The 144,179-nt window shown below is 40.5% G+C and overlaps 2 protein-coding genes across 3 annotated transcripts; one reads left to right on the plus strand and one right to left on the minus strand.

The window, feature by feature from the left end:
- Nucleotides 1-3,192: 3,192 nt before the first annotated feature.
- On the minus strand, nt 3,193-14,269 carry il4i1 (interleukin 4 induced 1). Of its 2 annotated transcripts, none has more exons than XM_038298193.1 (8): nt 14,149-14,269; nt 13,488-13,593; nt 13,109-13,323; nt 12,898-13,010; nt 8,698-8,899; nt 8,539-8,607; nt 8,335-8,471; nt 3,193-4,226 (listed from the first exon to the last, which is right to left on the minus strand). In XM_038298193.1, exons 1-8 carry the CDS (start codon nt 14,257-14,259, stop codon nt 3,458-3,460), a joined length of 1,722 nt encoding a protein of 573 aa, XP_038154121.1. In that variant the 5' UTR covers nt 14,260-14,269; the 3' UTR covers nt 3,193-3,457. The 2 variants fall into 2 exon arrangements, with proteins under 2 accessions (XP_038154121.1, XP_038154122.1); XM_038298194.1 differs by lacking the exon at nt 14,149-14,269 and adding an exon at nt 13,752-13,812.
- Nucleotides 14,270-21,449: 7,180 nt separating this feature from the next.
- On the plus strand, nt 21,450-83,012 carry LOC119791852 (sorting nexin-19-like). The gene is made up of 13 exons (XM_038298191.1): nt 21,450-21,717; nt 23,305-23,499; nt 23,585-24,802; nt 27,290-27,488; nt 32,306-32,406; nt 32,493-32,612; nt 38,312-38,436; nt 39,708-39,801; nt 39,968-40,124; nt 46,386-46,521; nt 72,582-72,766; nt 75,333-75,420; nt 79,702-83,012. Exons 1-13 carry the CDS (start codon nt 21,514-21,516, stop codon nt 79,823-79,825), a joined length of 2,946 nt encoding a protein of 981 aa, XP_038154119.1. The 5' UTR covers nt 21,450-21,513; the 3' UTR covers nt 79,826-83,012.
- Nucleotides 83,013-144,179: the final 61,167 nt, after the last annotated feature.

The raw sequence follows: 144,179 nt of genomic DNA on the forward strand, positions 1-144,179 counted from the left end.
TGGGTTTGATTCCCGGCTCGGAGTCTTTCTGCATGGAGTTTGCATGTTCTCCCTGAGCATGCGTGAGTTCTCTCCAGGTACTCCGGCTTCCTCCCACAGTCAAATGACTGTTAGGTTAATTGGCTTCTCTAAATTGTCCTTACACTGGAAAAACAATCTACAAATAATTTAAATTAACTGTATTTACCCTTAATTTGAGTAAGTTAATGAGATAGTTTGCCAATGGAATGAGTATTTTTACTCTTAAAATAAGATAATTGGATAACATACTCTTGAAATAAGACAATGCAATTATATATTTTTTTATTTTAAATTAAATTGTCCTGTTCCATTGGCAAAATGTGTCTTTTACCTCCTCAATGCAAGATCAAATGCACTTATTTTAAGAAAAAAATTACTTTTTTCCAGTGTAGGTGTCAGTGTGTGGGTGGTTGTGTGTGTTTTTGTTGCCCTGTGACAGACTGGCGACCTGTGCAGGTGTAGGTACCAGATTGACTCGGGGGCCTGCGCCTTTTGCTGACGTCACAATACATAATTGTTTTAACGTTTGCACAATTGCGCAAAACGTTTTGATTGGTCTGGACAGCTTAATAAAGTAATTATAGCGGGGTGTAGGTTTTATTCGAAAGCGGGATTGCGATTTGTAAACGGACAATTTTACGAAGAAATTCTCCATGGTCCCTGCGCCTTCCGATGACGTCACCGAATTCGCCATGGGCCTTGCGCCTCCCGATGACGTCACATTATGGCAACGCCACTCAAACAAACTACATTGAGCCCGCGGTCTGCATTTGTAACGAGAATAAATAGAGACCGCGGGCGCAATGTAGTTTGTTTGAGTGGAGTTGCCATATCGTTACGAGTGGCGTTGCCATATAGTGACGGGCGGAGTTGCCATATTATGACGTCATCGTAAGGCGCAGGCCCCCGAGTCAATCTGGTACCTACACCGGCTCTACCCCGTCCTTTGACTGCCGGAGATAGGCAACGCAACCCTGACAGGACTAAACGGATGTATGGATGGAAAAATGGAGGAGTAGTTTGTATAAAAAAGGTTATTCTAATTTAAAGAGATTTACATTGATTGCAGAAAACCAGCAGATCAGATGAATTATTTATTCTCATGTGTTCAGGTTCTTTATCCCTGGAATAAATCTATGCTTATGGATTAAATGTAGTAAAGGTTGTCTCGTATTAAACTACAACTAATTCCTTTAACTTCAACAAAAACTGCCTTTTCTCTCTACAACCTTGTTGTTAAGATAAAAATGAAGAACTTTAATATTTTCAGATATTGGCTGCTTCTTATCTGATGTCTATAGTTTGCTATGACAGGAACACATGAACACTTTATTTCACATTCCTATCATGTCAGCTAATGTTATATTTGCATATTTTTCTCATATCCCTTTTTAAATCATAGCCATTAGTCTCATGTATATTTAGCTTTTTTTATTTATGCTTCTTTTTTCAACGTGTAGGGATCTTTCCACGATTATTAAAAACAACAATCTTGACCAAACGTTTAATTTTATAGCAGATTTTGTTAAATTCTTAAAAGTTAATATAAATCTTTAATGCTCCAATATTTAGGTACATCCCGCTAATATTTAGCAACATGGGCCGTGGTTATTTTAGATTAACCCCTCATCCTCTGCAGCTATCCACAAAGTTAATCCTGTCTGGATGTTTTAAGCTTTTATTCTTTAAATTGCTTCCCGACAGGGACTAAGCTGTTGAGCTGAGGTCACAAGGTTTCAGTGTGGTTGAGATCGGGGGTGGGGGGTGGCGGTTGCTCATTCCAAAGCAGCCATGTCAGCCTGCTGTGTTCATTAGTGTTTCTGTCTGGTCATAGAATGATTCTATCGGGTACCTGGTCCTTCAGGTCTCTAATAGGGTGTGTAACATTAGCTGTTCTATGAGCCCTAATGCAGCCTGGTTAAAAGCCCTACAATGAAACCACAGGTTTTCCTCCTTTTATGGTTTGATCATGAATATTTAGATGAGCTGTGCTCTGATTGGTTGGTTTACAACGAGCCAAGCTGCTGAGCAAAGACGCATCATAGCAAGAAGCACTCACTCACAGAAACATCTAATTGTTGATATGGTAGGGTGACCAGACGTCCCCTTTTTCCTGGACATGTCCTACTTTTCATACCTAAAAACATTTCCGGGGGGAATTTCAAAATCGTCCGAGATTTTGGTCGACTACAGTGTGTATGTCAATTTCAGGGCGTGACAAAAGTACAGACCAGAACCAAATAAGGCAACATCCCCGAGTTTACGTCAACTCTGGGCTTCGTTTAGATTCGGCCGTTTTATGGTGGAAGTTTAGAATAGTGAGATTTGCAGAGAAAGGAGGTGTTGATGGGGTTTGAACTTCTCTGTACGTCCATTTCACCCACTGAACTATCGTTATTCATCTGTGACAATGGAAACTAGGTTTTGCATTCTATGACAGGGGTTGACGTTAAGGATTTTCACATTTCATTTGCCCAGAAACAATTTTTACTTGCCCAGTATAATGTTTGATAAATATAGTTCCTAATATTCATTTTTGTATATATATCAATGAAACATGTTTGTTTTTTAAATGTTTTTTGTAATTCAGTATTTTTTAAGTTTCCAGGTTCCTGGTGTGTATCTGCATGCGTCAGATAATGAACTCAAGCCTACATTACCGTGTTAACATGCTTTTCAATCTTTCCTGCACATTCTTTTCAAACTAAACTTTGCTTTAAACTGTTGTGTGCTTGGAAAAATATAAATTGTAATGTTAAAAATCTAAAAAAAAAACTGGACAGGTTAGAAACAGCAACAAGACAATAATATTAACATAACAGGTCACCAATCTAACATGTTTAGCTCTATAACATTTAAATGCACCTCTCCAATGTCTAAGAGAAAAACATTTAATGAACATTTTTTAATGTATGACCTGCATCACTGTGCAGAAGACTGCTATATGATAGCGCTTTCTAGCTTGTTTGTCGTTTTGGTAACTACATCAAAATTACCACTAGGTGGACAAAAATCACAAGTAAATCACGCCATCTGGCGGAAAATCACGCTGTTTTTTTTCAAATCACGCGAGAATGTGTACAAAACAACAAAAATGGCGCCGGCTGGGTCGTTTTCAGCAAATGTCGGTGATTTTAAAGTAATTTTGAGTGATAAATAAAAATTTTTTGCGATCATTGCACTTGGCCGGCGGGCAAATGCAGTGAAATTTGTACTCTCCCGATAATAAAGACTACTTGCCCCGAGAGATCGGGCGATGGTTAACATCGATCCGTTCAAGAACCACCATAATTTTCAGTGACTTTATCAACTGTTTGTTTCCTTCATTTCTCCATTTCACAATAAAACAGACATAACATCAGATTTGAGGATGAAGCAGTGAATATCTTGGAGCTGATGAGTAAAAAAAGTTAAAGGTAAAAAATCTTGAACGAAGCTACAGAGTCAAGCTGTTGATGTTCTTGGCTGCTCTTAAAGCGGACTTCATGGCAGTTTCTATCCAGCCATGAGGGGTCGCTGTGTGCTCGCCGGCGAAGTGGACGCGTCCCTCGCTCTGGAACAGCTCTCTGGCGTAGTGTCCCTGCTGGTAGGGCGTGAACAGGGCAAAGGCTCCAAGACTGTAAGGGTCCAGGCCCCACTTCTTCACCAGCCCCCCGGTGCACAGCGGTCGGATATACTCCCCGTGGATTTTCACTAAGTCCTCCAGAGCTACAGCCATCAGGTCCTCCTCACTCATCCCCTGGAAGAGGGTGGAGTCATCGGAACAGGTGTAGGAAGCCAGGAGGGCCCCCGCAGTGGTGCCTGGGAAACTGTGGCTGGGGTAGTAGATGAAGCGGGAAGGCCGGTCAGTGATGCTCTTCCCTCCTCTGATGCCCTCTTCCTCCCAGAAGCGCTTTTTGAAGCTGAGCACCACCTTTGTGGAGCTGGCGTAATGAACAGAGCGCAGGGCCTCCATCTTATCACCGGACAGGGGGGGCTGGAAGTCGATGAAGAGGGTGGCCTTGGCTGTGGCCGTAACAAGGGCGTAGTCCACCGTCAGGTTTGACAGAGACCCCGAGTCACGCCGGTCCTCGTAAGTTACAGTCACGTTACCGCCGCCCGTTTGGTCGATTAGCTTCACCTTGGAGTTCAGCAGGATGGTGGCGTTTAACAGTTGGTAGAAAGCTCTGGGCAGGTGATCGAAACCATCCGTCACCTCAAAGTACCTGGAGAAATCAGACAAAATTACAAGTTATTGTGCTTTTAGACGAAATATGATGATTCAAAACTATTTCTGCTTCATCCTCTGTATCCTTCGGTTCACAGAGTTAGCCGGGAACCAAGTTGTTTAAAGGAAAAGTCATATTCAGAATTCAAACTTCTGAAAATACTCTAAATATGAAATTATTACATACTGTCAGTGTTGGGAAAGTTCTCTTTCTACGTGAACTAGTTCAAAGTTCAGTTCACACATTTTAAAATTAACTAGTTCAGTTCATAGTTCACAATTCCAAAAAATGAACTAGTTCATAGTTCTTTTTTTTTTTTTTTCATATATTGCTCAATTACACCATAGCCTACTGTAGAACCACAGACAGCAATTATTTTATCAGTTGTAACTCTGAAACTGTGCGTCAGATTTCATCTTCATATCCAGTTTTGAATTTTTATCCAACCAGGGTTTACATTAGCATTGAGGGGACAGCATTTCCCCATTGTTGCTTTAACGCTTTGTTGCTGTCCATTCACTTCACACTAGTAGCAGCTGCAGCTTTCACCCCTACAGTATATTCTCAGAAACATCAGGAAAAATGTGCTGCTTGAATGGTCTTTTTTATGAGTAATTATTAAAAGAAAAATAGGAAAGTAGTCTTTAAGGAGCAAATGTTTTTTTTTATTTTAATAATTTTTTCCATTTGAAATTCCATTTCAATACATACTAAAAAGGAATACTGGAATCCTGGAAAATTATACCAGGCAGGTTTAACAAACAAGTTACATGGATAGTAAAACCCTCAAGAACAGGGGTCTTCTATGTTTTCCAGACCAAGGACCCCCAAACTGATGGCGAGATGGAGCGGGGACCCCCTAACTATATATATTGTATGAAATTGTGTCCTATAGTCACTCTATTACAGATGGAGTGATGTAAAGAAATTAATTTCTCCCTGGGATTATTAAAGTTTTTCTGATTCTGATTCCTGGTTGTTGTGAAGGAAACGGTGCCCAGCTTGAAAGAGCTCCTGTGTGTCGCTGAATGTGAGCATTGATGACTGAAAGACATCTTCTGCCTCCATTTATCTGTTTACTACAGTGTGTTGATTTCATGTTAATGAGTATTTAAAGACATTTCAATTAGTGGGGGAAAAAAATGCAGGGGGGGAATATAAAAATATCAACTAACCATGCAGACCTTCATGCAGTACCCCCGTAGACCCCCTAGGGGTCGCGGATCCCCTGTTGAAGACCTCCGCTCAAGAAGATTTTACTAACACAAACTGAGGGACCAGGCTGAGGGAGGAATTTAAGGTTACTGAAGTGCGGATTTTTTTACTGAAAGCCGGCGGGCAAACTTGTTGCCATCATCCTCACCGACCACCTGGTCATAAACCTGTTTTAAGTCGCCTCCATGCTGCTGTGGTTTCCACGCTGCATTTTGTTTTGATGACGCACGCGGCTGTAGGCTACGACGCTGGTAGCTGGTGTTGCCAGATTGGGTGTTTTTCCCGCTACATATTAAGGCCTGTTTACGGTATGATTTAGCCGGGGTTTCGCCTGGAGGGCTCTATAGAAATCTGGCAACCTATTGAACGGAGTTGAACTGAGAGAGCGAGCCGTTCACAGACGCCAGAATGAACGAGTTCACAATAACGTTCATCAGGCAGAACGCGTTCAGGCACAACACTGCATACTGTTCAATAAATGATCAGTGTTTTTAATTAAGAGTATTTTTTTTGCCAGACAGGACTGTTAAAAATAAAATAAAATAAATAAAACTAAAAGTAATTTACATTTTTTTTTTCCTGGAGGCACCTACTGCCACCTAGAATTTGTATATAAATAATTGAAACAAAAACAAAAATAGCATATATCTTGCTTCTGTCTCCTTGAACCCCAGTGGGCCTCAGCCGATGGCCGCTCACACTGAGCCTGGTTCTGCTGGAGGTTTCTTCCCGATGTATTCCAGCATCCAGCTGCCATGCACGTGGGCATTGTCAGTTTCACTATAGCTCTGGTGAATTTCAATGGTGAAGTCCTCTGGAAATCTTCAATAATTGTTGTTGATTGCAGATGTGTCTAGTAGTTCCCATTGACTTAGCTTGGAAAGCGGGGAGAATGGCGCTAGGCTTACCGCACCGTGACGTCACTGCTGGAAGATGGCAGGAGGGAGGGGCTACTATATTTGGACAAAAATGGCCGCTCCCAGACTCAGTGATCGCGAGGGAAATTATTGTTTTTATTTTTTTAATGATTAACGCTAAATTCATTAGTTCACCACAAGCGCATTAGTTTTAGGTATAAATAACGACCCATTTATTATTCTTTGCTGACCGGACTTTTCCTTTAAGCCTTCCCTTCTAAAACAGACAGCAACCTGAAGTTGGCCCTCAAGGGCCGCTGTTCTGCAGGTTTTAGAGGTTATCATGCTTCAGCTCAGCTTCCTGCTGTAGGGAAACATCTAAAGCCTGCAGGAGAGCGGCCTTCAAGGTCAGATTTCAGATAGGCCTGCACAGGCGTACAATACTTAGTTCTAAGGTGATTATCTGGCCATAAAAGTAACCTGCTTTTCCAGGTGCTGTGATTCTGATTCAAACCAAAATCACGGAAAATATGAAGGAAGAGCTGATTCACAAGTTGGTCAAAATCTTCTCTGGTCAGTTTTATCCACCCCAAAAAAGTCATGTACTATTTGACCAAAACTGCAAAAAGCAAAGCCGGGCGTACACTGTACAATTTATTGTCCTTTTCGTGCCGATTCTCCAGTCGTGCTAGAATTTTTTGATTGGGCGGACTTTCCATCTGATGGTGCGTGGTGTTAAGTACAGGGGGGTAACGAGGGGCGATCAGCCTCTAACGAACACCACCCCATCAGGAATCATAAGGTAGGGAGAAAATCAAACATGTTTGAAATTCAGTCGGCCGTCATTAGGTGGTTGTGGGCAAATCGCTCAGTGGGCAAACAAGGATTCTTTTTATTCTTCCTCTCAGATGTAAACCCAGCAGCATGGTGGGGGGCAATGAGTGAAATGGAGTTCTTTCTGTCAAACTGACAGACCATAGTAGCCACGTTAGCTCAGCCATGTCTTTGTCCAAATACGTCGTCTCCTTTTCTTTTTAGGGCTTTCAGCACTAAATTGCCCAAATATCCAAGGCAGCGCGTTTCACTCTAGTTAGCTTCATATTCCTCTTCTACTGGTTTGGCTTCCAGATAGACGAGTCAGAGTAGCGCCATCTCACTGCGGAGCTGAGTCCCGCCTGGTTGTTAGACGTACAGTGTGAGCAGGTAGATCGCATCACACCGTTGGGTCACACGGTGTGAGAACAAACACGGTGAGCTGAGAACTTTTAAACCCTGCAGTTTCATCATACAGTGTGAAATATAGCTGCGTGCAACGATTGAAAAAAATTGTACAGTGTATAGCCTGCTTAAGAAACGCCAACATTCAGCTCTTTTAGATCTCTTTATCTCATCGCTTCTCTTTCGGATAGCCTGTTCTCAGTGCCATCAGCATTGATTGGAGCCTCCCAACAGTTACAGTAGCAGCCATTCAAAATTTCCCCACTTTCCTTGATGGGACATCCTACAATCCTACAGTTCCTTTTTAAACATCAATCTTTGTACTAAAATATTCTTTCTGTCATGATTTGTGGACATTATGATCTAAAGAGAAGCATCATCTCCTGGTCAGACCCTGTGATTCAGAGAAAGGGTGGAGTCAGAGTAAAAACAAAAATGGAGAAGGTCAGTGGCTGGAAGTTGGAGGGGATTTTACTGGGAGTTGCAGGGGAGTAGGTTGCCATTTGGCTGGTGTTTGACTGGGAATGGCCATTGGCTGCTACTGTAACTGTCCCAGATATCCTCAGCCTCCAGTCATCTCTGAGGTCTTCTTTGCTGTAGAGATGAACGTCCTAACCTCTCTCCTGTCTGTTTTTATTAACCAATCCCCCGTTTGGTTCGTCTCTCTCTCTGATAGCTGCCTTTCTATGACAGTCTACCTGCTGCTTTTTAATCCTCATTCTGAAATTTATTTGCTTCTTGTTCTCCTAAAACCATTTCCCTGTTTCCATGAGCTCTGTTTGCATCAGACCCCGGCTTTAAAAGGGATATCTTACTCTGAGTTGTCGCTGATGTCCGACTGTATATACAGCATCTCTATCAAGGAAGTGTAGAAGAGGCTGTTTTCATTGAGGATGTCGCCGATCATCCTCAAGGCGCCGCGGCTCAGGTTGCCTTCCTTTACCAGATATTCCTGCAGACCACACACCATTACTGTAGTCTCATCTGTTTTCACAACTCTGGAGAAACAATCATCTTACCTTTACTGTGTAGGAGTCATATTTCTCCAACATGGCTCTGCAGCCCAGGACCTTCAGGTCGTCCCTCACCTGGTCACAGATTACAGCCATGCATTTAAGAAAGCATCCGTTAAAAAGCACATTTATGATCCTTTTTAGATCATCAGAGAGTCTGCGGACCTTCCAGAGCGTCTGACTGAAGAGCTCAGCGGCTGACTTCCCCTTCTCCCCGTCATTCAAGCTGTAGTTGAGCACAGCGGGGTTATTTTCAACAGTGTAGGTTTTGTGCAGCCTTCCGTTCACCAAGTAGTAGGTGTTGAAGTCATCTTGGATGAAGTGATTCAGAGGAATTTGTAATGTGGAGATGAAGGAGAGCAGAATCCTGCGATGGAAACAGATGTTCATGTTAGAAAGATTTCCCCTCATTCTTTTTAAAATCCATGAAATCGGTGCTCACACTGCAAAAACGATGTAGAAATAACTTAAAATTTCTTAAATTAAGTGTATTCACCCTTAATTTGAGTAGGTAAATGAGATAGTTTGCCAATGGAATGAGTAATTTTATTCTTAAAATAAGATAATTAGATAATATGCACTTGATATAAGACAATGCAATTGTGTTTTCTTATTTTAAGTGTAAATTGTCTTGTTCCATTGGCAAAATGTATCTTTTACCGCCTCAATTCAAGAAAAAATTACTTATCTAGATTCAGATTTTTTGCAGTGCAGATGGTTGTTTGTAAGTGACTCGAAAAGGCGAATTATAGGATGATTCCTGAAGTTTTGACAGTTAGTCAGTAGAATCTGTCAGCTCATTTGTCATCAGATGATCTTCTGAACAGGGGCGGATTTAGGAAATTTGGGGCCCTAGGCAAAGATTTGCAGGAAGGTTTACTCTTTCGTATCATATCTAGTTAAAAAATAGATCTTTTCCTAGATGCAAAAGGATGGATTTCAAGCTGGATATGACCTTAGAAAACTTCACAGGATGATCTGAATCAAGGATGAGTTTTCAGTTTACTGCTGATGTCTTCACTGCCTGGCAGAAAACCATCCGTATGCATCAACAGCAAGATGCAGAAATGTCTTCTTAACAGAGCGTTAATGGAGACACGGTTGGCCAATGAGGTGCCTTCACTTAGCAGCTGTTCCCTCTCTGATCCTGCCTCTGCAGCAAAGCTTTATAAGGCTTTACCGCTTTATTTTGGTTTGTCCTTCATAAATTGGGTCATTGTGAAAGTTGCTTCATCATTTCAGAGCCCTGCAAAGGGAAAATCATTTTATTTTATTCTGATATGCAAAACCCTGAAGTTAATTCAATTCAATTCAGTTTATTTATATAGCGCCAAATTCACAACACATGTCATCTCAAGGCACTTTACAGTTCAACCAGATCATACAGTCAAATTGATACAAAGTTTTCTATCTAAGGAAAACCAGTTGATTGCATTGACTCATTGACTCAAATACAATCCCCCACACTAAGCATGCTTGTAGCGACAGTGGAGAGGAAAAACTCCCTTTTAACAGGAAGAAACCTCCAGCAGAACCAGGCTCAGTGTGAGCGGCCATCTGCCGAGGCCGACTGGGGTTCAAGGAGACAGAAGCAGAGATACAAAAAGCAGCTGTAAAAGGCGGCCCCGTCCAGGAAACACACAGCCAGGCAGACGAGCTCCAAGGCAGCTCCCATGCCAGAGGACGAAGAGAGCACATCCACTCAGTCACGGTCAGAGAAACAGGACCACACTGGAAAACAGGCCGATCTCCAACATCTATTAACAAGGGTGTTGATAGAAGCAGCACAGCTGATGTTTTTTTCCAGGATGACGTCACAGCCAAACAGGAACAGACGAGGCAAAGCTACTCTGAGGAAAAGCAGAGAGAGCAGAAGGTTAGAGATTGAACTAACAGATTCTGCAGAATAGGAGAACAGAGAGAGAATGAAGCAGAATGATGAAATGGGGGTCCCTATGTCCTCCAAAAGTCTAAGCCTATAGCAGCATAACTATAGAGATAGCTCAGGATAACCTGAGCCACCCTAACTATAAGCTTTATCAAAAATGAAAGTTTTAAGCCTAGCCTTAAAAGTAGACAGGGTGTCTGCCTCACGGACTAAAACTGGTAGTTGGTTCCACAGGAGAGGAGCCTGATAACTAAAAGATCTGCCTCCCATTCTACTTTTAGAAATTCTAGGAACCACTAGTAAACCTGCAGATTGAGAGCGAAGTGCTCTGTTAGGAACATAAGGAACAATCAGATCTCTGATATAAGATGGAGCTTGGCCATTTAAGGCTTTATATGTGAGAAGGAGGATTTTAAATTATTAAAAAGTTAGCCATGCATTTATACTCCCCAGAAAAAATATAGATTGATTATCCCACAAAAGGCTGTCATCATGCATGATGCATGTAGTGTAGCTAAATACACTGCAAAAAATGTTAATCTAAGTTAGTAATTATTTCTTAAAATAAGTAGATTTTTTTCTTAAATTGAGCAGGTAAGTGAGACACTTTGCCAATGGAATAAGACCATTAACATTTAAAATAAGAAAAAAACAACTGAAGTCTCTTATTTCAAGTGCATAATATCTAATCATCTTATTTCAAGGGTAAAAATGCTCATTCCATTGGAAGATCATCTTATTTTCTGGCTTAAATTAAAGGTGAATACACATATTTTAAGACATTTTTACTCATTTATAGAATGTTTTTGCAGTGTAGGGTCAGGATTCCCGTAAAGGGAGAATAAATCAGACTTTCTGGTACTTTGTTTTATATGGAGGGAATTTTGTTCCGTTATCTTGCAAACAAAGAACACCTTTCTCAAAATGGAGATTTTAAGAAAAAAAAAAAAAAAAAATTAAACCCAAAAATGACATTTTGAAAACATATCAATTGAAAAAATGTTTTAAAAGGATTTTTTTCTTTTTTGTTTTAGTTGTATTTTTTCAAATTATTCTTTTATTCCACTTTTTTTTTAAATTCTTTTAAGATTCTTTTCACATTGTGTTTTACAGATCGTTTCCTCTTTACTTCCAGATTAATTAAATTAATGACCAGGCCAGCTGACAGCTTTGTTAGGGCCTGAGACAACACAGTCTTTTTGGGCCCCCCTCCACACCATGTCTGTTCCTGGACCTGTTCCTGACTCCTCCTCAGTTTATTTTTGATATTTACCCCTAAAATCTCTCCAGCCTTTGGTGTCATCGTCCCTTTTTCTCTTTTTTTACTGTGCGCCAGACTTCTGAACACCTGACATTCTTAGTTTGTAGTGAAACGAACTTTAGAAGTTCCAGCCCGCCATTGTCCTGGTCAAACCATTTTATGTCAGGTGGGGGGGTTCTAATGGCCCCCTTATTTAAAGAAAACATATTACATATACCTAATGCAGATATATTTATATATTTAGTTACTCTAAAATGAAATAAATGTTATCACAAATATTTTTTGAAAAATTACTCCTGCCTATAATATGTTTCAGAGTGTCAATTTTGGGCCCCCCTCTGTCCTGGGCCTGGGACAACTGACCCCCTGTCCCCCCCTGTAGGCGGGCGTACGCTTGACCATTAAAAATGTTCAGCAACCAACAGAAGAGCGGCTTTACTTCCCACTCCAGAAAGAAGCCCCCCCCCCAGAAGTAAAGAGAGTGTAATCCCGAAAATGCAGAAAACAATTCAATAGGTAAAACTTAATAATTTGAAGAATAAAATATGAGAAATATGATTAAGAAAAATGGTTCTAAAAAACTTGTGTTGAGTTTTTAAAAAGTTTTTCTAAGTAGATTTTTTTCATATTTTCATTTACAACACGTGATCTTTGCTTGCAGCAAGTATCTGGAGCTTGGCCTGTTTTCCAGTGTAGTCCTGTTTCTCTGACTGTGACTAACTGGATGTGCTCTCTTCATCCTCTGACATGGGAGCTGGCTCGGAGCTCGTCTGCCTGGCTGTGTGTTTCCTGGACGGGGCCGCCTGTGGAGCTGGTTGACAGTTGCCTTTTGTATCTATGCTTCTCTATCTCTGCTTCTGTCTCCTTGAACCCCAGTGGGCCTCAGCAGATGGCCGCTCACACTGAGCCTGGTTCTGCTGGAGGTTTCTTCCTGTTCAAAGGGAGTTTTTCCTCTCCACTGTCGCTCCAAGCATGCTAAGTGTGAGGGATTGCTGAAGAGTCATTGAGTCGATGCAATCAGCTGGTTTTCCTTAGATAGAAACTTTGAATCAATCTGACTGGATGATCTGATGAACTGAGATGAGATGTGTTGTGAGTTGAAGCTATAGAAATAAACTGAATAGAATTTAGCCTCAATAGTTCCCTCCATTGTCTTATCCTGTACATGCGCTGTATGTCACAGCTACAGTTGACTGCCTGTTTCTTTCCTACTCACTTATGGAAGCTGGGGATCCTCATAGCTCCCACCTCTGCATACCAGCCTTCTTTTCTGTTCCGGAAGGTCTCCACCCGTCCTCCGATTCGCCCACTGGCTTCTATTATGGTCACCTTTTTCATCGACAGGAAAACATAATGGTCTTTATCACTATGGCGATATTATGAGAACATATAAGCACTGGTATTGGACAGTTCCCTGTATAAATAACCTTATGTCCAGCTTCCTCTAAGACCTTGGCAGCAGTCAGCCCAGCCATGCCCCCGCCGATCACCGCCACGTGCCGAGGCGTCTCAGCATAGGGGAGACCTCTCATCAGGATGTCCAGGAGCTCGCTGTAGTCGGTGTCCTGAAGGCACTCAGAGAGAGGATCCCCTGTAGTCCCACTTGCAGCCAAAACCACAACTCCAACCAGAACCAGAGGAGCTGACAGAGACATAAACAATCCCAATCATCCGTTTGAAACCCTGAAAGAGGCTCATAACTTTCATTTTGCCTTCCTAATGTTAAAGATCACAAAATAATGAGCTGTGAGGATAATGATGTCTGGTCTGGAGGTAACATCTTTGTCTTTATGTGGTTGTAAATACCAAACTTGCAGAGCGTTGTGTAAGGGATCATCTTTAGAACAGAGCTCCACAGTTTGGACCTCGTCCCTCTGCGGTGGTGAGAGATGCCAAGAGAGGAAACAGAAACCTAACAAACACAAGCATGGTTCAGGTTTACAGAGAAAAGCCTCCAGCTGAACCCATCAACTAAAGCAAAACTAAATTAACCTCATTGAAAACACACAAACCTGATATTTACTGTATTATTAAAGTCAAAATTAGCAATTCAGAGCTAAATGAACTCACCTCTGTCAAAGGGAAGGTGTTATAAGTTTTAGCAGAATCAGGCATAACTGAGCAGAAATCACCGGAGCGCTCAGGCTGACTGGAGAGCCTAAGGAGCACGGTGTGTGCCACGCTGCACACAAGGTCATTTTTATGATGCCTTTAAGGTCTTAGAGAAATATTTTCCCACACTGGCTCAAGAGTCATCCACACTGAACAAATCAGATTAGTGCGGGTATACCAGTCATCAGCACACCTCATTTCCTCCATCTTCCCTCATTTCAGGATCCGACCTGAAAGTGCTCACTCACAACTATTCAAAAAATGCCCAGGCTGACCTTACAGACATTTTTTTTTTTTGGTTCCCAAACATTGAGTTAATAAAGACGATGATTTTAGATTTTTTTCCCTTACTTACCAGAAGCAGACTGTGGATAGGAGCCTTCTCTTCTTGCCTCCACAGAGCAGGGCACCGGTTGGCTTTTATAAGCTGCAGGAATGGAAACCAAAAGCAGGACCCGAGTTTCATTTTCCCAACTTCAGGCCTGAAACCAAAGGAAACAGATTTAAAATACAGAAGATCACTTTGGATTTTCTTATGGGGAAACAGAAAATACACTTTCTTTTAAATTAAAGCACACTGCACCAAAAAATAAAAAATAAAATGAAGGGGACACTCTAATATAGAATCCAACATCTCGTTGTTGCTGCTATTTTCAAATATCCATTACTGTAAAAATGTCCATAGCTGGATATTGGTTATTTATTCTTCAGGTGAACAGTTTGATATTGTTAAAACACTTTAAAGTACAGTTTTCTTTTTTTTTTTTACTTTTCACTATTATTCTTCTACATTTTTCTAAGGTCCGAGTTTGTGTGAACATTTTTTCTATAATGTTTTGCTGCTGTAAACACCAGAAGTGTGGGACAATAAAGGGATTTTCTATTCTATTCTATTCTTTTCTATGTATTCTAATCTAGTCTATTCAGTTTTCTTCTATTATTTTATTTTTTATTCTGTTTTATTCTATTCTAATATATTCTATTCTGTTCTTTTCTGTTTTATTCTATGCTGGTCTATTCTGTTCTATTCTATTCTATTCTAATCTAGTCTATTCAGTTTTATTCTATTATTTTATTTTCTATTCTGTTTTATTTTATTCTAATGTATTCTATTATTTTCTTTTCTTTTTTATTCTGTGCTATTCTATTCTGTTCTATTCTATTCTATTCTATTCTATGTATTCTATTCTAATCTAGTCTATTCAGTTTTATTCTATTATTTTATTTTCTATTCTGTTTTATTCTATTCTAATGTATTCTATTCTGTTCTTTTCTGTTTTATTCTATTCTGTTCTATTCTATTCTATTCTATGTATTCTATTCTAATCTAGTCTATTCAATTTTATTCTATTATTTTATTTTCTATTCTATTCTAGTGTATTCTATTCTGGTCTTTTCTGTTTTATTCTATGCTATTCTATTCTGTTCTATTATATTTTATTCTGTTCTTTTCTGTTTTATTCTATGCTGGTCTATTCTGTGCTATTCTATTCTGTTCTATTCTATGTATTCTATTCTAATCTAGTCTATTCAGTTTTATTCTATTATTTTATTTTCTATTCTGTTTTATTCTATTCTAATGTATTCTATTCTGGTCTTTTCTGTTTTATTCTATGCTATTCTATTCTGTTCTATGATATTCTATTCTGTTCTTTTCTGTTTTATTCTATGCTGGTCTATTCTGTTCTATTCTATTCTGTTCTATTCTATTCTATTCTATGTATTCTATTCTAATCTAGTCTATTCAGTTTTATTCTATTATTTTATTTTCTATTCTGTTTTATTGTATTCTAATGTATTCTATTCTGTTTTTTCCTGTTTTATTCTATTCTATTCTATTCTATTCTATTCTATTCTATGTATTCTATTCTAATCTAGTCTATTCAGTTTTATTCTATTATTTTATTTTCTATTCTATTTTATTCTATTCTAATGTATTCTATTCTGTTCTTTTCTGTTTTATTCTATGCTATTCTATTCTGTTCTATTATATTTTATTCTGTTCTTTTCTGTTTTATTCTATGCTGGTCTATTCTGTGCTATTCTATTCTGTTCTATTCTATTCTATGTATTCTATTCTAATCTTGTCTATTCAGTTTTATTCTATTATTTTATTTTCTATTCTGTTTTATTATATTCTAATGTATTCTATTCTGTTCTTTTCTGTTTTATTCTATGCTATTCTATTCTGTTCTATTCTATTCTAATCTAGTCTATTCAGTTTTATTCTATTATTTTATTTTTATTCTGTTTTATTCTATTCTAATGTATTCTATTCTGTTCTTTTCTGCTTTATTCTATGCTGGTCTATTCTGTTCTATTCTATTCAATGTATTCTATTCTAATCTAGTCCATTCAGTTTTATTCTATTATTTTATTTTCTATTCTGTTTTATTGTATTCTAATGTATTCTATTCTGTTCTTTTCTATTTTATTCTATGCTATTCTTTTCTATTCTATTCTATTCTATTCTTTTCTATTATATTCTATTCTAGAGTCAATGAGTCGATGCAATCAGCTGGTTTTCCTTAGATAGAAAACTCTGACTGGATGATCTGGTGAACTGGAAAGTGACCTGAGATGACATGTGTTGTGAATTGGAGCTATAGAAATAAACTGAATAGAATTGACATGCATTGGCACAGAAACCATAACTGATTTTTTTTATAGAACCAGTTTCATTTTTTGTTAAACTTTCCTCTTGTGAAAAAGATGATTCTAAATGTCCATTTTAAGTTCAACTCTGGGCTGCAGGTTTTTATTTCTTTCAAAACAGTTTGCATTTTTACAATCCTTTAGTGTGAATTTTATCTCACCAATGAAAATGTGATTTTATAAAATCAGATTATCGGATTATTTATTTTCTGCAGATAAGGAACAAATTAGTTGACTGATAGATGAATAGATTATACTGCAGAAAAAAAGCTTAGGAGGAAAATTATTCTGTTTTCTAATTATCCTGCTTGTGTGAAAAGGGATGTTTTCCAAATAGAAAAAGCAGGGAATGTTATATGAACTCCAGCAAAAAGGAGATCTTTGTAAACGATGCTGATCTAGCCTAATAAACGAGATTTCTCATTTAACTAAAATGTCAAATTTGTATCATTTAACTAATCTTTTCTTGTTATTTTTCTTTTCTTCTTTTTTATCAGATGATTCTAAAATATTTAGGGAGAAAAATAAGCTTTTTACAGCAGTGTATTGATATTTAAATGCTTTGAATAATTTTAAATATATATTAAACAGCTTCACTAAGTCTTCATTAAACCATCAGCTACAGCTGAATGAGGACATAGTGAAGCTTTTGTTTTCTATTGAAGTTAGTCAGTGTTGGTCTTGGTAAAAAATAAAGGTAAAGCATCTTAAGGTAAATTCACTTTTTGTACATATAGTCAACATTTTATAAATGTAATTTAATCTAAAGTTAATCAGATTCTATTTAATAAATCAATACAAGTTCAATGATATCATTCCATGGGTGGCGAGCTTCTGTTCATGATCACTTTAGGCGAGATGAAAATAAAAGAGTTTTCATTTAGCTGTAAGGGCCGCTGGAAAAAATACAAAAGATTTTACAGATTTTTTAATATTGGAAAAATTTCTTTTTTTCTGAAAATTCTGATTTTTTCCCCCATAAAAAAAAAAAAAAAAAAAAAAATCAGTAAACTTTTGTATTTTTTCCCAATGGTCCTGTTCCGTATAAATGTTTTTGTGGCTGCATCACTGGTCTCTGTTTATTCACTGGTTGCTGATTGTCCGTTGGTAGTACGGGGTTGAAGTGAAGCCACCGCCCGCCATATTGGTACTCCCTAGTTAGACCGGTCGTGATGTAAACAATCTATGCGCTACAGCATCGAACAACAATTATTTTTCCCATTTATAGTCAGACTTAAGACTTTTAAAACAAAGATAAATTCATCACTTTGACACAGACTGGTTGTTTCATAGCATCAGTAGATACTGTATCTTAGAATAAAAAATAGGCCCATCACATTGCAGAGTCATTATGAAATCAATGAAGTCTATAAATCATCTAATATAAAATATTATACAAATCCATCACAATAAAATTAATGCGTTGATGGAGCAGAATAATACAGATGAGCCAAAAGTGCTAAATTGATGTTATACATGTAATATACATGGAATTATTAAATAGTTATGGTAATTACATCCTACGTATAATGTCAGGATTTTACATCAAGACTGAATTACAAGTACAGTACAATGTGTTTCCCTATTTGCAAATTATTCATGCATGATTCCATATACTTTTTTTATGCTGCGTCTGTGCATTAGCCTTTAATAATGTTTCAGTTGCTTTTTTTCGGTCAATATAACATGCAGTATATTTCAGCTCATTACTTTTTCAACTGGGAAATACAACAAATTCTACAAAAACGACAGCATCATCCACTCTAATAAAGAATTACTACATTGACATTTTACAGTGAATTACTTTCTATTTCCTGTCCTTTCTAATCTCTGAACATAGACTCAATGTCAATGGCTAACTCTTCCAGTCAGTCCCAGATAGCCAGACTAATGTTAGTCTACAGACTTTACTATAGGATCCATCAGCGTATAGATGGATTTTCTTGGCTGAAAAACTGCTTGTTTTTGCATCCAAATGCGAAAACCACTGATCTCTATTTATTCACTGGATTGCTGATTGGCCGAAAAAAAGTGAAGCCACCATCCGCCATATTGGTACTCCATGGAGTACAAATGCCTCCCTGTGTAGCATTTGGCTGCAAAAACCAGCATTTTGCCAGCTGTGGGAAGACGTTCCACAGGTAATTTCCCAGTCAGTGTCAGTGTGTGCATATGTACTGGTATGTATAGTTTTTTCTAATGATCAGATTCTTGTTGTAACTAAATATAAACAAAATATGAACTTCATGTTGCCTGTTATTTTACCAATTGATGTGATTTGGCTAGTGTGGGGTTATTAAATTGGTTGATTAATTTAGCTCTGTTGTATATCTGTCAGATTTGAAGGCTAATGCACAGATACAGTGTAAAGATATATGGAATAATTCATGCACAATTTGCAAATCAGAAAATACTTTACGATTAAGAGACGTGCTTGTAATTCAGCCTTCATGTTAAATCTTTAAATGTCCATATCAATGTCATAAATCCATCTATATTACATGTGCATCATCAATTTAGCACTTTTGGCTCATCTGTATTACTTTGCTCCATTAAGACATTAATTTTATTGTGATGGATTAGTATAATATTTTATATTACATGATTTATAGACTTCACTGACTTCATAATAACTATGCCATGTGATGTAGTTAAAGTAATTTACTGATGCTATGAAACAGCCAATCTGTGTCAAAGTGATGAATTTATCTATATTTTGCAATGAGAACATCATCGTTGTTCAATGCTGTAGGGCACAGATTGTGTTTACATTGAAACCGGTCTAACTAGGGAGTACCAATATGGCGGCCGGTGGCTTCCCCTCAACCCCGTACTACCAACAGGCATTCAGCAATCCAGTGAATAAATGGAGATGATAGCAAATGCTACACAAGTATGCTTTTACTACACTTCTCAGTGGGACTAGGGAGTACCAATATGGCGGCGGGTGGCTTCACTTTTTTAGGGCTATCAGCAATCCAGTGAATAAATAGAGATCAGTGGGCTGCATACGGCTGTATGGTTATCAAACCACATTTCCCATGAGCCTTTTAGCCGCTGACATCTTCAAACAGGAAGTAAACACGGAGGAATACGTCATCAAGCGGTTTCTCAGAGCCATGACAGATCGCACAGGTTGCTTTTCTCTCCTTTATCCATTATTTTGTTCTGCTAATGGAGTCTAATGCTAGCTAATGGTGTTATCTGATGATGTTAGCTGTAGCTTTAGCATGATGCTAAGCTTTGTTGTTTGGTTGGTTCCTGCTCGCTGTGACTAACCAGCTGTCATGTCGTGTTTTTTTCCACACCGCTGACACCCACCGTGGCTCTCTGTGACAATTTTTCTCTACTATCAGAGCCTGGAGGCTTTAATGGCGTTTATTAGAAAAACCGTCGGATGTAGCGGTTCAAGATCAAAGAACATCAAAGAAAAACCAGCAGCTGCTGCTGAGTGTTTCCATATGGAGGCATAAAAAAGGGTTAAATAGGAAGTTAAAGCAAAGATAGCATCGGGTTCCTACCTGCCTATTATATTACTAAACAAATGGTTCATTCCCTGCTCAGGAATCATCATGGAGGACAATAGAATAAAATAGAGCAGAATAGAATCTGTGTATGTCTGACACCAGGGGGCTCTGCCAGAAAACACTAGAATGCAAACAGTGAAAGTTGTTAAATTGACTGAGTTAATTTGAGCTAAATAATCTCTGCATCCATCTCTTAATCCCGGAATTAGAAAACATCCCTCACTTTCAGAATGTTTCTAAATGCCCCCAGTCTGCTGCTTCCCATCCTCAGTCACAGTGAGATGCAAAAGATTTTCTTTGCTTGATGTGGTGTGACAGGGGCGGATTTAGGATATTTGGGCCCCTAGGCAAAGACAGACAGGGGCCCTCTGAACTGAGCAGTCAACACATAAAACAGCCCCATTCTCCAGATAGAGAAATGTTAATAGAATAGACATCCATTATCTGTTCTAGGTTGTGTCCCTCTCTTCTTGTCCCTTTTCTTCTTGTTTTCCTCTCTATGTTTTGTACTCAGCTGACTTTTCATGCTGTCTCTAAATGAATGAAAGATTTTTTCCAAGCACTAAGCTCACTTAGCTGATTGCTCCTTCCTGTGTTTCCAAAAAGGCCAAAGTAAATAACCCAGTCCTTCTTTTCACTGTAGACAAGCCATGATCTGCTTATCTGTTCTCCATTTTTCATTTGGACGAAATAATAGCTGCATGAATCATGACAGCAGACAAGATAGAGGAGAGCAGGAGGCGGGGTTACCAATCTACTCGCTCTGGAGAGCAGAGTTCGCTGCTTTTAGATGTTGTTTCCAAAGAAAAAAGCCGCTAGATTTGGCGCTAGGCGCTTTTTTGAAATCAAAGTGCTAGAGGGGTCTGAAAAGTGGCTAAATAAAGCGCTATATAGCAGCCCAACAAAGCCTGGTTTTAGTTTAGAAAACATGCAAATAGAAACGGATGAACGGGTCCCCCCCTTTGAAATGGGGATCGTTTGGCTTCTTTGTTAGCCTGCAATGCCCCATACCTGTCTATGTAAGGGGGGGATTGTTGGCCTGGCTGAAGAGGCGATTTGCTTTGGACCCCTGGTCCCTTCTTCAGCAATTTGTATGTTTTCTAAACTAAAACCAGGCTTTGTTGGGCTGCTGGATAAAACCTGGAACTCAACGCTATTTCTGACGTTTAAATTGAAAAAGCTTCCTGGATGGAAGAGAAACGTCTTTAAACTTGGAAACAAAGTCCAGTGGATTGATTTTTTTTTTTCTTTTTTGGAATGACTATGGCCTGGATGACTGAGAAGCTTCACCAGAATAGGAACATGGATCATGTCCCTGGAAAAAAAGGAACTTATTTTTCACAAAATATTTTCAAAAAATATTTCTAAAAAAAGTTTTTCAAGATTATGCAACTTTAGCCGTCCTGCCCCTTAAAGGAAGACATAGAGCAGCGAGCGCCACTCTCTGATCTTTAACATGAGCTGATTGTCTGATTCCAGGCCTGTTGTATCACTGTCATATATGACCCCTGCTCCTCTCCTGGGGGGCGCCCAGGGCCATGGCAGAGGTGATGGGACAGAGGGGCCTGATGGGCTTTGGTGTGGTGCTGGCTTGGCTCGTGCTTTTCCACCTGCTGGTCAATATCTGGCTCCTGTGTGTGTTCACCAGCCTTCTGCTGGTGCTCGGAGGCTGGTTCGGATCACAGGCCATCTTGGAGTCCAACAACGTGGTTCACCTGGAGAGGTTCATCAAACTGGAACAGGTAATCGCTCCGCTGATGGCTTTCTTCCTTAATCCATGTTTTCATTTTATATTTCCTTTTGTTAGGCGCCTTTATGAGTTTTGCCCACTTGTGTAGCAGTAAATACAGAAGCTTATAAAAATAATACAAAACACAACATTTTGGTATGATTCATGAGATTCTGTGTTTTTTTTTTTGAGACAGAAGAAAAATGCATATCATCATGTAGATAACAATCTTAAAAGTGAGGCATGCATTTATATTGAGCCGTTCTAACTCCAATAGCTCTAAGTAAAATCCACCAGCGACCTTTATTACACTCCTAATTAGCAAACAGAGTCAATTTTGGGCAAACAGTAGAATTATTAAAAACGATCAATAAGGTCTGTGGTGTGAATCATATAAAATTCTATTCAGTTTATTTCTATAGCGCCAATTCACATCATGTCATCTCTGGTCACTTTACAGAAACAATTCAACCACATTATTGGTTCAAAGTTTTCTATCTAAGAAAACCAGCTGATTGCATCGACTCATTGACTCTTCAGCAATCCCTCACACTAAGCATGCTTGTAGCGACAGTGGAGAGGAAAAACTCCCTTTTAACAGGAAGAAACCTCCAGCAGAACCAGGCTCAGTGTGAGCGGCCATCTGCCGAGGCCCACTGGGGTTCAAGGAGACAGAAGCAGACATAGAAAAAGAAGCATAGATACAAAAGGCAACTGTCAACCAGCTCCACAGGCGGCCCCGTCCAGGAAACACACAGCCAGGCAGACGAGCTCCGAGCCAGCTCCCATGTCAGAGGATGAACATCCAGTTAGTCACAGTCAGAGAAACAGGACTACACTGGAAAACAGGCCAAGCTCCAACATCTAGAAACAAAGGTGTTGATGGCAGCAGCACAGCTGATATTTCTCTCCAGGATGGAGTCACAGCCAAACAGGAACAGACCAGATGAAGCTACTATGAGAAAAAGCAGAGAGAGCAGAACGTTAGAGATTGAACTAACAGATTCTGCAGAGTGGGAGAATAGAGATAGAATGAAGCAGAATGATGAAAAAGGGGTCCCTATGTCCTCCAAAAGTCTAAGCTTATAGCAGCATAACTATAGAGATAGCTCAGGATAACCTGAGCCACTCTAACTAGAAGCTTTATCAAAAAGGAAAGTTTTAAGCCTAGCCTTAAAAGTAGACAGGGTGTCTGCCTCACGGACTAAAAAAGGAACTTTTCATAAAATCTTCATGTATGATTAAGAAACACACTTGATGGAGTTTGGCAATATCTTTGGACCTGACCCATGATATATTGCTAAGAAGCTTTTGGAGGTGCCGATGCATTAGAAACATCCTCTAAGATTGCTAAATCTGTTAATTGATTCTCCAAAGGATCCTCTCAGAGAAACTGACAGCTAATCTCTTTTACAGATTGATGTGTGTTGCAAGTTTTTTGAACAATATGCGTAATTTTTCGCTATTTCACTGTTAAACAATAATTCCCTTCCTAAACAATGTTGTTTTTCTTGCAAAATTATAAAATGGAAAATAAAAATGAAGGTCTGTGAAAAATGGATTTCTGAGTTCAAATAATTTGTTGTCTACTTCAATCCAGGTTCAGTTGTCTGCAGAGGATGAGGAACAGTTGGACCAGGAGATCCATCACACCGTGAGAAAGATCATTAGAGACTTTGTCTCTTCATGGTATTCCACGGTGTCCACGGAGAGTGCTTTTGAGACGGAGGTTCAGGAAGCCATGATCTCTATGGCCATGGAGCTGAAACTCCGGGCCAGAGGCGTTGACCGAAAGGTAAGAAGCTTGAGGAAGATTAGAGGAGGTTTGTTCAGATTTGAGCATCATCAGTCGGACATAAAGCTTTTCTATTTTCCTTTAGGATCTGACCCAGAAGGTCCTGAACCTGGTGGGCGCACACCTGCAGGATTACCTCAGAGCCAAGGAGCTGGTGAAGGACCAGCAGCAGCGCAGTGAGAGGAAGCAGTTATGGAAAGCTTACTCCTCTATCGTTACGCCTCATGTTGCCATGGGCGACGAGGCAGCGGAGGTGAACTATGTCCGCGCCGTGGTGGATTGTTTGCTGCACGTTTTGGTTCCTTCGCCTCATTTAGAAACCCAGACAGGACGCTTTGTGGTTGGAGAGCTCATCACCTGTAACGTCCTCCTCCCTCTAGTAGCTAAACTGTCCGACCCTGACTGGTTAAACCTCCTTGTTATAGAAATCCTCGGTAGATCCAACGCCCAGCCGGAGAGAGTCGCTCCTCAACCAGAGATCTGCGCCCTCCCGCTGCCTGCTGCTGATTCAGAGACCGATGCACCTCAGCAGGCTGTGTCGTTGCCTCCGGCGGTCAGTGAGGCACCCTCACAAAGAGCAGAGGCAGGGCTGAGCGAAGACAGAGAAACCGCCGCGTCCGAGTTCACTGCCTACGATGTGAGCGACTCTGACGAAGTCAGGTTTTCCCAGACTTTCTCTGAGGAAGACGATGCTTCTCGCCCCTTTTTAAGGTGTTACATGAGAGGAAGAAAGTCCAACCCATTTTACCAAGAAACTGATTCTGACCCGGACTCTCCTTTGGCAGACTATAAACCCAGCTCCACCGATTCCTTGCTCCTGATAGGTCTAGAGGATGGTCTTTATGACAGAGCCAGAGACTGCACCACCGCTACAGAGAACAACAACGGCATAGACTTGGAGGACGTTTCCTTGAGTCCGGTGGACGCATCTCATCCTAAGGTCTTGGTGAATTCAGCAGTAGTGGACAATCCTAACGACAGGAGCCTGTCATCAGTCGGTCACACAGAGCGGACCTGCAGCACCAACAGCCTTCCCGATCTGAGGGGAGAAAATGGTTCCCCTGCAGTAAGCGAAAGCAGAGAGCTTGTTCTTGGCGTGGAGCAGAGCGGAGCGGTGAACGCCTGTGAGCTGATGGTGGCTAACCCGCTGCAGGGCTCTTCTCCCATGTCTACCTTCAGTTTTGAGCCCCTCAGCAGCCCAGAGGGGCCGGTCATCATCCAGAACCTCCGCATCACGGGGACCATCACAGCCAAGGAGCACCGTGGCACCGGCTCACACCCCTACACGCTTTACACCATCAAAGTGAGTAACGTAGCTCAGGCTCTGAATTCAGTTCAATTCAGTTTATTTCTATAGAACCAATTCACATCATGTCATCTCAAGGCACAGTTCACCAGATCATCCAGTTACATTGATTCAAAGTTTTCTATCTAAGGAAAACCAGCTGATTGCATCGACTCATTGACTCTTCAGCAATCCCTCACACTAAGCATGCTTGTAGCGACAGTGAGGAGGAAAAACTCCCTTTGAACAGGAAGAATCCTCCAGCAGAACCAGGCTCAGTGTGAGCGGCCATCTGCTGAGGCCCACTGGGGTTCAAGGAGACAGAAGCAGACATAGAAATAGAAGCATAGATACAAAAGGCAACTGTCAACCAGCTCCACAGGCGGCCCCGTCCAGGAAACACACAGCCAGGCAGACGAGCTCCGAGCCAGCTCCCATGTCAGAGGATGAAGAGAGCACATCCAGTTAGTCACAGTCAGAGAAACAGGACTACACTGGAAAACAGGCCGATGTCGGTTTTGCAGTAAACTTTTGATGAAACTTGATTAGGGCTGCAACAACGAATCGATAAAATCGCCAAAAAACGACTTTTAAAAGCGTTGGCAACGAATTTCATCATCGATTAGTTGTGTCGCGCGATTAATGCGTCATCCGCCGCCGTCATCACTGCCACTCGATTGAAACGGGGGAAGAAAAAAAAATACGGCAGAGCGAGCCAGCGCCGCAGCTGAGCAAAGGCTGTTTTCAAAAGGCAGAAACGTCAACTCTTCTAATGACCGATAACGCAAACGCAAGCTGCGTCTCAATTCGCAGACAGCCTGCGCTTTGTAAAGCGAAAAAAGTCGTAACATGCAACTTTTGTCAAAACAAATGAACATGGCACGGAAGCACCACTGTTATGATGCAGCACCTGAAAAGGAAACACGTTGGAGCCTTCGATGGCAGTGATGAGAGCTGATCAGCAGGATGAGCGGCCATGTTTGTTTGGTTCTAAAGTGGGGAAACGTAACGTTAGTTTCTCAGGTAGCTCATCTGATGCTTTCCTTACCGTGTTAGTAGGTTACAGACAGTGATAAGGTTGGCTACTTATTTTACTTTTCATTTCATTTGAATTAGCTTAAGCAGCGTTTATACCGTAAATTCTCTAATATAGGCCCGGGCCTTTATTTCACTCAAGTGCATCGCGGTCCAGGCCTTTATTGGATAGAGGCCAGAATTAGAGACAGGCCTCTATTGCTATTTGAGCAAAACAGACTACCAGTGGAATGAATAAAAATGAGATTTTGTGTCTATTTGAACCTATAAAACACTAGGTTCATTTATTGAAAAAGTACAGTTAACATGTCTCGCTTGGTTTGAAGTAAAAAAAAAAATAAAAATCCTCCAATTCTGTTTAATTCTCCTCCTCAGTTTTTCTCCTCCTCTTCATCTCTCCCTTTAATCTCCTCATCACTCGCGCTCCTCCTGTTCTGCTGCGTGTCTGTTCTCTTCCTCGCGCAGACGGGCAGCAGTCAGGGCCTGTCGTCCAGCTGCGCAGGGCTGTGGTACTTGTATGTTACTACCACAAGTATAATGTTGAGGTATGCCCAGAAAAAACGTTTATAGCCCCGGCCTGTATTAGAGACCGGCCATTATTTACCTCCTCTGACAGCGAGACCGGCCATTATTAGAGACCCGGCCACTAATGGAATACAGGCCAATATTAGAGAATTTACGGTATTTTCTTTATAAATAAATTAACTTGCAAATTATGAGGGCAAGGCTTTTAAAGTTTAAATCTTCTGGCAAAGATAAAGTAAAGAAGATCCTGCAATTTATGGAAGTAAAGCAGAATAAAATCCAGCAGGATCAGTAATATGTCAATTAATTATCTGCCACATTCCCATGTAAATATCTGTCTTTGGAGGATGTGTTTTTTACCACCCCTAGTTCTCTCATTTTTATTCCAAATACAATTTATAATTTGAATCACAGGGCTATTTTTATCTCTATGGTTCAGTATTTTCTCAAGTAGCAACTTTAACTGCTATACTTTCCTGTCTTAAAAGGCAGAACTCTTCTAGTCTAAAAAAACTCATCTGTTGAAATGGGGGGGCCTATTGTTTGAACCCCTTAGGGGCTTTTAAAAACAAAAGTGTCTTTTTTGCGCTTTATGAACAAAGTAGCCTATATTTTGTGGATGTACAGCTACATTTCTCATGTAAGTTTGCGTAGTTTTAACACAAACATTTATTTTTCATATTGCACCAGGACAGTTAATGAGCAACCTGTACTTGTGTGCTTGTTTGTTCTGTCTAAAATGTTTATTTTGGAATAAAGAGGTTAATATAAAAACATTTTTTTGTCCGATTCATCGATTAATCGAAAAAATAATCGGCCGATTCATCGATTTTTAAAATAATCGTTAGTTGTAGCCCTAAACTTGATGCTTGGTGAACGTACTAACCTTTATCTAGAGGCCTCCACCATGTTAGACGAACTAAATGAAGCTGTTCTGGTTTGCAGTATGAGACGTCAGTGGGCTGTGAGAACCCTGAGAGCATCCAGCCAGCTTCAGAGCTGGTAGAGTCTCTACTGCCGAGCTCAGAGCATCCAGCTCCGCTCCAGCCGGTGGCGTATCACATGGTCAACAGGAGATACAGCGAGTTCCTCAACCTCCAGACCCGGCTGGAGGAAAAAGCAGAACTGCGGAAACTCATTAAAGGTAAAGATGGCCGTCTTTTAATTTCCAACTGCACTGCAAAAATTGGGGTCTTAATAAGTGATTTTTTGAAAAAATAAAGGTAGTTTTTCTCGAATTGAGGAGGTAAGTGAGACACTTTGCCAATGGAACAAGACAATTTGCATAGAAAAATCAACTTCATTGTCTTATTTCAGGTGCAGATTATCTAATTATGTTATTTTAAGATTAAATTAATCATTCCATTATTTACCTCCTTAAATTGAGGGTAAATACACTAACTTTATGAACTGTTTTACTTATTTCTAGATTGTACCTGTCTAGCCCTCAGAGTGAGGACCATATTTCTAATTTCATCATCATTTTGAGGACCAGTTGTTGCAAAGTGAGGATATTCTGCTGGTCCTCACAAGTTTTTTTACTAATGTTTAGGTTTAGGACTAAGGTATCAATTGGGTTTGGGTTAGTTTTAGGGTTAGGGCATAGAAAGGGTTGAAAATGACTGAAATTAAATTAAATTCAATAGGAGTCAACACATGGTCCTCGCTGCATATGGCAGACCGAGTATAGGTGTGTGTGTGTGTGTTAGGGGTGTAAATCACATCAATCATGGCGATTCGATTCAGTATCGATTTCCTGACCCAACGATTCGATTATTTTCTATACTCAAGAATACACCACGATTCGATTTGATTAATCGGTTAATTTAAAAAAATTTTTTTTTTACACCTTACAGGCTAAACAAAGTTTCAAGTTTGAAATAAATCAATGAAAGCTGTAATATCGTTATGCTTTTTTTTTTTTGAAACAACAGCAAATAACAGAAGTAGAAAAGTTGCATCAAAGAATACTGCACAAAATACTGCAGAAAATCAGTGCAATAAGTCCAATGCAATACCTGGGCTCCAGACGTCCCGCCCCCTCCACAGACGCTCCGCTGCTCCTCTCCCAGATTGTAGCTGACCGCAGACAGGAGGCCGGCTTGTTTTGTTTTCATGACCGAAATTGCGGAAAACAACTCGTGAAGTTTGACCCGCTAGAAGAGCGAGGTGCGCGAGAACGCTGGGACCCTTTTTCCACCTGGATCTCCGCTCTTTTTGGCCCTCATGTCCCTCCGTCGTCGGACTAAACTCGCCCCCACTTCCTCGCCGCCTCGGCCGTATCTAGACCCACAGCGTGTAGCACAGACCACGCTGCAATATTGAGCATAATTTAAAAATGTCTGCATCAAGCTCACTGTAACACACTGCTGTAAGAGTATAACCAGGAAGCGAGGTAGGAGGGCAAAATAGGTTTAGCGCCACCGCAGCACGGGAGGGAGAATTACGCCCAGGAGCAAATGGATAAAAATAGACCGGAGGAAAAAACAAAACATGAATCAATTCTCTTGCGGACGAATCGATGCATCAGATCGTCGGCTGTTGGATCGACGCATCGATACAAAACGATTATTATTTACACCCCTAGTGTGTGTGTATGTGAGTGTTTTTTTCTTCTTGAATTGAGGAGGTAAGTGAGACACTTTGCCAATGGAAAAAGATAATTTGACAGTTTACATTTAAAAGTATTATTTCAAGTGCATATTATCTAATTATCTTATTATAAGAGTAAAAATCCTCATTCCATTGGCAGATCATCTTATTTACCTGCTCAGATTAAGGATGAGAATTTTTCGCCTAATTCTATAATGCTTTGGGCTGTGTTCAAATCTTTTTTTAATATAGAAGTTTCATTTCTGATTTGCATATTTTTGAAATTTTCATTTAAAGTTGTAGGGGAGTCTATTTAAATTTCAAATAATTTTCGCTTAAACATGTAAATAAATGTACTCTTTATCAGACCATATTAGTTAGAAAATTTCTATAAAAAAAAAACCTGTCTTAAAATCTGTTTTTTTCCCGTTATCTTCTGCAGGCCAGTTAGTTCTACGTCAGCCTGAACACCTAAATTCGGCCAATCATATATCAACGGTCATCTGTCAATCAAATGTTTTCAGTCATAGCATCTTGATTCATATGTCGCAGCTAATATACGCAACGGTTGAAACCAGAATCCTTTCCTTTCCCATTGAGTTGCGTCCCAGTGTTCACGGGGATGGACGTCTGTGTCTTCAGCAGGCGTAGAGCTAACAGAACTGGCAGCGTTGCGAGGCAAGGGCTCAAACATGTACGGCTGGAAGCCTTCTACACCAAACCAAGCTTCTGCCGCCCTGGCGTCCTCTTCCACAACATCTTCCTCCCCGCTTTCCTCCTCTAAATAAAAAATGGATGACGGAGGAGACTCATCCACGACCTCCGACACTAAACTCTCCTCCTCTTGCATGTTTCCGCTGTCCATAGCGTTCCTTGACAGCGTCGTTTCTAAGGCACCAATTTAGTGCTACTTGGTCCCAATGGAATTTCCCATTGGGAACCTACTAGCACTAAGTTGCTAACTGTTAGCACGATGCTTCCAACAAACCGGCCACAATAAAACGTGCTTGCGAACCTTCCGCCACAACAATCCCGCCCCTTGGTAATCGACCAATCATATTCACTTTATTCACTCGTGTAAAGTCGGGGACCACTATTCGGAAATGCAACCGTTGGAACAGTCGCTTCTCTACGACTTTAATAAAAGTGTTTACAGGTGCTGGTCATAAAATTAGAATATCATGAAAAAGTAGATTGATTTCAGTAATTCCATTTAAAAAGTGAAACTTGTATATTATATTCATACATTACATACAAACTCATATATTTCAGATGTTTATTTTGTTTAATTTTGATGATTACAAATGACAACAAATGAAAATCTCAAATTCATCATATCAGAAAATTAGAATATTACTGAAGACCAATAAAAACAAAGGATTTATAGAAATGTTGGCCAACTGAAAAGTATGAACATGAAAAGTATGAGCATGTACAGCACTCAGTATTTAGTTGGGCCTCCTTTGGCCTGTATTACTGCAGCAATGCGGCGTGGCATGGAGTCGATCAGTCTGTGGCACTGCTCAGGTGTTATGATAGCCCAGGTTGCTCTAATAGTGGCTTTTAGCTCTTCTGAATTGTTGGGTCTGGTGTATTGCATCTTCTTCTTCACAATACCCCATAGATTTTCTATGGGGTTAAGGTCAGGAGAGTTTGCTGGCCAATTAAGAACAGGGATACCATGGTCCTTCAACCAGGTACTGGTAGCTTTGGCACTGTGTGCAGGTGCCAAGTCCTGTTGGAAAATGAAATCTGCATCTCCAAAAAGTTGGTCAGCTGCAGGAAGCATGAAGTGCTCTAAAACTTCCTGGTATGTGGCTGCGTTGACCCTGGACCTCAGAAAACACAATGGACCAACACCAGCAGATGACATGGCACCCCAAACCATCACTGACTGTGGAAACTTTACACTGGACTTCAAGCAACGTGGATGAAGTGCCTCTCTTCTTTTCCTCCAGACTCTGGGACCTTGATTTCCAAAGGAAATGCAAAATTTACTTTCATCAGAGAACATGACTTTGGACCACTCACCAGCAGTCCAGTCCTGTTTCTCTTTAGCCCAGGCAAGACGCTTCTGACGCTGTCTGTGGTTCAAGAGTGGCTTGACACAAGGAATGCGACAGCAGAAACCCATGTCTTTCATACGTCTGTGTGTGGTGGTTCTTGAAGCACTCACTCCAGCTGCAGTCCACTCTTTGTGAATCTCCCCCACATTTTTGAATGGGTTTTGTTTCACAATCCTCTCCAGGGTGCGGTTATCTCTCTTGCTTGTACACTTTTTTCGACCACATCTTTTCCTTCTCTTCGCCTCTCTATTAATGTGCTTGGACACTGAGCTCTGTGAACAGCCAGCCTCTTTAGCGATGACCTTTTGTGTCTTGCCCTCCTTGTGCAAGGTGTCGATGGTCGTCTTTTGGACAACTGTCAAGTCAGCAGTCTTCCCCATGATTGTGTAGCCTATAGAACTAGACTGAAAGACCATTTAAAGGCTTTTGCAGGTGGTTTGAGTTAATTAGCTGATTAGAGTGTGGCACCAGGGGCCATCAATTTTGAACCTTTTCACAATATTCTAATTTTCTGATATGATGAATTTGAGATTTTCATTTGTTGTCATTTGTAATCATCAAAATTAAACAAAATAAACATCTGAAATATATGAGTTTGTATGTAATGTATGAATATAATATACAAGTTTCACTTTTTAAATGGAATTACTGAAATCAATCTACTTTTTCATGATATTCTAATTTTATGACCAGCACCTGTATTGCGACAATAATGGAACAGACTTCATTCTATATAAAAACCAAACCAAAACAAAAGAAACCCAAAGTTTATGAACCATCAGGATCATCTGCTGCTGCAGCAGCTCAGTAGAAGACATCTTCAGACGAGCTGCTCCACATCCGTCAATGATGGTTGACTGTCTTTTGGCTCAGAAACCAGCGTGACCAGTGTGCTTGTCACCTTTCCACCACTGGTCTGGGTTCAGCTGAGGAATTCCATCCCATATAAGGATCCAGAATGTTAAATGCATTATAGATGTGAAACCAAGGAAGGGTTAGGGTTAAACAGAGAACTTAGCATAATGCTAACAAAAAAAAGGTTTCACCATCAAGTCCAAGGAAGGCGATTAGTCCTGGTTCTGTACTGGTCCGATTTCAGCCAGAATCTCTGGAGAGGCGTTGTCAAGAGGGACTGATCAGCCAATCAGATGGCGAATTAAGTGCTGCCATGGCAACAAATTAATCCACCTGCAGGTTTTTATATGAACCTCGTTGAGCCTCTGGGGCCCGCCAGCGGACCTGAGATGGTTAACGGGTCAGGAAACCGTTACACCAAATAAAGCTGCTTTAATTTGTCTCTTAGGGGTGAAAGGTCCAAAGAAAATCTTTCCAGACATGCCATTTGGAAACATGGACAGTGACAAGATCGAGGCCCGGAAGGGGCTCCTGGAAACCTTCCTAAAGGTCAGCGGCTTTTTAAACGTGTTTTTCTTTTTTATAAATCTGGTGAATGACAGCCTGATAAATGCTGTTTGTTCTGATCTCTGCAGCAACTGTGTGCCATCTCCGAAATAGCCAACAGTGAAGAGATGCAGGAGTTTCTTGCTCTCAACACGGACGCCAGGATTGCCTTTGTGAAGAAACCCTTCATCGTTTCCCGCATAGACAAGGTTCAAGCATTTTGTCAGGATTCGGTTGTGAGAATAGATTTTAGGGCAGTGCTGTCTACACATTCTTAGCTCTCCATACTGTAAAAAAAGAACGAGACCATTAACATGTAAACTATGGCTTCCATACAAGTGGAAGCAAGTCCTGGTAATAGATCATATTTTGGAGAACTGGGATAGTTCCATTGAAAAGTCAACTCAATTTATCACCAGGCTACTATTTAGTTTATTTCTATAGCGCCATTTCACAACACATGTCAGCAGTCATCCAGTCATATTGATTCAGTTTTCTATCTAAGGAAAACCAGCTGATTGCATCGACTCATTGACTCTTCAGCAATCCCTCACATTAACCATGCTTGTAGCGACAGTGGAGAGGAAAAACTACTAGGGATGCAAGATATAATCGGCCCCCTATCGGTATCGGCCTTAAAACTGAATATCGGACATCGGCCACCCCACCGATATTTAACCCGATATTTGATCAGCTTCTGAGTTTCTAAAGTCTAAAAAAAAGTTCTAAAAAAAAAAAAAAAAAAAAAAAAAAAACTTCTTCTTCCTCAAAAACTTCTTTTTTTACAGACTTAAAAACTTCTAAAGACGAGGGAAAAAATATTGATACATTAAAATATCCCAATATCTTCATATGCTGATATATTGCCATTTAAAAACACCATATCAATCTCTTTTACTAATGAAATAATGCTATATGTCATCGTTATGCTACGAAATCCCCCGAAAATTCACAAAATTTGCCATATTTTTATATGTTGATATATTGACGCGGTATCGATCTATTTTACTAACAAAATCTCACAAGAATTTGCAAAATATCACGAGAGTTTGTAACAGAACGATGAAATTTCACGAGATTTTGAAAGTAAAATAGATCGATACCGCGTTTTTAAAAATCTATTTGATATCAGCATAGGAAAAAATATTTGAGTTTATTATTTTTCAAAGTGTCAGAAATGGATAACAAAACTGCTATTTTCAATGACTACTTATTTTTGTCCAGCTTTAACATCGGTATCGATATCGGTTATCGGCTACATGAGTTTTAAAATATCGGCATATCGGATATCGGCCAAAATCCCAATATCGTGCATCCCTAAAAACTCCCTTTGAACAGGAAGAAACCTCCAGCAGAACCAGGCTCAGTGTGAGCGGCCATCTGCTGAGGCCCACTGGGGTTCAAGGAGACAGAAGCAGACATAGAAAAAGAAGCATAGATACAAAAGGCAACTGTCAACCAGCTCCACAGGCGGCCCCGTCCAGGAAACACACAGCCAGGCAGACGAGCTCCGAGCCAGCTCCCATGTCAGAGGATGAAGAGAGCACATCCAGTTAGTCACAGTCAGAGAAACAGGACTACACTGGAAAACAGGCCAAGCTCCAACATCTGGAAACAAAGGTGTTGATGGCAGCAGTACAGCTGATATTTCTCTCCAGGATGGAGTCACAGCCAAACAGGAAGAGACCAGATGAAGCTACTATGAGAAAAAGCAGAGAGAGCAGAACGTTAGAGATTGAACTAACAGATTCTGCAGAGTGGGAGAATAGAGATAGAATGAAGCAGAATGATGAAAAAGGGGTCCCTACGTCCTCCAGCAGTCTAAGCCTATAGCAGCAGAACTATAGAGATAGCTCAGGATAACCTGAGCCACTCTAACTAGAAGCTTTATCAAAAAGGAATGTTTTAAGTCTAGCCTTAAAAGTAGACAGGGTGACTGCCTCACGGACTAAAACTGGACTAAAATTAAAAATGTATATCATTAATCAAGTGTATGTAATGCAAATCTAGAGGAATGAATAACTATTGGTCACAAAACTTGCAAAGTAACAACCGTATTGAAACACTGAGTTTATACAGACAGAACAGCAGCAATATAGCAGTAAATCCAGTTTAGCAGTAAATCCAGTTCAGTAGTTCAGCTCATTGTTTTGAAGCCTTATAAACTCCGCTGGTTTATAGATATTGAACCAGTGGCGGCTGGTGAAAAATATTTTTGGTGGGGCTGATATAGCCTAGTGTATGTCTCCAACTAATCCGGAATAAGAATTCAAATAAACAATTGGACAATACATACAATTTAACAGTAATGATTTAATTTACTATATAATAACAGTAACAGTGATGATTTGGGTCACTGTGACGGGGTTCTTTGGCCTCCAAGAATCCAGGCTCAGTCGGGTTACCGGTGTTGGTGATTTATTGTGCTCAAAAACTCAAAACAGGGTGCAAAAGAAACTAAACATATACAAGATACTCTGGGCCTCAGCCTCCCTCCAGTTACCAGCAATGTAACAAAGAAACAGAAAACAAAAATTGCCGCTTTTCTTCCCACAGCCCTCATTAAATAGTTTAAGCCCCTACCCTCAGGCTCTCTTATTTCTGATTTCTTCTCATTAATCAGTTTTGTCCATATATTACCTCCACAAACAATTGATGTACAGAAACAAATAATTTTTACAACTTAATTCTTTTACACAGATTCATTGACTTATTCAATTACACCAAACTGGGTTTGAACCCAGCAAAGACGCAGCCAGACTGAAGATGACAAGTCCCCGTAGCATAAACACGTACACACCCACACCCCCCACACACCCACACACACACACACACACACACACACACACACACACACACACACACACACACACACACACACACACACACACACACACGGCTAACCCCACTGAAATATTAAGTGTGCACCCTCAATACGCCAGCAGGTAACCAGGAACAGCTTGTGTGTTTTAAGTTCATGGAGCTACTGGTCTCAGCGCGAGTGTATTGGTCCTCACAAACACAGTATAACAGGAATGTGTGTGTGGCGCGCAAAGTTAGAGGTTGTTTTAAGCGACGAGGTGGATTCGTCACAGTCACAATAACCATGACATGAAATTTTCATATCCTACAACAGGGATGTTCTTCTGGCAAACATGTAGATAAATAAGGATCTCACCGAATTTGGTGGAAGCTGCATCTCGTTCGTTACGTTCGCCATCGTCCCTCTAATTGTCTGCACCTGCGCTTGGGTTCAGAAGCCTGTTAAAGCGCAGTATTTTCAGCGCCCCAAGACCATAAAGTTCTGAGACGCTGATTGGCCATTAAATTCACCTAGCAATAGTACATGATTGACAGATTCTCTGCAAATGTGGGGCTGTCTGATCAGCGCCCCCAGAACAGAGACGGTAGGAGTCTGTCTGTGGAAATCCACAAATGAATGACAGTAGATAGGGAAATGTAGTTTATATAATTTGTTTTGCTTATAGGTACACAGTCTAGAGAGTAAAACTGACATTTATGAGTTAATTTCTAAAAATATATTTTACGTTTCTCTCTTCTTATCAGGGAGGGCGGTGCCCCAGCGCCCCCTATGGGCCGGCCGCCACTGTATTGAACCCTACCTCAAAGTTATTACTGGATCTGGGTCTGATTAAGTCAAAATATCCACCAAAAGAAACAAAACTTTCCAGTAAATTTGACCTTCCAAGTTTCTCCCAAAAGAAACTGGAAGGAACTGTTTGTTCTTGAAGAAACATAAAATAAGAGCAGATCCTTTTAGATTATTAATCTTCTTTTAATCTACATGTTCTCAAAACAAGCAGTCTTACTTGGTGAAATTGTCTGACTGCACTCTCAGATTATTGCATTATTTTTAGCAGAATCTTCTCAAAGAAGATTAATAATCTGACATAATCTGCTCTTATATTGATCTCAAAACAAGAACAGACAGATTTCCTTGGTTAGATCTTAGATTGTACGACTTGTTTAGATGCACAATCTTTTCAGTGTTGATCTAAATGAATATGAAATAATCAGTTTCTAGATTATTTTAAGAAATTATTAATTTGAAAAACGAATCTGAAATGATCTGCCAGGGGAACTAGGATTGTTTTCCCATAGAATAAGATAATCCAATATTATTATTATTAAATATGATAAGGTTGTTATTTTTCCATCCTAAACATAAATCTTATTCTATTGGCAGTTGTGATTTTCCTTTTTTTTCCTGAAAAAGTTATTACATAATTTTTTTTAAAGCTGATCAGCCTGAATGAGTGGTTTGAAAAAAAAAGCTTTGACTAGGGCTGCAACTAACAATTATTTTAAAAATCGATGAATCGGACAAAAAAAGTTTTTTATATTAAGCTCTTTATTCCAAAATAAACATTTTAGACAGAACAAACAAGCACACAAGTACAGGTTGCTCATTAACTGTACTGGTGCAATATGAAAAATAAATGTTTGTGTTAAAACTACGCAAACTTACATGAGAAATGTAGCTGTACATCCACAAAATATAGCCTACTTTGTTTCATAAAGCGCAAAAAAAGGCATTTTTTTTTTTAAAGCCCCTAAGGCGTTCAAACAATAGGCCCCCCCATTTCAACAAATGAGTTTTTTTAGACTAGAAGAGTTCTGCCTTTTAAGACAGGAAAGTATAGCAGTTAAAGTTGCTGCTTGAGAAAATACTGAACCATAGAGATAAAAATAGCCCTGTGATTCAAATTATAAATTGTATTTGGAATAAAAATGAGAGAACTAGGGGTGCTAAAAAACACATCCTCCAAAGACAGATATTTACATGGGAATGTGGCAGATAATTAATTGACATATTACTGATCTTGCTGGATTTTATTCTGCTTTACTTCCATAAATTGCAGGATCTTCTTTACTTTATCTTTGCAAGAAGATTTAAACTTTAAAAGCCTTGCCCTCATAATTTGCAAGTTAATTTATTTATAAAGTAAATATAAACGCTGCTTAAGCTAATTCAAATGAAATTAAAAGTAAAATAAGTAGCCAACCTTATCACTGTCTGTAACCTACTAACACGGTAAGGAAAGCATCAGATGAGCTACCTGAGAAACTAACGTTACGTTTCCCCACTTTAAAACCAAACAAACATGGCCGCTCATCCTGCTGATCCTTTTCAGGTGCTGCATCATAACAGTGGTGCTTCCGTGCCATGTTCATTTGTTTTTACAAAAGTTGCATGTTACGACTTTCTTCGCTTTACAAAGCGCAGGCTGTCTGCGAATTGAGACGCAGCTTGCGTTTGCGTTATCGGTTATTAGAACAGTTGACGTTTCTGCCTTTTGAAAACAGCCTTTGCTCACCTGCAGCGCTGGCTTGCTCTGCCGTATTTTTTTCTTCTTCCCGCATTTCAATCAAGTGGCAGTGATGACGGCGGCGGATGACGCATTAATCGCGCGACACAACTAATCGATGATGAAATTTGTTGCCAATGCTTTTAAAAGTCGATTTTTATCGATTTTATCGATTCGTTGTTGCTGTCCTAGCTTAGACCCAACGAAACATTAATAGACTTAAACACATTTAAATTAGTGAATTAAGATACATTTTTGGTAAACAACTTATTATGTTAACTTAGTTTTTAGGATTATAAATTTCAGAAGCATTAGATTCCCAAACTGTGTTAAAAGTTTCTGTTCTGTTATTAAACCTCAGGAAGAACTCCTTGATATATCAAACTGACCAATCAGAGGGCAGCGATGGTATAACCAGCAGCGTGTTTCTGACTTATACAGATTCTTTCTACATGTTTAGATTTGATCTGAGGACATAATTCCAACTTTCAGTCTGACATCAGCAGCTGCAGCCTAAATTTACGGTAGGACGCATCGCTAAGGTTTGGAGTTGATTGTTTTTGTGTTTGCCCTTGCAGATTGTGGTGAATGCGATTGTAGACACCTTGAAGACGGCGTTCCCTCGCTCCGAACCTCAGAGCCCCACAGAGGACAACGAGAGCGAGGTGGACGGAGGGAAGCTGGGTGTGGACAAGAAGAGCAGGTGGGACAGCTCTTTATTTGGGGGTCAATCTATAACCACAATCCAAAAAAAAAAGAAATCTATAGAAGTACCTTTTTCCTAAAATAAGTGCATTTTTGTCTTGAATTGAGGAGGTAAGTGAGACACTTTGCCAATGGGAATGAGACGATTTACATTTAAAACAAGAAAAAACAATTGCATGTCTTATTTCAAGTGCATATTATCTAATTATTTCATTTCAATTCAGTTTATTTCTATAGCGCCAAATTCCCATCATGTCATCTCAGGGCACTTTCCAGTTCACCAGATCATCCAGTCAGATTGATTTAATGTTTTTTTATCTAAGGAAAACCAGCTGATTGCATCGACTCATTGACTCTTCAGCAATCCCTCACGCTAAGCATGCTTGTAGCGACAGTGGAGAGGAAAAACTCCCTTTGAACAGGAAGAAACCTCCAGCAGAACCAGGCTCAGTGTGAGCGGCCATCTGCTGAGGCCCACTGGGGTTCAAGGAGACAGAAGCAGACATAGAAAAAGAAGCATAGATACAAAAGGCAACTGTCAACCAGCTCCACAGGCGGCCCCGTCCAGGAAACACACAGCCAGGCAGACGAGCTCCGAGCCAGCTCCCATGTCATAGGATGAAGAGAGCACATCCAGTTAGTCACAGTCAGAGAAACAGGACTACACTGGAAAACAGGCCAAGCTCCAGCATCTAGAAACAAAGGTGTATTATCTTACCTTAAGAGTAAGAAATCTCATTCCATTGGCAAATTGTCTTATTTACCTGCTCAAATTAAGAGTAAATACATTTTAAGAAATGTTGATGTACAGGAGAAGCTGGTTGTAATAACTGGTTAAAAACATTTTGTTTTATCAGACTGCAGGTACATATTGATATTTTTGTTGATTGTTTTCTTTTTGCCACGCCCAGTGACATCATCTGGTAGAAGCAGTTTCTATATAAACTCCACTGAACAGAAGCTGTCCTCCCTGTCAGAACCAGCTAAATGGAGGAGCCCCACCCTATAAACATTCAAGCTTTTTTATTTATTCATATTTATATCAAAAACTCAAGGAATTCCAAAGTTATCAAAGCAAAGTCCAGAGCTTCTTAACTTCTCTTGAATCCCAGTTCTATGCAGTTTATGGTTGTTTATAGTCTTTAGTCACTCTAGAAAGTCTCTTTTTCTAGGATTTGTTCTCTGCCGGCAAACATCAGACCTCATTACTGACCGGCTCTGATTCCTGGTTGAAAGTTGAAAGTGTTAAATCATTTTTTCTAATCCCAGGTCTCGCCTGAAACTCTCCAGTAAAAACCTCCCCTTCATGAACGGCTCAGACTTCCGGCCTCCTGTGTTGTTTGCTTGGGATCAGAGCGGCACGGTGCGTGAACTCGATCACAGCTCAAGCTTCTGCTGCAAAATCTTTGTGTTGTTATTTCTCGTGCTCCTGCAGGAGAATGGAAATGACAGATTCATTTTATTTGCCAGTCAGAATAACAAAGCTGGGATTTGTTGCTCCTTTATTTCCTTCTGTTTCTTTACAACAGGTGTTTAATGGCATGTCTCTGGTGGATTTACAAGCTTTTGTTAGCGAGGAGGAAAAGTTGTCTTTAAAGCAGGCAGAGCGGGAGGAGGGTCCAGAGTCGGGCCAGCGTGGAGGCCTCCAGCATCAAAGTGCGAGAGGAGAGCAGAAGGAGGAAGGCGGTAAGAAAGCATTCAAATCTTTTTTTGTTTCATTCTGCTTTAAAATCAACTATAAGGCTCTAGGCTTCCCTATTACGATGCTGTCAAAACACTCGTCCAGGTAGCTCTCCAGGCTCGTCAAGGTCTCCTCGTCCAGTTTGTTTCCTCGTAAAATACGGGACAATTGTTGAAAATATGTTTAAGCCTAAGTTTGTTTAACTGTAACTTTGTTATAATTATTTACCTGAGTGGTTTAGATTTGAACTACATGTATATCGCCATTTTACATACGCACAGCTCTCGCGAGCTCTCAGCCTCTCATTCCGCCCTCTCTATAAGGCTCTGATCTACTTCACTGCTAAAAAAACTAAAATCTCAACTCATTTTCTCTAGAATTGTGGAGGTAAGTTAAACACAGAAAGGACTTACAGATCGGATGAGGAAAATCTTGCACAGAGGCGGGAGCAAGAACAGGATTTCTTCTGTTGGTTCCACTAGATAAATATATTTAAATTTTATTTTTTGTAATGGAGCATAGAGGAGGGTCCTACAACAGAGGAAAAAACATCCAGTAGTGACAAACATCTACCGGCCATCAATCTACAGTAATAGCCAGTCACAATTTCCCCACTTTCCTTGGCTGGTCTTTGGCTGGTCCTTGGCCGGCCCTTGGTTGGTTCTTGGCAGGCCCTTGGCTGGCCCTTGGTTGGTTCTTGGCTGGCCCTTGGCTGGCCCTTGGCTGGTCCTTGGCTGGTCCTTGGCTGGTCCTTGGCTGGCCCTTGGCTGGTCCTTGGCCGGCCCTTGGTTGGTTCTTGGCTGGCCCTTGGTTGGTTCTTGGCTGGCCCTTGGTTGGTTCTTGGCTGGCCCTTAGTTGGTTCTTGGCAGGCCCTTGGCTGGCCCTTGGTTGGTTCTTGGCTGGCCCTTGGCTGGTCCTTGGCCGGCCCTTGGTTGGTTCTTGGCTGGCCCTTGGTTGGTTCTTGGCTGGCCCTTGGTTGGTTCTTGGCTGGCCCTTAGTTGGTTCTTGGCAGGCCCTTGGCTGGCCCTTGGTTGGTTCTTGGCTGGCCCTTGGTTGGTTCTTGGCTGGCCCTTGGTTGGTTCTTGGCTGGCCCTTAGTTGGTTCTTGGCAGGCCCTTGGCTGGCCCTTGGTTGGTTCTTGGCAGGCCCTTGGCTGGCCCTTGGTTGGTTCTTGGCTGGCGCTTGGCTGGCCCTTGGCTGGTCCTTGGCTGGTCCTTGGCTGGCCCTTGGCTGGTCCTTGGCTGGCCCTTGGTTGGTTCTTGGCTGGCCCTTGGTTGGTTCTTGGCTGGCCCTTGGTTGGTTCTTGGCTGGCCCTTGGTTGGTTCTTGGCTGGCCCTTAGTTGGTTCTTGGCAGGCCCTTGGCTGGCCCTTGGTTGGTTCTTGGCAGGCCCTTGGCTGGCCCTTGGTTGGTTCTTGGCAGGCCCTTGGCTGGCCCTTGGCTGGTCCTTGGCTGGTCCTTGGCTGGTCCTTGGCTGGCCCTTGGTTGGATCTTGGCTGGTCCTTGGTTGGTTCTTGGCTGGTGGCTGGCCCTTAGTTGGTTCTTGGCAGGCCCTTGGCTGGCCCTTGGTTGGTTCGTGGCTGGCCCTTGGTTTGTCCTTGGCTGGCCCTTGGTTGGTTCTTGGCTGGTCCTTGGTTGGTTCTTGGCAGGCCCTTGGCTGGCCCTTGGCTGGTTCTTGGCTGGTCCTTTGTACTGTATGCTGATGAGGATTCTCAGTCATCCAGGTCATAGTCATTCCGTAAAAATTCAAAAAATATCCACTGGACTTGGTTTCCAAGATTTGAAGACGTTTTGCCACCTCTCCAGGAAGCTTTCTCAATTCAAATTTTTACAGAAATCTTTGTACTAAAATATTGTTTCTGTAATGATTTATGGACATTATGATCTAAAGAGAAGCACCATCTCCTGGTCAGACCCTGTAATTCGGTGAAAGAGTGGAGTCAGAGTAAAAAAAATGGACCAGTGACTGGAAGTTGGAGGGGATTTTGGTGGGAGTTGCAGGTTAGTGGGCTGCCATTCTGCTGGCTTTTGACTGGGAAGGGCCATATTGAATGGCTGCTGCTGTAGGATGGGTTATAAGGCCTTTCTTCAACTAGTGGAAAACATTTAGGACGTACGTCAACCTGTCAGGGAGTGCATGCCAAAGCATGTGCATTCCAAGGCCGGATAGTTCACAGGACAGAGACACTCAAAATATCCTGAGAGCTCCATCTCAGATTCTACAGTCATCACTCTGCATGTTAAACATCAGCACTAATAACTCAAACAAACAGTCAAACATTGCGGAGAAGGAATGTAGGCCCCTGTCCTTAGAAATTTAGATAGAATAAAAACTTGAATCTGAAACTCCCAGTGTTTCAACATTTCTCTAAAAAGCCCCTTTGGTGACTCATCCTGGCCTCTCTCCTGTCCCTTTCCTTCCTGTTTGACCGGCTTGCTGAACATTTTTAGATGTGGAAATGTTCTTTTTTCACATAAATTCTTTAGTCTCTTCCTTATTTATCAGTACAAATCACGTAAACTTAACACACAAAAATTTCCAGCTCCTTGTTTCGGGATACCAAGCTCTAGCTTGCCTGACGTTGCCATGGCAACGTAACTTCCATGAAATTGTGTTGATTGGGCCTCAAAATAATTAAATTCAAATCCAAATACACGTAATAGTAAAATAAAAAAAGGCAAAATCAGTTCACAAAATATTCATAAGAAACTAGTTGTAATACATGTTTATTAAATCTCCCTGTCACCACTAGAGGGTGCTGCAGCACCCCCACTTCCCACGGCCATGGGTCTTTCTGTTTAAAAAATGTTGTGAGTTGATTAAATGATGGGATTGTCTCATCTTATTTTCTTAATTCAGCTGTTCAGATGCTCTAAACTAAAATAATAAATGCAAATAAAACACATCTTGAAATAAGTGTATTTTCCCCATTGGTATAAAAACCCAGCTCTTAGAGAAAAAAATATGAGAAAAAACTTCTGGTCTTTTGTGCTAAATTCTTATTTAGTGGAAGATTAGTTCACTTTTTAACTAGAAAACCAAGAGTAGATATGCCTATTTTAAGAAAATGCACCTACATTTAGTCCAGTTTTTGCAGTGTGTGAATCATTATCATTAATAGAAAAGTTCTGGCTTCAATACAAAGCCCTAAGTGACACATTTTACGATATAAAGGTAGCATAAACAGGGAGTTGAACACTGCTTAGCATCAGGTATAATCACCTGCTGTCTTTGTCCCAAAGCCTCTGGAAGAAGGTGCTTTAATTTGCAGCAGCGGTGTCCAAACGTTCGGTCTTTATGGTGAAAATGATTGAAATGGCCCCTGAGCCTCAGATTGGTCATCCCTGATCTACAGAGTGATCTGGGGTCCAAGTCTGGAAGAAGTGCTGCACAGTCGTCTTTAGCATCCACTGGTCCAGGGTTGATTTCTTTGCTGAAGAATCAGCAGGCTGGTCCACACTGCTAACATGCACCTAAACAGAGAGTTAGCTTCTCTCCTCCAGCTTCTTGCTATTCCAGGATGGACTTATTAGCATCGTTTGGCTCCTGAAAACATTCCTGACTCCTCTGCCCTTCTTCCAGCTCTCCTAAATCTCTCCCTGATCTGCATGGGTTATTTCCAGGCCGTGCCTCTCATCCTCCTCACACGTCTAAATCAAACTCAAGGCACCTTTACTTACAGATTGTAATTTCCAGATTTATTTAGAGAATTAAACTCAACCTCATAAAAATATATATTTAGGTTTAGTGTGGAGACCTAAGCACCAGCACCACAAAATTTAAAATGTAAAAACAGTTTAAAACCTACTAGAGATATGATATATATCCATTTAGAATTACTAAAAGAGATAACTTTAGTAAATTAACATTTATACTGTAAATAAACATTTGGAATATAGAAAAAAATTACTTCACTGTTATGTATTTTATATTAATTTCAAATGACGAAACTACATGTACATACACATCAATCTGTATGAAAAAAAATAATCACACAATACACATACATATGTATATGTATATATAAATGTAGATGTATATCTGTGTGTGTATATATATATATATATATATATGTATGTAAATGTATATATGTAAATGTATATATTTAATATGTACGTACTGATACCACCATTTTAGGGCTGGATCGGGCGCCCCGCCTTATACGTATATCGGTACCGGTGCAACACTAGTCTGTATGCATGTATGTGTATACACTACCGTTCAAAAGTTTGTGGTCACATTGAAATGTCCTTATTTTTGACGGAAAAGCACTGTTCTTTTCAATGAAGATAACTTTAAACTAGTCTTAACCTTAAAGAAATACACTCTATACATTGCTAATGTGGTAAATGACTGGAGCATAACATTTTATGGGGTCAATTATACGGCCAGAAAAAGAGAACTTTCATCTGAAACTCGACAGTCTATTCTTGTTCTTAGAAATAAAGGCTATTCCATGCGAGAAATTGCTTAGAAATTGAAGATTTCCTACAACGGTGGGTATTACTCCCTTCAGAGGACAGCACAAACAGGCTGTAACCAGAGTAGAAAAAGAAGTGCGAGGCCGCGTTGCACAACTGAGCAAGAAGATAAGTACATTAGAGTCTGTAGTTTGAGAAACAGACGCCTCACAGGTCCCCAACTGGCATCTTCATTAAATAGTACCCATAAAACACCAGAAAGAAAAATGAAGATGTAGTGGAAGAGGACGTCAGGGCGGCAGAAGCTTGGTTTGGTGTAGAAGGCTTCCAGCCGTACATGTTTGAGCCCTTGCCTCGTAACGCTGCCAGGTCTATTAGCTCTACGTCTGCCGAAGACACAGACGTCCATCCCCGTGAACACTGGGACGCAACTCAATGGGAAAGGAAAGGATTCTGAATTCTTATATCAATCGTTGCGTATATTAGCTGCGACAAATTAATCAAGATGACCGAAAAGTGTGATTGACAGATGATCGTTGATATATGATTGGACGAATTTAGGTGTTCAGGCTGACGTAGAACTAACTGGCCTGCATAGGATAATGAAAAAACACCCACAGATTTTAAGACAGAATTTGAAAAAAATATACATTTTCTAAATTTTGGGACAATATCGTCTGATAAAGACTACATTTATATACATGTTTATGCCAGAATTATTTGACATTTAAATATGAAATATGAATATGAGAAAGAAAACACTTTATGTTAGAACTCACTAAACTCTCTCTAGTCTTGTTGTTTTGGACCATGTAGTGTCATCTTAGTGCTTTGAGATGATCCAGTTTCTTGTTAGTCTACCTGCATTTGGAGAGCTGACCTCAGCTTCTCAAATGCATCATTAGGCTGGTAAACATTAGTCCAAACATTTTTTGTTTTGATCTTTGAGCCACTTTATTTTCCTAGTGCCACGTTGCTGCTCAGTGCTGCAGCATTGCCACATTTTTGGTGGATTGTTGGAAGAAGTACATCTAAGAGTTTTTCTCTTTAATCAAGGTTAAGCTCTTAAATCTGCACATTACTGGAATTAGAGGCATACCTGAACATGGGTTGGATCATGTGGCTCCACTGAAATTGGTTCTAATTGATTTGTTTTCTTCGGATGAATACATTTTCTATCAGTCTTTATCCTTGCTGCAGAATTGTATTATTTTCTTGATTCTTTTAATGACAGAAGAGTCCAAAAATCTGTTGTTAGCTGCCAGTGGAGTTGGCCTTATGGTCTCTAGGGTAAGCTCTGCACTGGTGGAATCCTGATTTTGTTGATCACCCCTCCTTAAGCGCACTTGCTGGACTCTTTTGGCCATCAGAGCCGCCTAACAAGAAGTTTTTGATGATCCAGAAAGCCATACCTTCTTTACGGCTGCAGCTTCCCATCTGTGGAGCTGTTTTAATTTGAAAACCAGTGATGTTGAATTAACTCTTTCAAAATGGTGACCACTGCTAAAGCAAGAAAGCAACTATTTCAAGGATAGCAGCCTCCATTCCACAGAATCCAGTCTGTGCTGGTAGTCTGACTATGATGACATGAAGCATTTAGGATCTTTGAATGACTTCCTCTGACCACCCTGAGTTAGAGTATAAAACAAGTTTGAACATTTCTTCTTTCTTATTGACTGTGCATCACACCTTGCAATGTTAAAGCTTCACCACAGGAGGGCAGTGTACATAAACCTATCAGGGCTGCAGCATCCATCCTTTGATTCCGAATATCATGCATTTTTTTTCCATCAGATCTCCTGTCAGTCGCTTATCTTCCATATTCTGAACTTTTTCATGTGTTTCAGACTCGTCATCTGAGATGTCCCTGGCTGAGGTAGCCCTGAACATCCTGTGTCTTCTGCTGAAGGAGCACTGGAGCTGGTTGTGTTCTGAAAACATCCAGAGGACCGTCAGGCTGCTGTTTGGAACCCTCATTAACAGGTGAATGTCATTTAACCATGCTACAAAACGCCGCTGCTAGAGAGAAAACCTGATTTCATTCACACTCGTCTGACGGGACTCTCCAAGAAAAACTTTCCAACAATAACTAACTCATTTCCCATCTGCCCGTCTTCTGAGCATCACATGAGATGCAGACATTCTTGGCAGAAGCACATCCTGCACATAAAAGTCGGTGCTTCCAGGAGTCTGGTTGATAGAACTTATTGAAGCATTTCTGCTCTAATCGAAGGTTCAGACTGGTTTTAATATTTCTTAGATTTTTTGTTTAAACTTAAAGGTTGCATGTATAAAACCTGTAAAGATTGCTCATACTTGTCTCATAGAAACATATTTATTTATATATCTAACTTAATTACAAACTCAAATCTTAAAAAAAAAAAAATCCCGCTACATTCAGGAAAATGTCTTTTAATTACAAAGTTTCTTTATATTCTCTGAAAGGAACCATTAAAGATTTTCCTCAAGCTTTCAGACATCTTGACCTGGTTGTGATTTTAACCTCAATCTCATGCTCTAGCTGAGTCCGGGGGCAAAGCTCTAGATCTACCGATTGATCTACGTTCCCACCCTCACCTGTGGCATGACATCTGGGTAAAAACCGAAAGGACAAGATCGCAAATACAATCAGTCAAATGAGTTTCCTTCACAGGGAGGCTGGGCGCACCCTTCCAGATGGGGTGAGGAGCTCAGATACCCGGGATGAGCTCGGAGTAGAGCCGCTGCTCCTCCACGTCGAAAGGATCCAGCTGAGGAGGCTCGGGCATCTGTTCCGGATGCCTCCTGGTCGCCTCCATCAGGAGGTGTTCCAGACATGTCCCATTGGGAGGAGGCCTGGTGGAAGGACCAGGACACACTGGACGGACGATGTCTCTGAGCTGGCCTGGTGTCGCACAGCTTTTAGGTTCAGCATCTGAAAGGTTTTTTGGTCTCTAAGCGTGAAAAATTCAATACTCTATGAGAACCCCCAAATGGTCAAATAAATATTAGTTGGATTAATCAAAATGTATGTAGAGTTGCTGTCAGTTGGAGCCACTGGCAACATTAAACCGGGCATACACTATGCAATATTTTTTGCCCTTTTCGGGGTGACTATCCAGTCGTGCAAGAATTTTCCGATCGCGCTGACTTTCATCCAACTTTCAGTGAGTCGTTTAATGTACAGGGGGTAACGAGGGCCGATCAGCCTCTCACGACCACCTCCTGATCAGGAATCGTGGGCAAATCGCGTAAACGAGGATTCCTCTTCGAGTGATGCGAGTGAAATGGAGTTCTTTCTGTAAAATTGACAGACCGTAGTAGCCACGTTTGCTCAGCCATGTTTTTGTCCAAATACGTCGTCGGCTTTTCTTTTTAGGGCTTTCAGCACAAAATTGCTCAAATTGCCAAGGCAACGCGTTTCACTCAAGTGAGCTTCATATTCCTCTTCTACTCGTTTGGCTTCCGAATATACAAATCCTGAGTAGCGCCATTTCACTGCGGAGCTGAGTCCCACCTGGTTTTAGACATACAGTTAGAGCAGGTAGATCGCATCAGAGCGTCGGGTCGCGCCGTGTGAGAACAAACATTGTGAGCTGTGAACTCACACTGTATGACGAAACCCTGTGGTTGTGTCATACAGTGTGAGCTGTAGCTGCGTGCAACGATCGAAAAAATGGCACAGTGTACGGCCGTCTTTAGGAATGCTGAGGTAAGTAAAACTTCATTAGTGCAGACAGAGCGTCTGCATGGGGCAGCATGAGTGAATGTGATTGCTATGAGTGAATAGAGACTGTTTATCACTGCTTTTGGTGGAATAGACTCAGTAGTGGTGATGGCAAGGCAGGCTTCCAGTATAGACGTTAATCCTGGGGCAGGACCAGATTTAACTGAAGCCCAACACCAGCACAAAAATTTTATCATAAAAAAGTCAGATTTTTGGGCCATGACTCCTTTAGAACTCTATCAGCTGTGGTTACAATGTTTTGAAGTTAGTTTTTTAAAAATATTTCAGTCAGTAAATCACCCTAACAACACAGAGAAATGTAATGTGTAAAAGCATGGTGATTCCAGGACAGTTTGAATAATCCTACCTGGAGCGCTTCCTACACCTCAGAAATGTATGTGTGTAATTATCAGTTCAGCTGACATCTCTGCAGGACATTTGTTGTTGTCTGCTGTTTGACCACAGACAGCCTGACTGGATTTGATCTTTTCTGAGGGTGTTACCAGCTTTAAAGCGCGAGGGCCGAGGCACTCTACCCACTTCCCTTACTGCATTCTGAGGAAACGTAAAGTAATGCATTTGTGCAGCAAATGGATGATGGGAAAATCAGTGTTTCAGGGGGCAGCTGTGTGTGCAGACTGTGCCAGGACACATGTTTTCTGGAGAGAGAATGCTGTTTATGGGCTGCAGAGGGGATACTGGCTATTGAACCAGTCATTAGTCAAAAGAAGCTGTTCTTGGCTCTCACAACACCGGGAGGTTTTTATTCCTGCAGGTCAGAGGTAAAGAAATCCTCACTTTGTGAAATGCAAACCTTGCTCTCACCTTTTGGTTACAAGTCATTTATCTTCTGTATTTGTTGTAAAGTGTATCAGCGCATTTGCAGACATGCATGCCTCCAAGGTTTGACCCTGACATCGACCCGACAAGCATTAGCCACGGATGCTTTTAGCTCGTGCTCCCAGCATCCTAAACATGCAGACGGTGTTAGGATGCCATGTGCTGTGACCTCACATTCTCTAGGGTGTCTGTACCAGAGTATTGCGTCCCTACGTCCATTCTCAGAGCAGTATTTTAAGAAGCGTGCATGAAAGGCCCATTGCTTTTGTGTTTGCTCCTTCGGAATCAGATATCCGGAGTTGAACAACAAGCCGACATCCCAGACCAGGCCGTGTTCTCCTTTTAATTAACGCTTTCAGAGGAGAGCAGAACTTCCAGGCTTTCTTTCATTCAGAGATATAATTAATATTTATAAAGGAGCAATTTTATATTTGCTAGTTTGGATGGTTAGACTTAGCACCTCACCACACCATGACACTGCCACCAACCGTGTCTCTGCAGGGACAGCGTGTTCAGAGTGATGTGCAGTCTCCAATCACTCATGTTTCCACCCAAACCAGGCGATAAAAGGACGAGACAGAGATTAAAGCAGATGTAGATGGCTGGAGCTTTACGGTCTTGCTGTCCTTTAAGGCCAATTTATGCTTCTGACGCATACCCTCTGCAACCGTCAAATCTGACTCTGTTCTGCAACCGTTGTCGCGCACCTCAAAAAAGTCCTGACTACGCGTCGGCAGTCACAAACCTGCACAGACCTCAAGCGGAACTGCGCAGAGAAAAAGCAGCTGTGATTGGTCCTTGGTATGCCTTTCCGGCTGTCTGTATGGTCGTCTTGATTTGATGCCGGGGAGCACCATTTTTTTAAACCGAGGAACTACAATGGACAACTACGCCGAAAGGTTAATCGAGGAGGTTCGGAAGTAAAACTCGTGACCATCCGCCTAATTTCTCGCAAGTTCTCGAATAGGCTGCGGCTTGCACTTTGGCGGGAAACTGCTGTGCGTCTCTAGAAATTCCAGACCAACGGTGCAGAAGCATACCAGCAAACCTGGTTCACGACTAGACCAAATTGACATTTGATGTGTGCGGTTGCAGAAGTCTAATCTGCCATTTAAGGTTCTGAAGAATTGGATCAAGCGTTATTATTTTAAAAAAGAGCGGCTAGCTGGGCTCACCAAGCTTTATTGTTTACCCTTTTTATTTGTTATAAAGCCGGTGACCAAGAAAGCATTTAGTTTTGTGTTTATTGTAAAGTTTTTTACCAACTTCCTACTGCGGCTTGTTTTTCAGCTCAATAGAATAAAATAGAACAGAAAATCCCTTTAATGTCCTGAAATGGGGAAATTGTGGTGTTTACAGCAGCAAAATGTTATAGTAGAAATGAGCACACAATGTGGACCTTGGAAAAGTGTATGATAATGAAATAGGAAAACGAAACAAATAGAGTATTTTACTATACAGGGTTTTGTCTGGGAGAGTTGGCGGCCTAGTGGTTAGGGCGTTGTGTTGGAATCCAGAGGTTCTGAGTTGAATCCCCACTCCCATAGACTGCAACTCTGGGTCCCTAAGCAAGATCCTAAACCCAAAGCTGCACCCTGGGCGCCGCACAATGGCAGCCCACTGCTCCCCAAGGGGATGGGTTAAATGCAGAGAGTTCATTTCATTGCTCTGTACTTGTGACAGTGTAATGACAATAAAGGCTGAAAGGTAAAAACAGAACAAGTTTTACAATATAAATACTCTGTATCTGCAGCAACAACAGAGATTCCAAGCTCTATGCCCCAACCACTAGGTCACCACTCCCATGTTTGTGAAAATAGAAGCAACAGCAGAGATGTGCAAAATAACAGCAGCAGGTCGAAACTGTGCAAAAATCAGCATGAATGGAACAACTGATTGAGGTTGTTGGGAACAGTGGTGGTTATAGAGTCTCTAGCAGCTGGGAAGAAGGATCTGTGATAACGCCCCCAGAGCTCTCCAGTTCAGCACCAGCTTTATGTATGGAGTGGGAGACATTATCCAACATGATGATGATGGTGATGATGATGATGGTGGTGATGGTGGTGGTGATGATGATGGTGATGATGATGGTGGTGGTGATGATGATGAGGGTGGTGGTGGTGATGACAATGATGATGATGAGGGTGGTGGTGGTGGTGATGACAATGATGATGATGATGGTGGTTATGATGATGATGATGATGATGATAATGGTGATGATGTTGGTGGTGATGATGATGGTGGTGATGATGATGATGATGTTGGTGATGATGATGAGGGTGGTGGTGGTGGTGATGATGATGGTGGTGATGATGATGATGATGGTGATGATGATGATGATGTTGGTGGTGATGATGATGATGATGAGGGTGGTGGTGGTGATGATGATGATGATGAGGGTGGTGGTGGTGATGACAATGATGATGATGATGATGATTGTGGTGATAATGGTGATGATGATGATGATGATTGTGGTGATAATGGTGATGATGTTGGTGGTGATGATGGAGATGACTATGGTGGTGGTGGTGATGATGAGGGTGGTGGTGGTGGTGATGATGATGATGATGAGGGTGGTGGTGGTGGTGATGATGATGATGATGATGATGAGGGTGGTGGTGGTGGTGGTGATGATGATGATGAGGGTGGTGGTGATGGTGAGGGTGGTGATGATGTTGGTGTAGATGATGGTGATGACTATGGTGGTGGTGGTGATGATGATGGTGGTGGTGGTGGTGATGATGATGATGATGAGGGTGGTGGTGGTGGTGATGATGATGAGGGTGGTGGTGCTGGTGATGATGATGAGGGTGGTGGTGGTGGTGATGATGATGATGATGATGATGATGATGTTGGTGGTGATGATGATGAGGGTGGTGGTGGTGATGATGATGAGGGTGGTGGTGGTGATGATGATGGTGGTGATGATGATGATGATGTTGGTGGTGATGATGATGATGAGGGTGGTGGTGGTGGTGATGATGATGATGATGATGAGGGTGGTGGTGGTGGTGGTGATGATGATGATGAGGGTGGTGGTGGTGGTGATGATGATGATGAGGGTGGTGGTGGTGGTGATGATGAGGGTGGTGGTGGTGGTGATGATGATGATGATGATGAGGGTGGTGGTGGTGGTGATGATGATGATGATGATGAGGGTGGTGGTGGTGGTGATGATGATGATGAGGGTGGTGGTGGTGGTGATGGTGAGGGTGGTGGTGGTGATGATGATGATGTTGGTGGTGATGATGATGATGATGAGGGTGGTGGTGGTGGTGATGACAATGATGATGATGATGTTGGTGGTGATGATGAAGATGAGGGTGGTGGTGGTGATGACAATGATGATGATGATGATGTTGGTGGTGATGATGATGATGAGGGTGGTGGTGGTGATGACAATGATGATGATGATGTTGGTGGTGATGATGATGATGAGGGTGGTGGTGGTGATGACAATGATGATGATGATGTTGGTGGTGATGATGATGATGAGGGTGGTGGTGGTGGTGGTGATGATGATGGTGATGGTAGTGATGATGATGATGATGATGACGACGATTATGGTGACGATGGTAGTTCTGACGATAATGATGGTGATGATGATGATGGTAATAGTGATGATGAAGATAGTAATGGTGATGATGGTGATAGAACTTTACAGCATGATACTACCACCACCATGCATCACAGCAGGTACAGCTCTTTGATTTGAAAGCTTGACTCCAGTAAACCCACTGCTTCTCACTGTGGCTAAAAAACTCAATCTGTCCCAAAACGTTTCCCCGGGACACACTGGACTCACTGTGGACACTGACAGCAGTGGATCAGCCTCAGCCTAGGTTGTTCCTCGCTTTCCAGCAGACCACTATCCTCACATGAACTTTAAAACATTTGTTCATTGATATTAAACCACTGATCTCCCTTTGGAACCTAACCATCTGTATAATGAGAAGAAGCGAATAAAAAAACTGCCTATTTGTTTAATTTTGACCTTATGTGGAATCAGATTGGAGGAATTCCTCGATAACTTCCAATTTCTTCCCCTCCTGAGTATGTTTTACATAACCAGAGTCCATCTGGCACCTCTTCTTCTAGTCAAATGCAGCACCTGTTTTACAGCAACATGATTCTTTATATTTACTCCCTAAAACGGCTCGGTCGTTGGATCGCCAACTTGAAGAGGGAGGATTTGCCATCGAACTTCTGGCCAGAGAAAAAACCCGTAATATGTAGCCAACATTTGGAAGAAGAGTGTTTTCAAGATGACTTGGATAATAGCGCGTTGTGACAAACACCAGATACAGCACTGGGACTTGATCAACAGCCGATACCGCACCGTGACGTCACTAACCAGTAGGTGGCAGTAGTGTTCTTTGACAAACATGGATGCCTCCAGTAAAGCACATTCACATGAAAATTACTCTTAATTAAAAACTCTTAGCATGTATTGAACAGTATATAACATTGAGCACCTTTAAGGGTAATATTACACAAACACAAAGGGGGTCAGCTGCTAACGCCGCCCCGGGCTTAATTTAATACAAAAAAACAACAAACAAACACACCATCATTTGGTCTTTACACCTGATTATTATATGCAATCATTTCATATTTAAAGTACTTTCAGGAGTTTGAATTCTGAATGTGACTTTTCCTTTAAAACTTTGACTATGGTTGTTGTGGGGGGAAATATGAGACTTCTAAGCTGTCTATTTCTCTATTGCTTCTCCTTGACACATGGAGCCTGAAGAGATCAAATCAGCAAAGCCTGCTGGGAAGCAATAAGCTTCTCCTGTCAGCAGAAATCTGCTCCCTTGGCTGAGGGACCTGGTGATCAGAGAGATGGGGGGCCGGGGAGGCTCACATGGCTTCACATGAAGGATGGTAGTGTTGGTGAAGAGAGGGAAAGGACTGCTGGACATAAAGACTAAAGCCTGTCATCTGTGTGCTGCTGAAGAGCAGGACGAGGAGGGACTTATGGACAGGCTGTCCCTGCGAGGAGTCGCGGTCAGGCTAACCCTGTCTGCCCCCTCCAGTCTCACTGTCCTGTTTACACAGTCCAGTGTTTCTTTTCTCTTGAGATCCACTGGGTTGTTGCGGGATCTGTTCTTCTCTCTGCTGCTCTGCAACCATCCAAGTGGATCTGAAAGGTCATCTAGCAGCATTAGTTTTGAAGCAGGACCTGAGCAGTGTGCCAACAGCGGTCCGCAGCCAGCTTCTCTGTGGTTTTATCCTTATTTGGCATTAGAGAGGCTCCTTGTGAAGCTGAAATCCTCTCCTGGCGGCATGCGTAAAATTACACAGCTCGTTATTGTCCGCACTGTTGATAAAGTTAGACGGCGGACGGTGCTGCGTGCCTCAACGCCCTGGGGAAGTCTGCAGAATTAACTCGATAAGTGATAAACACGTGTCTTAAATAAGGAGAGCTGCAGGGTGAAGTCATGCGATGACCCCCTTGGCCTCTCCACATCCACAGTGTCCGTTTCCACCTCTCACCTGAGGCGTGCATCCAAAGCCACACTCCATCCCTGCCTCCAGAGACATTCTTGTCCAGTGACATCTTGTCTGTGAAATCTGGCTGTGGGCTCATTCTAGCTCTAAAGGGACCTGATTTTCTTGTCTTGCTTGACCTTAAATGGTAACTAAATGAAATGCATGTGCAGTCCAACACAACCTGTTTTAAACATGACTGGACTGTGTTGTTTTAGTAGCTTATTATTGCCTTGATTAGCAGCGGGGATAGTTCACCAGTTTACTCAGAGCAGGCCTGTTATCCTAAACAGGTAGATTTTAGATTTTGTTTGGCAAAATTATTGAGCTTGATTTCAGTCTGGATAGACGTTTCTCCTCGCTCTACCTTTCTTATACCTCATCCAAAATACTTAGGTTACTGATACAGAGCTATCTCTATAGTTATGCTGCTATAGGCTTAGACTGCTGGAGGACATAGGGACCCCTTTTTCATCATTCTGCTTCATTCTATCTCTATTCTCCCACTCTGCAGAATCTGTTAGTTCAATCTCTAACGTTCTGCTCTCTCTGCTTTTTCTCATAGTAGCTTCATCTGGTCTGTTCCTGTTTGGCTGTGACTCCATCCTGGAGAGAAATATCAGCTGTGCTGCTGCCATCAACACCTTTGTTTCTAGATGTTGGAGCTTGGCCTGTTTTCCAGTGTAGTCCTGTTTCTCTGTCTGTCACTAACTGGATGTGCTCTCTTCATCCTCTGACATGGGAGCTGGCTCGGAGCTCGTCTGCCTGGCTGTGTGTTTCCTGGACGGGGCCGCCTGTGGAGCTGGTTGACAGTTGCCTTTTGTATCTATGCTGCTTTTTCTATGTCTGCTTCTGTCTCCTTGAACCCCAGTGGGCCTCAGCAGATGGCCGCTCACACTGAGCCTGGTTCTGCTGGAGGTTTCTTCCTGTTCAAAGGGAGTTTTTCCTCTCCACTGTTGCTACAAGCATGCTTAGTGTGAGGGATTGCTGAACAGTCAATGAGTCGATGCAATCAGCTGGTTTTCCTTAGATAGAAAACTTTGAATCAATCTGACTGGATGATCTGGTGAACTGGAAAGTGACCTGAGATGACAGGATGTGAAGTGGAGCTATAGAAATAAACACCAATTCACATCATGTCAATCATTCAATTCCTAAAAAATAAAATTAAATCAAAGAAAAAAAACCCATGATTAAAAAAGTATTGAAGAGAATGCTTCTCTATTGGTCAGACTTGTTTGATTGACAGAGTAGGTACTGTAATGCATCCTGATATTTACATCGCATCAGATACCGTGCCGCCAGATAATCGTGCCGCCAGCGCATCTGCGCTGTGCGGAGATGCAGGGGAAACCGTATCTGATGGCGAAACGCAGCTCGTTAACACTTGATAACCCTGGAAAAAAGCTTGCTGGCCAGTGGCGACCATGACTTCTTTGTCAGAAAGATACCATTGGTGTTGACACTTGTCAATCAAACATGTCTGACCAATAGAGAAGCACCCACCCACTGTGGAACGTTTGTGTCAAAATTGTTCAATGAAAAAAAAGTTGATCTTCAAAACTTTTCGCACTTCAAAAAAAATATGTGATTCAAATAAAACAATTTGAACTTCAAATTATTTTTCAATAATAAAAAAAAAACAATGAAAAACACATTCAGCATTTGCACAGTTTTTTCTTTGATTGATTTTTTTTTTTTTTTCGATTGAAACAACCTTTTGGGAATTGAATGATTAAGACACAAATGTCCTACCCATGTGTGGCCCGAACACAAAATAGATCCCTTCAACCAAAGAGAACATTTTCAACAATAAAAAAAAAAGGGTTCAAATGCAAATTTTTGCGTCTCAAATATTTTATTTGCATTCAAAAATAATTTTTTTTATGATTGAAAACGTTAATCTTTTCATTGAAGTTACTTTTTTTATTGATTCTGTTGTTTGTCCTACCCATTATATGGTCCAATCAAAAAACGACGTTACTTCAATTAAAAAAGTTGCTTTAAACAAAAAATACTGGACTTCTATCAAATAAAACATTTTCAATCAAAGAAAAGCAGTGTTCAAATGTATTTTTTGAGTCTCAAATATATTTTTGCATTCAAATACTTTTTTCCTTTGATTGAAAAGTTTTGTTTTTCATTGAAGTGAAGATTTTTTTAATTGAAAATATATTTTTTGATTGAAGCAACCTTTTTTTTTGATTGAATAATAAAGAAACACATCTACCTTCCTATAAGCTTTATCAAATAGAAAAGTTTTAAGCCTTCAAAGTAAACAGGGTGTCTGCTTTTAAGAAAGGATTTAAAAAACTCTTTCTGGCTGACGGGAAAATGAGGTGAGTTTCCTGTACTATGCAGGCTCTTCCCAAACTCATCCAAATTTCTGAGTCACTTCATTTAGTAACTTTTGAATATTTTTTTTTGGAGTCACATGAAGTTGAACATTACCTGGCAGTCTTCTCCAAATGTTCCCCTCTGGAAAACAACTGTGGTGGTTTTGATGGTCACAGTCTAAGTCTCAGCTGAACCACAATCCCTCGTATAGAGTTACTTGGTATTTGTCAGCTTTAATTGGTTGAAAGTGCTCTGCTGTGTGTATTAAGTGTACAGGGTCTAAATCTGTGCGGCTGTCTGCTCTGAGGGAAGAAGTCCTCTTTCTAGTGATTGGTGAAAGATTTCAGCAGAACATGTTGCATGTGCTGCAACATCAAGCTGTGCACATGCAATGTTGCATTAATACATTAGGTGTGTGTTGCTGCAAGCCTGACTGTAAAAGCCAGCAGCGCGTGGGTGTTGAACGTCACATGTCTGTGATTTGACCAGATATGAGGAGCAAGGCGCCACGACGAGCCCAATAAAAGCAGTGTTGGCCTGAAACACACACACACACACATACACTCCAACGTGCCTTCAGATGGCACCACAGCCTGAATGGAGTTGCTGATGTGATTCTATCTGAGGGCTGGACTCAAAATACGCTCCACTGGGGTCAGATCGATCACATTAAGTGGAAAACCAGCAGATTCAGTGTTCCAGAAACCTATAAAAACTGATTTACTAAAGTGAAAACATGTAAGTTATGCTGATAATATCTGTTCTTCTAATGTGGGGCCCAAACTGTATGCAGTGACTGTACAGAGCACAATCATTTTTTTTTAAATATGTTTTAAGATGTTTACCTTTAGATCCCTAAAGTAAGATTACTTTTATAAGGTTTTATAAAAAGGCTCATAAATTTATTCCAGAGCAGAGCTGGAAGTAGCACTGTTACATAATAACCTTCTTAGTTATGGTGTTATTTTTTTCTTCAATAAAATTTTAACTAATTACTTTTTCCTTTCACTAAATCTGTTAAGCTGCTCATTTTTGTAGATTATCGATGTACTAATTAATCTAAAGTTGATTGATCTTATTGATCAACTAACGGTTCACTGATGTGCAGCTATTACCTTAAAAACTTCAGAATCCACGAGGATCTATCCATAAGATGAAGCGCTAAACATTTTTTTACAATATGTTGAATAAAAAAAACAGCATATTACTAGCAGTTTACAACTTGTTGTGCCATCTGTATTAAATAATGACACAGAATGTTTTTAAAATGTTATTAACTTGACATATTCCTATAATATACATATATATATATATATATATTAAACAAAGCAAGAACCTACTATAGATGGAATTTTTTTTTCATATATTATTGCAAGTGAAGATCACATGTCGTATATATATATCATATATTATACATTGGCAGCGTTTAGTTACATTACATCACACAGGTGGTTATCTCTTCCCCCCAGGCTCACACCGACTCCGGTCTTACCGTTGCGGTGCGGTGGGTGCGGTGCCGCAGTGATTCCAAGTCATTAAAAAGATGTAAACCTCTCTCACCGGCTGCTGAGCTGTCCGGCTGCGGTTACCGAGACACTCCGGCGCTGCAGAAAATTCAGCAAGAAAGCTATCCTTGCGGCGTGCCGGAGCCCTCCGCAACAAGCTCTCGCAAATATCCTTATTTGGGCCGTGTTATCGCGTGAAGTTACGTGAACTCAAGTGAACTTCTGTTCTCGCGAGTTAAATCTCCGGACCTGTTGCCGGAGCCGCAGAGCCGCACCGCACCGTAGTCAAAAGGGCGGTGTGAGAGGGGGTGTGCGGGAGTTGCGGTCTCTGTCGGCTCGGTAACCGCACCGGAGCCAGTGTGAGCTAGGGTTTCCTCCGTCATTCTCAGATAATGCAGATCTTGTCTCATTCAGTTTTCCTTTTCCTGCCTCATATTTTTTTCATAGGTAACTTTCATAAATCCAGACTGAGTGTTAGAAAAAAACTTATAACTAATCCGTGTATGGTTCGTTCTTTGGTTTTTTGCGTTTCAAAACAATAACAAAAAAACAAAACAAGCATGTGGTTTTTCTGTTTTTAAATTAATAGCATTAATAGAAAATCAACAGCGTTTGAGTTTTTTTTTTGCCATCTAAATGAAAATAAAATACGGTTGTTTTAATATGTAGCGGTACCGGAAATGAAGTAAGTCGCCAAAGAAAAATCCTTTACAGTGGATAAAGACGGCATCAAAACAAACCATTTCTAACAAAAGGCAATGGCTCCACTTGAACCGTTTTCTGCATTGATTATCAAACTTTTTGAGAGAGGAAAAACACACAGGAAATCAGTGATGCTTTGAGCCGCCATGGAGCTCCACATTACTTGTTTCCATTTTGGTAGTGCTAACTGAAAAAGTTCTTCTTCTTGTGGATTGTAATGGCGGTTGGCAAGAAATTGAAGGCGTACATTACTGCCACCTACTGGTAACTGAAAAAGTTCTGTGTTGGGAGTTCAGGTCTTCATTTCCGGTTCTGCCATAAGGTCAGTTGAATTAACAACAAAATAAAAGTTTGTCTTTGGTTTAACCATTGCAGTTAAAAAAATCCCAAAACGTACCCTTTTTTAAATTTTGCAAATGCTGTTTTTCTCATTTCGTTTTAAAAACGGAAAAACAAAAAACCACATGCTTGTTTTGTTTTTTCCTTTTTGTTTTGAAACGAAAAAACCAAAGAACGAACCATACACGGATTATAACTCTATTTACAAAAAACAACTATATTAAGATATAAACTAAAGGTCATTGATCAGTTCTAAAAACATCTTTAGATGAACCCTTGTTAATTCCTGGAGAACCACTGAACCAGATTAGCACATTCAGCCATGTCACACCTTCATGATTTAGCCAACATATCCCTGACGTATGAAAAATCAGTTAAAAACGCTGGCATAGGTTGGATATGTTACGGGTATGTTTTTTATAAGTTAAGAGCACGCTGAAGTATGCTAAAAAACGCTGGCACATGTCGACATACAGCAATTACGTCAAGAAATTTGAGCATGTTCAAAATTTCCCGTTGTACGCCAGCGTCTGCCATCCGTGGTCCATCAGTTCCAGGTCAGTTATCTCATGGCTGACATCCGTTCAATGTCAGTTCCTCATCAGTTGTGGCGTCTAGCTGATCCTAAACCTCTGAGTAACTTGTGCATAACGTCTGCGTAACTTATCCAGAACTTCTCTCCAACGCATATCAGCGTATCTGCCGTGTTCCAGACGAGCGCTGAACGTGTTTCTAACTTCCAGCTACTGTATAATGGCGTATTGGCAGCGTTTTGGTATAAAGGGGGTTCACAGCAGGAAACCGTCAGTTCTCCTCCAGACTTCATCCCCATCATAGGGTGAGCCAGAAGGTGAGTGATGGATCCTCCCTGCGTTCTAGCCCACCACCAACACACTTCCTAGCAGACATGACGCTCAATCTGCTGACACCAGAAACCTTCTTTCTTTCTTTTTCTTTTTATTTATTCTTTTTTTTGGCTGCCGGTAAACAGCAGCAAGGTTAATAATCATTTTTTTATGCAGACCAGGCGCCTCCGGGCGCCTTCGGCCCCCCTCAGGACACTGGCTTGTGCATCATTTCCTGGGCATTATGCTGCCGTGCGTTATGCAGAAGTTAGGCTGTCGTTGGACAGAAGTTCTGGACTCGTTATGAATACTCCATGAATACGCCCAAAATTGAAAAAATCCATAGAAAGTTCAGCGTATGCCAGTGTTTTAGGAGATTCTGGGACGTCAGGAAGACGCTGGAGAAATCAGCAGGGTGTGACAGGGGCTTAAACTCATATAGGTCTGTAAATGAGGAGACATCCATGGCTCCAAACTTATCAAAATATTAGACTTCTTAGATCCAGGACTCCGCTCTTATTCCATTCCCAAATCTTTACCACGTACAGAGTGAAGATGACGTTTTATCCTGGCAGAGTAACTGTCCTAATGAGATAAACTACCTGGGAAAACATTAGTTCTGATGCACAGCAGGCAGGTAATATTAGGGTTTACACACTCACACATCATCAATAACAATAATCCTAACAGTACCTTACACTTGAAATATGATCTAGAAATTTTTTTCATTAAGTGTATTTACCCTTAATTTGAGTAGGTAAATGAGATAGTTTGCCAATGAAATTAGTATTTTTACTCTTAAATAAGATGGTTAGATAAAATGCACTTGAATTAAGACAATGTAATTGTGTTTTCTTATTTCACATGTAAATTGTCTTGTTCCTTTGGCAAAATGTCTTTTACCTCCTCAATGAAATGAACTTATTTCAAGAATAAATGACTTATCTAGATTTCAATTTTTTCCAGTGTAGGACTTAAATGAGAGCAGTGGATGGATGTGCACACACTGCACTACAGATCTGGGAAACTTTTTGAATCGGAGCGGGTTAGTTGGATTTAGCCAACACTGAGCACTGCCAGGCTCTGACATGGTAGGAAATGAAATAAGCTGCAGGACCCCAGTCGGCCTCAGCAGATGGCTGCTCACACTGAGCCAGGTTCTGCTAGAGGTTTGTTCAAAGGGAGTTTTTCCTCTCCACTGTCGCTACAAGCATGCTTAGTGTGAGGGATTGCTGAAGAGTCAATGAGTCGATGCAATCAGCTGGTTTTCCTTAGATAGAAAACTTTGAATCAATCTGACTGGATGATCTGGTGAACTGGAAAGTGACCTGAGATGACATGATGTGAATTGGAGCTATAGAAATAAACTGAATTAAATTGAAATGAATCAGTTTACAGCTATACACGCTCTCTGAACAGGGCCTGGCTCTTTCTACTGGGCAATCAGGACGTCTCCACAAAGACTAAGTAAAAAAAACTCAGAAGTAAAAAAACAAAAAAACAAAAAAATAATCAAGATCTACGATTAAGGATTAATTATTGGGTTTGATCTAAAACAGTTTGCCTTGTTGCCACGAGGACGACTCCATCCATTCGGACACGCTATTAAATCTTATTCCACATGTTGTAAAACTGTTAACGTCACACTATTTTGAGTCAAACCAGCTGTTCCTTGTTTTTAGTTTAACAAATCCAGTCCATGTTTACATTTTAAATTGCTCAGTACCAGGTACATAACAAGAGTACAAACGTTTCTGTCCTCTATTCAGATTTCTTCTGTTTTTGCTTGTCTGTCATGTTTAAACGTTTTATAACATCAGCAAGTCTAAAACCAGCTGAAATGCACACAGAGCAGTTTGAGTTCTGCTTGTTTGTCAAAGTTTCAACATTGAAGAACCTCTGAAGCTTTTTAGATCAGCTGATTATATCCTGAGATTCGTTGATTTGAACGTTTATTTTACCAGAAAACTCCCATTGAGATCCAGACCTTTGAAAGGGAATCCTGACCAAACGGCAGAAAAATGGGATTGGAAAACTAAATATGGACATCAACACAATTTTTTTGTTTCGCTACTCATTAAATGAAGTTGGCTGAACCACGCCGCTCACTTTAAGCTGTTAGATGGTTTCTATGCTTTTCTGCTGCTAATTGCTCCATGTGTCCACATCCTTGACTTCTACAAAGGAGGAATCCATGCAGGAGAACCTGACCTCCTGCAGGAACATGTGGAGATCATTACAATAAGGAGCACCCTGTGCTTGTGAGTTTATGAGACACTTATATTGACCATAGTCCTAAATAAATAATGTTCTCCTTTGGGCTCTAAATAAACATGTCTGCTCCATTTGGTGGACGCCTGACCGTACTGAGGTGGAGTTAAAACTGGCTCCAATCCTTAATGACTTTGATGGTTTATATACAATAATGCAGTGTTTTTGGTTTAACCTTTATTCCTCCTAAAAGGATAAAATGTTTTACTGTTCATGAAATCAAACCAATGTTGAGGATTATATGAGTGTTTCTAAAATGCCATCAACACCTTTGTTTCTAGATGTTGGAGCTTGGCCTGTTTTCCAGTGTAGTCCCGTTTCTCTGACTGTGACTAACTGGATGTGCTCTCTTCATCCTCTGACATGGGAGCTGGCTCGGAGCTCGTCTGCCTGGCTGTGTGTTTCCTGGACGGGGCCGCCTGTGGAGCTGGTTGACAGTTGCCTTTTGTATCTATGCTTCTTTTTCTATGTCTGCTTCTGTCTCCTTGAACCCCAGTGGGCCTCAGCAGATGGCCGCTCACACTGAGCCTGGTTCTGCTGGAGGTTTCTTCCTGTTCAAAGGGAGTTTTTCCTCTCCACTGTCGCTACAAGCATGCTTAGTGTGAGGGATTGCTGAAGAGTCAATGAGTCGATGCAATCAGCTGGTTTTCCTTTGAATCAATCTAACTGGATGATCTAGTGAACTTTAAAGTGCCTAGAGGTGACGTGTTGTGAATTGGAGCTATAGAAATAAGCTGAGTAGAATTGAATTGAAGCTGTTTGGTCAATATTCATGACTTGAGGAAGAGCTTTATACGTATAGGCAATTTGTTAATTGTAACATGAAAAAAATTTCGTCACTCTGGAATTTGAAAATTGGGTTTCGTTAAATTGCGATTATACTGCTAATGCAATTAATTGCCCTGCCCTAGTCACAACATTGATCCCCCTGGTAGTGGTTAGGGCCATAAAAAGCAACCGATGTTTGTGCATCAAATTAAACCTGGAAGACTTTACCGGAGGTAATTCTAACGGAACACTATGAACCAGTAGGGAGAACACGACGTCCATTTAAGTCATAGCAAGTTATGGAAGAGAACAGCCGATTATTCATAGAAACCTCATAAAGCCATCAGTGGGGAAAGGAAGGTTTTTCTAGTATTTCAGACACGAGTGTTTAGAGCCAAGCAGGTGGATGGTGACCTTTAACATTCCCACACTCAGAGAGAGACACCCTCAGAGAGATACACTCACTTTATAACCAAGGGTTATAGAGCTGCAACCTTTGGCCGACATCACCACAAACTGAAGCTCTGGGATGTTATGGAGACTAATTTACAATTGCAGGGGGAGACCCTCCATCTGCTCTCGCTGTAAATCAGAGGGGAGAGAGGGTATGTTCTCCATCCCCCGAAGGACTCTATGTACTAACTTTGCATCTCCTGAATCACTTTGAGCTGCAGACAAGGGAAGCCCCTGACAGAGCAAACAGTCAGGTGATCCCTGCAAACAAAATGTTGATTTAGATTGATCTGGATAAGCCATTTGGAAACAGGGCATCATGAAACCGCTTTCATAGATATCTACAGATCTGCTAACTCCTGTATCCATCAGATGATCACTCTGAGCAGTAGAAATATGCACCATAGAATATGTAAGTAGTTGCACTGTGGATGTGTCTTATCTTAAAGGGTGTCTATTCAGAGTGAAAATAACTGCACGGACAATTTCATTTTCAAAAGGAAAAACAAATCCTCCTAAACTCACTTTGGGGAGTTGATTCTATTTTTAAATTATCGAGTTTAAAAATGTTCAACTTAAAAGCCGTGATTAAGTAAAACCCAAAACAAGAGGCACTAAACTGACGAGTAAGAAAACCCTCCTCTTACTATGATGCTGCCACCACCATGCTTGATAGTGAGAATGCTTTCTTCCAAGTGATTTACAGCGTAGTTCCCTAAAAGTTCAAAAAAATATCCACTGGACTTGGTTTCCAAGATTTGAAGACGTTTCTCCACCTCTCCAGGAAGCTTTCTCAATTCAAATGTCTGGATCCGCAGTGAGTTTGAGTCTTTATATAGACGACGCCTTGTATCGCTTGGAAACATGCAAATAGTAAACCGATGAGCGGGTCGTTTGGTTCCATCGTTAGCCTGTAATACCTGAAACCTGTCCATGATTGTTAAGGGTCGACCGACCCTTAACAGCAATCCCCCCCTTTAACGACCGACCTTCAGAATCATAGACAGGTTCAAATATTACAGGCTAACAATGGAACCAAACGACCCATTCATCGGTTACCATTTGCATGTTTCCAAGCGATACAAGGCTTTGTCTATATAAGACTCAAACTCACTGCAGATCCAGACATTGAACAATTGTGAAAGCTTCCTGGAGAGGTGGAGAAACGTCTTCAAATCTGGGAAACCAAGTCCAGTGGATATATTCTTTTGAACTTTTAGGGAAAGACTATGACCTGGATGACTGAGAATCTTCATCAGCATTTACAGCGTAGGTTCTTCTTCACTAAAAGTACAGTAGCAGCCATTGGAAATGGCTCCCAGTCAAACACCTGCCAAATGGCAGCCATTTTCCCTGCAACTCCCAGCAAAATCCCCTCCAACTTCCAGCCACTGGATTCTCCTGGGTGTGCTTTTTTTTTACTCTGACTCCACCCTTTCACTAAATTAAAGGGTCTGACAAGAAGACAACGCTTCTCTTTAGATCTAGAAAACTAAGAAAATGAAGTCTAAGGAAGTTATCATCCAGAATTGTAGAAAAATTTTTCCTTTGATACAGTTGCTCACTAACCACTATAAGGGTTAAATCTGTTCTTAACGTTTTTCCTGCATTACTTTTATGATTTAAATGGTTTTAAAAATTGTACTTTTATACTTTTACTGGAGTTAAGAGCTTAAGTTGATCCTCTAACTTCTATAAAATAGTTTTTAAACAGTAAGGTTGCAAACATTAATACTTTTGACACCTCTGATGATCGAACGTCATCTAGAATCTTTTCGTTTTTTGACATGTTGTCTCAGAACTGAACCACACTTTAAACCCCCCACAGCTTTGAGTCGGACCTGCCTCCTGGGTTTCCTGGTCATCATTCTGTTTGCATTTAGCTTTGATTCTAAGACCAGAAATGGAAAAGCTCTTTACTGATCACTTCCCTGTTTGTCTGTTTTTTTCTACAATTTCATGTATAAATGGCTCATGTAATGAAATCAACTCACAGAGCAACGTTTTGGCAGAAAGTCAAGCTCTCTAAACCCTCCATAGTGTTTGGGACAGTTCACTGTTACCAAGGCCCCTCTGAGCAGATAGGATTTCCACATTACGAGGCATTCAGTACATCCTGTACATCCGATTGTCAAAATATATATAAAAAAAACAGCTCCAAAGTTATTTAAGATATTTATTTTATTCTAGAATTGTGTGCAGATGCCTTTTTAAAAATGACTAAACAGCTTATTGATCAAGTGTTGGTGTCTCATGGCTTTCTAATTTATCTTCAGTCAGAGTTCAGTCTCCCTCACCGTAAATCTGTCAGAGGAGGGATGTTTACATGCCTCCTGAAGGACTCTGTGTCCAAACCTAGCTTCCTCTCAATCACTTTGAGCTGAGGACGAGGGAGACTGCTGTTGGAGCAAACTGTAAGATGAACCCAACAAACAAAATATTAATCTAGAATGATCTGGGTAAACTACTTGGAAACATGGCATCAAAAAACGTAAAACTAAGAGACCAAATTTCCAAATACATCTTCAGTTTTCCTAGTGTACCCTTTACCGTAATGTCCCTATAAAAATCTGAATTAAACAGTAGTGGTTGCACCCTTTCACACTTTGGGTGTGTGAATACTTTTGTCAGGCACTTTGAAATGTAGAATGAAAAAGTTTGTTACCTTTGCATCCTATACATCAGAGGTGGCAAAACATTTCAGTCTGTGATCCCAAAAAATCAGTTAAAATGTAATTTTTTTAATAGTGTTGCACCGATACCGATACCAGTATCAGGCGGGGCCCCGATCCAGCGCTAAAATGGTGGTATCGGTATCGGTGGTTACCAACAAATAGGGCACCGATACCATTTTTGAGAGCCAAAAGTTTCTTCAACTATTGTCACCTATTCCAGGTAGGAAATAAAGATTTCTACTGGATTCACTTTGTTTTAGTCTTTTTCCTGCTTCACAAAGGTAGGCAGCAGCTTGACATGAAGCCATGATGGCAATTAATTTACATCCAGGTAGTCTGCAGTTCTTCATTTACACACACATCCGTTTCAAACAGATGGTATCGACCAATACTGCACAGCCAGGTATTGTGTATCGGGTCCAAAAAATGTGTGTGTGTGTTGGCTTGTGATGGACTGGTGCCTTTCGCCCAGAGACTGCTGACTGAGACCCTGATGGATAAGAAGACGGATAGATCATTTAACGGGACTTTTTAAAGTTTATTTAGTGTTTAAAACATGAATTAGATAAATAAATGTAACATCTACCTTTTTCTGGCTACATTTACATAGAAAATCAAAAATAGAAAATCCCTTTATTGTCCCACAATGGGGAAACTCTGGTTTTTACAGCAGCAAAGGCATTACGGAAAAAGTGGTAAGCAAAAGTTTGATTAAGCAAAAGTACACCAATGTAGACCTTAAATAGTTTATATAAAAAGTGGCAGAGTTGGGGGAAAAAAACTAGATAAAATGCTGTACTGTACAATATGAATACTGTGCTGCCACCCAAAGAATAAATAATCAATACACTGTGCAGAATTATTAGGCAAATGAGTATTTCAACCACATCATCCTTTTCAAACATGTTGTCCTACTCCAAGCTGTAGAGGCTTGAAAGCCAACTACCAATTAAGTAAATCAGGTGGTGTACATCTCTGTAATGAGAAGGGGTGTGGCCTAATGACATCAACACCCTATATAAGGTGTGCTTAATTATTAGGCAACCTCCTTTGCTTTGGCAAAATGGGTCAGAAAAGAGATTTAACAGACTCTGGAAAAGTCAAAAACTTGTCAGATGTCTTTCAGAGGGGTGCAGCAGTTTGGAAATATCCAAGCTTTTGAAGCGGGATCATCGCACAATCAAGCGGTTCATGGCAAATAGCCAACAGGGGCGCAAGAAGCGTGTTGAAAAAGAAGACGCAAAATAACTCCCCATGAATTGAGAATGATCAAGCGTGAAGCTGCCAGGAAGCCATTAGCCACCAGTTGGGTCATATTTCAAAGCTGCAACATGTCTGGAGTGCCGAGAAGCACAAGGTGCTCAATCCTCAGGGACCTGGCCGAGGTAAGGAATGCCGAAAAAAGGCCACCTTTGAACAAGACAAAACGTCAAGATTGGGCCAAGAAATTTCTGCCTACTGATTTCTCCAAGGTGTTTTGGTCTGATGGAATGAGAGTGAGTCTAGATGGGCCAGATGGATGGATGGGCACCAGGCTGGATCAGTAAAGGGCAGCAAGTTCCTAATCTACTTAGACGCCAGCAAGGTGGAGGTGGGGTAATGCTATGGGCTGCTATCATCAAAGATGAGCTTGTGGGACCTTTTCGGGTTGATGATGGAGTCAAGATCAACTCCCAGACCTACTGCTAGTTTCTGGAAGACACCTTCTTCAAACAGTGGTACAAGAAGAAGTCGCCATCATTCAAGAAAAACCTGATATATTAATGCGGGACAATGCTCCGTCACACGCATCTAAATACACCACAGCGTGGCTGGCCAGAAAAAGTCTAAAAGGAGAAAAATAATGACATGGCCCCCTTGTTCACCTGATCTGAACCCCATGGAGAACCTGTGGTCCTTCATGAAAGGTGAGATCTACAGGGAGGGAAAACAGTGTCTGGGAGGCTGTGGAGGCTGCTGCACGCAATGTGGATCGCAAACAGATCAAGACACTGACAGAATCTATGGATGGAAGGCTTTAGAGCGTCATGGTGAAGAAAGGTGGCTAGATTGGTCACTGACTTGGTTTGTTTTTAAATGTTTTAAATTGTCCCAAATGTTTATTTCTGAATTTTGAGTTGTTATATTGGTTTACCTGATAAAAACAAGTGAGATGGGTATATATTTGTTTTTTATTAAGTTGCCTAATGATTCTGCACAGTAATATTTAGCTGCTCACACAGACATCCTCATTAAATGGCCAAATCTCAAAAAACAACTTACAAAAATATGAAACCTTGATATTAAGGAGTCTTTTGGGTTGATTGAGAACGCAATTGTGGCCCAATAATAAAAATAATCCTCAAAAATACAACTTGCCTAATAATTCTGCACACAGCTGTGGACAATTTTACAGTAATGTGTTTTTTTTTTTCCCAGCGTATTTTTATTGTCATTATGCTGTCACAAGTACAGAGCAACAAAATCCATTCTCCGCAGTTAACTTATTTGTTGTGCCATGGGAGCAGTGTGGGGTTAAGGGTCTTGCTCAGAGACCCAGAGTGACAGTCTGTGGGAGTGGGTTTTGAACTCACAACCTCAGGATTCCAAGCTCTATATCCTAACCACTAAGCTGCCACTCCCATTATTGTGAAAATAGCAGCAACACCAGAGACGTGCGAAATGACAGCAGCAGGTTATTTAACTGACTAAGGTAGAAACTGTGCAAAATCAGCATGAATGGAAGAACTGGTTGAGGTTGTTGGGAACAGTGGTGGTTCTAGAGTCTTCCAGCTGCTGGGAGGAAGGATCTGTGATAACGCTCCCTGGTGCATTTAAGGTGCAGCAGTCTGTCACTGAAGGAGCTGTCCAGTTCAGCACCAGCTTCATGCATGGGGGGGAGATTGTCATATTTAACTGGCTGTTAAATTATGGCATTGTTTCCCAGCTGTGAACGAACACCTCGCTCCATGTTGCCCCATGTTTCCTATTTATTCATTTATTTTACCAGACTACATTAAAAAAGGTCACATCTCATCCCATTGCGGATGAGATAATAGCGTATACTGCATGTATTTTCAAAAACGGGTTCTGACATCAACGATAACTTTATGTAAACCCACTCTGTATTGTTCAGTATAGTTAGTGTATGTTTTTATGATCTTTTATCCGCATCGGAGCGAACTGGAGCGAAATCCTCGCTCCGGCCTTTGAATTGAAAACCGCTCTGCGCTCCGCCATATTTCTTCCGTTCCGCTGCACCACTCGCTCCACGCTCACATGCTCTGACAGAGATGTTCATTTAGTTAGGATCCGTCTGTTTCCCACCTCCTGCACTGAGTCCAGAGGGCATCCAATCACAGAGCAGGCCTTCCTGATCAGCTGATCCAGCCGCTTATCCAGTATTTAGTTGGACATTTCCCGTTTATATGTTTCATGATATAGTTTGGACCTCCATGTATATCAGGAATATGTTTTTAAGAATTTGAAAATTCTTAAAAAATGTTCCACCTTGGGAACCCCTGTTTTCCATAGCCTAATGCAGGGTTTCGCAAACATTTCAATGATGCATCCATCCCCACAATGCAGACTAACAGAGAGATGTGATTGTTTTAATTCTGTACAATTATCATGTTTGTTTAGTAGAAAGCATATATACGGAAGAGGATTAGGGCCACTGAAAAAAAAAAAGTTAACTGATTTTTAAATTTTATTTCAGTTTAACATGGGAAAAAAGTCAGAATTTTGACTTTTTTCTCAGAATTCTGACTTTTTTTTAGAATTCTGAGAAAAAAGTCAGAATTCTGACTGAATTCTGAGAAAAAAAGTCAGAATTCTGACTTTTTTTCTCAGAATTCTGACTGAATTCTGACAATAAAAAAAGTCAGAATTCTGAGATTAAAGCCAGAATTCTGAGATTAATCTCAGAATTCTGGCTTTTTTCTCAGAATTCTGACTGAATTCTGACAATAAAAAAAGTCAGAATTCTGAGATTAAAGTCAAAATTCTGAGATTAAAGTCAAAATTCTGAGATTAAAGTCAGAATTCTGAGAAAAAAGTCAGAATTTTGACTTTTTTCTCAGAATTCTGACTTTTTTTTAGAATTCTGAGAAAAAAGTCAGAATTCTGACTTTTTTTCTCAGAATTCTGAGAAAAAAGCCAGAATTCTGAGATTAATCTCAGAATTCTGACTTTTTTCTCAGAATTCTGACAATAAAAAAAGTCAGAATTCTGAGATTAAAGTCAAAATTCTGAGATTAAAGTCAAAATTCTGAGATTAAAGTCAGAATTCTGAGAAAAAAAGTCAGAATTCTGAGATTAATCTCAGAATTCTGACTTTTTTCTCAGAATTCTGACTGAATTCTGACAATAAAAAAAGTCAGAATTCTGAGATTAAAGTCAAAATTCTGAGATTAAAGTCAAAATTCTGAGATTAAAGTCAGAATTCTGAGAAAAAAAGTCAGAATTTTGACTTTTTTTCTCAGAATTCTGACTTTTCTTTAGAATTCTGACAATAAAAAAAGTCAGAATTCTGAGAAAAAAGTCAGAATTCTGACTTTTTTTCTCAGAATTCTGACTTTTTTTTAGAATTCTGAGAAAAAAGCCAGAATTCTGAGATTAATCTCAGAATTCTGACTTTTTTCTCAGAATTCTGACTGAATTCTGACAATAAAAAAAGTCAGAATTCTGAGATTAAAGTCAAAATTCTGAGATTAAAGTCAAAATTCTGAGATTAAAGTCAGAATTCTGAGAAAAAAGTCAGAATTTTGACTTTTTTCTCAGAATTCTGACTTTTTTTTAGAATTCTGAGAAAAAAGTCAGAATTCTGACTTTTTTTCTCAGAATTCTGAGAAAAAAGCCAGAATTCTGAGATTAATCTCAGAATTCTGACTTTTTTCTCAGAATTCTGACTGAATTCTGACAATAAAAAAAGTCAGAATTCTGAGATTAAAGTCAAAATTCTGAGATTAAAGTCAAAATTCTGAGATTAAAGTCAGAATTCTGAGAAAAAAAGTCAGAATTCTGAGATTAATCTCAGAATTGTGACTTTCTTCCCATACTATACTGAAATAAAATAAAAAAAAAATCTGTTAACTTTTTTTTTTTCCCAGTGGCCCTAATCCTCTTCCGTACATATAACCTAACATCTTATTTAACTCTGTATTATTTTTCTCATTGGATGCAAACTTTTGATTATACAAACGAAGGGAGGGCGGGGCTTAATATGTGCAGTGCCATAAAAATGTCATAGTCCACTGCTCTATGTTTCATTTGGAGTATGTTTAAAGTAAAAAAAAACAAAACAAAAAAAACGAGCGCCACCCTGGTATCTTACTGCAAAAAGGAAAAGGCCTTCATCATCCTGTCAGCTAACGTTACTTTCTTCAAATTTTAGCCTTTTATTTGAATTATTAGAGTTTTTCATGTTTATACATTAAATGTTTAAACAATATTATATTTCATGATTTAAAAAAATGTATCACTTTGTAAATAAATGTATTTCTATTTCCCTGAGGTTCCCCTAGGCCCCCTTGTGGCCCCCTCTTTGGAAGCTGCTGACCTCCTGCTTTTTTCCTTTCCTCTCTTTTATTTTCTTTTCTTTCCAGCAGCTCAGGCCTTTTGGATGTTTTCAAAGCAGCTTCTTTCTGCTCTATTGAACTTTTTATCACACGTCCTACAGGGTGATCTGAGTAAGCGTCTAAATAGCTCACTAGTTGCTTTCAGTAACTTCCTTTAGTCTGGGTTCCACGTTGGCCGTGGTACGACGTAAATCCTGTCAGTCAGGTAGAAACAGAGCAGACCAAACACTAAAAGGGTTTAGCTTGAGAGCACTTCCTGTGCAAGGCTGTGCCAGGTCAGGCTCCTCCTGCTCCGTAGGTTCAAATCTCCGTGGGAGTGCTGTGGAGAGAAGACGCAGGCTTTCATGTGAAATCAGCCGCTAACCAGAGAGCTGTGATATGGTCCAGTCAGGCAGAACAGGGTCACCATGCACTCAGCTCCTAAATCCAGGCTGAAAGGCTCCACTGTGTCTCCAGGTGTCAACTGGGATTGGATCTGCTTCTCATTGTCAGCTGGGCCTACGGACGGCTGGATAATCACTAACTATGAACCCCTTCTGTGTGTGTTTCAGATGGCTGGACGTGAGCGTAGCCAACCTGACCTGCACCAAATACTGGGTGGCATACCTGCAGGTCGTCCAGGAAGCGGTGTGGCCGGGAGGAGCTCTGCCAGCTGCCGCTCCGCCTGAACGCAGCCAGCAGCAAAAAGACCAGACCAAGCAGCAGGCCTTAGACTGCCTGACCAACCTCGTGCCAGGTACGGAGGGATTCGCCGACATGACTCCCAGAACAGCCGGTTGTTCCTCCTGTTGCTGAAATAACATTTGATCTCTTATAGTATCATGATAATGGGACCGTTTTTAACTTGGCTCATTCTCAGACACCGTACGATATTTTCAATCGTTGCACGCAGCTAAAGCTCACACTGTACGACCAAACCGCAGGGTTTAAAAGTTCACAGCTCACCATGTTTGTTCTCACTCTGTGCGACCCGACGCTCTGATGCGATCTACCTGCTCACACTGTACGTCTAAAAACCATGTGGGACTCAGCGCTGAGAGATGGCGCCACTCAGACTAAAGCTCACTAGAGTGAAACACGCTGCCTTGGATATTTGGGCGATTTAGTGCTGAAAGCCCTAAAAAGAAAAGGAGACGACGTATTTGGACAAAGACATGGCTGAGCTAACGTGGCTACTATGGTCTGACAGTTTGACAGAAAGAACTCCATTTCACTCATTGCACCCCCGCCATGCTGCTGGGTTTTCCTCTGAGAGGAAGAAGAAGAAGAATCCTTGTTTGCCCACTGAGCGATATGCCCACGACCACCTTACTACGGCTGACTGAATTTCAAACATGTTTGATTTTCTCCCAACTTCATGATTCCTGATGGAGAGGTGGTCGTTAGAGGCTGATCGCCCCTCGTTTACTGTACCCCCTGTATACTACACCACGCACGACTGGAGAATCGGCCCAAAATGGGCAAAAATCGTACAGTGTACGCCTGGCTTAAACGACCAGGATGAGTTAGTTCTTTAATGTGGTTTTGTTTTTTAAAGGAAAAGTCCGTTCAGCAAGGAATCATCAATCCATCATTATTTATACCTAAAACTAATACGTTTGTGGTGATTTAATGAATTTAGCATTAATCAGTAAAAAATTAAAAACAATAATTTTCATCTCGATCACTGAGTCTGGCAGCGGCCATTTTTGCCCAAGTCTAGTAGCCCCTCCCTCCTGCCATCTTCCAGCAGTGACGTCACGGTGCGGTAAGCCTAGCGCCATTCTCCCCGCTTTCCAAGCTAAATCAATGGGAACTACTAGACACATCTGCAATCAACAACAATTATTGAAGATTTCCAGAGGACTTCACCATTGAAATTCACCAGAGCTATAGTGAAACTGACAATGCCCACGTGCATGGCAGCTGGATGCTGGAATACATCGGGGAAAAGTGAAAAAAAGAGTTATTCCACCTTTCTGATTCCTGATCCTCCACGGACGGGTTGGTCGTTGGATCGCCAACTTGAAGAGGGAGGATTTGCCATCGAACTTCTGGCCAGAGAAAAAACCCGTAATATGTAGCCAACATTTGGAAGAAGAATGTTTTCAAGATGACTTGGATAATAGCGCGTTGTGACAAACACCAGATACAGCACTGGGACTTGATCAACAGCCGATACCGCACCGTGACAATGTCACTAACCAGTAGGTGGCAGTAGTGTTCTTTGACAAACATGGATGCCTCCAGTAAAGCACATTCACATGGAAATTACTCTGAATTAAAAACACTGATCATTTATTGAACAGGATGGAATCATTTCAGATTTAAAGAACTTTCTGAAGTTTAAATTCTGAATATGAGCGGACTTCCTTTAAGTGTTTCAACGTTTCGTTTCTAGATTCCATTTTTTTAATGTTCTATTTTTTAAATAATAATGCAACAAATTCACTTTATAATCATAAAACTACTGGAAAAGTTCAGATGTCAGCCTAATTGAAAAGTATGGATGGTCTTTAAAAAATGAAGCACTATGAAAGTTGTGAGGCGATTGGTGGAACGTTGGTGGAACGAGTGTTCTTTGACAAACATGGATGCCTCCAGTAAAGCACATTCACATGAAAATTACTCTGTATTAAAAACATTGATCATTTATTGAACAGGATGGAATCATTTCAGATTTAAAGATCTTTCAGAAGTTTGTATTATGATCTTGACTGGATGTTTCCTTTAAGCTCTTAGTCTGAGGAACGTTTCACTGCTGTTCAGGTTTAACGCCTTAATGTTAGCTGGTCAGTTAGCCAGGCTATCTGCTCAAGGCATAGAAGACAAACTGACCTACAGAAGCGCTAGTTTTCACATCATGACTTTGACCTTTTTCTGCAATGATGACGATGGAAGGATAGTGCCCTGAAAAAAAAATAAAATAAAACTTTAGATAAGTGCATTTTTTTTCTTCAAATAAGCATATTTTCCTTTTATTAGAGCAGGTCAGACAAATTACCAATGAAATAAGTTTTGTGTTTAAAATGAATATTTTTGAACAAACAAACATCTTCATTTAATCTATTTGTTTTAGGGGCAAAACCGATCAGATGATCCTCAACCATTTTTAGATCAGTGTTGTCTTCACGTGAGGATCTGAGCAGCTGTGTGTAGCAACAGGTGGGGGATGGGCAGTTACTTTAAGCTACACACAGTCAGAGAAAACTGCTCATTCCACCACTTGGAAACTATTTTTTTAAAAGTCTTTCTACAGGAAACAGACTACCGCCTGGTCTTTGCAAACCCTCACCTTCATCTTCATGTCGTTGTGTCTTTAGATCTGGTCTCAGATCTTCTGGGTTCTGATACGTTCAGACTTAGCTGGCAGACTGCTCTGGATTCCTTTCAGGACCCGGATATTAACAGGTGAATTAAACACTGCATGACAGCCTGTTGGGGGTTTTATTGGTTTCCCAATATTTTTTCGCAAACAAATATTAATCACTTTTGGTTAAAGTTAGGTGGTGAAGTCATAATTATCATTGAAGTTAATAAAAAAAGATTCATCAAATGTTCCATCAGGTTCTAGCCTCTAAAACACCACAGACACAAACATTCATGGAGGGATTTTATCTAAGGAAAACCAGCTGATTTCATCGACTCATTGACTTTTCAGCAATCCCTCACACTAAGCATGCTTGTAGCGACAGTGGAGAGGAAAAACTCCCTTTGAACAGGAAGAAACCTCCAGCAGAACCAGGCTCAGTGTGAGCGGCCATCTGCTGAGGCCCACTGGGGTTCAAGGAGACAGAAGCAGACATAGAAAAAGAAGCATAGATACAAAAGGCAACTGTCAACCAGCTCCACAGGCGGCCCCGTCCAGGAAACACACAGCCAGGCAGACGAGCTCCGAGCCAGCTCCCATGTCAGAGGATGAAGAGAGCACATCCAGTTAGTCACAGTCAGAGAAACAGGACTACACTGGAAAACAGGCCAAGCTCCAACATCTAGAAACAAAGGTGTTGATGGCAGCAGCACAGCTGATATTTCTCTCCAGGATGGAGTCACAGCCAAACAGGAACAGACCAGATGAAGCTACTATGAGAAAAAGCAGAGAGAGCAGAACGTTAGAGATTGAACTAACAGATTCTGCAGAGTGGGAGAATAGAGATAGAATGAAGCAGAATGATGAAATGGGGGTCCCTATGTCCTCCAGCAGTCTAAGCCTATAGCAGCAGAACTATAGAGATAGCTCAGGATAACCTGAGCCACTCTAACTAGAAGCTTTATCAAAAAGGAAAGTTTTAAGCCTAGCCTTAAAAGTAGACAGGGTGTCTGCCTCACGGACTAAAACTGGTAGTTGGTTCCACAGGAGAGGAGCCTGAGAACTAAAAGATCTGCCTCCCATTCTACTTTTAGAAATTCTAGGAACCACTAGTAAACCTGCAGATTGAGAGCGAAGTGCTCTGTTAGGAACATAAGGAACAATCAGATCTCTGATATCAGATGGAGCTTGGCCATTTAAGGCTTCATATGTGAGAAGGAGGATTCTAATCAAATGGGGGCCAGGACCCCTCAGGGGTCACAAAACACTAAGTCGGGGGTCGCAACGTGTTGGATTTTCCCATCATCATTGTGATGTGATCCATGAGATAAATTAAGGCATAAAATATCCCTGAAATACATTAATGTGAAAGCCCCATGAAAAAAAGAACATTTATTTCTTTATTGATCGAAAATAGATTAATCAGATATTAAACCTACAAATAAATAAGTAAATATGTTGAATTAAATGTTGCTTCATTTATAAATGTAAAGTGCAGTAAATTGATGTATTCTGTTTTGTGGTTCGAGGAAATAAAATTAATTTACATTTGTTTGCTTTTTATAGTAAAAGTTTTTTTATTTTCAGGCTCCTTTACGATTTTTAAATAAAATATTTTATCTAGAAATAAGAGTTTTAAGAATATAAAATGTTGTATTTTTATACTGAAAATAGACAAGAAATATTAAGGTTTTAAAATAGTAAAATATAAAGTATCTACTCTACAGTAGGAGGTCGATGGTTTGATTATTATTATTATTATTATTATTATTATTATTATATAGTTCCAAGATAGCAAATCTGAATTAATTTCAATTATAAATTATATAATATAATTTAGAATTATGTATATAATTATATATAATATAAATGAAATGTAAAGGTTATATTTAAGCTGATTAGGCCTCTCCTCTCCTCTCCTCTCCTCTCCTCTCCTCTCCTCTCCTCTCCTCTCCTCTCCTCTCCTCTCCTCTCCTCTCCTCTCCTCTCCTCTCCTCTCCTCTCCTCTCCTCTCCTCTCCTCTCCTCTCCTCTCCTCTCCTCTCCTCTCCTCTCCTCTCCTCTCCTCTCCTCTCCTCTCCTCTCCTCTCCTCCTTCATGGAGGTCTAGCTCCATATAAACTTTCCGTGTGTCCAGCCTTCAGTTTTTGTAGTTAAATTTAAAACGGAGACGGCGGCATTTTATCGGCTGCAGGTTCCAGCGAAGAGAGAAGCGTCCTGAGATGACCTCTGAGGAATTAATGGAGTCTAAATAAACCAGATGTTCCCTGACCTGGCTTCATCCTGGACACTCTGTGCTACATGAACCTGATTAGTTTGGTTCCTTTAAAGCATCCATTAATCCCCATTTACTGTCTCCATTCAGGTCCCTTCATCAAAAACAGCCTTCTTAGGTCTAGAAAATAAAATTAGATCCCATTAGCAATGCTTATGCAGAATAAATAGAGAATAATGATAGAATCCCTGCTTCCTTCTATTATTATCCCATGTCTGATTTGTTTTTAGGACCATCCAGAGCTCATTTAAAGTTTCTCTAAAAAGCTTCATGCATCTGTGACTGTTTTAAATAATCTCTTCTGTAGAATAATTAGAATGAGCAGATAGATGGTTGATCCCCTAATAGAACACATTTATAAATCCATTAAAACTGATTCTTGATTAGATAAAAGAGGAAAATATTTATGGAATGAATTTTCTTCAACTATTGATGCAAAGAACATGTTTAATATTAGAAAAAAAGGCAAACAGGGAGTGAAAATGAAAATGTAATAATAAAAAAAAAAAAGGTTTTGAGAGTAACTTGGCTGTTTTTTTTTTTCTGTTTGTTTTTTTTTCTTTGTTTTTTCTTATATTTTCAACTTCCTCTTTGTCAGATACATTTTTTACGAACTGCATTAATTTCAGATTACACTTTAAATCTGCTCTCGACAGAATTGTTGCTTCTAATGTCCGGCAATAGAAACGCGTTTTTTGCTCCGCCCTCCAGACGAAAGCCTGAAATGATCTGAAACAGTAATTAAAAAGGAAGGAAAATCGTAACAATCAGTCTGAAAAAGAGAACTTAGAAATAATTAAATTAGAAATACATGAGAAAACAGCAAAGTTCCCTTCAAATCGTTTAAGAAGCCTGATTAACCTGATTAATAAAAAAGTCCGGTCAGCGAGAAATAATCAATGGACCATTATTTATACCTAAAACTAATACGTTTGCTGTGATTTAAGAAAATGTATCGTTACTGAATAAAAGAATAAAAACAAAAATTCTGGGAGTCTGGGAGCGGCCATTTTTGCCCAAGTCTAGTAGCCCCTCCCTCCTGCCATCTTCCAGCAGTGACGTCACGTTGCGGTTAGCCTAGCGCCATTCTCCCCGCTTTCCAAGCTAAATCAATGGGAACTACTAGACACATCTGCAATCAACAACAATTATTGAAGATTTCCAGAGGACTTCACCATTGGAATTCACCAGAGCTATAGTGAAACTGACAATGCCCACGTGCATGGCAGCTGGATGCTGGAATACATCGGGGAAAAGTGAAAAAAAGAGTTATTCCACCTTTCTGATTCCTGATCCTCCACGGACGGGTTGGTCGTTGGATCGCCAACTTGAAGAGGGAGGATTTGCCATCGAACTTCTGGCCAGAGAAAAAACCCGTAATATGTAGCCAACATTTGGAAGAAGAATGTTTTCAAGATGACTTGGATAATAGCGCGTTGTGACAAACACCAGATACAGCACTGGGACTTGATCAACAGCCGATACCGCACCGTGACAATGTCACTAACCAGTAGGTGGCAGTAGTGTTCTTTGACAAACATGGATGCCTCCAGTAAAGCACATTCACATGGAAATTACTCTGAATTAAAAACACTGATCATTTATTGAACAGGATGGAATCATTTCAGATTTAAAGAACTTTCAGAAGTTTAAATTCTGAATATGAGCGGACTTCCTTTAAGTGTTTCAACGTTTCGTTTCTAGATTCCATTTTTTTAATGTTCTATTTTTTAAATAATAATGCAACAAATTCACTTTATAATCATAAAACTACTGGAAAAGTTCAGATGTCAGCCTAATTGAAAAGTATGGATGGTCTTTAAAAAATGAAGCACTATGAAAGTTGTGAGGCGATTGGTGGAACGTTAGTCAGCAGGAAACTAGAATTCCACATTCAGCAAAAATCCAGAAAATAGAAGGAAAAAACAGTTCCTGCTAATAATCATTTGATTGTTTGCTGTGTTTTTAATCCCACAGGTAACATATATATGTATATATAAATCTGAATTAATGACAGACATGGAGGGATGGGATTCTGTAGACGTCTGGTCTAAACTATGAAATGTTCTTAGCGTCTGAAATGACGATGATTTTCCTGTGTCTCTGCAGACATCTGGTCTTCTGCATGTTTGATGTCCTGCTGGACTTCCTGCTACCTGAACTACCAGAGGAGGATTTCCAAAGAAGCCTTCTGCAGACCCTCTCTAAGAACCCGGAGAAGATGCTGGCATGAGAAGACGTGCATTGCGTCGTCCTCACTCATCTCTGATCGGTGGTGGAAAAGGCGGCGGGCAGCCATGGGGAGGCTGTTTCACGCCGACCGTCTGCTTTACCCTCTTTGACCTGCGGAGGCGCCTCCGATGACGTCCAGAGTTACATAAGAAGTTCCTGAATGTATTACACAGCGTCCCATTCACACGGATACAGGAACTGCTTTGGGTTACGTCGTCACACCTGGTTTGCGTTTGATCCCCGATGTTTAGCTCAGATCCAAACGTGTCTTAAAGCCTCGTCCGATCCTCTAAATCTTTCCTCTTCCTGCCTGCTTCATTTCCCAGCTTTAGTAAAGTCCCTTCAGATGCTCTCACTCCCCCGTCCTTCGCTCCCACCGCTTCGCCGTCCCGCCGGCTTTGGACCGAGCCTGACATCACAGGAGCTCATCGTCCCTAGTCTGGGCTTTCCTGAGGGATTTGCCTGACGTGTGTGGATGTGCAGGAGGAGTTCACAATGTTTCAGCTGCCTATATGGGCCGTTTATTTAATCAAACCAGTTAAATATGCTGGTAAATGAACCAGAACATTACATGATCCCCTATCCTAAACTGTTCTTCATATGTGGTACATTCATGTGTAATGGTAACAAAAGGTGTTTTTACCCCCAAACTCACATGATGCAAACCAGTGGGGTTTGACTCTGTCTTTAGGTCACACAGTTATAATTAGGAACTACCAATCTGTTACAAACATTCATGGTGTTGTTTTATGTTCTGGGGTGTTTGGGTTGTGGTGAAAAGTGGTGTCGGTGGTCGTGCACTGAGCCGGCGTGTCCACAGCAGCTTAGAGGGGTTTGTTTGGAAGGGGTCAGTAAATGCACCACCTGGATGGATACAGATGAAGGTTTTGCACTTTAAAATGATGCATTTAAGGACCACTATGAACGACACAGAACAGAAAAGTTTGTTTTTTTTCTCAGATCCTGCTTCTGTTTGTTTAGACTGGTGTTAATGAAGCGGTTAGAAATGGGCGGGGCCCCGAGGAGTCGGCAGCTCGTTACGTCCTGCTGCTTTCTGACTAATGTTACAGGCTCCGCATTTCTGCTTCAAGTCTGGATCTAATTTCTAGTTCTAAGTTTTGCACTAATCCTGACAAAGTTGTCTTTATTTTGCCTTTAATTGCTTATTTTCTTTCTTTCTATTGTTACTCAAGTATTTATAAGCTGTTTATTTGCTTTAGTCTGTGAATGATGGCCATGAAGTCAGAGGTGCCAAAACCAACAGGAAGAAGAAAATCTGTCTGACCATTTTATTTCTAATGATTTTTGCCTTAAATGTGACTCCGTAAGGTTCAGATCCTTTAGTTAGAAGTTTCAGAAATAATGTCCTAGAAGCCTCATTTCTCTCCTTTTGCCAAATATCTTTATGTCCTTAAAATAATTACTGATCTGTACCTGCTGTAGAAATCATGTGTTGACAGGACGTTTATTACAAGGTCATCTTAGACAGCAGTAAAACAAATATATTACTTTCTTATAAACAACTTCTTCACCATGATTAAAAAAAACAAACAAGAAAGAAAACAACTTTTTATTCTTTTTTTTTTTAAATATTACAAGAAAATCAGGTTTAATAAAACTCCAAAGGCCAAATAATAATTAAAAAAGAGCTGTGGCTAATCCTTCATTTCAAAGTAAAATTCGTAAAAAGATCAATTATGAAGATATAAACAGAATATTAAGATTTCTGGGAAAAAAAATGTTTTCTGTCTTTGTTTTCTATAAAAATAGATTTAAAAAATACATCAAAATCTGAGTTTAACATCCGTTCTGATGTCCAAGCTTCTCATGGTAGCGTCGCCGTTACGGCTAGCATCGGCTAAAGAAGCTGCTAGCTCAGATGCTGTTAGCTAAAACAAACATGGCAGCGGTTTTAAAACGCTGTCTGCTTTGACATTTTTCACATCCAGGTTTATTATATAGAGAGAAATCTGCTGTTTTTAGCTAAAGCTAACAGCTAATCCAACATGGATTAGCTGTTAGCTTTAGCCTCTAGGAGCAACTGATCTGGTTTAAAAGAAAGTGAAGACATTGAAAGATGTTGACTAATCACAGCCCCTGGGAAATGATCTGAAAATGGAATTAAAAAGGAAGGAAATTTGTTAAAGTCAATCTAAAACAGAGAATTTAGAACAAATAAAATTAGAAAATCACAGCAAAGTTTCCTCCAAATCCTTTAAGAAGCCTGATAAAGTTTTTCAAAGTTTCCTTCCTAGATTCCATTTTTTTAATGTTCTGTTTGTGAAATAATAATGGAACAAAATTACATTTAAAATCATTTAATTTCAGAAGTCACCCTAATTGAAAAGTCTGGATTGTCTTTAAAAAAATGAAGCATTATGAAAGTTTGTGAGGCGATTGGTGGAACGTTAGTCAGCAGGACACCAGAACGCCACATTCAGCTCGATCCAGACGATATAAAAGGAAATAAAAAAACGGTTCCTGCTGATAATAAAAAAACATTCAAAAAGGTCTAAAATGTCCCGTTAAGCAGCTGGATGAAGGAAAAGTCTCAGACTTGGTTACGTTGGTAGAAATCTGTTACGATATCAGATAAAAGCTTTCAGGGTAAAGTATTAATTTGTTTATCAGCTTCTATTTGTCCAATATCAGAGTTGTTCTTTAAATGGAGAAAAAGGGAAACTGGTTTGAGCTAATAAGGCATCAATCAACACAAAATGAAAACTAAAAACAGATTCAAAGTCTATTTGTACTAAAGCAGCACCATGTGTTGTGTTCATGGTTATGTGTTCATTGGTAGTAGATGCTTTAAGGTGCTGCGTTCCAAACATAGAAACTGTTGGTTGCCAAATTAAATTAATGTAATGTGCCCAAAAATAACTGATAATTAATTGATTCTCAGATCTAAGACTTTTGGTTTAACCCTGGATAAACTCAGAAACGCTTCAGATTGTTGGAGATGTGATGCATTCTGTGTTTAGCGTAAGATGGTTTCCCTAAGATGATCATTAGAAGAGTCTAGAGTCGCTGCATCCGCTCAGAGTATCTGGGATCTGATTCCTGCTCCTTCTGATTCACTGTTTCTCTGCGCTTTGTGAACATGTGGATGTGTTGTGAACATTTACTGCTGTCCTGTAAAAGTTTCCTAAAATCTGCACAATAAAGTTACCAAACATGAGGCGCCTTCACCTCTAATCCTGCATGATTGTTCATATCAGAATGGTTAATCTGATGTTTCAGACGGTTCTGCTCAGCATCTACGGTCCAATCGAAGCTCTGAATGATGCCTCTTTCTCAGGTGATGTCATCCATCAGCTTTTTATCCCTTAGGAGTAGTTTTTATATTTAGGTTTGAATTGAAAGATCAACAAAGATGTTTGTGAAAATGAACCTTTAAAAACCTCCTAATAGGAGCCAGAACCGTCCCTTTGAAACCTTATTACTCCATGAAGAAGAAAGGGGAGATTGGAGGCTGGTTTGCATTACTGAGAAATCCTCTTAGGTCAGATTTACAGATACGGGATTGAAAGTAAAACTCTGGATTAGCGTGGATTAGCGCTGGGCATGGGGATAAGGAAGTGTGGCTAAGCTTTAATGTGGTTTTGACTGAGATTCATTTTAGTTTAACACAGCAACGCTGCCATCTCCTTCCTTCTGTCATCGGTTTTATTTAACACTGAATCATTACAGTGAGATTTATGGCTATTATTTTTTTAAAACATATTTATGAATCTACTGGTTTTATTTTCCACTTCTTCTGAATGACAGATTTCTAGCCAAAGGTTTTTTAAGTCAGTAAAGTCATAGGGAAATCATATTTAAATGTCAAATCATTCTGGCTTAAACATGTATAGAAATGTAATCTTTATCTGACGATATTGTCCCAAAAGTTTGAAAATTTCCATTTATAAAAAAATCCTGTCTTAAAAGTTTTTTTTCGTTATCTTCGTTATCTTCAAAAAATGTTTGGACTAATGTTTACCAGCCTAATGATGCATTTGAGAAGCTGAGGTCAGCTCTCCAAATGCAGGTAGATAAGCAAGAAACTGGATCATCTCAAAGCACTAAGATGACACTACATGGTCCAAAACAACAAGACTAGAAGGTCGTATCCAGCAAAAAAGTTTATTGAATCCTAAAATAAAGTGTTTTCTGATTCATATTCATATTTCATATTTAAATGTCAAATAATTCTGGCTTAAACATGTATATAAATGTAGTCTTTATCAGACGATATTGTCCCAAAATTTAGAAAATGTATATTTTTTCAAAGTCTGTCTTAAAATCTGTGGTTTTTTCGTTATCTTCTTCAGGCCAGTTAGTTCTACGTCAGCCTGAACACCTAAATTCGGCCAATCATATATCAACGGTCATCTGTCAATCACATTTTTTTCGGTCATAGCATCTTGATTCATATGTTGCAGCTAATATATGCAACGGTTGAAACCAGAATCCTTTCCTTTCCCATTGAGTTGCGTCCCAGTGTTCACGGGGATGGACGTCTGTGTCTTCGGCAGGCGTAGAGCTAACAGAACTGGCAGCGTTGCGAGGCAAGGGCTCAAACACGTACGGCTGGAAGCCTGCTACACCAAACCAAGCTTCTGCCGCCCTGGCGTCCTCTTCCACAACATCTTCGTCCCCGCTTTCCTCCTCTAAATAAAAAATGGATGACGGAGGAGACTCATCCACGACCTCCGACACTAAACTCTCCTCCTCTTGCATGTTTCCGCTGTCCATAGCGTTCCTTGACAGCGTCGTTTCTAAGTCACCGATTTAGTGCTACTTGGTCCCAATGGAATTTCCCATTGGGAACCTGCTAGCACTAAGATGCTAACTGGTTAGCAAGATGCTTCCAACAAACCCGCCACAACCAAACTTGGTTACGAACCTTCCACCAAAACAATCCCGCCCCCTTGATAATCGACCAATCACATTCACTTTATTCACTCGTGTAAAGTCGTGCACCACTCGGGAGAATTCGGAAATGCAACGGTTGGAACGGCCGCTTCCGTACGACTTTAAAGGAGAAATCCGGTCAGCAAAGAATAATCAAAGGATCATTATCTATATGTAAAACTAACACGTTTGCGGTGATTTAATGAATTTTGCGTTAATCAGTAAATATTTTGTCGCGATCACTGAGTCCAATATTCTGTCAGACCATGCAATCTTTCTAGCTGCGATTCTCTTTATTGTTCGGCCATTTTCTGCAGTGCAATGATGACTGCACGTGTTTCTTTAGAGATAACTATGGTTTTTTTTCTTCTTCTTTATGCACTTCTTGTTACTGTGCACTATTTTATTTTTTTTTATATTTGTATCATGTTCAAATAAATAAAAAAAAAAAAAAAAGAAGAGAAACAATGATGCCAAGCAGCAGCCTCTTTTTAAAGTGTCCAGTAGTGTCATTCTGACAGATGGATCTGCAGCCCTGTCCTCATCACCACCCACACCTGTGTTAATGGAGCAATCACTGAAACCATGTTAGCTGCTCCTTTAAGGCAGGGCTGCAGTGACGCTGCAATGTGTTCTGGGGGATAAAGTTAATTTTCTAGGCAACTATTGACTTTGCAATTAATTGCTGTTACACTGATCAATCTTTATAACATTCTGGAGGATATGCAAATTGCTATTATAAAAACTAAAGCAGTAGACTTTGTAAATATTAACATTTGAATCATTCTCAAAACTTTTTGCCATGACTAGTTTCAGAAGTTTGAATTCTGAATATGAGCGGACTTTTCCTTTAAAACCAAAGTTTCCCAGGGAATCCTTGTCCATCTATCCCAGTCATCTCGACTGGTTTGTTTAAACTGTTCTGTTCAGATGGCAAAGTGCTGCGATGAAAACCTGAGAGCATCAGAAGAATTAGGCCTGAATGTGACCAAGCTTATCGGCACTTCCTGGCTTCATCTGCTTCACAAGTCAGACTCAACCGGTCTGGTTACATCCAACCGGATTTAATTAAAGCTACAGTGTGTAATAAATACAGGGATATACAGTCAGAAATGTAATATATTATACATAACTATGTTATTTTATCATCATCTACGAGCTCAGCCTCTTAACCTTAATATTTGCGTTGCCTTAGAATTCGTTATTTATAATTACATAGGAGCGGGTCTCGCAGCCATGGAGGCTGACATCTTTGCGCTACGGCAGCGCAGAGCCAACAAACTAGCGATTGCGAGATCGCCCATTACGCTCGAAAGTAACTACGGCAAGTTGAGAGAGATGAACTGAGACGGTACTGAACAAGAGATGGCAGTATTAAAATTATCTATGTAAACAAACCTCATCACTTGAGAAGGTAGGTGATGCGGACGTCGTGGAAGACATTTTGTCCCGTAACGCTCGCCGTACTGTTGGGGGGGAGAAGCGGTGGGGGGGGGGAGATGTTCATGTTGCTGCGGTCTGCAGTCTGGACGTTAGATGTCGCTGAAAATTACACACTGTAGCTTTAATCCTGATAAATGCAGACCTGCAGCTTCCTTTGAGACCATGAAGTCGATTGCAGATTCATCCATTTGGTGAACAATCTAAATGATAGCAAAACTATTTAACAAATTAAATAATAAACTAAATGCCTTAACAGCCTGAATACACATTACTTCATCACTCCTCCTTAATAAAAATGTTTAAGCATTTTACTGCCAGTTTTTTCTCAAATAAACAACTGCTAATTTAAAAGAGGTGGAAGTGAAAGCTAATACGATAACATCCAGATGTTATTATGTTGGTAGATCTATACGCCTGTTTTTGTCCTTGCAGCCAGTCTCTCGGTGGTGAAAAGCCTGGATGTGAGGGACCTGGGATTGAATCCTAAACTTTGTGAGCAGTGGAGGTGATTTATTGCTCTTCATTTTTATATCGTTACATATTATTTATCCAGATCTAATATGACTAAACCAAAGATGACCTGCAGCAGGTCAAGATGAAAAGAGAACATTTAGCAGAACGATAGTATCTGGATCAAATGTCGATTCCTAGAATTCAAGGCTCCGGAGTCACAGACTGAGGAAGAACATTTGGCCTTTATGTTGCTGAAGCATCACAGATCATCTTAGGCATTAAGTTAATGAAGCTCACACTGAATGTTTGCAGCTGAGAATGTATAAAATTAGTAAAAAAAAATCTCAAAATAAGTAAGCAGTTCTTCATATATACACACATCAATTCAATCGGCCAATACTTTACAGCCAGGTATCGGGGCCAAAAAATGGAATTAGTTTTTACTCTTAATTTTAGTGAGTAAAGAAGATGATCTGCTTATGGAATTAATATATTTAGCCTTAAAATAATTCAATTCAGTTTATTTCTATAGCTCCAATTCACATCATATCATCTCAGGTCACTTTCCAGTTCACCAGATCATCCAGTCAGATTAATTCAAAGTTTTCTATCTAAGGAAAACCAGCTGATTGCATCGACTCATTGACTCTTCAGCAATCCCTCACACTAAGCATGCTTGTAGCGACAGTGGAGAGGAAAAACTCCCTTTGAACAGGAAGAAACCTCCAGCAGAACCAGGCTCAGTGTGAGCGGCCATCTGCTGAGGCCCACTGGGGTTCAAGGAGACAGAAGCAGACATAGAAAAAGAAGCATAGATACAAAAGGCAACTGTCAACCAGCTCCACAGGCGGCCCCGTCCAGGAAACACACAGCCAGGCAGACGAGCTCCGAGCCAGCTCCCATGTCAGAGGATGAAGAGAGCACATCCAGTTAGTCACAGTCAGAGAAACAGGACTACACTGGAAAACAGGCCAAGCTCCAACATCTAGAAACAAAGGTGTTAAAAAATAATAAAGATAACCAGATATTATGCACCTGAAATAAGAGACTCCAGTTGTTTTTTTCTTACCGGTACTTTAACTGTAATTGTCTTGTTCCATTGGAAAAGTGTTTCACTTACCTGCTCAATTCAAGGAAAAATTCACTTAATTTAAGAAAAAATGTACATACTTAGATTAGATTTTTTTTTTTTTGCAGTGTAGGCCTAACCATAATGTCACTCCTGATTCTGTGGCAAAGATTTTCAGCATCTTCTGCATACAGGAACAAACCACTAGAATCATGAAACTCATCAGTTTCTGATCAGTGTGAAGCTAACTGAAGCATCCAGGATTAAATAATCCAGGATTGACTAATCCTGGATTTAAGCCAGTTAGGAGCAGACAAGCTGCATGGAGTTAATCACCATGGTAACGGATGTATTGCTGCTTTTGTGAAACGGAGTCAAGGCTAAGTTAAGCTAACCTGACTCCGCCAGTTGGATTAGCTCCGCATATCCATCTGGAAACCTTCCGTTGAAGTAATTTTGGGAAGGGGCGACAATACTGGTTAGCTGATTGGCCTATGTTGGTGATAGACGGGCCAAATAAACCAATCAGATCAACGAAGCATATGACGTACTAACAGAGCGACGACGAATCTACTGTAATGTGAGATGTCCCAAATAGAGCTAACCTCATGGTGATCTCAGATTTTCAATAACCTCAGTCATCTGTTCCAGATTGAGCAGCGCAGCAGTGCCAGTAAAAGTGTTGCTGCGCTCCGTGAACCTTCACTTCTGGGAAAACCGTCCACAGAGCTGCAAACTGTTCTCAGAGCAGGAAGTGACCTTCAGGCCCTGAGATCAAGAGATCGTTTAACAGTATTTAATATCAGTAATAAAAAATAATGAGGATTATTGCTATTATTATTAATGCTAGCTCCCGTTAGATCTGCGATGTACTGGTTTGGTGGAGAACCATCAGTGGGGTAATGAGACGTCCCAGCGGAGCCCGCAGCATGACAACAGAACAAACATCACCACATTCTTCTTAGCTGTGAAGCAGAGGGTGCTGACGTGCTGCAGTTAGCCTGGCCCTGCAAGGGATGGTGAGGGGAGCTGGGAAAAGAGTCTCTACCTTCTATCCTGGTGCTGGTTCTGATGGAAAACGGGTCCCAGACTCCTCATATCCTCTACACCAGGGGTCTGCAACCTTTTATATCAAAAAAGCCGTTTTGCCCCGAGTCCGACCACTAAAACTTGCTTAGAGCCGCAAGAAACAACATTACTTTTTCCCCCCAAAAAATCCCAGTTTTCTTTAAATCTCGTATAGGAAATTAGTTTCCATCTAAAACAAACAATTTATGTATTCTTTGCTTTTGAAATAATATTAAAACACATAATTTCCAAGCTAGTTAAAAGAAACATGGCACTTAAATAATGTTTCTGGTTCTTTTAATCTCATTCTTTTCCATCTTATAAAAAAACATTAAAGCTTTTAATACTGGTATTTATTATAATACATTATTTAGCTCTTTATATACGTTTTAGCCACCATTTAGAGCCGCTGGGGAGGGTCCAAAGAGCCACATGTGGCTCTGGGGCCGAGGTTGCAGACTCCTGCTCTACATGAACATCTGAACTGCTGTGTTTGAGTTAACGGTGCAGAAAATCAGAACCAGATCCAGCAGGCTGCTCCTCAGCCTGATTCTGATGTGATACTGAGCTGTTATCAGATTATTCTGCTTGTTTTCTTTTCTATCATCTCATTATTTAAGTCCCTTTTTGCTTAATATTTTGAATGCAAGTAAGTAGAACATTTTGATTTGGGTAACACTGGAAAAAAATCTAATTATCAATGCAAATATTTATATAACTATGTTTTTTTTTATCATATGTATCAAATTCTACAGCTCCAAAACACAAAAGGAGCATTTTTTAAGTTGAAGTTCTTTTATAATATGTATTTATAAAGGTTTTAGAACATTATCACACAAACCAATGGACATAAAAGACCAAGCAGAAGAATATATTCTATTCAGTTTATTTCTATAGCTCCAACTCACATCATATCATCTCAGGTCACTTTCCAGTTCACCAGATCATCCAGTCAGATTGATTCAAAGTTTTCTATCTAAGGAAAACCAGCTGATTGCATCGACTCATTGACTCTTCAGCAATCCCTCACACTAAGCATGCTTGTAGCTACAGTGGAGAGGAAAAACTCCCTTTGAACAGGAAGAAACCTCCAGCAGAACCAGGCTCAGTGTGAGCGGCCATCTGCTGAGGCCCACTGGGGTTCAAGGAGACAGAAGCAGACATAGAAAAAGAAGCATAGATACAAAAGGCAACTGTCAACCAGCTCCACAGGCGGCCCCGTCCAGGAAACACACAGCCAGGCAGACGAGCTCCGAGCCAGCTCCCATGTCAGAGGATGAAGAGAGCACATCCAGTTAGTCACAGTCAGAGAAACAGGACTACACTGGAAAACAGGCCAAGCTCCAACATCTAGAAACAAAGGTGTTGATGGCAGCAGCACAGCTGATATTTCTCTCCAGGATGGAGTCACAGCCAAACAGGAACAGACCAGATGAAGCTACTATGAGAAAAAGCAGAGAGAGCAGAACGTTAGAGATTGACCTAACAGATTCTGCTGTTAGGTCTGGGAGAAAAAAGAATAGCCAGAATGATGAAAAAGGGGCCAGTTTGGCCCCCAGAAGCCTAAGCATGTAGCAGCATAACTATATGCCGCTATAGGCAGCATATATTTATAAAAAGTGAAAATACATTGAGTATCGAAATTAGTATGAGTATTGAGAGAGTTCGAACCAAACAAAGAAAGCATAGCTTAGAAACTGATGCAGCAGTTTGATCCAGTTCACTGGAATGTCTTTGCAGCAACTCATCTCATCTCATCTCATCTTTAGTTGATGGGGGGTGTACTAGGGTACCTCCTCCTATATCCTGACTGGAGCATCACCAGTCTGAGATGAAACCTAGAGGCCCTAAGGTCTGGTTATCCTCCTGTAGCAGTGTGTTGCAGTGAGCTTGATGCAGACATTTTTAATTTATGCTCAATTTTCAAGCGTGGTCTGTGCTATGTTATTCCACGCCCACAACACAAGAGGAACAATCAAAAACTAACTGTGGGTCTAGATACGGCCGAGGAGGTGAGGAAATGAGGGCAAGTTTGTCCAATTACGGAGGGACATGAGGGCCAAAAATGGCGGGGATCCAGGTAGACAAAGGGTCCCAGCGTTCTCAAGCACCTTGCTCGTCTAACTGGTCTATCTTCACCAGTCGTTTCCCACAATGGTGGTCATTAAAACAAAACAAGCCGGTAAGGAACCAAACAGGAAATATGCATAGAGTAGAGCTGATGTAGAATTGACCAATCAGAGGCCTCCTGTCTGCGGTCACCTATAATATGGGAGAGATGCAGCATAGTGTCTGAGGAGGGGGCGGGGACGTCTTTGCGTTTACCGTGACCCCTACGCAGACGACCTAGTTTCGAAGTATAAATCAGCATTAAGCTGGTCCTTTAATGTCTTCGATTTCGGTAAGGGAGCTATGAGAGAAGGGTTTTTATTTACCTTTACAAAACCTGCAACAATAATGGAACAAATTTTACTCCATATGGTCAATCATTTAGTCATTTTCATCTAATTTAGTGGCTTATTCTAGATTCTATGAGATATTCTTAAAATTTGACATATTTACAAAGTGTTCTTTCATGAATTTATTGATGTTTGATAGAGCAGTGAGACATCCATGAAACATGAACCTGAAGTAGTGAGAAAAACTGCTCCGGTCATTGACTGTACCGCTGCAGGTTTCTCTTTCCTGTACCCTGATGAGGCGCTAAGTAAGGAATCCAGACTGAAGTCTTTTCTACTAACGAGACGCTCTGAGGACTTTGGTCCATGTTAGTCAGTAGAAGCCAGAACTGCTGCCATCATGTCGCAATGACTGGAGGAGCTTAGTGTTGTTGTAGCAACTGTAACCCAGGCAACACAGAGAAGGGCAGCTCCTTTTTCTGAAGCTTTTTTTTTCTGCTGTAACAACCTCAAAGCTCTCCACTGGCTGCTGTTTTTATTTTTAGCTGTATTGATGCCATGGGTTACAAAGGGGATTTTCTTTAGAGACACGTCTCCAAAGTCGGTCCTGGTGGGCCGCTGTCTGTCCTGCAGGTTTTAGAGGTTTCACAGCTCCAGCACAGCTGATTTCTATTGATAGCTGATTAACAGGCTTATGCTGAACTGCAGTCATTAGAATCAACTGTCCTTAAGCTGAGAAACCTCTGAAACCTGCAGGACAGACGCCTTTGAGGACAGACATGGAGATTCCTGCTTTAGAGGAAGGGTCTGTTCGTGTACGATCATGCTGAGACAGAGATGCGTCCGTCTCCTGGAGGACTCAGCTGATCAGTGAACAGTGCTGTGAAAGTGTTTGTTTGTTTTTTTGGTTCAACTTTCATGTTTCACACACTGGATTTATTTTGATATCAAACCAATATAAAAGTCTGGGCAGAAATTAGTTTTGTCTTGGCTGGGCTGACGGTTAAATGTGGCATAATAATGATTTTTTTTTGATTTTATCAATTTATTTGCATAATTCAAACAATAGAATCAGTTCTTGATGTAAAACAAGTGTCAGCTGAAAATTATTAAAAGAGGAGCTTGTTATTTGCAGTTGTCCTTCATTTGGCAAAGTACATAAAATTTTGTTAAAACCCCACTGTCTGTCAGGGTGGGGTGGAGGTTTGATAGGACCCAAATGCAGACATAAAAGGCTGAAGTGGTTTCTGAAGATTTAATTAACCAAAAGTTCAACAGAAGCTAAAACTGAGAACCAAGAATACTTACAACGAGAGGGCAAAAAATGACAACAAACCAGCAAAGAATAAATGGGAGAGAGAAACAAAGACCAGGCTAATTAGCAGATTGGGAGCAGGTGTGAATAGTGGAGGCTAGAAGGGAGCTAGGGAAAAGGAGACTGACACAAGAGGGCAGCAGAGGGCAAACAAGAAATATCCAAGATCTCATAAACAATCAAAAATAACTAGAACACAAAAATGGAAATAAGACCAATGAAAACTCAGAGATCAAACTTGAACAGAACCAGAACCATGACACTGTCACTACCTGATCCGTCCCGGAAGCACAATCCATCCTGCGCATGCGCCATCAGCTCATTTACGCATCTAGATATAAATCTGGTCGCCCTCAATTTTATTTTGTTAAAAAAACCTAAATGACGTTTTTCCTTCCCCTAAAATAGTAAGCGTACACAAACACATGTTAAAGGTTAATAATGCATTTGCTGAGAAAATAAATGCCTTAAAATCCTTTCTGTTTTATCACTCGTCTCTGCCTGATCTGTACCAGAAATGGGATCCTATACGCTATTTCCAGGAGCTAACTTTTTCGGCTTTGGATTTTAACATAAATCTAGTCTTTTTGAGTTTTTTGTTTTCCTTTCGTGTTAACATTATGCTATATAGTGTGTAATCTAAGGAAAAAAAGCAACTAAAATGAAGATAAACATGGTTTAATCAGATTTTGCCGGACTGCTCTGAGCATGTCCCATGATGATGTCAGAGAAGAAGTTTAAAGTGATATTCAAATGTCAAATCATTCTGGCTTAAACATGTATATAAAGTTAAAAAATTTGGCTTAAAATCTGGGGGGTGGGGGTGGGGGGGTTCCCAGTATTTAATGCAGGCCAGTTAGTTCTACGTCAGCCTGAACACCTAAATTCGGCCAATCATATATCAACGGTCATCTGTCAATCAAATATTTTCAGTCATAACATCTTGATTCATATGTCGCAGCTAATATACGCAACGGTTGAAATCAGAAACCAGAATCCTTTCCTTTCCCATTGAGTTGCGTCCCAGTGTTCACGGGGATGGACGTCTGTGTCTTCGGCAGGCGTATAGCTAACAGAACTGGCAGCGTTGCGAGGCAAGGGCTCAAACATGTACGGCTGGAAGCCTTCTACACCAAACCAAGCTTCTGCCGCCCTGGCGTCCTCTTCCACAACATCTTCGTCCCCGCTTTCCTCCTCTAAATAAAAAATGGAGGACGGAGGAGACTCATCCACGACCTCCGACACTAAACTCTCCTCCTCTTGCATGTTTCCGCTGTCCATAGCGTTCCTTGACAGCGTCGTTTCTAAGTCACCAATTTAGTGCTACTTGGTCGCAATGGAATTTTCCATTGGGAACCTGCTAGCACTAAGATGCTAACTGGTTAGCAAGATGCTTCCCACAAACCGGCCCCAACCAAACTTGGTTGCGAACCTTCCGCCACAACAATCCCGCCCCCTTGACAGACGACCAATCACATTCACTTTATTCACTGGTGTAAAGTCGGCACCACTCGGGAGAATTCAGAAATGCAACGGTTGGAACGTCCCTTTCCCTACGACTTTAAAGGAGAAAATGTAAAAAGCATAAAAATTGTCTCACAAAATGGATAACACATTTTTAAAAGATGCATATCAGCATTCTTTAGAGAGTTAAGGACTGAAATAAGTAATTTTAGCACCATAATTACATTATTTATGGACACCTAGCTATATATCTGTTTGCCCATGTCAGGACGGATCGTGCTTCCGCGACGGATCGGGTATTGACAGCCACAAGTGGATAAAATGCTCCATGTTCTGTGTGGCCCTGTGGAACTAAAACACCAGCCTTATTCTGGCTTTAACACTTCCACTTCCACAGAGCCACAGCATCAAGGTGAGCTCCCTCCTGCAGTCTGTCTCTGCGGGACAGGTAAATGGACCATCTTTGCTTCACTGAATGAAAGATTAAGAAGTTGGGCCTTTGGTTTATTTTTTCAATTCTGTTAGTTCAATCTCTAACGTTCTGCTCTCTCTGCTTTTTCTCATAGTATCTAGGCAGATGCCTAGGGCCCCAAGTTCCTGGGGACCCCATAAAACTGTCAACATGTATGGTTAATACAACTATTCCTTATTTATGCACATTAATGATGCTTTTGATTAAAAGCCTTTGGCTAAAATGTCATCAGACCCCCCGTTCAATTTAGGTAACTGGGCGTGAAGTGACAGTCAAGCGATATAAAGCTTCACGTTCAGTTGCCTAAACTGAACTTTTCAAGCTTGAATATGACTGAAAATCTTCACAGATATTTTCCCATAAAAAGGTGAAGTCAACACCAGTGTGAATGGAAGCAGACTGCAGGGAGGAAAAAAGAAGACATTTCTCTACGTGAAATACAGTAAAAAAAGACTGGCTCTCAGCAGAGGTACCAGGATTGGATTGGGAGAAATCCTTCCTGATTTACAATAAAGGTCCAACTAGATCTAGAATGACTTTTCACCATGATGGAGCAGAATGTCTGGAATGATTAGTGCCTCACTGGTGAAAATGCTTAAAGATTTGGTCCTAGTATTACAGTGGAGATACTGAGAGCTAATCGATCTCAGAACTGAATGGTGCTTTTTCCTTAGATGCCTTTGGAAATCATAACGTTTTTACACAATAAACTTTATTTTAACCGTCCTGACAAACAAAATTGGTTAAAAATTTAACTTTCACTGATTTTTCTCTAAATGCTTCAAACAGGATCTGACTTGACGTTTTATACCACTAGCTGTATAATATGGGTATTGGAGCAACACAGAACAGAAACTGAAATAAATGTGAGCTGCAACATTTAATGTCAGATGGTTTTCCCTCAGATCCAAAGGCAAGGCAAGGCAAATTTATTTGTATAGCACAATTCAGTACAAAGACAATGCAAAGTGCTTTACATGATCAAATACAGGAAAATAAAACAGAATCAAAGCAAGAAGGAAAAAATAACAAAATTAAAATAAAATAAAAAATGCAGAAACAAAAAAGAATATTAAAAACAGTTGGACTAAAGAAAATATGTTTCAGTTGAACTGTTTAACTAGAACAGTCGAAGGCAATCCTAAACAAATGTGTTTTTAGTCTTGATTTAAAGGAACTCAGGCTTTCCGCACTTTTCCAGCTTTCTGGAAGTTTGTTCCAGATAAGTGGAGCATAGGAACTAAATGCTGCTTCTCCATGTTTAGTTCTGGTTCTAGGTCTGCAGAGCAGGCTGGAGCCAGAAGACCTGAGTGGTCTGGAGGGTTGATACACTGATAGCAAGTCTGTGATGCATTTAGGTGCTAAGCCATTCAGAGATTTATAGACTAACAGAAGGATTTTAAAGTCTGTTCTCTGAGATACAGGGAGCCAGTGGAAGGACTTTAGAACTGGGGTGATGTGCTCTACTTTCTTAGTCTTAGTGAGGACACGGGCAGCAGCGTTCTGGATCAGCTGCAGCTGTCTGATCCACCTTTTAGGCAGACCTGTGAAAACACCGTTGCAGTAATCAATTCTACTAAAAATAAACGCATGGATTAGTTTTTCCAGATCATGCTGAGACATTAGTCCTTTAATCCTGGAAATGTTCTTCAGGTGATAGAAAGCCCACCTTGTTATTGTCTTTCAATGCTTTTGGAGGTTCAAGTCTGAAGTTTTAAAAGTCCAGTTTTACGCTTAACGAGCTACTTAGACTTAAATTACACTTTTGTTCGGGTTGTTCTACAAGGTTTCTCACCATTTGATGGTACGGTCAAACTTAAATTCACTGCATTTATATTTAGGCACTTTGGTGGAGTCCATCGTGTTCCAGACCACAGAGCCTAATTAGCCATGTCGTTTGTTCAACCTGGAGAGACTCACACAGAGAAAAGGTGCTGTTATAAAATACTACATTTATTTCTACAGGTAACAATCAGTGTTACCTGTAGAAATAAATGGGATACAAACCCAGCTGGGGGGGGGAATGAGCTGCCAGTGTGGGTCCTTAGGCAACACCCTTCAATCTAATGCCGGCTTTGGGGAGGGGCTAACTAATAGTTAGAGCATAGGAAACATGAGGTTGTGAATTCGAAACCCTCTCCCTCTCTGGCTCTCTGAGCACGCTGCTCCCCAGAAGCCGCAGGGGGAATCGGTTAAATGCAGAGAGTGAATTTGGTTGTTCTGTGAGGTCTGTTGGTCCTCAGAAGGTTATCAAATATATATAAAAAAAAAGGTCTTAAAAAGGTGACCAAAACACAGACAGTCACCCTTGTGCTGCATGAGCAGGTTTACATGAAAGCCACATGTTTTCTGTCCTCCATAAGTTATGCAATCTACTTAAAACACTCCCCCCTCCACATCATAGCTTCATATTCTCTGGTCCCTGGAAAATTTCTAGAGACAAAATAGTCATTCCCTGTCTAAGCCTTGTTTTCTTTCTTTCATAATAAAATACACACATGTATATACGTGCACCTCTGAGGTTACACATGTTGGAGCTGAATGTCCTTTAAAGGATAAAACCTGCAGAAAGTATCCGATCTGAATCCTGCTTATCAAAGTCATGGCGAGGATCCGGTATTTCAATCTTGTGCCAGGAACCATTTTAGTCTGCAGCCTTATCTTGTATTTAACATTGTGAAAGTTATAGTAGAACAGTATAGAAAAAAACAAACCCAACAGTTTGATAAACAGCCCAAGGCATCTGACCCATCCGTCCAAGCAAATAAAATTTGACAAGAACAGCTTTTATTTTACACCAAAGATTGTTCTGTAACGTTTATTCCCAACTGTTAACTATCAGGTCAGGACGGCCATAAATGGAAGCACATGTTTTTGCTTTTTATTTGCACAGTCTTCTGCAATAGTCCGTTGTTTTGAAGACTGCAGCTGATAACAGCTGTGTCCCTCTCCAGGCCAGATGTATTTTCTCTCAGTGAGACCATGGAGGTGGCCACATGGACACGTTTAAAGCTTGGCTTCTATGCTGCTGCTCTGCAGAGACCTCTTCTGGCTAAAAAATCATCACCTTTCCTGTAATCTTTACCTTCAGTTCAGGTTTTAAAACTCAACCTGCAAACCAATGCAGACATTCAATGAGAGCTACAGTTTAAAGCTGTGGATATGAAATAAAACAGTAAAGAGCACAATAAACACAAACTAGGTACCACTTTGCTTCTGCCTATAGTATCTGGAAAGTGTGAGACTGATCCAAAGCCTCCAGATGGCAACATTTGCAAAGCGTTGACTTGATGTTCTGCTTGCACAAACCGCAGAGAGGCGCTGTGTGTTAAGCTTTCAGGAATCCACCTGAAGCTGCAGCAAAGGGAATGCATGAACAGAATGAAGCTGCTTTCAAAAGTATTCACACCCCTCAAGTTTTAGAGAGCAGCAGTTTCAACTGGGAAATTCTAGGATTGACCAGCCCAAAGAGGCACAGAACTGAAACTAAAAATAAATTTAGACAGAAAGAGCGATTTGGCATCATAACATAAAACTAAAAAATCCAAAACACTAAGAATTAAAAATTTCCAAAGAAACAAAAAGCAAATATAAAGAGGAAAACATTGATAATGTACTTTTCCAGGAACTATAAGGATTTCACTTGGTACTCGGCAGGGGTGGATTTAGGAAATGTGGGGCCCTAGGCAAAGACAGGCAGGGGGCCCTCTGAATGGAGAGGACAACACATCAAACAGCCCCATTCTACAGATAGAGAAATGTTACTAGAATAGACATCCATTATCTGTTCTAGGTTGTGTCCCTCTCTTCTTGTCCCTTTTCTTCTTGTTTTCCTCTCTATGTTTTGTACTCAGCTGACTTTTCATGCTGTCTCTAAAGGAATGAAAGATTTTTTCCAAGCACTAAGCTCACTTAGCTGATTGCTCCTTCCTGTGTTTCCAAAAAGGCCAAAGTAAATAACCCAGTCCTTCTTTTCACTGTAGACAAGCCATGATCTGCTTCTCTGTTCTCCATTTTTCATTTGGATGAAATAATAGCTGCATGAATCATGACAGCAGACAAGATAGAGGAGAGCAGGAGGCGGGGTTACCAATCTACTCGCTCTGGAGAGCAGAGTTCGCTGCTTTTAGATGTTGTCTCCAAAGTCTCCAGGAGCAGAAAAAAGTCTCTAGATTTGGCGCTAGGAGCTTTTTAGAAATCAAAGTGCTAGAGGGGTCTGAAAAGTGGCTAAATATAGCGACTAAAGCGCTAAGTTAGCAACACTGCTCTTTGCATGGTTTGTTTTCAAGTGGTTTGCTGCTGTCTGTTTGGACCTTTCTGAACATGTGCAGCAAATGGACTGATCCAATATGGTGGACACTGAAGCAGTGTTTACTTTGACAACCAGGATGATGACGAGACAATGACGCACAAAAATTGTTTCCAGAAAATAAAAATATGATTAAAATAAAAAATGATTTTTGTAAACAAGACTAAGGCCAGACTAAATTTACGAGCCATAGACTAATAGACATTAAGAAATTTAATTGTTTATAATGAATTTGCATTTCTTAATATAAGTTTTTTTTTTTAGCTTCATAGAAGATTACGTGTTGTTGCCCTGTTTGTACCTACACACCTCAGTCAGTAGCAGCAAAGGGCTTATACTCCTAGCTCAATTTCGCAGTCATTGCGTAGGGCTCTGATACCGGTGTACGGTTTGTTAGGGGAGCTGGGCAAAAACAACGCCTGGATGTATGGAGTCAGTTCGTTTACAACGGGAAGGAAAATACCAGAGGAAGGACGTCGCCAAAGAGTCTGCGGCTTCAAAATGGCGGGGAAGAAAACAGCGAATCTCACGCAACACGCAATTTGAGGTGCCAACATGCTGCCATATGGAAGAAGGTAGGGAACGTGTGTGAGTGTGTGCCTTCCTGTGCCTGTATCGGCCTGTCTCTCTGTCATAGAAGAAAGATGTTCTACTGATACTCTGGATATTAATCGTTTAAATTTCTTCCTCCCAACTAGATTCCTGATACAGTGACAGCGCAGCCAGATCAGAGGATGGGGAGGAAGGGAGGATGAAGACTTTGTGGACATGATGAAACAAGCAGACAAAAGGTTCAATGTGTTCAGTGTGATATATGTTAAGAAGAGAATCAGTGTGTTGATAAGTTCTATTATGTACAGTGTTGAGTAAAATGACAAAAATTTGACTAAGACTAAAATTGATTTTTTTGTCATTTAGACTAATACTAGACTAATAAGTGTTCTGACTGCATTTTCGCTAAAGGATTTTTTATCAAAAACATAATTATTGTTCACAAATAAGGAATAGTTATATTAACCATACATGTCAACAGTTTTATTGGGCCCCCAGGAACTTGGGGTCCTATACAACTGCCTACTATTGCCATTAGGCAATAGTAGGCAGTTGTCTAGGACCCCACGACAACCCCCCCTGTACGAGATTTTAGATGAAAACATTTCAGCTGGTTCATACAGTCGTGACTCCCTCTGCACCGGGATGTTGCAATGAAGCTGGACTGCAGAACGGTCCAAGCATCCGCAGCATCTGCAGTGGAAAGCAGGATCCTCCTCAGCTTGATGAAATGACCCCATCTTGTTTAACTGACTGCTGAAGAGTCAGAGGAATCAGGCTGCAAGCATCAAACCACTTTAAAATGAGCTGATTTACATCGGCGAGATTGAAGTGCAGACAGCGAGCTTCGTAAAGATTCCGAGTCATTCGATAAAAGGCCGAAGTTTCCGGTAAAAAGCTGGAAAATGTATCATTGGTGGAAACTGTATTTTTTTCCATGGAGCAAAATGAACAGGTGACTGCATTTCAGCAAAGTCAGATAATCAGAACAAAGCTGGGAGACAATTAATGTGAATGTTGAAAAAGTCCGTTCATCAAGGAATAATCAACAGATCAATATTTATACCTAAAACTAATACGTTTGTGGTGATTTAATTATTTTAGCATTAATCGGTAAAAAAATAATAATTTTCATCTCGATCATGAGTCTGTGAGCGGCCATTTTTGCCCAAATATAGTAGCCCCTCCCTCCTGCCATCTTCCAGCAGTGACGTCACGGTGCGGTAAGCCTAGCGCCATTCTCCCAGCTTTACAAGCTAAATCAATGGGAACTACTAGACACATCTGCAATCAACAACAATTATTGAAGATTTCCAGAGGACTTCACCATTGAAATTCACCAGAGCTATAGTGAAACTGACAATGCCCACGTGCATGGCAGCTGGATGCTGGAATACTTTGGGTAAAAGTGAAAAAAAAAGAGTTATTCCACCTTTCTGATTCCTGATCCTCCACGGACGGGTTGGTCGTTGGATCGCCAACTTGAAGAGGGAGGATTTGCCATCGAACTTCTGGCCAGAGAAAAAACCCGTAATATAGGTGTACATATAAATACACGTACATATAAGTTTATACGTGTATAGGGACTTGATCAACAGCCGATACCGCTGTTGGGAGCTGGAGAAAATCCCATCTTTCTCCAGCAGAGTCCGCCGTGGATCCTCTGAGGGAGCCTCCTGCACAGCTGCAGCTCATCAAGATCATCAGAGGATCCACTATATAAGCTGTCTTCAGACCTTGCCTCAACGCCGCAGTGTTGTTCCAGTTGGTCAGCGCTAAAGCCTTGATCTCAGTGATTTTTCTATGACTCTAATTCCTGGTTGGATTCTAACCTTTGTCTCTGTGCCTCTAGGAAACCCGTGCTTCCTCTGTGAAAGCTCTGGAAGAGCTAACCTGCCGAGCCGATCCTCAGAGCCAAACCCTGAAGACTCTCAGAGAACCTCCAAGCAGCTCTGGGCTAGAGCTGGGAAACCAAGACCAAGGTCTGTTCAAGCTAGACGTGAGACGCTGAAGCAGCTAACGGACTCTGCTACTAAATCCATCTCCAGAACCAACAGTGACTCTCCCAAAGAGAACCTCAAGAACCCTCAAGGTACTTTCTGTGCACCAGTGGAAACCAAACCCCGTCAACAGTCCTTAACAGTGCTGTCTCTCACGCAGACTCCGGTGAAACCAGAATCCAGGCCCGAACCAGCCTTCTGCATAAACTGTGTGATTGTGCAAATAAACTTGTTAAACTTTTCATCCTGTGTCCGTCAGTGGTGTTCTGCATCTTTGGGTCTCCATTAGAGAACCGATCATGACAACCGCACTGTGACGTCACAAACCAGTAGGTGGCAGTAGTGTTCTTTGACAAACATGGATGCCTCCAGTAAAGCACATTCAAATGAAAATTACTATTAATTAAAAACATAATTTATTGAACGCGATATAATAATTCCATATTTAAAGTAGTTTCAGAATTTTGTATTCTGAATATGAGCGACTTTTCCTTTAAAACTTTGGGAAAGTTACCTCCAAGAAGTTACAGATGATCCAGAACCTCAGGATCAGGTTTTGAGTTCATGGAATAAAGCCTTCTGAGCACCAGTTACTGAAACATCTGCAGCAGAATAATGTCGCCACCATTGCAGGGTTTGCTGAATATTGCCAACAGATGTTCGTGTTCATCTGCACACGCTGTTTGGTCACAAGATGTAAGGGTAGCACAGGAGCCACATCTGTCCGAGAGAAAAGATCAAGGACAGAAATTCTAGAAGAAATATGAGGCTGGTCATAAGACGTTATTGGAGATTGTTTGTTGGACAAAGCATTTTTCCAATAAAAAAAGATTAACTTAACCATTTGCCACACTGACATTCCAGCACTGAAATTGTGGTCTATTGGATTAATGACATCAGAGCTCAAAAAATGTTTCTCTTCTGCTTTCATCTACCTGATGATGACTGAATGGTGTCTGGTTCAGATCAGCCTCCACTCTGGCTCTCTGAGCAAGTCCCCTAACCCCACATGCTTCCCCGGCGCCGCACAGTGGCAGCCCACTGCTCCCCAAGAGGATGGGATAAATGTAGAGAGTGAATTTCCTAGGGATGCACGATATAATCGGCCCCCTATCGGTATCGGCCTTAAAATTGAATATCGGACATCGGCCACCCCTCCGATATTTAACCCGATATTTGATCAGCTTCTGAGTTTCTAAAGTCTAAAAAAATAAAATAAAAATACTACTTCTTCTTCTTCCTCAAAAAAATCTTTTTTACAGACTTAAAAACTTCTAAAGACGAGGGAAAAAATATTGATACATTAAAATATCCCAATATCTTCATATGCTGATATATTGCCATTTAAAAACACCATATCAATCTCTTTTACTAATGAAATATTGCTATATGTCATCGTTATGCTACGAAATCCCCCGTAAATTCACCAAATGTTGCCATATTTTTATATGTTGATATATTGACGTGGTATCGATCTATTTTACTAACAAAATCTCACAAGAATTTGCAAAATATCACGAGAGTTTGTAACAGAACGATGAAATTTCACGAGATTTTGAAAGTAAAATAGATCGATACCGCGTTTTTAAAAATCCATTTGATATCAGCATATGAAAATATATTTGAGTATATTATTTTTAAAAGTGTCAGAAATGGATAACAAAACTGCTATTTTCAATGACTACTTATTTTTGTCCAGCTTTAACATCGGTATCGATATCGGTTATCGGCTACATGAGTTTTAAAATATCGGCATATCGGATATCGGCCAAAATCCCAATATCGTGCATCCCTAGAATTTCCCCAATGTGAGGTCAATAAAATTTAGTTATTTGTGATTAGTCCTTTTTCTCCCCTAGATGAAGCTATGGGCTCAGCTTTTAGTGTGACTAACTGGATGTTCTGTTTTTCAACCTGTTGACATGGAAACTGGTTCAGATCTCATCTGCTTAACTGGAGGAGTCTTACTGTTAAGAGGGATTTTTTACTGTCCACTGTCACTGCATGCATGCTTGGTTTTACTATTAGCTGTAGAGTCAACGACAAAATGCGAGCAAATATCTACTGTCTCCGCGTAATCATCCAGGAGGAGCGTGTCCTGCAAGTCAAAGAGTGAATAAAATCAGCTTTTTAAAAATCTTACTGGAAGATCTGATTGAGTTTTCTCTGTAAAGTTCCTTGAGATGAGAAGGGAATTGAAGCTATGTGAATAAATTAAATTGAATTCAATTTGAGGTATTCAGACTTTCCTATCCTCCTTTCATCCTGACTTTATCTGTTAGGTCAAGGTAAGTAAGGAGAGTAGTGTAATTTAGAGCTCGTTAACACTAATTACAGGCTGTAGTCTAAACATGTGCAGGTTCCTTACATTTTGTCAAAAATACCTGTTATCCTGTTTAATTGGGACAGTTGGAATCACTATCGTGTTAAAACATTCATGGTGCTATTTTCAGGCTGGCTGTCAGTTGAATCACACAATGGTTTTTTTCCCAGGTCTGACATTTAGTGTCCCTTTTGTAAAGGATAAACAGGCTGCACTTGTGGGAATCAACAGCTGTATTCATTGTTTGCGATGTTGTTCCAGTTCATAGTTAAAAAGAATATTTACACCGATAAAAATGAACTAGCGCACGTTCATAGTTCATTTTTCAAAAAGTTCACAAACCTGTAAATGAACTAGTTTAAGCTCATTTGGTAAATAAAGCCATAAGCCTTCACAATAAAACCTTATTAAAGATTCAGGTTCTGAAGAAAAGATCTGGATCCAAAATGATTTCTTCCTTTCCTCATTGAGTAGCAGATATTTCCCAGAATAGCTTGGATGCTTTAACTCGATGTCTCGCTTTAAATTTGAAGTAGACGTGGCTGATGGATGGACTTATTTTGCACAAAATGTTTTTTTTTTTCTGTCCCAGTCTTCCTTTGTTATTTGATCAAACTCTGCTAAGCGCTCTGTTCTTAAACTGGCGTCAGAAATCCCAGCAGATGAGTCTGAATGGAGCAGACGGGTACTAGCAGTAGACGTGCTGCTCTGTCAGGCCGTAATAAGTCCTGTAGAATCTGGCGTTTGTCATGATGGGCGGAGGACAGATGGACCCAGTGTTCAAGAAGAGACAGTCAGTAGGAAAGTTCAAAACGTTTATTAAATAAACAAACAAAACAAAAGCGGAGCTGTGGCTCGCGGACACTGCAGGATAGGGAGCGGGGCACCCCCAATCTCCGACACTCTGGTTTAACAGTCCAGACCAAGAATGTCCCCAAATGCTGCAGTCCCAGAAGTCATGCTGGAAGCCGATCCTGGTCAGGGATCCAGAACAGACAGGAACAGGATCCAGATCAGGCAGGAACAGAAACAGGTGGCAGGATCCAGACTTCCAGGCATCCACAGGCTTCCAGGAGGGTTCAGAGTCTGACTGGGACCAGAAGCATGACCAGGTGGCCACGCACAGGAGCAGACAGGATCGGGTGCAAACAGGCAGGCTCAGTGGAAGAGGGTAGCCGAGACAGGACGTGGAACCGGAACTTGAAGCAGGACTTTAAACTGGTCTCCTCCCTGGAGCCAGGCTTACTGGATAAAAACTGAACCTCCCCCCATAATGAGCCAAAAACCCAGAGGACTCCGCGGGGGAGGAATAGTGGACGATCAGGAGACGAGACAAACACTAAACCCTCTTTCCACTGGCTGCTAGGATCCAGGACATGAACCATGGAAATAAAACTAACAGACAGGCTAACAGAAAGACAAGCAATGATCTGGCACTGAATGCTCAGGCTGAACTGAATATAAGTGTTTGCAGGTGTGTTTATATTTTGGGGATTTTTATGATGTTTTTCTGGTGCTAGATATGTATTTTATACAGGTATGGATTTAGGAATTTGCAGGTGGGGTAAAGTTTAAATTTATTTTATGACGTATTTGAAGATATGAGGTGAGAAAGCACTAAATGTATTTCATGTTTTATAATTCGTACAAAACATTTCTTCTTAATTTTTCTTAATTCTCGTGCAGCTGGTAAATGTTTCACCTCCAACAAAGCAGAATGCAGAGTCAAGAGGAGAGCAGTTATAAATTTAATCAGTGTTTTAAATACTTTGCAAAGGCATCAGGACTCTTCATGTGAACAACAGGCTAGAGGTGATTGGCAGAGTAAGTAATTACTATAACATGTAGATTAATGTTCCTCACAGCCTGCTGGTGCAGGCTACATGATTAACACTGACAACCAGGGCATTTGTGATGACGTTTTAAAGAGTGCAGCTAATGCCCCAAATGATTATAAATCATAGGAGACTAAGCAGAAGATCTGATTTGAATACTTTCACACATATAAAGTTAAATTCTGACACTTTATCAACAAAATACTTCTAAAGCTTACTTACTCAAGCAATTCTAAAGAGTAAATCTACATCACATGTGAACTATGAATTGGAAAAAAAGATTAAACAGTAGTGATGTTATGAGATGAGCCGAGGCTTCGAGGCGTGTGTCGAGTAATGGAGGGGGCGTTTCCCCGAAGCGCGTGTCGAGGCCCTAATTCATGACGTCCGAGGCCTCGCTACTGTGAAACCACGTGACCGCTTCGCGAAGTGTTTCAGGAAGCGCAAGAATTTTGTCAGGCATCTAAACAGCCTCAGTGTTCAGTCAAGATGTGGGAGGTTGGAGGAGAGCTGCTGTCAGCTGGATAGATTCTAAGAATAGATTGGTTCTTTTTCCAACCAATCTAGTTGTTTAAAACTAATTTGGTTAGAATAAACAATGTAATGATCAAAATCTGAGGAAACCACCGGAAAAAGTCAATGTAAACACGTCACTATTAACTACTGTTTTTCCTCCCTACTATAGTTGTTTATATAGGTGGTGTCAGCTTAGGCCCCGTCCACACGAAGTCAAACCCTGGCATAAATTCACTAATTTTTCACCAAACCAGCCTCTCATCCATACGAAGCCGGCGTTTCGAGGGTCTGCAAACGATCTTGTTTTTATTCAGCCTTCAGAGTGGGAAGATTCTGAAACGCCGTTTTCGCGTTTCCATCTTTAAGCTCTTACCGAAATTTTTTTCTTACACGCATGCGTCATAGCGTCGCCTCTAAACACGCATGCGCGACACAGTATCACAACAACAATGGCGCCGTACTGTGTTGAATGGTTGCTGCTCATGCTACTCACCCTGCTGTCGGGCTTACAACAGAATCTTCTTCTTCTGGAATATCTCCAGGAAGAACAGAGCAATATCGACCACATAGTTCAGCACCTGAATTTGACTGAACCACGAAAATGGACCCGCAGGGCAACCATGTATAAATATTAGTGCGCATGCCCAACATTTCGTTGCCTATTTTTTCTTTGGCACCACAGCGCCACTTACAGGCCTGGCATACATTTTGCAGCGTTTTCATGCATTCGTGTGGACGATCACATTTATTTTACGTCTCCTTTAAGACAAACGTTCTGGGAAATATTAGCGTTTCGTGTTCGTTTTGACTTCGTGTGGACGGGGCCTTAGTGTGAGGGATTGTATTTGAGTCAATGAGTCGATGCAATCAACTGGTTTCCTTAGATAGAAAACTTTGTATCAATTTGACTGTATGATCTGGTTGAACTGGAAAGTGCCTTGAGATGACATGTGTTGTGAATTTGGCGCTATATAAATAAACTGAATTGAATTGAATTTAAGAGACAGGCTCTCGCTCTAGAGGTTGATGGTTCAAGGCCTGTCTTTGACTTTTGAAAGTTACGATTAAACTTTATCATTTTGGCTGATGAGACTAATCTGCATTGTTTTGCCCGAGTAAAAATATAGACTGGGTAAATTAGGTCGGTTTAGCCAAAAGATTGGTTGAACACAACTTCAACCTGATTAAAACAGGAAAAAAACGTGGAAAAACTATCATGTTTGAATAAAAATGACTAACACCTTTCATTCTGCTCATCAGTAATTTCCCTCTGGGATTATTAAAGTATTTCTGATTCTGATTGCCCAATTTGCACTAACACTTTCACTGTCTGCTTAAGTTTATTTCACTAAAATGGCAGAAAAACTGTGCACCTTAATATATTGTTCTAAATAATTTTACACTTAAAAAAATTACAAAAGATTTTATTATACACACCAACCATTAACAATTTCAAAGGAACCTAAAAGGGGGTGGGAGGTGGGGATGGGGGACAGTTGCAAAAAAAAAAAAAAATCACAGATTTTATTACAAACTGTAGTTCTGCTGTCAACCAGTAGGTGGTGACATGTTCACATGAATCCCCATGAACTGTGGGGATCGTTGAAGCTATTTGGCCAAATGGTTCAATGCCTCATGAGGCTTCATCTCACCATCACTATGAAACAGTAATATGAGCTTTGCTATTCTGTAACACATATGAAAGCAGCAGCTTTAATTCGCCTCATGAATGTTAACTAAAATTACTGAGAAAAGGTATTTAATTAAAGGAGACTAATAAAACTTGTATTAATTAAATTAAAATGAATAAAAACCTTTACCAATTGAAGGATTTTACAGGTGAGTGTGGATGTTGATGCTTGCAAACCATTTTTTTCCCTCAGGAACTGGTAGGAGTTGAAAGCAGTTCACTGCAGGCTGCAGCTCCGCAGGTGCTCCTTATCTGCACTAATTATGCAGCATTCAGAAAGATGGCAGAAGGTTAACTCACCTGACCTTAGAACAGTGGTTCTCAACCTTTTGACTTTTGTTCCCCTTCGGGCGTTTTCTCTTACCATGAGTTTCCCTCTCAGTCAGAAGTATTGATGACTGCCTAAAAATGGAATGTAAAATAACTGAATCGCTTCATTTAAGCATTTATTTCTTATCATTGTATTCTTTTCATCTCAATAAAAAAAAAACATAAATCTGTTGCCAGGAAGTTGGCAAGGAATCTAAATAGATACAAAATAAAATCCTATTATAAACCTGGATCTTCTCTGAGTAACTCCCCTATAATCACATTTAAACATGATGAATGTTGCCTGTCTGAGCGTGCATTCCTCAGAAATGTAAATCTGCATATTTACTACCCTGATAATGCCGTAGAAGGCTAAGAATACCCACACCTCTGTGAAAGAACATGATGACGAAGAAAACCTTTAAAGGTTTGTAGATCAAGGTTGGATTAAGAGCTTAGCAGCATAATGAAAGGACCAGTAAAAAGCCAAGCGATGAGGAATACATTACAAGAGCTGTAAATGCTGCGATTGCAATGTTACAGAAGTAAAAATAATGAGTCTGAGACAATACCAAGACTGAAAGACAGAGAGATCTAATGAGTGTCTGAATGATTTCACAGCACAAAGCACTGCTAAGCTCCTAGATTTGATCATTAAGGACCTTAAGGTCCTGATCAACAAGTCTGAATATTTAGATTTATGTTGATTTAAGCAGTAATGAGTAATGAGCCAAGTGGAACCTTTTATTAAACATGGGTCCATTTACCAAAAAATGAAATAAAAAGACTTCAAAAGAATAAGATAGAACATAATACCAAACGGCAAACATGGTGGAGGCTTAGTGGTCGTCGGATGCCTTCCCTCTCTTGATTATTTAGTGAACCATAAATGATCCTCTTTTGCAGAAAATTCTGAGGGAAAATATCCAAACAACAGCCAGAAGCACAGCAATGTTTAGTCCATCTCTTAGCGGTAATATTTTTAAGGATGACAAACAAGACAATATGCTAAACCAGACTGGAGTCATAATAAACAACAGGCATTTAGCCATCAGTTGCAATTAAAAGGATGAAGAATTAAAAGAACCAATCATAAAGGGCTATGTATCCCCCCGTAGCAGTTTGTCGCAGTTAGCTTGTTGCAGGTATGATGCAGATATTTTTGATTTATGCCCGATTTTCACCATTGAAATTCACCAGAGCTATAGTGAAACTGATAATGCCCACATGCATGGCAGTTGGATGTTGGAATACATCGGAAATTTTGTATTGGATTTTCAAAAATCAATAATTCATGCAATCTCTGATCCCATGCCTCCACACGCTCCTGGCATGGCTTGAAAATACACAAACACACAAACACATATATATACACTACCGTTCAAAAGTTTGGGGTCACCCAAACAATTTTGTGTTTTCCTGAAAAGTCACACTTACTCACCACTAAACGTTGTGAAATGCATAGAAAATAGAGTCAAGACATTGACAAGGTTAGAAATAATTATTTGTATTTGAAATAAGATTTTTTTTTTTTATATCAAACTTTGCTTTCGTCAAAGAATCCTCCATTTGCAGCAATTCCAGCATTGCAGACCTTTGGCATTCTAGCTGTTCATTTGTTGAGGTAATCTGGAGAAATTGCCCCCCACGCTTCCAGAAGCAGCTCCCACAAGTTGGATTGGTTGGATGGGCACTTCCTGCGTTCCATACGGTCAAGCTGCTCCCACAGCAGCTCCATGGGGTTCAGATCTGGTGACTGTGCTGGCCACTCCATTACCCATAGAATACCAGCTGCCTGCTTCTGCTCTAAATAGTTCTTGCACAATTTGGAGGTGTGTTTAGGGTCATTGTCCTGTTGTAGGATGGAATTGGCTCCAATCAAGCGCTGTCCACTGGGTATGGCATGGCGTTGCAAAATGTAGTGATAGCCTTCCTTATTCAGAATCCCTTTTACCCTGTACAAATCTCCCACCTTACCAACACCAAAGCAACCCCAGACCATCACATTACCTCCACCATGCTTAACAGATGGCGTCAGGCATCCTTCCAGCATCTTTTCATTTGTTCTGCGTCTCACAAACATTCTTTGTTGTGATCCAAACACCTCAAACTTGGATTAATCCGTCCACAACACTTTTTTCCTGTCTTCCTCTGTCCAATGTCTGTGTTCCTTGGCCCATCTTAATCTTTTTCTTTTATTGGCCAGTCTCAGATATGGCTTTTTCTTTGCCACTCTGCCCTGAAGCCCAGAATCCTGCAGCCGCCTCTTCACTGTAGATGTTGACACTGGTGTTTTGCGGGTTCTATTTAATGAAGATGCCAGCTGGGGACCTGTGAGGCTTCTGTATCTCAAACTAGAGACTCTAATGTACTTATCTTCTTGCTCCGTTGTGCAACGCGGCCTCCCACTTCTTTTTCTACTCTGGTTAGAGCCTGCTTGTGCTGTCCTCTGAAGGGAGTAGTACACACCGTTCTTCAATTTCTTGGCAATTTCTGGCATGGAATAGCCTTCATTTCTAAGAACAAGAATAAACTGTTGAGTTTCAGATGAAAGTTCTCTTTTTCTGGCCATTTTGAGCGTTTAATTGACCCCACAAATATGATGCTCCAGAAACTCAATCTGCTCAAAGGAAGGTCAGTTTTGTAGCTTCTGTAACGAGCTAAACTGTTTTCAGATGTGTGAACATGATTACACAAGGGTTTTCTAATCATCAATTAGCCTTCTGAGCCAATGAGCAAACACATTGTACCATTAGAACACTGGAGTGATAGTTGTTGGAAATGGTCCTCTATACACCTATGTAGATATTGCACCAAAAACTAGACATATATATATATATATATATATATATATATATATATATATATATATATATATATATATATATATATATATATATATATATATATGAGCTTCTTGCCTGTGTCGAAAAAGATCAGGCTCAGGATTTTAGTTTTTTGCTTTAGTCCCTGGCATGGCAGTTGGATGTTGGAATACATCGGCTAAGTAAAAAAAAAAGACTTATTTTACCTTTCCGATTCCTGATCCTGCACGGACTGGTTCGTCGTTCAATTGCCAACTACAAGAGGGAGGATTTGCCATCAAATTCTGTTTTTTATGCACTAGTGGCTCGTTTTTATGGCCATTAGGCTGACATGAAAGGGGTTATGAAAGAGGGGGAGAGACATGCGGGAAAGGACCACAGGCCCGGATTCAAACCGCGTCGAGGACTGAGGCCGCCATACATGGGTTGTGTGCGCCACCAAAGCATGCCCCAATCCCCCATCGAACTTCTGGCCAGAGAAAAAACCCGTAATATGTAGCCAACATTTGGAAGAAGAATGTTTTCAAGATGACTTGGATAACAGCGCGTTGTGACAAACACCAGATACAGCACTGGGACTTGTTCAACAGCCGATACCGCACCGTGACGTCACAAACCGGTAGGTGGCAGTAGTGTTCTTTGACAAACATGGATGCCTCACACTTATAATTTATTATGATTTATTGAACAGTATGTAATAATTTCATATTTAAAGATCTTTTAGAAGTTTTAATTCTGAATATGAGCGGACTTTTCCTTTAACTAATCCACAACTATGGTGATCAGAATCAGCGGTACTTCAACTCGCTAACTGAACTCCGCTTTAAATGATAAATGCAATCGTTACTTTAGTAACATTTTTCATGGACTGGTTTTGAAGAGGCAACAAATGTGCTGATCTGAAGATGACTTCAAAGTTCCCCCCCTGCACCTATGATCAGCCTTGGATCCTGGGTCGCCCTCTCAAACTGTTTGCTTTTCAAAGAATAACCATCCAGAGCCTTTTTTTTTTTTTTTTTTAGCTCTTCACACCAAGATGTGGATTTGTAAATTGTAATATAACATCTGAAACATGTTGTGCAACTATAATATATATATATGTTATATAATCAGATATTATTCAGACTGTTGTATATTGTTTGTGAACTAATGACTCTGGTATCTAAACTAGTTGTTGGAGGGCAAATTAAAAAAGGTATTAAATGTCATCTGATGTAGCTGTGTTAAATAACGGCAGCAGAGATGTTATAATAAATTAGAATAAAAAACAACTTCTCTGCTTAATCTGTATTGTTTTTGGTTCAGCTCATTAAACACAAGTTAAAACACCAATGTGGACATATTTATTTGAATTTGTGTTTTATTGCACTCAAACTAATTTCTGCAGCCGAATCAGTTTGTCAGATCTAAATACAACGTCAGCAACAGGCTTTAAGATTTGCTTTAAGGGGTTAATAAATGAACCCAATGCAATCCTCAGTGAATCATTCAGTGTTTATTATTTCCCTTTTTCTGGCCTCATTTGCTGGTTCATATCTGTTACTGTATCTCTACATACACACTTGGAATCAGTCAGACAGTTAATTCATTTTGTGTTTAGTGTTAAATAAACTTACACAACCACTAAGATTGCTGTGGCCTAAAACCCTTTATGGTCTTTTTGGCTGCAAGTTCATGTTCCTCTAACATTCTCTAGCCTAGACTCTAACTAGTTCTAGTATTCTACTCACTGACAAATGTCTTAAAGCCATTTAAATTTCCAATAGTCTTCTGGACGATTTAGAGATAACCGGGAGTTACTTCAAGAGGAATCACCAAAACATGAGCAATGGTTGTGATCTTTCAGCATCACTATATCACTGTCACTTTGAAAGATTAGTCTAAGGATCCTGAAACACACAAGGCCCTTGCTGTGAGGGCTGAGGCATTTTTCTGGCTTTTTCAACAGGTCTTTACTCTGCACACCTGATTTATGTCTTAAAGGAATTCAAAGTGTAGCAATAATTCTTTAAAAGGGTTATGAAGAACAACCACCTGGAGATGAGACACTATTGTAGATAATAGAATCTTTATAAACAGCACCCCACTGATTCAACTTTGAAGATTAGCTGTAAAAAAAAAAATAGATAACATACACTTCTTGGTCATAGCACAATTTTTAACCTTTGACCCAAGGACTGATTAACTTAAATATATGAAAAGATTTTTCATCTCATTATTCAGCACTTGGTATGTATGAATAAAAACTTGCCAACTTGCCGTAACTTGAGAGTGTTGGATCCATCCCTGAAAAGTCATGTGACCCAGAGCAGGACTTTCCTTCAGTCTGAGTTCCCCTTAAACACTCGAGCTAACTAAGCTAACAGTTGGTAGGCAACAAAAGATACTTACCTGATCAGACATATTTTTGGTTCTTTAATAGATGTAGGATTGAATCTTAACGGATGATTGTGGCTTTTTCTTCACTAGGAACTCCATGAGTTCTCAAACTTTCAATTGAGCTCAATTCAAAATGTCAAAAAGAGCATTAAGTTCTAGGTTTTATACAGTAGCCCAACAAAGCCTTGTTTTTGCTTAGAAAACATGCAAATAGAAACAGATGGACAGGTCCACCCCTTTGGAATGGGGTGGACCTGTGGAATAGGTGGAATGGCCTTGCTGAATAGGCAAGGTCTTCTGTTCCTGTGTAAAGGAAATGGGGTTTACAGGGGAGCAGAAGCCAAACAACCACCATTCCAAAGTGGTGGACCTGTTTGTTCACCTTCCAGATGATTATTAATATGAGTCAGGTACCTGGTATAACAGTTCATTCCATCCTCTCAGAGGGAGACCGGATTGAGCCGATGGACTACCAACGAGATGCGGCAGGAGCCGCCCAGATTGTCCCTGGTGCAGTACCCCCAGTGAACAGGCAGGAGTCCGTAATGACTCAGGCAAACAGCTCAGAAAAGTACAGTTCCGAGATCCAGGAGTCCGCAACCCGGTCAGGGGTTCTGATCCAAACAGGAACAGACAGATCCAGGGTTCCAGAAATCCACAGTTAAGAGGCGGAGTAAACATGGCACTAGGAAAACTACAGAACTTTAAACTAGCTCCCTCCACTGAGCCAAAACAGGAACAGGGCATGCTCTTTAGACAACAGCCAGGACATGATCAGCACCAACCATGACAAGACAAAACACCCTCTCTAACCACTCGCCACCGAGAATGAGCACATGAACTAAGGCATCAAAGTCAAACTCAAAACAAAAACTCAATGATCTTGCCTCGATAGCTGGGCTGTATATGAAGGAGCAGGAGCAGGTGGATAAGATGAATGATAATTAGTAACCGAACGGGGAGGGTTCGACAGGTTAGTAAAAAAAAAAATTATTTCCTATATCAGGGTTGTGATCACGACAAAAGCTATTAGTTTACAAACATGATGACTAACATTAAATGACTTTTGGTTACAATTCCTTGCATCCATTTTATGTCACGCTTATCCCAAGCTGGGTCCAGCTGTCTACAGGTGAGAGGCGGGGTACATCCTGGACAGGTTGCCAGCCAGTCGCAGGGCAAACTTTTAGTGATAATTTGGTAATCCAAATGTAATGAGCATATGAGAAAACACACACGTTTAAAGGAATAGTACACCCAAAACATGATTAGCCTTCATTTTCTACTCACCCCCATGCTGAACAACACTCTGGAGTACTTTTTTGATATCTCAAATGCATCTGGAGATCTGGGAGGCTTCTTGCTGTCTGCTCACATTCAAATAATGGAGGTCTATGGCGCTCGAGGCAGAAAGGTCCATAAAAGTCCACAAAAAACGTGTCAATATTCCTCCATACTGCTCGTCCAATGTATTCCAAGTGTCCTGAGTGGGTAGCGTCCATAATTTACTCGAAACAAAGTCATTTAGAATGTTTTTAGAGCATAAACAGTAGTGTATAGGATTTCCTAAAAGCGCGTTCACGACGCTACGGAAACCGCGGCAGACCAAACCAGACGAAAGTGCGCATTCAGCTCGGCAAAGAACTCATGCTCTTCCTCAACACTGAAGTCCTCAGACATTTTTTCTTTCGTTGTTTCTTTCTTTGCACAGGTAAACAGCACATTTCTTCTTCTATGCTTGCATTATCGGCAGAGCAGACGCTGAATGCGCACTTTCATCTGGTTTGGTCTGCCGCGGTTTCCGTAGACTCGTGAACCCGCTTTTAGGAAATCCTATACACTACTGTTTATGCTCTAAAAACATTCTAAATGACTTCGTTTCGAGTAAATTATGGACGCTACCCACTCAGGACACTTGGAATACATTGGACGAGCAGTATGGAGGAATATTGACACGCTTTTTGTGGACTTTTATGGACCTTTCTGCCTCGGGCACTATAGACCTCCATTATTTGAATGTCAGCAGACAGCAAGAAGCCTCCCAGATCTCCAGATGCATTTGAGATATCAAAAAAGTACTCCAGAGTGTTGTTCAGCATGGGGGTGAGTAGAAAATGAAGGCTAATCATGTTTTGGGTGTACTATTCCTTTAAGCAGTGATGGGCAGTAGCGCCGCTACATGTAGCGAAGCTATTAGTTTAACTACATTTTCCAGTAGCTTGACCGTAACGTCGCTGCTTTATTTATCAAGTAACTGTCCAGTAGTGACGTTCTTGTTTTTATCAAGTAGCGACGTAGCGTCCACACACGCTACAAAATCCAGGGCATAACTAAGTAATGAAAGCAGGTTTTCTATTTTTGAAACAACAATCGGAGTTATTTGTTGGACATTCATGCATGAGCCTCTCATCTGTCTCTCCTGTCTGTATCTACGAAACATGCGCATGCGCACGGCAGTGGAACTCAAAGAATGACACACACAGGCTGCGTCTCAATTCGCAGGCTGCGTACAGACACACGCAGACACAGAGCCGCACACACAGGATCGCTAACACACCGTGGCCTTATCTTCAGAGATATTGAAACTTGTTGAATCCTCTGATAAAAAGTACGTTATCAAATGTTTTAAGTCTTATTTGCACAGATAAGATTTTTTAGGTATGGAGGAACAGCTCTCCCATGTATAAAAATAAATACATAAATAAATACATACTCAATAAATAAATAAGCATTCAATTAATTACCCCCGAAATACAATGAATAAATATGTAGGTAGAAATTAAATTATACAGTGAGACATAAATGTATATATATCTCTTAAAGGAATAGTACACCCAAAACATGATTAGCCTTCATTTTCTACTCACCCCCATGCTGAACAACACTCTGGAGTACTTTTTTGATATCTCAAATGCATCTGGAGATCTGGGAGGCTTCTTGCTGTCTGCTGACATTCAAATAATGGAGGTCTATGGCGCTCGAGGCAGAAAGGTCCATAAAAGTCCACAAAAAACGTGTCAATATTCCTCCATACTGCTCGTCCAATGTATTCCAAGTGTCCTGAGTGGGTAGCGTCCATAATTTACTCGAAACGAAGTCATTTAGAATGTTTTTAGAGCATACACAGTAGTGTATAGGATTTCCTAAAAGCGGGTTCACGAGTCTACGGAAACCGCGGCAGACCAAACCAGATGAAAGTGCGCATTCAGCGTCTGCTCTGCCGATAATGCAAGCGTAGAAGAAGAAATGTGCTGTTTACCTGTGCAAAGAAAGAAACAACGAAAGAAAAAATGTCTGAGGACTTCAGTGTTGAGGAAGAGCATGAGTTCTTTGCCGAGCTGAATGCGCACTTTCATCTGGTTTGGTCTGCCGCGGTTTCCGTAGCGTCGTGAACGCGCTTTTAGGAAATCCTATACACTACTGTTTATGCTCTAAAAACATTCTAAATGACTTCGTTTCGAGTAAATTATGGACGCTACCCACTCAGGACACTTGGAATACATTGGATGAGCAGTATGGAGGAATATTGACACGTTTTTTGTGGACTTTTATGGACCTTTCTGCCTCGGGCACCATAGACCTCCATTATTTGAATGTCAGCAGACAGCAAGAAGCCTCCCAGATCTCCAGATGCATTTGAGATATCAAAAAAGTACTCCAGAGTGTTGTTCAGCATGGGGGTGAGTAGAAAATGAAGGCTAATCATGTTTTGGGTGTACTATTCCTTTAATTAGCTTCTTTATTTTTTCACCTTTCCAATGTCTAAGAGAAAAAAATGTAATGAACATTTTTGAATGTATGACCTGCATCACTGTACAGAAGACTGCCATATGATAGCGAGCTCTAGCTTGTTTGTCGTTTTGGATACTACATCAAAATTACTAGAATTAGGTGGAGAAAAATCACGCCAGCTGGCGTGGCTCTAAAATAAGTTATTCATTTGTCACATTGACTTCTGTCTTGTGATTTATCTTAAGCTTTTAACCTGTCAAGTTTTTTTTTTTTCTATTTTTAACATTACAATTTTTATTTTTCGAAATGTTGAAAAACAGTTTTTTTTTTTTTTTGCAGAATTTTGGTTCTGATGTCAGCCACCAGGTCGTTTTAGCATTTGGTCAGTCTGGAGTATCTGGACAATGTTGAGCTCCCAGAGTTTCCCAGTTGGAAATGATCACCAGATCCTCCTAACAGCCTCCTCTATTGGCGTTCCTGCATGTGAGGTATAAGCCCTGGACCATCGCTTCATGAGACAAACAGGAATCCCTTTTGTTCAGTATCCGCCTTCTTCTCCAGCGTTCCAAGTGACGAACCCTTCCTCCCTCCACCTGGTATCATCACCCTTTGCACCTGAATCCTATCTTACCGAGCTCGCCTGATTGTTAATTTTACTTTTTATATCCTTGTCTTCACAGGCCCATCAAAACCCCAATACTCACCCGGCCCTTCTTTCATCCACCCCTTCCTCTCTTCCTCTTCCTTCTGCCTTTCAGAACAGCTCTGCTCCCATCCAAACACCTGCAAATCCAGCCCAGCCAAATGCTCCAGATATTTCTCTTTTATTTCATTCAAATTAGTCCTTTCCCCCATTCTCCGATCCCTTTCTCTCCTCTTCTTCATTATACAGTATGTTTTCTAATTCCAATAATCCTTACTGTCTCGCTACAGCAGCTCCTCATATCTGCCCCTTCCACATCAGCTACAGACCTTTCTCCTGTTTCACCCGCTTTATGGCAATAAATTATAGATGGTATCTACATAGAATTAACCAGGGAGCTTTACACTAGCTTGGTTCTTAGGGAACTATGTCATTTTCTAAGTCCCAGCTCTAAAGTCCTTGCTTCTACAGAATCTGCTTTAGCATTTTCATTTTATAGTGATAACATAACATCAGTTTATCCAAACCGTAGATCTGAACCGGAAGACTATCTCTCCATCATCAACTCTACTGCTTCTATCAACACCTTTGTTTCTAGATGTTGGAGCTTGGCCTGTTTTCCAGTGTAGTCCTGTTTCTCTGACTGTGACTAACTGGATGTGCTCTCTTCATCCTCTGACATGGGAGCTGGCTCGGAGCTCGTCTGCCTGGCTGTGTGTTTCCTGGACGGGGCCGCCTGTGGAGCTGGTTGACAGTTGCCTTTTGTATCTATGCTTCTTTTTCTATGTCTGCTTCTGTCTCCTTGAACCCCAGTGGGCCTCAGCAGATGGCCGCTCACACTGAGCCTGGTTCTGCTGGAGGTTTCTTCCTGTTCAAAGGGAGTTTTTCCTCTCCACTGTCGCTACAAGCATGCTTAGTGTGAGGGATTGCTGAAGAGTCAATGAGTCGATGCAATCAGCTGGTTTTCCTTAGATAGAAAACTTTGAATCAATCTGACTGGATGATCTGGTTGAACTGGAAATTGTCTTTAGATGACGTGTTGTCAACTGAATTATATTGAATTGAATTGAATCATCCTCGACGTGTAACGTGGGTTACAGGTTTCTATCAATCTCCTCGCCAACCAAGCTGCAGATAGTTTATTTTGAGTTGAATTACACACATCCTGCGGTTCCTTTAATTTAGAATAGTACCGTTGCATTTTCTGCTGCTACAGCAGTTCCTCTATTTGTGTTTTCTACGTCAGTTCTATTTACTTCTCTATCCTGTAGCCTCTGCATTGTTCCATCTGCATGTCCATCATTCCTGTCTGACCTCATTCATCTTAGACCTCCTCAGTCTATGATGGTCTCTATCCAATCACACCTTCAGAGCTCATAGGCATCATACTTGACTCTTCATCTTTCCAAACATTTTTACCCATCATCCTTTCTTCCTCTATCCCATCATCCCTTCATCCACCAAAAGATTAATTGATCAACTTACTTCTCAATGTTCTCAGGTGCTCCTAAAAACGGTTTCTACTGTAACCCTTCTGGGTTATTTAAACTAAGCTATCTGAATCATTACTCTGAGTAAATTTATCTTATCAGAAGCAGTCAGCATCTCCTCTCTTCATGGTTCAGTCATCCTCTGTGACTGAATCAATAAGGAAGTACTCTCACTGCTGTCTGCCTTGTTGTTGACGCAAGAAAAAGAACAGTGAGACGGATCCAACTGACTTATGAGTCTGTTAATAAATTGACATCAAACTGTGGTTGTCAGCGGGATTATTATTACATTAGAGAGAGTAAGAAATGAGCAGAAGGAGGGAATAGAGAGAATGGTAGAAGTGGTCATTGCTGCACTAAAGAGGACAGAAATCAGATACCAGTTGCTGCACCAGTCACATGTCTGTCTGTCTGAGAAATGGTTGCATACAAATTAAGAACTGAACTTTTGTGTATTTTTACATCCAAACAACCAATCAGAGACTAAGCCTTGATATCTGGTGAAGAAGCAGTGGAGACCAAGCTTTTTTCCATTAAAATGTATGATAAAGAAAATAATGATGAAGTAGGAGATTTTTAGGTGGCTTCTAAAAAAGCTTTATTCATTTAGCCCTAGAGGCGCTTTTAAATCATTCATCATTCAGCTAACGACCTCAAACAGGTGCATCTAATTTAGGATAATAAATGGAGTAGAGGCGGACATTTTGAAGGCAGACTAACAGGTCTTTGAGGGTCAGAATTCTAGCTGATAAAGAGCTGCTCAAATACTTATTTTCAGCTGTTTGATACAAATAAATAATAAGAACAACCATATATTGTGATTTCTGAATTTATTTTTTTAGATTATTTCTCACAGTGGACATGCAGCTACAATGATTTCAGAACCTGATTTCTAAGTGGGAGAAGTTGCAAAATAGCAGGATGTTCAAAGACTTATTTTCTTCACTGTATGAACAGAAGATCTGTTTGACCAAGATCTAAGTTTGTCTCTCAAGTCTGGAACATTTCTCCTCAGCCCTCACTGCCAAGGTCAGTCTGAAGTTTGGTTATCACCGTCAGTCCAACAGGCAGGCAGAACATGTTGATCAACAGATAGAAACTACGCTGCACTGCTTCATGCTTCACTTCATCCAATGAAAACGACTCAAACCATTTTTTTTTTTTTTATCATAGATTATGCTATGAAACACCAAATGTGTGTCAAAGTGATGAATTTATCTTTATTTTAAAAGTCTCCTGTAAAAGTGAGAAAATCTTCATTGTTCGATGTTGTACACTGGAAAAAATTAAAATCTAGATTAGTCATTTTTTCTTAAAATAAGTGCATTTGTTCTTGGATTGAAGAGGTAAAAGAGACATTTTGCCAATGGAAAAAAACAATTTACACTTAAAATAAGAAAACACAATTGCATTGTCTTATTTCAAGTGCATTTTTTCTAATTATCTTATTTTAAGAGTAAAAATACTCATTCCATTGGCAAACTATCTCATTTACCTACTCAAATTAAGGGTAAATACACTTAATTAAAAAAGTTTTTACTTATTTCTAGATAATTTTTCCAGTGTAGCGTACGGATTGTTTACAAGCAAAAACCAGGCTTTGTTGTGCTTTTGTATAAAACGTGGAACTCAACGCTATTTCTAACATTTGGAATAGAAAAAGCTTCCTGGATGGAAGAGAAACGTCTTCAAACTTGGAAGCAAAGTCCAGTGGATTGTTTTTTTTCACTTTTTTAGAAGTTTGAAGTAGAAAAAAAATTCTTCTTGGTAGAAAATGATGTCCTCCTGTTTTAATAAATGCTCTTACAGTAAAACATTAATGAAAGCATTTGTTGTTAAGTCATCTACAAACTCAATACAAAGGTATCTGGTAAGTAAAAGTCTTTCAACATATGGAGCCAATGCTGGAGTAGGTGACGGTTGTTTAGTTTTGGATGTTTCTTAAAATAAAGTTATTTTTCTTCCAGAAGTCTCTTGTTCATCCTGTGGTTAACACTTCTCTAAATGTGTGACCAGACGAAATGTTCGCTGACAAGTCCTTCATCGTCTTTCCTCACCCTTGATGATGTAATCTGTCATGAAAATGTTGAAATAGTAGAGCTAATGATGATGTGGCTGTTTTTGGGTAGCAATGCTGGTTGTTTGACATGTGTATGCATGGGTGCTGCCAGGAATTTGGGACCCCATGAAAGACATTGATACGCCCCCCCGTTCCCCCCCACACACAAAAAAAGAAAAAAAGAAATGCAAGCTTTAAAACTGCTACAAGAGCAGTTCAATATACATTAACTATAAACTTTAAATTACAAATCATCCTCTCAAAATACTATCAAAATACTACAAGCATGCTTAGACTGAGGGATTGCTGAAGAGTCAATGAGTCGATGCAATCAACTGGTTTTCCTTAGATAGAAAACTTTGAATCAATCTGACTGGATGATCTGGTTGAACTGGAAAGTGCCTTGAGATGACATGTGTTGTGAATTTGGCGCTATAGAAATAAACCGTATTGAATTGAATCTATGTACATGAGAAAAGAAAATAGGATTTTCAAAATATATTCCAATTTTGTTCCACTATAAATTTTACAGATTTTTTTTTTTTTCTGGAACTGCATTTTTCATCACTATATATTGTTAGGTTTATCATTTATAGATCATGTGCATTGTTATTTTGTTAGCCAGATTAGACAGAGTAGAAGGCCGTCCTTCACATTGTGGATGTCACTGTGTGTTCGGAGGTCATTTAATCAGGACAGCCTTCGTGTCTTTAAGAATACACAGGATATGGGCACATCTTGAAGCTGATAGAGGAGAGCTATCTGTAACCCTGAAGCATAGAAGCAAGCTGCATGAAGTTCAAGACATGGATGGCGTGTCAGTTTCTGATACGGACAGCAAAGCATCCACCTGATCCAACACATAGACTCATGAGGTATAAGAAGGAGAGGATGACCTTGTTCGGGGCTCAAACTTTGACGGACGCTTGCGGACGTGATTTTTGAGCCCACAGCTGTGCAAGCTCCAAGCTTTTTTCTCTGTCCTGTAACGACCTGATCTGGAATAAACTCTGTTATTTTTTACTCCTGTTTTATGGTCCTTTTTCTATGGTTTTACCCAGTTTAAGTTAAGAGTAGTAAATAAGTTGCTCCCACGACAAGAACCGGTTAGGAGGCCCCCGGGGCGCAACAGCCTTTTTTCCAATAGGGGACAAATCCTCCTCATTTTAACAATATTCATGCTGAAAGATCAGGGAGAACACAAAGATAATTTATTTTACTGATGGATTTTCTTTTGAAATATGAAATATCTAGTGGGACACATGTTTTCTTCTTTCCATCAGTCAAGGGCCCATGGAATCTTCCTAAGTTTCCCCCCATACAGCGCCCCTGTGCTTATAGATGTATCGTCCCATCCCAACAATATAATCCCTCTCATCGAAAAATGCATTGACTCCTGAAATTTTTAATATCTTTGGTCTTGGTAACTTTATCTTTTGGTTTCAAACTCTTCTGTTCTGTATTACGGAGCATTAGAACCAGGCTAGAGATTTTTTTCTTCTATTTCGAGAAGAAAGTCGTAAAATTATTAGAATAAAGTTGTAATTTTACAAGAATGAAGTCATCATACAACAACTGGTTTCAGAAAGAAAGCTTCAAGCTCCGCCCAGCAGATGACGGCCGACCAGCTCCACCAATCAGCAACCAGAGTCCACTTTAACATCCTGCTCAGTTTGATGCTGCTGCTAAAAGATTTCCTGATTTGCCAAACCGATGCGAAGTATAACTTCACATGATGCTCCACATTCCTCATTTTAGGGAAGAAGGTTGTCATAAAATACAACTTGTTTCTCATAATTTTTGGACTTTATTCTCTTAATATTACGACTTTATTCTCGTAATGTTATGACAACAAAAGACAAAAAAATCTCTATCCTGGTCCTAATACTCTGTCCTTGTTCTAAGACAGCCTCCTTTTGGAGCATTTCAGCTATTGCTGATTTAATTTCTGTTTTCTTACAGGTTTTTTTTTAGGTTTCTGCTGATCTTGTCCAGTCACAGGATTTATTTTTTAGTCCACCTAATAATCTGTACTTCTTCACCTTACTGATGCTTACAACGACCTCTTTTAGGTCAGGACCAACATCTTTGATGTTTTTGAATTGATGGTCTCTTTTTTTTCCGCCAAAAACATTTTAGAAGTTTAAAATCCTGAGGCATGATCCACTGGGTTATCTTCAAAAGCTGTTCAGGACTACAGCTAATTCTCTTCATATGGTTTGCAACTATAACAGTTACTAACGTCGGAATCTGTATTGAATGATAATATATTTTTACAGCCATTTAGGGGTCTAGCTCTCAATAAAAATGATGATTCACTGGCCTTGCTATGAATGTAATTTGGTAATTTTATTAAGGATCCACATTAGCAGTTGCCATGGCAAACATCTAGTCTTCCTGGGGTCCAAATTAAAAACATACATGAACAATCACAAATTATTACATTTAATGTAAGGTAAGGCAACAGCTCCAACAAAGAGCTAAGAAAATTATATGAACTTCTAAAAATTTTTGACTAAGTTATCAGAAGAGAAGCCCCTCTCTTTCTTCTGTCAGGATTATGTGAGGTCAAGGTTGCCTTGATGTGGAAACCAGTCTCAGCTCTCTCACTCAACAGTTGCAGCATGTGTCCACTGAGTGAAGCCAAGCACTCTGTCACTCAAGCACAAAAGCAGATGAAAGATTATTCAAAGTCAAAGGCTTGAAAATCCTCTTTATCTAAAGCAGTGTGAGAAACTCTCTGCTTCAGAGAAAGAAAAAAACATAAAAGAAAACACTAACATAAAATACAGCTTTTAAATAAGTGATTTATTATTATGGAAAAGTAATGAAATACCAACCTACATTTTGCGGTGTAAAAATGTAATTGGCCCTTTAGCACAGTAACTAGCAGCACCCAGGTTCTGCAGCATTTGGGCCCCGAACTGGTTTAAGAGTTTGGAAAATAGGTAACGGTGTTTGCTTTAAAGCTGCAGTCTGTAACATTGAGAAGAGAGCAGACTTCGACTGAAAATTTGAAGAAAAACAGGTTTCACGTCACTCCCCCACCCTCTCTGCTTCACTCATGCCCCACCTCCAAGCTCCACCCCTCTCACAGCATCTGCGCGGCTACCGCATGCGACCACAAGCGTCCAAGCAGCGTACGCGGCATGGAGTGTGAACCGGTAAGAGCGATAACACTCACCTCCAAGCAGCTAGATATAAGATGCTGGTTATACCGAAGTTTGCCGTGTAAGCAGTTGTCGGCAGGGGCAGTAAGGGCAGTTTCTCTTTCGCTGGTGGCTGTCGCTCCGCCATGACTTCCACGCGCGTCCTCCTGACTGCGGCAGCCGGGCGCTGCGGCAGGTTAAGCGGTGAGGGGGGGGGAGGGGGGGGGAGCTGTGATTGACACACCATCAGACGCTCCTCTGGCTGTGATTGGTTGTTTTGACTCGTCCCGAATTATTCTTTCCAGATTGAAATACAGGCAGTATGCGGGACCAATTGAAGCAGTTTTTTTCACAGGTTACATATCACATGTACTGCTGTCTGGGCATAGGGACAGTTTTAGCCAATATGACAAAAAAGTGATTTTTAAAAACTTACAGACTTCAGCTTTAAATCAGAGGCTGAAGCATTAAACACATTAAAGTCTCTGCATCAGATTAGTCTCCACTGTTTGTTCATTTTAAACTGTTCCTTTCTGATTTCCACCTACTTGGGGTTGTCTTATGGAAGTAAATCTGTGTCGCTGGGATTTAAACTTAAAATGCCACTGAAATTTAAATGTTGTAAGTTTGTTCTTACTGTTTCAGTGTTAAAATATATTCAGAACACATTTTTGACCTAAAAAAAATTCATTGTCATTATTTCTACAAAGTTTAAATTTCATTTGTTATTTTCTCTTCAAGCTAAAAGTTCACATTACTATTTCAAAGTGGTTACATTTTCAATACTTATTTTTCAGTGTTAAAAAAATCTGCATATAAAAAAATTCAACCTTTCAAAATTCAAACTCAATATTTTCAGCCTCCATAGATTCAACTGGCTCTATTTCACCGTCTTAAATTCGGCGTCTAAATTCAGTGTAAAAAGGGAAGGGTTACTTCAGGTCACAGACATTAGCAATGGATTGTGGCGTCCAGCACCCAGCCAATCCCGTTACGTTTTCTTAGTCACGTGACGTGACGTTTGTGGCGCTCAAACGGAAGGAAAACCAGCATCACGGAGCCGGTCATGCAAGCTAACGCTAACTCAGCTACAGAAAAATGAAAGTAATAAACTCACCGTTGAGTTAGCGTTAGCTTGCATGACTTATATGATGTGTTGTACACATGTTTGGTTGTCAAATCGTTCCCTATTTTGCATGTATGGTTACTTTAAACCAGTGGGGAGCGGTCGGGGCCTTTAAAGCCTTTGCTGCTAGCCTAAAATCAAGCAGAAACCTAACCTACATTCACAAGCTAAACTTTTAACTTTGTTCGTTCCAACAGTGTGAATTTTTTCCAAATAATCCGTTCTTTTCATTTCGTAGCTTCTCTCTTGGTTACGGTGACCAGACGTCCCCGATTTGGAACACCGGTCCCCGGGTAGAGCTGTCCCAGATTTGACCATTTTATGAATGACGGGAGGAAATGTTCTGTGTAGACTGTTATTACGCTAGAAAGAGCATGCTGTGTGCAGAAACAGCTGTTAGCTAGCTGATTGGCAGCTGTTAATAGATGAGGAGCAGAGTGTAGTTCGTTATCACACTGGTTGCAGCTGATGAGGAGCTGCCATGTGTTATGGCGAGTGTGTGAATCAGTTCATTTGATTTGAAATGGACTGATCATTCTGATAAATGTTGATAAGAAAAAAGGGCTTTGATGTTTGTTTTTCTAAAGATGAGGGCCGGAAAAGTAACATAAACCAAGCTAATCAACAACAAGTAAAACAAACCATTTGCTGAAGCCGGCATGAGAAAAACAGACAAAATTGAAATTAAAGATAAAATTAAACAGAAAGATTTAAAACTCCTTGTAAGGCCCCCGTCACCTTGCCGATTAATCCAGCATGTGCCTGACGTCCCAGAATCTCCTAAAACGCTGCAATACGTTGAACTTTCTATGTATTTTTTTAAATTTTGGGCGCATACATAGAGTCTTCGTAACGAAGCAACAGTTAAAGCTGGAGGCGCCTGGAGGCACCCAGCCTGCATAAAAAGATGTCTTTGATCGCAGTATTAACCTTGCGACTGTTTACCACCTGCCCCCCCCAAAGAAGAATAAAACATGGGCGTAGGTTTGCATAGGAACCATAGGGACATGTCCCTACCAAAATTTTTGGACCGACGTAAGTGTCCCTACCAATAATTGGATGTGAACAACATGTTTATAATTTACTATACAGCGTTGTTGCAGCATTTGTTTATTTTCCTCTGCCTGGTAGCTGCAGCTGCCTGGTCTTTCATGTAGCGGCATATTTAACTGTAGCCTGGGTGCCATTCTGAACTTAGTCCCGCCCACAACGTTTGAGGTCGGGAAGTTCGGTCTGGCATTGCTCAATAGTAGCGCGAGTATGCATGCACAATATCTGGCGGGCCAATCAAATTGTCAGGGCGGGCTTTATACGATGATGGACAGATGATCAACCACGTCACCATCTGATAAATCTGATAAAATTTAAATCTGATAAAAACAGCAATGTGCTGTAATCAAAAGATTTCTTTTGTAACTGTAAAATGCTGGCAACCCTGCTGCCAGCATTTTACTGTAAAAACACAGGGCAATTTGTTACTGTGTAGTTATGAGGTTAATCTCACAGTCATATCATAAGGAGTAGAAATGTGTTAATAACCTTACCTCTGTAATGGTTCTTTGGGTTTTTGTACCGGTCGGAGTTGACGGATTGGGGCAGAACTTTTTCAGAGTCCCGGGCGTCTTGGAAGGAGTAGGCTCCCGGTATCTTTTCTCTGATGCCTCAGATCGTCGTCTGCCCATTTTTTTAACACAAGCATGTCGCGTTCCAACCGTGTTATAAAGTTCTGACAGGACCGACAATTGCGATGCGATTTATTTGACGTTTTGTAGAGTTGTAATCCTAAACGGAGAACTTGATCGTATGTGCATTCACCTTTACTGTTTTTCTTAAAAATGAGGTTCGTGTGTTGAATGACTCTTTGTATCCTCGGGTTCTTTTTGCAACACCGGCAAAAATCGTTCACGCTCATCTTCTTATTCTAGGCGTGCAACTGCAAGCTTTGATTTTTGTTGACAACAACTATGCGTCGCGTAACATACGTCACACACTCCGTTGCTCTTATTGGTTGTAGGTCTATCCAATTGAGTGCAGAGGCATTTTTTTTCCTGGTTCGTTCGAAACACGCCCCATAATCACAGCTCTATGGAGCAGCATCAGACAATTCTGACTAGAATTGAGTAGGACTACGTCAGACTAATTTAACTGTGCTGCGCTTTTTAACTCCACTCTCTGATTTTTCTGCCTTAAGTTCCGCCCTTTCTCTTTCTGATTGTTTGTTTTCTAGTCTGTATGTTTGCGCGTGTACCTGCTTGGAGCGCAAAATAATAAAAAAAATCACGGTAGAATACGGCGGTTATCAATAGGCCACAAAAGTTTTACGATTAAAAACTAAATATTATCTACGCTAACACAGGCGAAAGCTTCTGACTGCAGTTTGTAAAGAAGCAGGAGAGAGTTTGACTTGAGAAATGTAAGTATCCAACATTAGGATTTCTTTAATAAAACAAAATATTCTGAGTCAGACAAGAGTTCTGAAAACTGCTGTTAAAATGGACAAGCAAAGACTGTAAATTATCAACATTTCTAATTCCCTTTTACCAATATTTCTTTGCTATTACTGTTTTCATTTTTGACGGCAGTTCAGGAAAAAAATAACAGCTGTTATTTCTTTTATAGAACATAACAACACAAGAAGGATGCCAAAGATTTCCACATGAAAATGGTTCTATTTAATTGACTTCTACTTCTAGAAATAGGATAAAGACAAATAGAGGAAAACTATTTACATTGATTCTATTTTTCTAGATTTCCACACGGTCCATAAGTAATTTAGTACAAACATTAATGTCTGGCAAAAACTTCTTACAATCTTGGTATAATTCCTGCTCTAAGTGGGTCGCTCTGTCGGCTAAAGGTACATTTTAGTGGCCCTATACTCCAGTTAATGATTAATCAATTACTAAATTAGTTGACGATTACTTAAATAATCAATTCATCCAATGAAATGATTAAGCCCTAGATAAAACACATGAAAGGGGCGACACAGAGTAACTCCGGCCCAGATGTACAACTTGTAAAGTGAAGGTAATATTTAAAATGCTCAGTGTCAGTTCCTCTTATAGTTCCAGTGCTCATGTAAATAAAATACATTTATCTGCCATCCCTTGAATGTATTATTTGGCATGATGCAGAGAGAGCATATTAGATAAAAAAAAATAAGAGTGGGGTTTACCTCTGCACAATTCTATATCTTCAAAAGAAAACACAGGATTAATCCACATATAACAGACATATTTAGACTATATTTGGTTAAATAGGCACGTATTTACTTACAGTCTTTGTCGCTGGTAAGTTTAAATGCAAACCTTTTCAAAGTGGAAAAAAGTCCTAATTCCACATTCATTAGAGCCACTGATGCTTTAAACACTGATAAACAGCATCTAGTGTGTTTAGTGCTAATAAGATTTGTATTAATGTAGCAAGAAATGCTGCTGTTCTCTTTAAACAAAATGTGCCCTGATGCTCACATTAACCATAAATAAAGATCATGCATGTTTTTGCAAAGGACCAATGAAACTGAAGACCAACAGTGTCCCTACCAAAGTTGAAATCAAACCTACGCCCTTGGAATAAATAAAAAGAAATAGAAAGGAAGAAGGTTTTTGGTGGCAGCAGATTGAGCGTCATGTCTGCTGGGAAGTTTGTTGGTGGTGAACGCAAAACTCACCTTCTGGCTCACCCTATGATGGGGATGAAGTCTGGAGGAGAACTGACGGTTTCCTCCTGTGAACCCCCTTTATACCAAAACGCTGCCAATACGCCATTATACAGTAGCTGGAAGGTAGAAACACGTTCAGCGCTCGTCTGGAACACGTCAGATACGCTGATATGCGTTGAAGAGAAGTTCTGGATAAGTTACGCAGAAGTTACTCAGAGGTTTAGGATCAGCTAGACGCCACGACTGATGAGGAACTGACACTGAACGGATGTCAACCATCAGATAACTGACCTGGAACTGACGGCCCACGGATGGCAGATGCTGGCATACGCCAGGACATTTTGAACATGCTCAAAATTTCTCGACGTACTTGCCGTATGTCGACGTGTGCCAGCATGTTTCAGCGTGCTCATAACTTATAAAAAACATACCCATATCCAACGTATGTCAGCGTTTTTAACTGATTTTTTGTCAGGCATACGCTGGCTAAATCATGAAGGTGTGACACGGGCTGAATGTGCTAATCTGGTTCTCCTGGAATTAACAAGGGTTCATCTAAAGATGTTTTTAAAACTGATCAATGACCTTTAGTTTATATTTTCATAGTTGCTTATTGTAATTAGAGATATAAGTTGTTTTGCTGTTTTATGGTTGTGATTGATAAGCATAGTCTTCCATGCTTATGTCTACTTTTCTACCATTCAGTCTGGATTTATGAAAGTTACTCATGATAAAAATATGAGGCAGGAAAAGGAAAACTGAATGAGACAAGATCTGCATGATCTGAGAATGATGGAGGAAGAGAAAACCACCTGAGTAATGTTCCTTTATTATGTTTCTGGTGCAGATTCCCAGTCATCCAGGTCATTGTCATTCCACAAAAGAAAAAAAAAAAACAATCCACTGGACTTTGTCTCCAAGTTTGAAGATATTTCGCTTCCCATCCAGAAAGCTTCTTCAATAAAAATGTCAGCAATAGTGTTGAGTTACAGGCTTTACAGAGAGGACTTTATACTTTATACATGTACATGTATACATGTACATACAATGCTGAACTTTCTATGTATTTTTTCAATTGTGGGCGTATGCGTAGAGAATTCATAAAAAGTCCAGAGCTTATGTCCAATAACAGCCTAACAACAGCCCTAAGGTGAAATAAATATACATATAAATACCTCCTCATACAGAATATATGTCCCCCTCAGAGGCGTGCACAGACATTTTGGGGGGCAGGTGCTCAGGAGGGGGGGGGGGGCACTTTTTAGCGCACGTGTAACACTTAATTATAAAAAAAAAAAAATACACGCATGTTGAATGAAATTTGACTTTTATTTGTAACATTCTCTAAACGTGAGTTTTCAATGGAAAAAAGTCACATCACCAACAGAACAGAATAAAGCATACTTCTTTCATCTGGCTCATCTCCCTGTTTTCCCTCACCCATCTGGTCTCCCTCATCCATCTGTTCTCCCTCATCCTGGTCTTTTTCTGTCTCTGTGTCTTCCCTGAACTCTTCCTCATCTCCTGTCCTGGTAGATATTGATGGTAGAGCTTCCCTGCTGTGACTGGCTACAATATAATAATAACCATCATGACAATAATAATGATAATAATAATAATAGCTTTAACAAATATGCCACATTAGTTTAAATAATGGGCTATTAGGGCAACATGACTGGAAGTCTTGTCACGTGGATATGACTTATGGTAGCCTACAAAATAATAGCTATTTTAATACCTGCTACACAAACCACTTAAAAATAAAATGTGAACAGCTTTTAAGATTTTTCAATACGATTAACCCTCCTTTCTTGGCATTGTACTGCAATTATTAAATCAATATACAATAAAGAGACCAAAATGTGTTAATTTATGTTGCCTAACAAAACCTATACAACAGAAAACATTTGTCTTAACACATAGATTTGTACGGAAGAGGATTAGGGCCACTGAAAAAAAAAAAAAGTTAACTGATTTTTAAATGTTATTTCAGTTTAACATGGGAAAAAAGTCAGAATTCTGACTTTTTTCTCAGAATTCTGACTTTATTGTCAGAATTCAGTCAGAATTCTGAGATTAAAGTCAGAATACTGAGCAAAAAGTCAGAATTCTCAGCAAAAAGTCAGAATTCTGAGAAAAAAGTCAGAATTATGAGAAGAAAGTCAGAATTATGAGAAAAAAGTCAGAATTCTGAGATTTAAGTCAGAATTCTGACTTTTTTCCCATACTAAACTGAAATAAAATTTAAAAATCAGTTAACTTATTTTTTTCTTTTTCAGTAGCCCTAATCTTCTTCCATAGATTTGCAATTGCAAACTCTACCGAAATTATTTGTAGCCTATCTGGTCGTCCTACAGTGGCTGCAGTTTAAAACTTTCAGAATCAGAATCAGGTTTATTGCCATTGTTAGTGAAGGAGTTCACAAACTAGGAATTTTTTGTGGTACAATCGTGCAACATGAAACATATAATATGGAATAGGTAAATAAAATTATAAAAATATCTAAAAACTGTGGGTATACGTCATGCAATAAAATAGACTAATATATACACTTAAGATAAAAAATATGGATATAAAATATAAAAAGTAAAATAGCATCTTACAAGGAGACAACTAGTTTATCTGGTGACCAGTCGGCAAAATGCGTGTTTGGTGCTGCTGAATGAGACATTTTAATGCACAACAAAATGATTTGCTTGATCTGTATATTACCTGGCTAATGGGGCACGGGAGAAGCAGCCTGTCAGCGACCGTTCCTGCTATCTGAAAACTGCTAAGATGCTGCGCATCTGGCATGCCCTGCGGGCGACCGCGCGAGTTCACGTGACAAAGGAAGAGAGAGAGGCTGGTCGGGTGTGCTTAAGTAAGTGGCTCATTTCGGGGCATTGTTTCAGTCGTTTTTAATGGCTCAGGTTTTCAAAAGATCATTTCAAAACCGACCTCAGTAAAATCTTAATAATATTAATAATAAAAAAAAAAAAAAAAAAGAGTTTCAAAAGGGCATTTTCTTTGATAGAGGGCAAACTTCCTAGTGCTTTAGCACCACCTAGTGTCTATGTATGCACGCCCCTGCACTCTGTGTATACAAGATGACAATTAACTTTGTATAAGTCTAAGTCATTTTTTTGGGCTGTAGTTTAATGTATAAGGATTGTCTGCTGTGCTGCTGCATTCATTTGTGCCCAGCATTTTTTCTTTATTAATATCGTTCTAGTTTTGTGTAACAACCAGAAAACGGAAGACTGAGAATTCATCCAGAAACAAGAGACATTTTAACACTTAATTAGAAACTGAAACTGCTGCAGGTCAGGAGGAAATCCTCAGTCACAAACCGTAACTTCCTTTCGTGTTTGGGGACACACTTTGAGAGTTTCTGAAGATGCTGGTTGCCGTTTTACGTTTCAGTTGAACCTAAATCCTGAATCCATCCAGGCTGATGTGGAGTCCTTCTTTGACAATTAAACATTGATCAGGGGAATGCACAGGGCCAAATACGTGAGAGCATAGACAGGTAGGATGATCAAGGGGACAAGCCAGAGTTTAGAATCCCAGAGCAAATCCAGAGTCAGAGTTAAGTGATCCAGGTCAGAAATCCAAAAACACACTAAGACAGGGATCAAGCAGACGTTTTTGCAGTTCTGGACAAAACTCACCAATGGCTTTTAATAATCTGGCACTAGTCACTGGTCTGAGAGCTGGTTATATAATCGGCAGTGGCGGCCGGCCCATAGGGGGCGCTGGGGCACCGCCCTCCCTGATAAGAAGAGAGAAACGTAAAATATATTTTTAGAAATTAACTCATAAATGTCAGTTTTACTCTCTAGAGTGTTTACAAATAAGCAAAACAAAATATATAAACTACATTTCCCTATCTACTGTCATTCATTTGTGGATTTCCACAGACAGACTCCTACCGTCTCTGTTGTGGGGGCGCTGATCAGACTGACCCACATTTGCAGAGAATCTGTCAATCATGTACTATTGATAGGTGAATTTAATGGCCAATCAGCGTCTCAGAACTTTATGGTCTTGGGGCGCTGAAAATACTGCGCTTTAACAGGCTTCTGAACCCAAGCGCAGGTGCAGACAATTAGAGGGAAGATGGCGAATGTAACGAGCGAGATGCAGCTTCCACCAAATTCGGTGAGATCCTTATTTATCTACCCGTTTGCCAGAAGAACATCCCTGTTGTAGGATATGAACATTTCATGTCATGGTTATTGTGACTGTGACGAATCCACCTCGTCGCTTAAAACAACCTCTCTAACTTTGCGCGCCACACACACATTCCTGTTATACTGTGTTTGTGAGGACCAATACACTCGCGCAGAGCCCAGTAGCTCCATGAACTTAAAACACACAAGCTGTTCCTGGTTACCTGCTGGCGTATTGAGGGTGCACACTTAATATTTCAGTGGGGTTAACCGTGTGTGTGTGTGTGTGTGTGTGTGTGTGGGGGGTGTGGGTGTGTACGTGTTTATGCTACGGGGACTTGTCATCTTCAGTCTGGCTGCGTCTTTGCTGGGTTCAAACCCAGTTTGGTGTAATTGAATAAGTCAATGAATCTGTGTAAAATAATTAAGTTGTAAAAATTATTTGTTTTTGTACATCAATTGTTTGTGGAGGTAATATATGGACAAAACTGATTTATGAGAAGAAATCAGAAATAAGAGAGCCTGAGGTGAGGGGGCTTAAACTATTTAATGAGGGCTGTGGGAAGAAAAGCGGCCATTTTTGTTTTCTGTTTCTTTGTTACATTGCTGGTAACTGGAGGGAGGCTGAGGCCCAGAGTATCTTGTACATGTTTAGTTTCTTTTGCACCCTGTTTTGAGTTTTTGAGCACAATAAATCACCAACACCGGTAACCCGACTGAGCCTGGATTCTTGGAGGCCAAAGAACCCCGTCACAGTGACCCAAATCATCACTGTTACTGTTATTATATAGTAAATTAAATCATTACTGTTAAATTGTATGTATTGTCCAATTGTTTATTTGAATTCTTATTCCGGATTAGTTGGAGAGATACACTAGGCTATATCAGCCCCACCAAAAATATTTTTCACCAGCCGCCACTGATAATCGGGTAAGCAGGTGAATGTTATGGAAGCTGATTAGAAACAGGGCAGAGCTGACAGGTGTGCTGAATCCTAATTATGACATATTGTTATTTTTGACATTCCATGAGCACAGAATATTCTCCTTCCTTTGTCTTTGAACAAAAGTCTCCTTTGTGGGAAAGATTTTTCCCTGTCAATCTGTGTCTGACTTTTAAAAGTAATGAAAAAGATGTAAAGCTGCTGATGCAACTGAGTTTTAGATTTGGATAATCACTTTGCATGTGCTTAATGTTTAGACTAACATATCCTCCACCGTTTAATATGTACAGTTTGGTCGTAGGAATACAATCTGCATATTCAAGGCATACATGTAAAAAAAAGGTTTGCACAGGCTTTCTGCTGAATTACAAACACTGATCACTTTGCAGCTTCTTAGAAGATCTGCTCCGCATGTAGAAAAAAGTAGTCATACTCCCGGTTGGGAATCATTGCTCTACAGCCAGTGTGAGAAATGGGTTGAGTTTGTAGAGCTGAAAGCAGGCCTTTGGTTCCTCATGCACAGCTGTTGCAGCCGCCACGCTACTCCTCTATGTCATAGCATCGGACAAACAGCTAAAGTCACTGTTTGTGGAATTCCCTATACTGTTTGGTGCAAACTTAACCAAAATATTTACAATTATAGCATAGATGAAAACAGAGGCGTCTGGTCCACTTTGTTAGAAAAATTAATTAATTTAAGCTTTGCATATTTTGAAAATTTAAAGGTGAACCAGCGCAAGTAAAAGCATCAGCATCTTTAAAGTAGCTCTCACAATAAGGTATCTAAAAAAAGATTATATTTTACATCTCCAGTATTTTTTTGTGAAAACTGTCCTGTGCCTGAAAAGTCACCTTTTGTCAAGGAGGTCAATTAACGGAAAAGTCTGGTCAGCAGGGAATAATCAATGGATCATTATTTATACCTATAACTAATACGTTTGCGGTGATATAATGAATTTAGCGTTAATCAGTAAAAAAATAACAATAACTTTCATTGCCATCACAGAGTCTTCTAGGGGCCATTTTTTGCCCTAATATAGTAGCCCCTCCCCCCTGCCATCTTCCAGCAGTGACGTCACGGTGCGGTAAGCCTAGCGCCATTCTCCCCGCTTTACAAGCTAAATCAATGGGAACTACTAGACACATCTGCAATCAACAACAATTATTGAAGATTTCCAGAGGACTTCACCATTACAGAACGGTTTTATCAAATACTATCCAAGATCCACTTTTAGCCTATAGGTGCTTAACATAGGCTGCCATAAAGTCAATGAAAATAAATTTGACCAACCTTTCTGTGATCTTCTTTGCTCTATTATTTTCGTTGGAGTATTTGTCTCTCCTCATAACGTCTAGTGTTTGTTGCTTTTGCAGTTGCCGTAAAGATCAGCGCGACTAGTCAGGTAATGTAGCCGAGCTCCGATCACCGGTAAATAGGAAAAAAATTGGCTCGATCCAATCTCGGGATCGGGACATCCCTAACTGGGAGGATTTTTAACTTTTGATAGTGTGAAGATTAAAGTCAAGCTAAATTAGAAATACTGGAGAGGAGCAATGCCTGAAAAGGCTTTGGACTCTGTAAACATCTGATGCAAGTATTTGACCCCCTACCAAACAGCAAGTATTCTGGCTCCTACAAGCCAGTTAGTCTTTCTTTAAGACACAGCCCCAATCCCACCCAATTATCTACATCAAATACACCTGCCTCACCTCGTTACCTGTGTAAAAGACACCTGTCAACACCCAAACAACCAGCATCCAACATCACCACCATGAGCAAGACCAAAGAGCTTCCTACGGACATCAGGGACAAGATTGTTGATCTGCACAAGGCTGGGATGGGCTACAAGATAATCAGAAAGCAACTTGGAGAGAAAAGATCAACTGTCGGTGCAGTTATCAGGAAATGGAAGAAGCACCACACAACCGCCAACCTCCCTCAGTCTGGGCCTCCACACAAGATCTCGCCTCGTGGGGTGTCCCTGATCATGGGAACGGTGAGGAATCATCCCAAAACCTCAAGGGGGGAATTGATGAATCAACTGAAGGCAGCTGGGACCACAGTTACAAAAGAAACGGTTGGTAACACACTACGCCTGCTAAAGAAGAAACATGTACAGGCCCGCACGAAGTCGCCATTCACCACCTGGACGACTCAGGAGAGGTCTGGAAGAAGGTGATGTGGTCAGATGAGACCAAAAGCATGGTGGTGGCAACACCGTGCTTTGGGGGTGCTTTTCAGCCAAGGGGAAGGGACAACTCCATGGTATTGAGGGGAGGATGGATGGGGCCATGTATGGTGGAATTCTGGACATCTCCTTCTCTCAGTGAAAGAGCTGAAGATGGGTGGAGGATGGGTGTTTCAGCACCACAACGACCCTATGCACATCGCCAAAGCAACAAAAGAGTGGCTGAAGAAGAAGAACATCAAGGTTCTGGAGTGGCCTAGCCAGTCTCCACACCTGAATCCAATTGAAAATCTTTGGAGGGAGCTTAAAATTCGAGTTGCTAGGTGACAACCTCGGAACCTGAATGATTTGGAGGCTGTCTGCAGGGAGGAGTGGGCCAAAATCCCTGCCGAGATGTGCACAAACCTTTTCACCAACTATAAAAACCGTTTGACATCTGTGCTGGCCAATAATGGCTTTTCTACAAAATATTTACATGCTGTTTATCCAGAGGGTCAAATACTTGTTTTTCCTCATCAGATGGTTATCATTTTTATAAATTCATATGATGTGAATTTCTCGAATTTTCTTTGGGATTCTGTCTCTCACTGTTAGAATGTAACCTGACAACAGCCAGATGCATGTCTCGCTCCGCCTAGCTCCACTCACATACATCTGGGAACCCGCTCATTGAAAGTGATTTCCCCAACCGAATTTATGGTCTGTCCAATCAGGATGAAGGGCGGGTGTGTCCTGGAGTGGAGAAGCGACCGTGAAGATTCCAACAACAATGGCGGCTCGCATTGAGGAAGCAAGCGTTAGCATTGATGCTGCTATTTCTTCTGTGTTGTCCAATCTATCTGATATTGTTTCATTAAAAGAACATCAGAGAACGGCTTTGAAGGCTTTTGTTGGTGGAAACGATGTTTTCGCCCTTCTCCCGACCGGATTTGGCACGAGCTTGATCTACCAAATAGCTCCTCCTCTCACAGCGTCACGGGTTAGCTTCGGTGTGAGTGGTTGAAATAGCACGTCAATAAAGATGACAGACAAGTGGCTTATCCAATCATATGCAAGGAGTTTTGATAAGGCCCAGCCTTCAGTAAAGGCAATTCCTATGGCGGGTTCCCAGATGTATGTGAGTGGAGCTAGGCGGAGCGAGACATGCATCTGGCTGTTGTCAGGTTAGTTAGAATGTACATATGATTAAAATTGTAGATTGTTGCATTCTTTGTAAGTGGGAAAACCTGCAAAATCAGCAAAGGGTTCAAATACTTATTTCCCCCACTGTACACTGTTCTATTCTTTGAAATATGTAAGGTATGTGGTATATTTAAAGCTCATTTGGTTGTGTTATCATTTGGAGATAAATTACATAATCAGTCATTATACTGTTGAAGCTGTATCCAGCATGCTGACATATGATCTCATCCTTAATATCGATATGCCGGCTTTTCACTGACCGTATCTTCATCCAGTGTTTAAAATCTTCAGAAAGCTACCGCTGTCACTGATTGGCTCAGACAGCTGCAGCTCTCAGGACATTTGTTAATAAATGAGCTGCTGAAACAACAGTTGACTGTTTTCTGTGGGAAACCCGAAGTTTCTAATCCATTTGCAAACATTTTACACTCATCAGCAGGGAATGTTCAGCCAGCAGCTCTCACTCTTTGTTTTGCTTTAATCACCATGGAACCATTGTGCTACTATTCCTACACCATAGTTTTATTCAAACAGCAGCTTTCTGTTGCTGTTCAAAGAGGGTCTGTTTTTTAGACACTGCTGCTCCCAGGTAATAATTTCACCAGCATTTGAAGTAGAACAAGCCAGGACAATGTAGGAGGAAGAAGTGGGCTTCAGAAGCAAAAGCATGAAATTATATGTTGAAATAAAGGTGGGAAAGGGAAAGAAACAGAACAGGAGATGGTGAAATAATAGTCTGGAAAAACATTGTCTTGCGAATATCTGCATTGTAGGTAAGTAAGACAATATTTGAAGTCCTGCAGTTCTGCCCATTCCAAGGCTTATTGAAGTCATGCATAACCCTGTTTGTTTTATCATTCATCAATATGTCTCAGAAGGACAAGGAGCTCTCACTGCCTGCAAACAAGGTTTTTTATCACAGAATTTTGAAACACTTTTATTACGAGTTAACGAGTCACTGGTAACCTTAATGTGGACCAGCATCAAGTGAAGCAGCATCTGCTTCTTTCAAATGGTGTTCAGTGTGACCCTATTATAATACATAAGAAAACATATATATATATATTTTCAATTTCATCTCATCTTCCCAAAATATGTCTTTCCTTTTCTGTTTATTAGATTGGACTTAGCAGACTGTTGAGACCACAGGAACAAACTAGGGCTTTTTAATTCAGCTGCTGACCGAATGAATGGCATATACAGCGGGGGGGATTTACTATTAGGCTATACTAGGAAGTTGCCTAGGGCCCCAGTTTCCTGAGGGCCCCATAAAACTATTTTGACATGTATGGTTAATACAACTATTCCTTATTTTTGCACATTAATTATGTTTTTGATAAAAATCCTTTCGCTAAAATGCAATCAGAACGCTGATAATATTAAGTGTGTCTCAGCCCCCCCTTCAGTGTCCACCATATTGGATCAGTCCATCTGCTGCACATGTTCAGAAAGGTCCAAACAGACAGCAGCAAACCATTTGAAAACAAACGATGCAAAGAGCAGTGTTGCCAACTTAGCGCTTTAGTCGCTATATTTAGCCACTTTTCAGACCCCTCTAGCACTTTGATTTCTAAAAAGCTCCTAGCGCCAAATCTAGAGACTTTTTTCTGCTACTGGAGACTTTGGAGACAACATCTAAAAGCAGCGAACTCTGCTCTCCAGAGCGAGTAGATTGGTAACCCCGCCTCCTGCCCTCCTCTATCTTGTCTGCTGTCATGATTCATGCAGCTATTATTTCATCCAAATGAAAAATGGAGAACAGATAAGCAGATCATGGCTTGTCTACAGTGAAAAGAAGGACTGGGTTATTTACTTTGGCCTTTTTGGAAACACAGGAAGGAGCAATCAGCTAAGTGAGCTTAGTGCTTGGAAAAAATCTTTCATTCCTTTAGAGACAGCATGAAAAGTCAGCTGAGTACAAAACATAGAGAGGAAAACAAGAAGAAAAGGGACAAGAAGAGAGGGACACAACCTAGAACAGATAATGGATGTCTATTCTATTAACATTTCTCTATCTGGAGAAGGGATCTGTTTTATGTGTTGTCTTCTCCATTCAAAGGAAGCCCTGCCTGTCTTTGACTAGGGCCCCATATTTTCTAAACCTGACCCTAATGGCTGATTTATACTTCGAAACTAGGTAGTCTGCGTAGGTGTCGCAGTGAACACAGAGATGTCTCTGCCCTTCCTCAGTGACTCTGCTGCACTTCTCCCAAATTATAGGTGAACGCAGACAGGAGGCCTGTGATTGGTCAGATCTACATCCGCTAAACACTATGCATATTTCCTATTTGGTACGTTTGTTTTGTCCGCCATTGTGGAAAACGACTGGTTAAGATGGACCAGCTAGAAGAACGAGGTGCACGAGAACATTGGGACCCTTTTTCCACCTGGGTCCCCGCTCTTTTTGGCCCTCATGTCCCTCCATTGTAGTACAAACTTGCCCTCACTTCCTCGGCTGTATCTAGCCCCACAGCTAGTTCCTGATTGTTCCTCTTGCGTTGTGACGTGGAATAACATAGCGCAGACCACGCTTCAATATTGAGCATAAATCAAATATATCTGCGACGAGCTCACTACGACACACTGCTGAGGGAGGATAACCAGACCTTAACCCTACTGGTGAGCTACAGGAGGCAGAGAGGCCTCGACTTGCCCAATGCTATACTGGATTTCATGAGTTTAAACACTATTTATGCAACTTCTTCCATTGGAAGTACGTTTTTTTGTCATGAACGAAGATGATCAGCAGCCGTAATTTGATATTAGTTTATAGAATTTTTATAAATAAACCAGATTTTTTAGATATTTTAATATACATCACATTCTGTAATTACAGCATTTGTCAATGACAGATTTTTTTTATTTAATGTTTTTTGTGTTTTGTTTTTTAAAGCAAATATTTTTAAATGCTATATTGGAGGAGTTTTCAAACATGTGTCCTAACCTTTTACAGCCATCTGTTATGGACATTCTTGGTAGTGTCTATGAAAATATCAGAATTATGTTGAAATGGCTAAAATATAGAAATATATGGTCCTATAAATTTTGGCCAGATCACCCATCGCTGATTTTTTTTCCTTCTGAAAACTAAATGGGCTGCTGTTTTCAAAGAAGTTGTTTAGTTCATTTAAGAAGTCAGCATCAGCTGAATCTACCGTAGGGAGGATGTTTTGTAGTCTGTGATTTCCCCTATGCCTTGCCACATCCTCCATGTTGCTGGTATCATGGAAGTGATCCTGGATCTTCCGTCCGTGGTTCTGCTTTGCTGATGTGATGGCACAGTTCAAGTTGGCACACGCTGTCCTCAGTGCCTCTTTATCACCAGACTTGAAAGCTGAGTTCAATGCTTTCAGCGATTTCCAAACCTCTCCATTCATCCAGGGTCATTGATTGGCCCAGGTGGTGCTGAAGTCCTCAATGCATTTGTTGATGTAGGCTGACACAGTTATGACATACTCATCAATATTGATATAGTTGTAATTTGTAGCTGCAGATTTCAACATGTTCCAGTCTCAGAATTCAAACAGTCCTGCAGTTTGTCCTTGGCCCCCTCAGTTCACACTCTGACTTCCTTAACTGTTGGTTTTGCCCTGATTAGCCGGGGCCTGTATGCAGGAATTAGCATGAAAGATGGGTGATCTGATTACCCAAGGTGGGGACGGGGAGGAAATGCATTTTTGATGTTAGAGTAGGCTAAATCCAGAAAACATTTTGTCCCCAAGTTGCACTGTCCACATATTGCTAGAAATGAGGGAGCACAGTCTTCAGGTTAGCCCGGTTAAAATCCCCAGCAATGATGAAAACGCCCTCTGTGTGCAGATTGGAGCTCAGAGATCGCCTTGCTTAAAATCCTCAGGGCCTCTTTTGTATTAGTGCTGGGGGGACATATACAGCAGTAATGCTAACCACACTGAACTCTCTAGGCAGGTAGAACGGTCTGCAGTTAACAGTCAGAAACTCAATGTCAAGAGAGCAGAAGCTGGAGACTGATCTAGCATTTTTAAACCATTTGTTGTTGATGTAAACACAAACACGTTAGTCTGCATCAGAGCATGCTCGCTGGAAATCGGCAGCAGGTGTAACAATGGCCTGATGATGGAGAAAAAACCTGCATTTAAATGCAGATTTGCTGCATCTCTGTCACAATGACAGAACATTGAAAGTTGGGAAAAATAAAAAATCCATCAAGACCGAAAGAGCATGTCACATTTAATATAATCATATTTGACTGCATACATTTATTTTCCAGAAAGGGGCAAATGTTTAATGTCATGTCAACCCTGTTCAAAGCTCTTCACTTGTTAGTGTTTTTTTTTTTTCCTCCAACAATGGAGATGACAGATTTGAAAACAGAATCGGAGGCGTCCACCTCCAGAATGAACTGTTTGGTGAGGTCAGGTTGAATGAGTACTGCAGCATTGGCAAAAAGGTCCTTCAATTGATTGAAAGCTGCGTCAGCCTCAGGATACCAGATAAAGGGGGTTTTGATGGATGTGAGGGATGTAAGAGGTTGAGCTGTTTGACTGTAATTACGGATGAAATGTCGATAGAAGTTTGCAAAACCCAAAAATCTCTGTAATTGTTTCCTAGTCTCTGGAGTGGGCCAATCCAAAACTGCCCTTATTTTTTCCTCAGTGGGTCTTACCTGTCCGCCCTCAAGGATTAAGCCCAGGAAGAGAGACAGATGATTTGTGGAACTCACATTTCTTGGCCTTGACAAAAGGTTGTTCTCCAGAAGGTGCTGAAGCACTTGGCAGACGTGGATCCTGTGCTCTGACAGGTTCTTAGAAAAAATAAGAATGTCATCAATATAGACAAACACGAAGACATTTAGGAAGTCTTTCAGGACGTCATTCACCAGCGCCTGGAAACAAGCAGGAGCGTTAGTCAAACAAAAGGGCATCATCAGGTATTCAAAGTGTCCAATGGGAGTCTTAAAGGCGGTCTTCCATTCATCCCCCTCCCTTATACAGATAAGATGATAGGCATTTCTTAGATCCAGTTTGGTGAACACTGTAGCTCCCTGGACAGGCTCAAAAGCGGAGGATAAAAGGGGCAAAGGGTATTTATTTTCGACTGTGATTTGGTTCAGACCTCTGTAATCTATGCAGAGTCTCAGGGAACCATCCTTCTTACCCACAAAGAAAAAACCTGCTCCTAGGGGTGAAGAAGAAGGTCGATTGATCCCAGCAGCCAGGGACTCCTAAATGTATTTCTCCATGGTCTCTCTCTCGGGCTTGGAGATATTAAACTGCTGGGTAGAGGTTCTCTGGGGAGCAGATCAATGGCACAATCATAGGGTCTTTGGGGAGGTAGAGAAGAGGCTTTGGACTGACTAAATACCTGAACGAGGTCATGGTAATCAGCAGGAACAGCGGAGAGATCAGAGGGGTCTGCCTCACATCCTTCAGCCGGTGGAGAACCTGGCGGAACATCGGAGACAGCAAGAGTGGCAGTTTACAGACCATGAGTCTATATGTCTATTGGCCCAATTAATAACAGGATTATGTAGTTGGAGCCATTCAAACCCTAAAATGAAGGCAGAATTAGTAGTAGGGAAAACGTAGAAGGAGATGTGCTCAGTGTGATTACCAGAAACATTCAGTTGAATGGGACGAATCTGATGGGTTATTTGAGGCAGATTTCTGCCATCCAGAGCAAAAACTCGAAAGGGGGGCTTGCAGGGGTATGGTCTCAATACCCATCTGTTGCACAAAAGAAGAATCCAATAAGTTCTGTTTGCAGCCGGAGTCTATGAGAGCTGATAGAGAGAGACACATTATTTATCTGGATTGAAGCGGGCGAAAGTAGACGAGGTGAAGTGGGAGTAATCTTCTGGTCCGCCAGGAACCTTGCTCTTACTGGAGGACCCTGGCTTTAGCAGAAGGGGGCAAACAGAAACAAAATGGCCAGCCTCACTCGTTTACTCGTTTGAGGGGGCTCTTGTCAAGCCTTGAATCCAGCTTGTGGGGGGTAATCCAGAGAAGAGGGAACTCGTTGGAGGGCGAAAAGATAGACAAGCGTTGGACCCAGAGGAGTAAAGGAGCGGGCTGTCACTTGGAATTCCGAAGAGGACTTGAACGGATTATGTGGAGGTTTTCCCCTGCTCAGTGTGTTCTCAGCAAATCCTTCCAGGGGGAGAAGGTCCAGGTATCCAGTTACTCAGGAAGACTTTCTGCCAAAGAGCAAAGACAAACAACTAGATAAGACTCAGAGAAACAAAGCTTAGGTTAGACTCAGCTAATCTCAGCTTGGCTAGAGTACCCAAAACTGGCAAACACTCTGGCGTCGAGGTAGTGACAGCCCACTGCTCAAACACTCCTCCAGTAATGATCCAACAAGCCGCAGGTGTGCAGGGAGGCCCAACGAGGACAGGGCACCACCTGATGGTGGAGAGAGAAAAACACACAAACAACCCACACAAACTGGATTCCTAACACATTAGATAGACAAATATAGGCAGACAAATCCAGGGGAAAAGCAGGAGACAGCAATCAGGAGGATAAAGTAAGGTCGATGTTCATATTTCAGAAGCCAGGAAAATATCTGACAAGGCAGAAACGTGATTGATATCAGGAAGGCGGGAAGGGAATTAATGTTTGATATTTACTCACTCAAAGGCTTTTAAACATCTGGCAGAATATAAAGTGTGGCAACTCCCCCAGTCCTCTAGTTGTCCTTGTTTTTTGCTTTCCTTTTATAGGAAGCAA

This window comes from Cyprinodon tularosa, unplaced genomic scaffold (assembly GCF_016077235.1).
Source record: "Cyprinodon tularosa strain WSP-4 unplaced genomic scaffold, ASM1607723v1 ctg401, whole genome shotgun sequence".
NCBI classification, from domain to species: domain Eukaryota; kingdom Metazoa; phylum Chordata; class Actinopteri; order Cyprinodontiformes; family Cyprinodontidae; genus Cyprinodon; species Cyprinodon tularosa.

Coding starts and splice junctions, on each gene's coding strand:
- LOC119791852 (XM_038298191.1), top strand. CDS start 21,514: ATGGCAGAGGTGATGGGACAGAGGGGCCTGATGGGCTTTGGTGTGGTG. Junction 24,803..27,289: donor ACACGCTTTACACCATCAAA/GTGAGTAACGTA, acceptor TCTGGTTTGCAG/TATGAGACGTCAGTGGGCTG. Junction 27,489..32,305: donor ACTGCGGAAACTCATTAAAG/GTAAAGATGGCC, acceptor TTTGTCTCTTAG/GGGTGAAAGGTCCAAAGAAA.
- il4i1 (XM_038298193.1), bottom strand. CDS start 14,259: ATGAAACTCGGGTCCTGCTTTTGGTTTCCATTCCTGCAGCTTATAAAA. Junction 13,594..14,148: donor CTATCCACAGTCTGCTTCTG/GTAAGTAAGGGA, acceptor TGTGTTTGTTAG/GTTTCTGTTTCCTCTCTTGG. Junction 8,900..12,897: donor AGGATCCCCAGCTTCCATAA/GTGAGTAGGAAA, acceptor TTTCCATCGCAG/GATTCTGCTCTCCTTCATCT.